The sequence below is a fragment of the Phoenix dactylifera genome, chromosome 6 (assembly GCF_051530095.1).
Source record: "Phoenix dactylifera cultivar Ajwa chromosome 6, Ajwa_hap1_PhDact_Kaust_v1.1, whole genome shotgun sequence".
Taxonomy (NCBI): Eukaryota; Viridiplantae; Streptophyta; class Magnoliopsida; order Arecales; family Arecaceae; genus Phoenix; species Phoenix dactylifera.
Genome location: NC_143195.1, coordinates 32,270,116 through 32,377,885, shown reverse-complemented (window position 1 = coordinate 32,377,885; position 107,770 = coordinate 32,270,116). Strand labels below are relative to the sequence as shown.

Here is a 107,770-nt window from a genome sequence, read left to right as displayed (position 1 = left end):
GTCCACAGCGCCCGCGACGCGTCTCTCGTGTTCGTTATCCTCATCCTGGTGTCGTGCAAAATGTGCGGTGATGGCTGCTGAGAGCGACGTGGGGTGTTTGGGATCCCAAGGCCCGATGCATTATTCTAGAAGCAAATACACTAAAATTGATTGAGTGATTTCTATTAAAAAAAAGCTAGAGGTGCTCGGCCATCCGTTATTAGAGGATGTCCGACAGCTATTGCAGAAGTACAACATCTTTCAGCTGCTGACTGGATTGTATCTTTTATTACTTATCATTCGGAAGAGGAGAGGAAAGACCCTGGAATTCCATGGATCACAGGGTTACCACAAGGCTTAAACTTCAGCAGAAAGTTTTCCAATTGGAATACCGGAAAGATGAAGATGCTGAAAGGCTGGGTTTCTTGCATGATGTGTCGCTTAATTAGTGGATATCGCATCCCCCTTTTCCACTTGTTTGCTAGTTTCCCGAGTCATGATCTTAGAAAAAGAATCCCAAAGATAATTTTATTCGATTAAGTTGTCGGGAGTTATATTCGAGAGAACCGGGGCTAATATTCTTGTGGAAGTCAAGTGAACAGTAAGTCAATTTTCCGATTATATGTTAAACCAAGTTTGCGCGCATTGGTTTGTTGTTATAACAAGGATGATGATGAAAGACATGACATCGATGTCACCTATCACCGACAGCCAGCAACCCGTGAATGTGTTAGGGATCCGTTAATGCAAAATGATTATGGCACCAACTACGATACGGTTGATTAATTTTGATCCATAGGAGCGGTCAGTCCCCTTTTTGTTCTTTTTTGTTGGACAGTAGTTACCCCCTTGAAAAAGTTGTTAAATACTCTTAAAGCTTTAGTTTGTTTTATAAGAAGGTGATCAATTTATATCTTTTTTGAATTAAATAATGGATGTTCCATACCAATGATCCGTGCCATTGGATATGATTTAATATATTCAAACTGTTTATACATAAAAAATTATGTGATTTCGAGATTTATAATCTATGCATCAAATGATCAAAATATGTATTATTTCATGCTATATAAACTGTCTATTTTTTTGGATCATGTGATTTTTTTTTTTCGTAAGCAATTTGAGATAGTAAATCATATTGAATAGTACGTGCAGAATACGAGAATATGTGGCGAGACATGCACTACGTATCTCTTAAGCGGAGGAGGTATCAAGTTCTCTCTTGAACATGCGACGAGTTGTACTACATATCTTTTAAGAGGAGAAGGTATCAATTTCTCTCGATTCTAAAATTTACTAAAAATCTATGCTATCGATCATTATCGAAACCAGTAAAATAAGCTAAAAATTAAGAATTATATATTTTGGTGATCTCTGACTTATGCAAATATGATGGTAACGGATGATATATGAAGATGCTTTAAAGAGAAAGATAGGAAGAGGTTAGGAGATGGCAGATGGTCTTTGGAGGAGGGCAAAATGGTGGGATGGATGAAATCGACGTGCAGAAGTGTTTGAAGGAAGGATGGCATGCTTGATAGTGGTAGGAGAGGTGGTGTAGGCTTCGTCATTAGGGGCTCGGACTCTAGAGTGGTTGCTGCTGGCGGGTGCCAGATCTTTGACACTTCTATTCTAAAGGCAAAGTTGAGAGTGGCGTGGGCTGGTCTGGGTTATGCATGGCGTATTTTGTGGGCCAGAGTAATACTACTTAAGGATGACTCAGCCATAGTTATCAGCTGGATTCAAGGGCATCCGTGATCGATTGGGCCGTAGTAAGAGGCAATATTGTGTTTCAGGCCAACATGTTTACAGAGAGACTAATGAGGCTGTGGATTGGATGACCTTGTATATAGTCGATTACTCCGGGAGAACCCTATGGGTCGAAAAAAGGGAGCTATCTAGAGCACTCCGTGATATGTTGTTTTTTGACTTTTTTAGATGTATCCATACTAGAAGTGTATGAACCATCCGTTATAGCAAAAAAAAAAAAAAAAAAAAAAGAAAGAAAAGAAGAAGAAGGATAGCATGGGTGATAGGGTATTTTCATTGTTTTAATATGGATAGTAGTTAATAGTGTTAATTAAGAGATTGATGAAAGGATCACATCAAAATGAATTGCAATATTAGGAATCTAATTAAAAATTTCTAAAGTAGGGACATATATATACGGGCAAAGTTGAAGGGTCAAAAATATAGTCTTTCCAAAAATAAATACAGGGATATGAACATATAAATATTCAATCTACATTCAAATATTCAATTCTATTTGTGATCTTATTTAGTTTTATGTAACTTTCATAATCTTCAAAAATAAATAAGTGATAATATGAGCATGCCTTTAACCAAATTTACCTTCCATATAGCGACATCATTAATATAGAAAATAAGCCCGAGGCTCCGAGCCCAACTCACAGAAAAGAATACGAGCACATTCTTGGCTCGAGAGTTGACTCATTCATGGGGCTCACTTTCGAGCTTCGATGCTTCTTACCGACCGCTCGTTCCTCATCTAACTCGATTTGAGACCAAAGTGGCCCAACCAAGCCCCACAGGCCCAAGCCTTGATTGAGTCCAGACTCAAACAAATCGACACATATCGATTAGTTATTTAGGTATTAAATGGGATAATATAATTTAGGAATTAGATGCGATCGGAATTCCGGAGTACAAAAGTTTTCACGCGAAAGATGGCATCCCCTTGAAAAGTTCACAAAGTGACAAGTGGGGCGTAACGGCTTTATCCCTCAGCGGTTCACCAAAGTCCCGAATTGCAGCCTTCTGGGTAAAGTTCGGGGTGCACATAGCATTTTCGATGAAGACGGAGAAGAAGAAGAGGGGAAAAATAATAAAAAACCCTAACCCCTCTCCGCTCTTCTCTCTCCCCGGCTAAAGGCGTCAGAAGGCCAGGTCCCTTGGATCATCATTCAATTAATCTCTGCCTCTTCCTGCCCTCCTCCTTTAATTAACCAACAATTCGTTCTTCTCTTCCATATTTTTCAGGGCCTTCCAAGAAAGGAATCAATTTTTTTTTTCTTTCTTTGCAGTCTTATTTTCTCTCGGTTCTGTATGCTTGTTCAATGGTTGATTAAATGGTAAATCTCTAAAACCTCTTTTTTTTTTTTCTCAGACAAATTATGTACAACTTCTTATCCCATAAAGAAATGACGGGTTTTTTTTTTAATGGGTTTTTGTTCACATTATGATTTGAATTCCCTTTCACGATCTCTTTCTCCCCTCATTTTCTTTCTCTCTTTTTTTTTTGGTGGAATCCCCTCATTTTCTTTCACACCTGATGGTTTCCAGCGTGATGCACTTTTTTTTCTTTAACCAAATTTTAATCTGTTAATTGTTGACGGATGCCTGAGTTTTCTGATGTATACTCCAGACTCCCAGTTGACTTTGAATTCCCTTTCACGATCTCTTTCTCCCCTCATTTTCTTTCTCTTTTTTTTTTTTGGTGGAATCCCCTCATTTTCTTTCACACCTGATGGTTTCCAGCGTGATGCACTTTTTTTTCTTTAACCAAATTTTAATCTGTTAATTGTTGATGGATGCCTGAGTTTTCTGATGTATACTCCAGACTCCCAGTTGACTTTGCTCCTATCAGTATATTATTTTTAAAATAATTCATCGCTTGTTTGGTTAGTAAACCCTGTTTCCCATGGTATTGTGTCGAGTTTTTCAGTGGTTAATTAACTTAATTCTCTAACTCCCGTATCATTTCGGTTTATGCGGCCGTGTTTTTTTTTCTTGGATTTTAATCGTTGCCTGACAAGTTGTCGGAGATCGGATAATGGGAGATCGGTTTTGCAGGAAAGTGGCAGGAGGAGGAAGCGGTAGAAGTTCTTTTATCTCTTAGAGGTTTGTTTAATTTTGCTTATTTCCCATTTGATTTTTTTGTTTTGCAGAGAAGGTTGGGCGGTTAGGTTTCTAATCTTTGATGTCTTAGATGCATTCTGGTGGTTGCAAATACTCGCGTTTATGTTGGATTCTGATTCATATTTTTCCTAATTGGGGCAATTGAAGACGAGAAGGTCTGGGCGCTGATGGCTGAAGTCGTTGGGCCTCGATTTTACAGCTGTTTCAATTGCCGAAACAATGTTGCTCTTCATGATGATATCATTTCGAAAGCTTTTCAGGTGAAGAACACTTGCATCACTCTGCTTATACTTGATGTGATTTAGGATTACTCTTGCAGATTGTTTCTTTCCATCTATACTATGCCTCCCGTATCGTAAATTGTTCGATGCACATATGGAGAAAATGAAGCCACATTATTGGCGATTCTCTAAAGATTCAATTTCAAGATTGCAAACATTTCTCAAAATGATTTGGAACTGAAGATACTGGATTTGAATTAAAGGGAATTGCTGGTTTGACATATATGCATCATATTTTTTTTTGCTTGTCTTGCACTCTCGGAGAATGATATAGTCTATGTTTTGCAACCTCCAAAATGATCTCAGGGGACGAATGGGCGCGCATTTCTGTTTTCTCATACAATGAACATAGTTGTGGGGCCAAAGGAAGATAGGCAGCTAATGACAGGACTGCATACGGTTGCTGATATCTACTGCTGTGATTGTCGTGAAGTGTTGGGCTGGAAATATGAAAGAGCTTATGAGGAGACGCAGAAGTACAAAGAAGGGAAGTTTATACTTGAGAAGTCAAAAATTGTGAAGGAGAACTGGTAGCTCCCACCTGTGGATGCTGTGTTGGTAAAGCTTCTGAATGGAAGTGCCTTGGTCTTGTGACACAAACCTTTTGAGTGTTTTCATGTTTCCAAATGTTCATCTTTTACACCACTCCCTGTTGGTTGTCAGTTCTTGCTGCCAGGCCATATGTAGAGGTCGTGTACTGGAAACTGTTATTCTTCTTTGTGAATAAATCACAAGTTCGTGTATGTAGATCATGTTTCTCTTTTTTCTTTACTTACATATATAGTTTCAAGTTAATAAAGGCAAGATTGTCTTATTCAAAGCAATAAGGATGTCATTTAAAAAATGATAAGAATGTCTTGCAATGAGTTCTTTGCTTGTAATCTAACTAAAATGGATTCTTATTTATTATATGTTCAGCAGATAAAAGGCGGTGGTTGACCTTTAAATGATAAGAAGATATTGTATAAACGCCAAATAAGGATTCACAAAGGATGCCTCATATACAATGGGAATGATTCATTGATTATGGTTATAGTCATATAATTTTTCTAAATTTGAGGAACCTCTGATGATTCTTCTTAGATTTACCATCGACCTTTTCTTCCAATGATCTATCAACACTTCATAATAAAAATGTTCCCCCAACTCATTCAATTTTTACCTTTGCAATCAATAGACATCGGGATTGCAGGATCTATGGGCTCTCACGATTTCTTCTACTTCTTCATCCTCTGCTTCATCTGATCACACCTTCCTGTGCACATGGGAGATATTATGCAGATGATCTCATTGGCCATCCAAACAGGCCTATATCTTGCGATTTTGCAATGTATCTACCATGTCAGATCTCTTCTCTTAACCATAAGCCTTTTGCCAAAGTATGAACCTGCTGAACTGCTTCTAGACGTGACAATTATTGTGGAGAAAGTTGTTCAACTTAGCACAATCTCTTGTCAATTTGACTTATTGCTTCACTCTCCTGATACTGAAAGCTGACACCGGTAGGTTAAACATAATATTGCAAAGCTTTTACTAGGAGGCCCTGTTTCCATTCTATCTGCTACCACTAAGTTACCATGATCTTTTACTTCACTGAATGCTTAGTATGATCAGGCAATATGCCTTTATTTGTGAACAAGATCCATTCCCATCTTCTCTAATTCTATTCTTCCTCATTTTGTGTCACTCACAGACTTCAGAAATAATTACCCAATCTTTCTGATGATATCTTTCATCAGAAGTAAATTCTTTGATCAATCTCCACATGATCAGGGAGACACTGGTAATGTGGGTAAAGTGAGTGAAAATGCTGGAGCTCTGTCCATGGAGAAAACTGATATCCATGCAAGTGATAACTTTTTCTTTTTAATTTTGATATATCTGTTATGATTAGTTATATTTGAAAGTTCTTTTTACCTATCAAAAGATAACAAAGTGGAATTTTGTACCCTTTAGTATGTAGGAAACATCAATCGTTATTTGATCACTTGGTCCAGTTTATATCATGTATTGTTGGTCTGAGAAATTTTTGGTAAAATATGCTCAATGAAGAGAGAGTACACCATCTTTCCCTCAATTTTACCCGTCTGATTGATATCATGCTTCATACTGCAGGCTTGAACATTGGCGAAGTGAAGAGTATAAGATCTATAATTAGTTGTCCATGTCCCAGCAATGTGATTTTCAAATCTTAAGGCGGTTTCTAGTTGTCTTTTACCCTAAGCGAGTTTCCTTTAAAATCTACTGTAATACCTAATTAAATGTTCTTCACCAGTAAGAATTATCCTATTTAATTTGGGTCCGATTTGATGATTTAGTGTGTAGTGAAGAAAGATCGACTTCTTTAAAGTCAATTTCTCACCTTTTTGTAGGTAGTATTGATATTTTTTTCCCTGTAATTTTCCTCCAGGATTCTTACTGTACTTATTTCCATATGACATCAATTTCCAGCATTATTACTAATTTTCCTTGACTATTATCTCCTGTTCATAGGGCACTCTAGTTTTTGATAGTGGAAATTAGAAGTCATGGATTTGATTTGTTGTGCATTAATGAGATATTACAGTTCTTTAATATGTTTGGTACCTTGAAAATTCACCACTGTTCAGCTTTATTTGACATGCACTCATCTTTGACAAGAAGTTGCCTAATTGGAAGCATGAGTTGCAAAGCAGAGCCTTACAAAAATTTTAGGATGTGGAAGCAGCTGGAACTGTCTGCATAAATTTAAGGTTGTGGATTTACCTGAAGGCAGGAAAGGGAAGAACATTATAATATAGTCAACTCTAGTCACTTGGTTACTGGCTTTAAAGAAGGTTATGATATATGGGGCTAAATTAGTGATAATCTAGTAAATCATGCAATTTTCTATGATATTTATAGGATCACATTATATGTCTGCATATAATATGTGGATACTTTTCTTACTTTTTTTTTAATAAAAAGAAGAAGTTATGCATATCCAGAACCATATTTATTAGTACATGCTGAAGTAGAATGTTCAGAGATTTTCAGCAATAGGTATATGCTTTTCATACAACTCTAATGGTTTCAAAGAAGTATAGAAAGGCCAGATGTTGCTTTAAATTGTCCGTGGTGCAACAAGATTTCTACATATTTTTGTGTGGACAGCAATTAACAGATGCCTCTTTTATTTAAATGTGCTTTAAAATGTAGTCTATTAAGTATCTCCATCGCATAGATCACATTTTGCATCCTTTTCTTTGATGACATAACTCTGCATAAGACCATCGATCAGTTTTGTGAGCTACTCCATTGAGACTCATCATATGAAGTTGCTGAGAAGACAGCTCATGGTCGTGAGTATTGCCAAGAAGCAAGTTGTCATCAACTGCTCATTTCTCATTTCTCACTGGTTGGAAATCTTTATTGATGTTTATTTATTTTTAAAAGATTCTGAAAGATGAATAGTTTTGAGTTGCAAGTTGGATTTTCAGTTGGCACTTAGCAGTTTTGGGTGATTCCTGAATATTGTTTCACTTCATCATGCTAGCACATGTGCCTGATGTGGGTCTCAGAGGTTTCCTTTGTTCCCGCAAGACTAAATGGAGAAAACATGGTAAATTTTTTACTTCAATCAAATGTTAGTTTTCTGGAGAAGTGATAAACCCACAGTAGCTTTGCATACACAATGGAGTGTGATATCTCTGCTTTTATGCAGAGCCATGAATTTTTTTATTCAACATACTTCATAAAGTATTTGAGGACATGGTTATACTACACGACTATACTACCGATAAGTAGGAAAATCATAGTCATAAATTTCGATTTTAAATGGATGGCATGAGATGGAGAGCTCCGGACAAACTAGATGAGGTTGTAAAAGGTATATGAAAATAAGGGAATTGCATGCGATGATGGTTTAGTATCTGCAGGAGAGGATAATGTCACCTACATGGTGAATTTTAAGTATCATTTTAATTAGCTGAACATCTTTCTATATTATCACTGAAACTATACAAAAGTTTAAAGAAAGATAATAATGTTATTTGACGACTTTCTTGTCTGTAGATGGAGCAGGCAACTTTAAAGTAAACCACAGAAATTATTACCAACCAGTCTTTTTCTTTTTAATTCAAAATTAGTCAATCTTCAGAGATGATATGCTGCAGCAAGGAGTAATTTATACCAGACCAAGTGAAAAAAAAGCTTCCTATCATAAAGGGAGCTTCTATAAGAGCTGAAGTGGAACAGTCTTAGACCTTGGCCACAAAGCTTAAGTGAATCCTCTCCTGCAGGATGTGTAGCAGTAGTTTAATATCTGAAGGTAAAATTGTATTTATGTTCATATTGAAACTATCACCACCAGATTTATGACTTAATAATATTTTTTAAACATCTTCAAATGTTATTTTGTGAATCATATCAGGGACTGCACTGAAAGCAATAAAATATACTACATTTTGCTGCATGTTATAATATATACGTTATATCCCAATTCTAATGAAGCCTCCTTCTTCTGGCACAGAACACAAATCACATTTTAGCGAACTTTAAAATGGCTTGAGGGCCAAAAAGAAACTGGCCTTGGATGACTTCCAGATGGATTTGAATGTTGTGGTAATTCAATGCACTTGCACTGTTTTGTTCTGGTAATTAAGCTTTTGGGCTTCAATACTATAAAATTGTGCTTTACTCGAAATGTTCATGTGCTAAATTTGGTTATTATCTACTAATGGTTGTGTTACTTTTTAGTCAACTTAATAAGAATATACTTTTCCTGGTTTTTAGATGTTTGAAGTTGTGTTCTTTTGGGCTTGGTCAATCCTGTTTCCTGCTGCTTGAGTGGCAAGGGACTGTCTCGGGATTTGTACTAGCTAAATATCCATTCGTTTTGAATTCACTAAAAAAATCTCAGGCGAGCAAAAGCTAGTATAATGTGAATTGGGGAATTTTGGTAGTTCATGTTGCCTGAGTTCAGCGTTTTAATGGTGGGTACATAAGAGTCTTATCTGCTTTGGATTATTATGTTTGACCAATATAAATGCTCTGCATAAATTTGCGAATGACAGTCAGATAAAGAAGATGCCCTCACATCATTTACCTCTACTTCCTCTCTACACCTACCTTCTTCCTTTGTAACATCGTTTTGATGCTTTATGGTCATAAATGTGAACTTATTCATTGCACTGGATGGAATCATATATTTTCCATCTGCTTAATTGTAATGTATTTGAAATTTGTTGAATCTTTGGCTGCAATGCATGGGAAACATGTTCGTTGAAGGATGTAAGATAAACTCCATGAATTATGGTTCAGCAATCAACAGATAAAGTTAAGCTTATCAAGAAGCTCCATACGATTTTAGGCAGTCTGAGAACTCTAAAGTTGCTTGTACTTTTTTTTTCTTTTTTCTGATTTCTAGGTGTCTATGGCCAGGTAGGAGAAGGTATAAATGGTGGAGCTGCTGTTGTCAGATATGTGAAAAATTGAAATGCACTAGCAAAGCATTTATTTGCTATCATGATCTAAAGATACAGTGCTTTTTAGTCATGATTGTAGCTACTACAATATTGCTAATGTAGAATACATATTTTATTAATGAAGAATATCCAGTAATTTCACTGTCCAGATTGTCTATTATGTTGAACTGTCAAATAAGACCACCCATGAAGGTGAAGTTTGGCATTATTTTGAGAAAGTAAATCTGGATGTTGAATGGCAATGCTCAAGTCTCGAAGCTTTATTCTGACAGACTTCCTCTCTTAATTGAAGTTGCAGGTTGCAGGAGAATTGGATTGGCATTGCCATCAATTGAAGGGTTTTGATTATGCGCAATCGTTTGAAACAAGATAAAACTGATGGGTTATAAGGAGCTTGACCTAGGCATTAGGTAACTTCATTGTTCTCTGGGATTTTAATATTGTTTGCTTTTGGTCAACACATACAATGTACCCTGATTGTGATGTTTTCATATTTTTTTATTGGTCATAAAGAGCGAATAATTTGTTGAATTGTATTTCCCTTGTTTTCATGATACTTAAACTTCTTTTCTTTTTTATGTATTTTCAGTTATATAGAAATGGTTCAGTTCCAAATAGTTTGAGCAGAAGGAAGGAAACAGAGAAAGCATATGCTAAATATATATATGTTTTTATGAAGATAACAATAAATGATGCTGCAATTTTGTTAAAATGGCAGCACCAGGGGATTAACACATTGTAGCTGGACTACATGTTTTTACACCTAGTCTTATGTGAGTATGTTTCTGTACAAAGCGATAAGATGTTACTTTGTGTATTAATATCTGCTAATTTTTGAAAATCAACGCTACAGTGTTGGCCTTCATGATTAAAATTTTTGGAGCAATGTTGATTGATTCATAGAAAAGGTGAATTTTGTAAACTTGTCGAATGGTGTGAGGTAATTTGATGATTCTGTCACCTCACCCCCTCCCCCCCCCCGGGGAAAAAATTGACAGCCAAAGTTCTAGTTTTTTTAAAAAATTTACTTAGATGTGGCGTGCATGCTTTCAATGTGAGCACTGTTGGGTGACAAAAAAACATCTCACACAAAAGAATTAGATAATGGATATATAGAACTCCTATTGCTTCCCTTTATCCTTTTTGAACTGCCATGGTATAGGTTTGCCAAATTAAGGAGCGTTTTGGAAAGTTGTACGACAACCGTGTGACCTTTTTGCTGTGAATATTTTGTGTTACTGAAGTTTTCAACTTCAAAGCATCTTGGCTTCCCAGGTTTAGGTATCGCTGTCATAGCTTATTAATGGCCATACCTTTTTTTTCGTTTTTTTGTGATGTAAAACAATGGCCATACTTTGAAATCAGAGTTCTTCTATAATTACTGCCTTTCCACAAATTTTCCTGAGAGGGAGGACTTGGGAATCTATTATGAAAACAAACAAGAATTATAATCTTGCCTGTTGATGTATATATTTTCTGATTTTACTTGATATGGCATATCATACTTTAAATTAACTCTCAAAAAAATAGCCTGATCTGGTGTTTTAGTTTAGTTGGTTGTTAGAGCTGGTTTTGGTGAGAACTAGTTTTAGAGAAATAAAATTAGGTGGTGTGAATAAGACATGGTTTTATGGTTTTTCAATCTATGGTGTATTTGGTTGAAGCCTTGAAGGTTTTAAATTTGCTTGCTTATTAGGGTTTGAAGGTGTGTCTTTTGTAAAGTGGACAAGGTTACTCTTGCCAACGTGAGAGAGTGATGAAATTAATATTGATAATCATAAAAAAAAATATTTTACAGCATATGATATTACTGACCAGAATATTAATTTGGTAAAAGATATAATACTCAACTCAACTAAGCCTTAATTCTATATGTCCGATGCTTATTTTTGGTACTAGCTAATCACAAAAACCATTCACAAATATATGTTTCATTAATCTGCAGATTGCAGAAGATATTGGATGCTGACATAAATTGAGGTAGACTGTTGCAAGGCTAAGTTTAAGATTGAATATCATTGAGTAAAATCAATAGATAGTGATCTAGAATATCCAAAATGCCGATAGGCCAAAAATTGTCTTTTGAAGACCTCTTGCATTGCATTCTTGCCTATGCATCAATCTGCCCAACTTTCTGATTTATGGACTAAAAGCAATTTAAAAAGTTTGATTTTGGTTTTTATATGATTTACGATGCCCAGATCAGGGTCAGTGGTTTTGGGTTTTAATTTTTATAGCTTACAACTCATTTTGGAGCACTAGCTCTATTTGTGTCATCCATCTTGGGACAACTTGATTTATTGTTTAGGGGCCTTAAAAACATTGTGGGCAATATAGATTTTTTAGTTCATGTCCATTGGTTTGGAGTTACATTCTGCAGTCCCCATCTTTAAATTTTATCCTACAGGTTTTGCCCTCAGATTTGTTTGACCTCATGATAGCCTCTCTCTGCTATGTACACCAGAGCTAGAGTACATTCTCTGCAGCAAAGTCAATGACAATGGATGTTGATGTGCACCAGGATTGGTGGTTCTGAGGTGATACTCTAATTGATTAATAACTATGGAAACATGCACCTATCTGAAGGCTAAGATAGCTAATATAGGAATTAATTTTGATGCACATCAACAGCTTGCGACTTAATGAGAAGTGTGTAACATATGGTTCCATATCCAATCCAGTTGGAAGGGGAAAGCTTTGCCTTGAAAGAGAAGCCAGATAGTTGGAGCTTTGTTGCTGAAGCATCAGGTGTACGCCAAATGGATGATTCCAATAAAGCAATGGTATTCTGATTCATGTTGGCTGAAAAAATCTGCATTATTATTCATTTTCAATATGCGTTAATGTCATAGTCATTCCTCTAAATTATAAATCTGATTAAGTAGTTATTAAATTTTGTCAATCTCATCATGACTTGATGCAACAAGAAAATAATCTATGAATTTTGGCTTTTAAGCATTTTCAATTTTGTAAATCATATTAATGGTATGAATTCTCATATCAGATGGCCCGACATATATTTTACAATATAGGAATTGGCTGAGCTGGGATTGTAGCTTAATAATACATACATATATGCTTCAATCTGCATTATGTTTATGTATGTACTAATGATGATGAGTTTTAGAATATGAGCTTCATTTGATTCGCAGCCGCAATCAAAAACATATCATTAACGATAACATGGTCTCATAGATCAGTCATGTTTTAGTGACTGCAAGTAGTTACCTCTTTGTAAAGGAGGCTCTAAAAATAATTTGAGGGGAGCAAAAGTACAAGCTTTATTTAAACCTCCACCCACATCCTCCACGTTTGTGCATGTCCAAATTAGTTTGAACACTCCTATCAAAATCACTTTCTTGTGTTACATTGTGTTTAATGTAGATGGGGAGAAAAATTGAGTTGCCTGAGGACAAGGTACAGCTGGGTTGGACTTAATTACACATGTTTTATGAGCGACAATGAAGTGGTAATTGGAAGGATTTCCATAGATGCAATTTGGTATACTACTGAGTACTGACCCTCCTTTGATCTGGTAGGTTCTTCTAGCTATAACCTTGAAATTCATCTTTGTCATAACTCATAAGTTAACTCTTCTAAAAGACAATGGGTTTATCAACATTTTATGGTCTTTATAATTGTCACCTACTTCATATATTTGAAATATTCTTTATAATTTTTTTTCATCAAACTGGGTCTAGCAGCAAAATTTTACATGTTATGTTCTTTTCATTACATTCTCTTTACCATTGGGCCAAAATGCTGGCGAGGCTTGCTCACCAAGTATTGCAGAAGGCGCTAACTTGGTATCTCCGTGGAGACAATCTGTTAATATCCTGTATTAAGCCTTGCAGAATTGGCAAAGATTGGGAGGGAGGCTCTGGATTGGGTGATATAATGCTAGAGGCTTGGAGGCTACATCAGGAGTTGGACCCTTTCTGCAGCAAACTGAGTTTCCAGACAAGCTCTTTACCGTTGCTTAACCCTACTGCTGTGGCTGGGCTACAAGTTGGTGGGTGCTGGTGGAGGTGGTTTTGCTTTGGTACTTGCAAGAACCCTCATTTTGCACAAGAGCTAACACGAGCACTCGAAGAATCTTCAGATCTTGATGTAATGTACAACTGGAGCATATACTTATCCTATCAGCTGCTTAGTATTTTTTGCATATTTAGCTATTCTCTTTTGCTGGAGGTATGCACATTTTTAGCCCAAAGAATCGAACTCACAATATGCGTCGGAACAGGACATCGGATTGACAGGCTTTCTGCTGTATTGCTGCATGGAACTATCACTTCATACCCATTTTGGTGGTTGCAGACAGCCAGGGGCTCACAGTGGAGCTGCTGGTATTCATAATCACCCTACACTTTCCAGTTGCAATCATTGCTGTAGTTTATGACAAGCGGTTAAACCATACTGTTCGAGTCTATATCACAGGAGACTGGATACGAGTATTTGATCTATTCAATTTTTTAAACTGTGTAAGCATCGGCGAGATTCGATAAAAATGTTCATCCTTTGGTGTTAGTGTTTCATATGTTTGGCTTTAAATAGATCCAATAGTGGAATTCTATTGTAGGTGCTCAAGTTCCAATCTCAAGATTTGTTAGCCTGTCTTTCTGGTGGTTCTTGGAAAAAACCAGCATGCACACTTCCTGGCTCAAGGAGGCGATGTTGGTGATGTGAGCTTTTCTGGTGCTCTTTATCAAATGGCAGAGGGACCAACCACCGTGGCTGTCTCGGGTATATAACAAATCATCCGCCATTGTTTTGCCTGGATTTCACATAGTTTTCAATAAGTTGAAGAGAATTTAAGTAATAATCTGTTCTTCATTCTCAAGTATGATCGTTAGTAATCTAATACATCAAGCTAAGAAGTCACGCTAAATTAAGACAATCAGTTCTTCTGAATAGCCCCTCTGAAATCAAAATTTTTGTGAGATGTGTTGTTCATAGTGCGGTGTACCATGACCTGGTAACTGAAGTAAGATTTGACAGGATCAAAATACAGCAAAAGCCTTTTACTCAAGAGGAATGTTAATTTTATGAGATTATTGCACGGCCAGACAAGCTGATAATGTGATCCTATGTATTCCAAAGTCACTTTATTGTACAAGAGGGAAAAACGCCAAATTGAAATCTCCATAAGTGTAATTGAAGGATCAACAAGATAGCCTAAATTACAGAGGACAGTATATTAGGGAATGTTCACACAATGAAGTACTTTCCTCTACTTTCCTTGTATCAAAAGGAAGTAAAAGAAATATCTACAGTGAGCATAAAACTTCAGGTTTAACCACCAAGACCTCATCCCCTCATAATGCAGATCATGAGTCCACCTCAACAAACAGGCTTGCTTGTGGATGCAAACCTGCTTCCTTTAATGTCAGCGAATGCTTCTCTGGACCATAGGAGACGCGAGGGAAGTTTGAAACCAGGCTGTATTTCTCAGCTTTTAAGCAATCCAGAGAATCAACATAGTCATAGAGGGAGCTGATCGTAGCTGAACTGTGGAACCTCCTTTCCTTGCGCTCTCCAGTAGGAAATCGCACAAGAACCTGATGACAAGCCCAACAATTGCATCAGCTTCAATCTCCAATAGGTAGTTGGAGATTTCAAGTGCTACCATGTACCACTTGACCATGAAAAAATTACAATCATTAACCATAACACTTATCTATGAAACAAAAGAAGGCTGAAAAGGAAATATCCTAGACAAGCCAACAGTGGCATTTTGTCATATAACATAAATAACACGAAGTAAAGGACAAGTTCGTGATATAACATAAATAACACGAAGTAAAGGACAAGTTCGTGATATAACATAAATAACACGAAGTAAAGGACAAGTTCGTGATATAACATAAATAACACGAAGTAAAGGACAAGTTCGTGAAATAACATAAATAACACGAAGTAAAGGACAAGTTCGTGATATAACATAAATAGCACGAACTAAAGAACAAGTTCGTGATATAACATAAGTAACACGGACTAAAGAACAAGTTTGTGATATAACATAAATAACATGAACTAAAGAACAAGTACAACACACACGGGGGAGGGGGGAGGGACGGAGAATATTTTAAGAATAGTCATAACATGGACCAATTTTAACTATAGGTTTACATGCACTCAAGAACAAGTTTGTGATATAACATAAATAACACGAAGTAAAGAACAAGTACAACACCCAGGGATTTTTTTTTTTTTTTTGGGGGGGGGGGGGGGGTAATAGTCATAACATGGACCAATTTTAACTATAGGTTTACGTGCACTCAGTCCAGTAGGTCAATGTAAATGCGCAATTGGCACACTTGGATATCATCCCTCTCCCCCTCCCTCCCTTCCTCTCTCCCCCTCTCTCTCTATTCCTCTCTCCCCTTCACCGGACCCCCTATTTCTGTATGCCCCGGAACGATATGGCACGGACCTGTACCATGCCAAACCGATTGCCAATCGATACGATCTTTGATACTGGTTCGGTGAACCTTGCCGCAACCACTGTCACCATTGTCGCTGCCTTTATTATATTGTCAGTGCCTCCACCACTGCCACCATCATCGTCATCACCTTCGTCATACCACCGCCGCCCTACCACTAACACCACCAGCGCCACCATTAACTCCGTTACGGCTAATATCACATCCGCCACCATCACCATGCTTATATTTAAAAAAAAAATTGACTATACAAAACATGTTTATATTTTCAAAAATTCAAAAAGAAACTGGCAACAGAATTTTATTTTTCTGTTTTTTGAAAATGGAAAAGAAGAAAGTGATGCCAAACAATACCATAATTTAGTATTTTGTGACTACTTCTATAAAAAATACTATTTTACATGTTGCAGGGAAAACATATTCAAGTTTCCCCATGCTTTGCCTTTTAACTGAAAACTGGTTCACTGGGCGATAGTAATTTAATAAGCATTTGAACCTAGGCAACTCCACTGACAAGTATTCTCTCCATTTCGATGAAGGAGGAAGAAAGGAAAAGGTGACAATTGGCACCAAAACAAAAACGCCACCATTTAGCTAGCAATAGATTTCATCAGCTCGCATACAGAATCACTGGTTGCTTTCAAGCAACAGGCTTACTTTGAGGCCTGCATCGGGTAAGCACGTTTATGGACATCACCACATCAGATTTCTCTCTTTTACAAACTCAGTGACCACAAACAAGATAATAATTTAATTCTATGTGAATTATGTGCAGAAGAACATTATCATCTACTTTATTAGGTGAATTCAAGTCCACTAAATGCCCTAATATGCAGACATACAATTTTCTGTAGCACTGCAATAAAACCTAAGCACCAGGGTTTATCTTTACCTTTTCACTTTTTCCTGGTAAACTACCTTTCTACTTTGACTATTGTGGATTGATCAATTAAAAATATGTGACTGCAGCATGAGCATAACACCTATAACTTAATTTATAAAGAATGAAATTGTAAGAGCATAGAGCAAATAACACAGAATTTGCAAACGCATGAAGGTATATATTTTTTTAATTTTTTTCTGAGTAACCAGCATGACAAAATACATCAAATATGGACTAATCTTTTTGTTGGCAGATTTTGAGGGAACATATCAAATCCATTACAGAAGATAAGAGGCATCTTGGGATATTTTGTTATTTTTTTCTCCAGGTAGATAGTAATTTAATAAGCTATCATTGCTAAACTTACAGACATTGATGAAGATCAAGATTTCAGTTAGTAAATGAAAGCATACAAAATGAAAAAAGAAAAATACAAAATTGAGCTTGAAAGAACTTACCTGTGTAACATCTGGCCCTTTTTCAGGTTCAATGCCCAGTGACATCGCTTTCTCTTGCCGCCTCCTAGCTAAAGCAGCTTCTTTCTCAGCAGCTTCACGAGCTGCTCTTTCCCTAGCCTCCTCTTCCTCCTTGCGCTTCTTCTCAGCTTCTGCTGCTTCTCTCTCCAACCTCTCTTGTTCTTCTTTCCTCTGACGCTCTCTAGCCTGATTTACCAGACAAGTTCATAAAGTTTCAGATGCAAGCGATCTGAACAAACAAAGCAATGAAGGAAATCAAAAGACTGAAGAAAGAAAAGCTAGATACTTGGTCGGCTTCAAGTGCAGCTCTATATGCAGCATCTTGCTCTTCTCTCAGGCGCTGGTTGTTTCTCCGTTCTTCTGCCTCAAGCCGTGCTGTAACTAGAGATGGTGTACACTCTTCTATCACTCGTTGAAGGATTGCAAGCATTTCATCAGAAGACTTGGGTCCTTCAATCTGAAAAAATGTAAGATATGAGACAATCTCTTTTTTTTCCTCAAGAAAAAAGCTATCAGCATAGAAGTATGGAATTTCATTATGCATAACAGGCAAAGACATATCAGTTACAATATTTTTTTGCAAATCATCCAAACAAATTGTGAAATATAAATTAATTTTTAGTATCATCAACTTGGTTCACCTATTGTATAGAGGTATATTACACGCAATGCAAACTATCCATTCCCATTCAACCGAACTTGAAGGAAATATCTTGCAAGCATGCAATTAAAAAAAAAAAAAGAATCAAAGCAGTGCATCCAATCCATAGCTTGACGATCACATAAAAGAAGCGGAACAGTCATCTCATCCAGTCAGGATGTATCCATAATCTAATGGGGAAAATAATCAATCTATGATTTCTATCAGATTGTCTTCCCTTCTCTAGTTATTCACTTTATGTTTCATTTCCCCATATTCTCTTGTAAAACATCACTGTAATTTTCTTGATACTTCTATAATAAACTGGGGGAAGTTTCTCACTTCCTCCACTTTCCATTCTAAAAGAAAAAAAGAAAAAAAGCAATTGTAATAGCAGATAATATAATTACAAATATATAATTTTCCTCTGGAGGACCTTCCATAGCTGAGAAAGGTACTTTGCAGCCAGGTGGCAACAGGAGAACTCAGTATCACATATCACCCCATCCCTAGCTTATCCCGAATATCTTATTTCTTCAAAGCCATGACAGCCACCAGGTAATATGAAAAATGTGCTCCCACCTTCTAGTTAGGGCCTTGGCCTTGGAACAAGAAGATAGCTCTAAACAAAGAACAAGATCCCTTTAACTCAATCCAGTAAATTCCCCCAGCTTTTTGACTTGTTGCAGTAGCTCTTAGCTGAATTTACAACAATTTAATTTGTCACTGTCTCCTTAGATGGTAGCATCGACACTCTTGTTAAAGATTATTATATTGTGAGTTCTTTCAAAAAGCTAATCATACAAAAAAAAAAAACTTTTGACCAAACCACGTTTAAAGAAATATGCCTGGAACTTGATAAAACTTGCAAATCAAGGCAAGGAAAGAGACCCAGGGGCATCCATATCAGACACTGTTCATGGCTTGTGCTTTCCTTAAGTAAAGCATGCACCTCATACTGAATTTCAAGGCAAAGAAAAGATCTATTCTGTACTATAAAACTAGATCAAAAAATCCATATTCTCTAGATCAACTCCTTTCCTCATTTTCCTTTTCCCAAGACTATGTGGACCGATGAATTTAACAATTGTAACAAAGGATGATTTTGCCACATCGAAACTATTGAGGAAAATCAATATATTGCTTATGTAGCTTATCCTTTAGATCTTTTTGAAGAAGATTCTATTACTAACATGTTTACTTCCATTGTGAGTAATGCATTTGGTTTCAAATCCCTACAAGTTCTATGTTTGGAGGATCTGCGATGCATGGCAAATTAGCTATGAAGAAAACTTTTTGTTAATAAGGTTCAATCCCTTTGCATTTTTCTTTAATTTATAATAGTACTCTTCATCATCCTAACTTCCACTATGTTCCAATTATTCAATTTTTTATTAAAAAAACAAATAAGCACTTATGAAAATGTAAAATTTGTATTCTAATGAAACTCTATATGGAAGGCATTAAAAGCACTTCTAAACACAACTATAGTGTCCTAAACCTTTTCTTAGCCCAATCCATACTAAGTGCAAATCCTCCACAATCCTAGTTGTAGGAAATTCCTACAGTTAGGAGATGGGCAAAATTTTAATTGTCCTACTGCTGTGGCCTGCATATGGTACACCCTGAAGGTTAGATATAAATAGAAGAGAATCTCATTTAGATTCTTTTGTGGCTCAACAAATCTGTCGTTTGTAGGCATTTCCATCTTTAGATAATAAACCTACTCGCAATAGGAATCAGAAAAGTACTAGAAAAATAGATCAAAAATTTAGCAAGAAAGTTGAAAGACAATAGAAAGTAAAATCCTAAAAGACTAAAAATTGATACACCCATTCAGATCCCCATTGGGGACATCACAATGCTGACAGGTGGTGAGAAAGGTTATCTAGAAAGGATATTCATCACTGGAATGTATAAAATATGTGCTCACAACTGTTAAAAATGCCACAATAACTGCAGAAGCCGTATCCATTATGGGGACTTCGAAAATTCATATAACAGTGGATGCAAATATTAACATTCTACGATTATTTTTGACATCCTTTTAATATAATTTGGTGCAACCATCATACAAAAATTATTTCACATATACAGAGCTTCTCATATATGATCAATTACGTATCAGTGGTTCAAAACACCTATTCTGATAATATCCCTGAAGAATTTTCAAAATCACGTAGCCCATAATTGACAGTTGGGTCTGTTCGCATCAAATTCTGCCATTTCCCTTCACTCTCCATAAGAATCTAAAGGAATAAAACCCAAAGCTATAGTTCAGGACATTAAGGAAGAAAAGCTCAACGTATAAATGTAGCAAGATCAATGTAAGCTAGTCCCCAAATTCCATAGTTTAACAAAGAAATTGTAAAAGAAATTACCTGCTGGAGGAGAACAATGCGCTGGTTGGTAGAGGACATGACAACAGCACAGAAGGGGAACCGAGATGCCTTGAGGCTGTTGCTCATCTTGAACCCTTCCGTCCTCCTTATGCTCCCGCCCCAAGCCACAAAGTTCTCGTTCACAAACGCTGCCACCGGAGCCGAACACAGGCATCCCGAGCAGAAGGCCGGCACGTCCGGATGGTCCGGCGAGTGCAGGTACACGAACAAAAGCTTGTACTCCCGCTGGGACCGCTGGAGCGCGTCCATGAACCCCTCCGCCACGAACCGGATCCCAGCGCCGGCCCCTCCAAAGTCCCTCTCGAAGGTCGCGACGAAGTCCGCGGCCTCGGCGGTAGACGCCGAGACGGGGATCAGCCGGTCAGCCTCGGCTCCGCGTGGTGCGGCGAAGCCGAGAAGGTTGAGGGAGCGGGAGAGGACGCCACCGGCGATCCAGACGCCGAGGCCGACGGCGCCGGTGATGAGGCCGATGCCGCCTGAGACGACGTAGAAGGGGAGGGTGATGAGCTTCCAGGCGAGGCCGGGCGCGGCGCGGTCGCCGGCATCTTGGCGAGCAAGAGAGGACTCGGCCGGATTGGAACCACCGCCACCATCGACGCCGGCAGTGAAGGCGGAGGGATTAGTGGAGGAAGAGGGACTGGAGGAGGAGGTGAAGGCGGAGATGGCGAGCTCGAGATCCCAGTTGTGGGCGGAAAGGATCTCGGCGCAGAGATCGGGGTCGTCGAGGCCGGTGATGGCCTGGAAATAGGCTAATTTTTCCTCGAAGCCCTCGGCCATGGCGGGCTCTTGATCCCTCGGCGACGATCTCTGGGACCCCGGGGGTTAGGGTATGGGCGGGCAGGACAAGGAGGCAGGACTCTTTCGGTAAAGAAGGGTGCGGTAGGGGGGTCCGGAGAAGACCAGGGGCAAACCTGTCAATGGGTCGGGTCTGAACCTTACCGACCCGGCCCGCAACCAGATCCGGCTCCTTACTCGACCACCCGACCCGATCCATTATCCGATTTTACCCGAAAACAACCCGTTAGTATGTGCTTCCACTCCTCTCATCCGATTTCAAGTCCCATAAACACTTTTCTTTCTGGTTCTAAAGAGACGCGTTTTTATAATAATATGGATCCACTTCCCATGCAAATTTCCATGTCTTCTTTTTCTTGGAAATAGACATGCAATATCCCTTGTCAGAAAGGGACCAATCCAAAACAAAGGCAAAGCTCATCAGTGGTTCCTACTCCTCTCTTGTGGCATTTTGTTTGGTCAAGGTAGGAGAATCCAACTTCTGTCATCCATTTATTCCTTCCTAGAACGTTTCCATGACAATGTCAGAGAATGTGTGGAATGTTGAGTGAACAAGAAATGGAGAAAGCTTATAGACACCAACTGATTCTCCATACAGGGTGAAAATATTTGCAGCAAGTGTCATGCTACCAAGCACCAATGCAGAGCCGGCCCAATCCTTAGGCGATTGAGGCGGTCGCTTAAAGCCCCGGTCCAAAGAAAGCCCAATGCAGGAAATGCCTCAAAGATAAAACAGAAAGAAAAAAGACCTCCCTTAGTGAGTTCGCCTTAGGCCGGCTTATTGCAGAAAAGATCTCAAACAAAAAAGAAAAAAAAGAAAAAAATGTCCCTCTTAGCAAGTTCGCCTTAGGCTCCCAAATGTATTGGGCCGCTCCTGCACCAATGTATACCTGCTTAAATACTTGTCCAAAATGGCAAGAGGGGATTGGTGCAATCTTGCCAGGGAGCTGTTGAATTTCACAGAGCTCCATGTCAATACCATCAAGAAGACAAGAACCCACATTAAAGCAGGCAATTCTATAGCCTCCATATGTTCATATCACTGATAAGTGGACAGGTGATGCAGAAAGATCCAGTCTGCAGCTCTTTCTTTTATCTCCCGGTTGAGCCATCATCTGCCACTGTTGCATTCTTCGGAAATCCCATTAAGCTTTCGTTCGAGATATTTAATGCAGTTTGGTTTGTCAGACAACATTTTGATGGGAAGAAATCTGAGCTTCTTTTGGAGGTAGGAGAATTTTAAATTTTTAATCTAAATTTAAGGGTGGCATCATTTTTTTCCCTTTTTTTTGTCGGATCAATAAAAAGTGGCACCATTTGATAACAGTCTCGTTACATTCTTTTGTAGGAATAGATCACTGTCCTTCAACTCTCCAAAGACCATTACGTTGAAATTTATTGCGGTTACATGGACATTAGGCAAGGAAACTATTTGCCAACATCTACTGAATTCTGTTTCCAAACTACAAAGACAGAAACTCAAAAATGGTCATTATAATTGCTTGAGATTTGCAATTCCGCAGGACTTGTCTTTGAAAGCAGATATCTACTATACAAGCTGGACGGGGGCCCTGAAATTGTGCATTAAACACGACAATCACTGGTAGAATGGCAACTTCCACACTCTCCTTCCATAGGGGCGACAATTAGTTCAACTACCACTTGAACTTGTTCCACAGAAATTTCTCCATCCCAGTCTGCCATTAAGGCTTCACCTAAGGGGAGACCAAAACTCAAACAAACTTACAGTAAATGAATGAAATCTCAGACATTTAATACTTCTGCAGAAATGCTAAGCTCATTGAGCATGACTCCAGCTGTCTGGAATCAAATTGCGAACAACTCTGTCTGCTCTGCTTACTGCAAGAGCTGAGCTGCTCCCAATCCTCACCATCAAAGCAGTTGGCAATTTTGCATGTCACCCATATGAACTGCCACAATTTAACTCAATTCTTTTGTCCTTGTGTGAGGATTGTATGTGTTTAGTCCTACATCGGTTATATACTGGATAAATCTTGACTCCTTATATAAGATCAAGGAACCCAAATAATACCTTCCAGCTACTTTTTCATCTCTCTCTTTTGAAAACTCCAACCAAATAAGAAGTATTTTTTTTGTTTTTCCATTGACTGCACATTTTCCGCGAACTAAACGAGTCCATAATAGTAAGGGTTACAACCCAACAACCACACCCCCAAAGATCCTCTATGGTGCATGTTTTGGACATCGGAGAGCTGTGCATGGTCATATAGCAACAACAACAGCATCAACCAAAAAAAAAAAAAATTTATTTTCTAGAAAAAGAAGATTACCCGAAGACTTTGGACATAATGAACACCATATGCAAAACCCTGGCATTTGGATATCCTTGGGCCCTATCTGGCTCTTCAGTCAGACATAATGGCAGACGGGAAAGGATGGAGTAACTACTTACTTGGATGCTCCTGTCCTGGCTATGATAGATGTTTTGGTTAATGAAAATCTGGCTCTACATGCAAAGAAGATGATAGTCCGGGCTTCATGGTTCATTCAAGGCTCAGGCTTAGAGTTGGGCAACGGGCCGTGCCGGGCCGGCCCGGCCCAGGCCCACCGGGCTCGAGGTCTAAACGGGCCGTGCTTGGCCCGGCCCATTCAGCACGGAACGGCAGCCCGGCCCGGCCCCAGGCCCGTCTATTGACGGGCCGGGCCGGGCACGGCACGAGACGGGCCGTGCCTGGCACGGCCCGCAACGGGCGCAAACGGGCCGTGCCAGGCACGGCCCGTCTGGTGAGGGGGAGAGAAAAATAGCCGTTTCCAACGGCTATTTGGAAAAATTCCAATTTTACCCCTCCCAACAGTCCAAAAACGGCTAAATTGAGGGGGTATTTTGGGAAAAAAAAATTTTGGCTTCTATAAATAGCCCTTTCCTCCCTCATTTTCACCACACCAAACCAACTATTCTCTCCTTCTCTACTACTATTATTTCTCTCTTCTAAAGTGCTCTTCTAGCAATTTAATTTTTAGTTTGCATTTAGCAAGTGTTCAAGTGCTACACAAGAGGAGGTTCCTGTTGAGAAGAGAAGGTCACTCCTGTTGAGAGCACAAGAGGAAGCTCAGAATCTCGGCTCTGCCTCTGCCCTCCGACCCTCTACTCAATTCCTCCTTGTGGTTAGTTTTTATTTTTTGAATTCATCAATTTAGATATGTCATCTTTTGAGGAAAGTCAGTTTGGCATTCCTCCTGTTTCTGAGGGAGAAGAAACTAATCCCCAACCCCATGTTCCTAGTTCCTCTAGAACTAGTGAACCGAGTGAAGATCAAACCTCTTCTCGTAAGAGGACTAGTGCTGTATGGAATGAATTTGATAGAGTTATGGTTGATGGAGTCTGGAAAGCTAAATGTAAAAAATGTGCCAAACTTTATAGTTGTAGTAGTAGTGGGGGAACATGGCATTTAAAAAGACATCAAGAGAGTCATAGGATGCATGATTCTCATGCTCAAACTCAAAGTACCCTTAATATACAAGGGGGATCACTTGTAGGTAATTTTGCATATAATCATGAAAATCAAAGAAAAGCACTTGTAAAATGGATAGTTAAGGATGAATTACCTTTTAGTTTATGTGAATCTTTTAATTTTGAAGAATATGTTCAATTAAACCTACAACCTGCTTACAAAAGAACTAGTAGGCGTACATTTAGAAGAGTAACTATGACTAACTTTTTAACAATGAAACAAAGTTTAATTGAAACACTTTCTACTTTAAATGTAAAAATTTCATTAACTTCTGATATTTGGTCAGCATCTGTAGGTAGTAATTGTTTTATTGCCATTACTGCTCATTATATTGACAATGATTGGCAATTAAATAAACGTATTCTTGCTTTTCGTGCTTTTGATTTTCCACATTCTGGGCAACAAATTTCAAATATCATTTATCAAACTGCATGTTCATATAATATTAATGATAAAATTATGTCTATTACTTTTGATAATGCATCTAATAATAATTCTGCTGTTGCATTATTAAAAGACTCATTGCATCCCATGTTAGATGGAAATTTATTGCATATTAGATGTGCATGTCATATCTTAAATCTTTCTGTTCAAGCTGGCATGGGCATGATTCAAGATGTGATTGGTAAAATTAGAAATGCAGTTTCTTTTATTCATGCTTCAAGATCAAGACTTCAAGAATTTAAGGAACTATGTATAAATCATGGTAAATGTTTTAAAAAATTTAAACTTGATGTAATTACTCGTTGGAACTCAACATATAGCATAATACATGATGCATACCCATATAAAAACTTATTAAGTGCATATATTAATGATCGTGGATTAGGCTTTACATTGACTGAAACTGATTGAAATAAAAGAAAAATTTTGGAAGATTTTTTGCTTAGATTTTATAATGCTACCAATGTTCTTTCTGGTATTTATTATCCAACTTCATGTTCATTTTTACAACAAGCATATATAATTAGTCAAAAATTTGCAGAATATAGATATGATGATGTTTTAATGCCTATTATTGACTTAATGGAATCTAAATGGAATGAGTATTGGGACAAGATATGTCCTATGCATAACTTAGCTGCTGTATTAGATCCTAGAGTTAAATTGAATGACGTGCTAATTTTACTTGATGCATACTGTGAAAATATGATTAAAGATCCTGAACCTGCTAAAAATGAGGTAAAACAACTTCTTTATGATATTTATGCTATATATGATGAAAAAATTCGTGGATCTAGATTCTCCGTACAAAGCTCTATTTCTTCTTCTAGTAGTTCCCGTTCGTCATCTATTTTTTCATTCATTACACAGAGAAAACAAACGCATGCTTTAAGTTCATCTTCATCTTCTTCATCTTTAAGTAGTGAACTAGAATTTTATTTACGAAATGATCTTCAATCTGCATATGATGAAAATCAAATAGAGAGAGTCTAGATGTATTATTTTGGTGGAAGAGTGTTAAAAATCAACATCCTGTTATGTCTGCAATTGCACGCGATATTTTAGCTGTGCCGATGTTCACATTAGCATCGGAATCCGCTTTTAGTGCAGGTCGGCGTGTTGTTAACGAAAAGAGAAGTAGGATGACTAGCGAAACGGTTGAGATGCTTCTCTGCTTCAAAGATTGGTTAGATGCTGAGGCGAGACTTCAAGATAAAGGTGGACATGATACAACATCCTCTGATGATGATGATACAAACACTACTGAATAGTGAATACTGATGATTAGTAAGATTTTGATCATTTATTTTTATTTCTTAATTTTTTATAATTGTACATTTTTATTTATTTAATTGTTAAAGTGAGTCATCTCTATTTTTTTTCCTTTCTTATTGTATTCTGGAGGTCAGATCAAACCTTCTTTCATGTACCATTTTGATTTAAATTAATAAACTGGTAGGGGTCTATACCAAACCCCCCACCATTAAGGTGGCTTTATATTAATAAATCCTTACTTCCCAACATTTATTAATTTATTGAAAAAATTATAAATAAAAAATTTTATTTCTATTTATTTTAAGGGGGACGAGCCGTGCCTGGCCCGGTCCAGGCCCTTGTGGACCGGGCCCGATTCAGGCCCTTATGGGACGTTTCGGGCTGGCTTACGGGCCGTGCCGTGCTTGGCCCACGAATCGTGCCAGCCCAGGCCCTTATGGGCCGTGCCGGGTTCGGCCCGCAGGCCAGAAATCCTTAACCCAGCCTGGCCCCCTTTTATGAGCCGTGCCTAGCACGGCCCGTTACTGTAGCAAGCGGACCGTGCCTGGCACGACCCGCTTTATGCCGGGCCATGGGCGGCTCGGCCCAATGCCCACCTCTAGTGATACCATTTGGCAGTGGAGTAGACACAGCGATCACCGAGCTGGCAGATCGCAGCGCGGAGGATTTGGGCTTTTACGGAGAGAGCGGCAAAGAAAAATTGAAATAAACATTACTCACATGTAATGTTAAAAATAAAATAAAATAATTAGGAAGCATACCCTTTTCATAGTATATATAAATTGCCTTATTGTGTGGCCTATGTCTTCACTTTTGCATTTGTTAAGTGAATTTGACTTTTTGATGAAATAAAATGGTTATATAACCTCCATATCAAGCCGTATTATCTTTCAATTTAGCCTCGTTATTTGAATTGAATTAACAAATTGAATTTGAATTAACTACAGGTAAGCTCAATTGAAAGATAATATGGTTTTTAAACTACGCTCTTATTTCAAGCCGTTAACTATGAAACCTAGAAATGCTGTGCGCAAATTTAAAAAGATATTTTGACCTTCTTCATCAAAGTGGTTAATTTTTTGTTTTTACCTTTTAATAAGATAAGAAAATCGAGAATAATGATTTCCTATTGACCTGACTAAGAAAATCCGGAAATAGAAAAAGGTCGATGGATGAAACCAGGCAGAACCAATGATGCTCAGGTCAAAAGCATCTGATTCCATATAAACAGGTAACCAAATGGTACAAATCTCAACGTCGCTACATGGTTAAAGAACTATTATAAACAAATTGGCTCGCCAAGCTTATGCCCCAGAGACAATCCTATTGCCCTGAACTCGTGTTTCCCATGCACTGAGTTCTTTCTATTATTCATTCTGTTGGGAAACTTATACAGCTGAAGCTTAGCGGCTGTTCCGCTGATGATGCCCTTCTCAAATATAAGGTAAGCTCTATTGATGGTCACTGCCTCAGACCGCATTCTTAGCCAGGATCAGACATGTTCGGCCACAATGCAAGACAAGACACCAGCATGTACTATCTTGGTGTCAGGACATAATTCTGAGTCCCAAATGCCATCATTGTGGAACACATGACCTACCGAGGCATTTCTTGAGCTGATACCATGCTTGGATCAGTGCAATCTGTCTGCTAGACTAATGGGAGTTGACATGGGAGAGTGCTGGTAATTAGCAAAAGTGGAAGCCCCTTTGTCAATAACCTTGGCCAGTTGGTCCCTAGATCGAGTGCTGCTAGTTTGTTGCAAAAGTTGAACAAGGGAGAGAAAGATATCCATCCTGGTCACATCTCTGTTAGCCTGCAACAGAAGCAAAGCAAGCTATCTAATTGAGAAACAGAGATAAAAAAGCTACAAGAATTTCGATAGAGAGTCTCTCATTCACGCCCTACCTCAACTAGGAACCTTGCCCAGATCTTACTGTCATGAATTTCCATCACTCCTTTCAAGATAGTCAAGCCAAATCCACGAATGATGTCTGCTATCTCAAGAAAGAACCCACGTTCTTCGCAAAGCATCTGTTCAGAGAATGAATGGGGCATCTTAAATTTGCACACAGCGGAAACAGATTCAAAACAAAATTGGACTGTTTATTACCTCTACTAGCATCTGACCAGGGGGGGTCAGGTCCTCGACTATTATCGGGCAGACCATGGTCTGCCCTGCAACTTCATATGCCCAGGTCGCACCACCACCAGTGCCACCACTTGAATTGTCTTTTAAAACGACGCCACTCTCCTCAACAATCATCTATACATTCACATAAAAACAAAGAAAAGAGAGAGAAAAAGAAAAGCAATCAATATTGACCAAATGATCATCAAGAAGCATCTCTGAAGGACAGACTAAAAAGCGATGATGTACCTTTGGCTCGTCAGTTTGCTTGAGTTTGTCTGCATACTTCGTCACGCTTTGCAAAAAGAGCATGTGTTTTATCGTGCGGTCCAACAAGGCATCGATGCTACACTGTTATGTTCGATCAAAAGAAGAAGATGAAAGCACGGCATGGGGTAATAGCCAGAGAAAGCATCCAAAACAGCAGTTGAGATAAATACCTTTGCACAATTTGGCACAATTTCTCGTAACTCCTTCACCCGGTCTTGTATTTGCTGGCGATCTTTTGGCCTTGGCCGAGTGCTTTCCCCAGGTCTTGCCCGTTTCTTAACAACCTTGATAGCTTCTTCAGGCTTCTTTGGCTGATTGAGCACAGCGCTCCCAGCATTCATACTGCAACCATCATCAATCCATGAACTGACATGGGATACTGAGAGTGCCTCTTTTGGAGATCCATGCATGATCTTCTCTGAGTCGCAATGAGGTAACAGCACATCAGATTTAGTACTTATGGAAGGAAGACCTGCTGGCGCAACCTGATTTCTGTACAATGAAGGCCCACCTACTGTAGCAATTGTAGAAAATTTATGCTCTGAATCAAGACCAGCAATAGGATTGACACTAGTAGCCACAGAATTATAAGTAGAAGCTCTATTAGCATTCTCACCAACTATGGCATCCAATAATTGTTCAAGACCAGAGTCTAAGAACAGCCCTTTTTCAGCACCTGCCATAGAGCCCATGTCCAACTCTGCGATGCATTCTGAGATATTAGCACTCAAATTTGAACAACTGTCACTGCCTACTTGCATTATTATGTCATCCCAGCATTCCTGCACAACAATGCTTGGGCTTAGATCCAATTCCATGCCATCAAACAGGTTATTATCGGAAGGAGGTTGAGAAGGCATAATCGAAGAGTTTTCTTTCCCACCATTTTCTGGACCCATAGAGCTCAATGGTGCTGCAGTGGAGTTCTCATCTGGCATGCTTTGTGACCCAGACATTGGAGTGTAGTCATTCCCATCACCTTCAGCCAAACAAGCTGAGACAGGACTGGCACCCACCACAATCTCATTCATTTTCACAGACAGGTCAGAGACCTGCTCTGGTGGTTGATCATTCAGATGAATAAGACCATTTAAGGAATCATTCTTAGAATGAAGTAACAGAGAATGTTCGGTTGTCATGTCTTGTAAAGTGACAGAAGTATCTGGAAGTTCACGGCAAAAGGATTTGGAACCGGATAGCCCACCCACAGTCAACGATGACAAAGATGAATGCTGGATTTCCAGCGACTTCTCTGTACCATTAAGGCAAACTTTGCTTTTCTCAGAAGATATTGAGCCAAGCATTGTATCATACAATCTATATGGGCTACAAGATGAAGAGGAGTCTCCAGAAACTTGATGAAGTGCATTCACATGGGGAACAGGAAGATGTGAATTAGCTGGAAACAAGCTAGGAAACCCCTGCATTCCCATCCCAGGTAACAGTCTGTGCACCACCGTACGATCAGCAATTCCTTTGGCCCATGTATATGTGTTCAAGTTGGTTGTGACTGAACGGCTGGGAAAATTAGTAGCAGACTGAAACTGTATGTTAGGGGACAGCAGTCCTTGACCTTCAGCACTGGCCGCAGGGCATTGGTTTGCATGGTAAAATGAGGAATTCCTGCTGATAAAGGGTGTTTTCTGAAATGGATAAAAAGAATCTTTGAGCACAAGTGCAGAACCGGAGACTCCTGACATGGATACTGTAGGATTCGTGCTCCCACTGTGAGATCTGAACCCATGATAAGATCCCTGTGAGAAAATACTTGGAAACTGAATAGGTTCTGACAGAGACTCTGCGCTTGTCATCCATTTTTTGCTTGTGTCTCCGCACAAGGAATTGGTGTTCTCATAACAATAATAAGCCCTTCTGGATGAAATTGCAGAGGTAGATGCTGCATTCGGATCATGAATGGTCCAAGCGTTATGAGCTACTCCATGTGGAGGAAGCCCCACTATACTTTCCACCTGCTCCAACGAATGCTTAACTTCATTGACAAACTCCAAATTTTCTGGAATCTGGCGGCAAAAATGAGTTAAAATCATCAATGCCATGACATAGTAACTACTATATCACACAAAGACTAAATATGGAGACATTGTGGTCAGATAAGACAATAGCTCAAGTAATTCAATTTTTGGCAGCATGTTTTGATGAATGCATGTTAAATATACCATTCACTGATTAATAGCAAATAATTTGATACATTGACATTGTTTAATCATTTTACTATGATTTCTCCATGCTGAAATCAGTTAGCCTGCTATCAACTATGTGATTTGAAGACAAAACCATCTTTACACATGCATGAGAATCATCCATCATGCTTTAATGGAAAGGAAAGGCAAGCAGGTAATTCTGATAAAAGAGGTTGCAATCCTGCAGATCATGATAGTTATTCTTTAGGAATGACAACGTACACTCATGTAATCATGTTTCTCCTAAAAATGAGGGAAGGGTGATGGGATCTAATGCTGGGTATTTATCCATGCAAACTCTCATCTCAATACATGCAGTTTTGCTACTATCAAGAGACCAACCACAAACTGCACCAAGATCCATATACCATTATCACCATATGTTTACAATCTGCATTGTTTTCAAGGTTTGAGCATGCAGCTATGCATGTTGTCTAATTGAAGACACAGAAAATGGGTAAATTTACTAAAGATTCCAATCATTAGTTATTCCTGTGTAGAGTCTTCATTCAAAGGAAGTGAAGAATAATGATATTCTAGTAAATTTTTCTCAAATTACACAACAAGCTCTCCTCTGCCCCTTCTCATGCAACTTAAACCCTTGTCCTATCCTGTATTAACTTCTTGTCCTATCATGTATTAACTACTGACATTTAATTCCTAAGCTCGTCATTTAAGTTTATCATTGACATACAAGAACAGCACACTCTTTTTTCATATCAATTTTTCAAATATTAAAGGCAAGATAATTATTAAGAGATGTTTTCCTCAAAATTGCTCTTTTAACGACCTTTTGTCAGCTGCTAGCAAGCTTAAATTTAATATGACAAAGTGTTCCCATGTTGAAAGAAGTGTTCTGTACTTGTACTATATAAGGTAAATGTGACATCACTCTAAGTAGAATTGTTCAAGACTGAGTTGAAACTTACATTTGGATTCTCAGATGTTACACTTCATATTTTTATGCCAAGTGTTCAGTACACTAATGTCTTAGAGCACTCTAGCTTTATAACGATAAGTCATGCCATGTTGCACCCATGCCACATCATATCGTGTTCAGTGCAGTGCCATTTAGTGTTTTTAAACATTGTCTACATGACTTAAAACCAAGTAAGAAGTTAACTAGAACCTTGACTTACAGATGACAAAAGGAATAGAAAGCTCCACAAGTGGATTCAAGTGCAACAGAACAAACAGTTTTTTCAGAAATTTTATAAAATTGTTAAAATCTTCCAATTCGTTTCAAAGTTTATGAAGTCATGATCTAGGCAACATCAATAAATAAGCAATTAAAGTAACAATTTTGCCAAAGCTAGGTCATGCTAATAGAATAAATGAATAATCATTATTGTTTAATTGAAGAGGGGATTCTGATGGTTGGGAGGTGGATAGATGTGCATGCATTAGAAAGAGTCCAAAGCGGCTATGCCATCCTAAGCAGAATAACTACTGACTGAAGTTAAAAATATGAATTGCATAATATTTTTGGTGTCTTCTTTTTTGATAAAAAGGTGACCTTTCATTATATGCAAACCTTTCTCATTGATACATAGTGCTGTAGATATATAGGTGTCTCTTTGAATTTATGCATGAAGGAATGCAAGCCCTGGATGTCTCATTACTGCCATTAGCTTCCAAAAGAAAGTACATGGCAGAACAAGTGCAATGTGGTGCACATCAAATGATATTATTTCCTTTAGTTGATAATTACATCTCTTAGAATTCCACCCCCATTTCTTTTTCCCTTTTAATTTATATTTCAAACTTTTCATAGATCTCATTTAGTTAACTCATTCTTTCCATGGCCTTAATGTTTCAGGCTTGTTACCGCTCATTAACAAATGATCAAGCAATTATTGATCTGAAGGTGAATTTATAAAGATATCTTTTGAAAATCACTATGCGACGTCGAGAATTGCAAATCAGTGAATCATGCAGTAATGATTCTGTCTGCGATGTACCTTGAACCTGTTTTATTTTTTAAGAAAGAAAACATGATTAAGATAACTACTCTTTTAACCTTATCATGATAACAAAACTTAAGTTTTGAGACTAAGTAATTGGGAGTTCAGTTTGTACAACAGCATCATTGACAGTATAAAAGGAATTTTAATTACTAACCTTCTTGGGGGAACCAAACTGGACCACACCTGATGACGGCAGAGAAATGATGGCAATAGTCTGTAAAACGGACAATTATTTTCAGTGGCAAAATTATGCAGCTCAGCATTGAAGATTGATATGGCAAGTGTATGAATAAGGAATTTAGATCTCATATCTCTATTCAAATTAGACAAGTCAATATTATGAAGTAAGGCAGAATGCAAGCATCTGGACAAGGACAAAAGAGTAAATAATTAAACACAAACCTTAATTCCAGCAGTAAACTGATGTTGCCATTCAGCATCACTCTAGAAAAGAAATTTAGTCAGATAATTAAATGTAGTGTATTGAGCATATACCATTATAAGACATTTAACAGTCTCAATAATGTAGCAAACCAAAACGGAACAATAAACTATTATGAAACATGCACTAGAAAAGTTAATTTAGACAACCAATGATAACTAATACAGTAGTACATAGTTATACTTTACAAAATCAGCATGAAGTCTAAAAAACCATATATATATACTTGTGCAAATCATCATTTTTTCTTAATATAACGAATACCATTATAAGACATTTGAAACTCTTTTTCTTAATAAAATGGATGCTCCACAAAAAATTAAGATGGCCAAGAAATTGAAATTTATTTTGATATCACAGAAAATTTATTTATGTAACATTATGCTCTCTTCCACTCTTTTTTTTTTAAGCTTCAGACACTTTCACAGGCTTTTTCTAACTTTTGCTCTCTCTCTCCCTCTGTGTGTGTGTGTGTGTGCATCAGTTAAGTTGCCATTAAGAGAGTCAGTAGACACATCTAACGGTACCTGAAATATGTCTGGATTGTCAGTAGAGTTGGTCGGGCTCAAATTTATGCGGTAAGAATCAGAGTAGACCCACTGATGGTTCTCATTTATAACTGCTCCTCCAATTATTCTGATCAAAAAAGACAAATTACCTTTAAAATAAAAAGCAACCATTTCATTATTATTAAAAACAAAAAATATTGTACAGTTAGATGCATTCCCAATGATAGATTAATAAACAAACAAAAATATCTCCGTAACTAAACAAAATATATAAACAAGCATGACCAGAAAGAGGCACTCAGGCCAAATTTCAGTAAACTGCAAGAAGAGCAAGTTTGACCATATATCGAGCTCCAAAACAAAGTACATTTTGTCTCTGAAAGTTGCTGCATACTGCAGCTAAACGATAAAATCATGTGCCCATCCTGCACTTCAGTTCAAATTTTTTACCATTCAAACTAAACGTGAATCCATGAACCGGATGAAAGAGAACTAGAATTAAAAGACACTCAAAACAAATTTAGGCCTGAGAGAAGCCTACCGTATACAATAGATCATGAAATTATGCTAATCTTACCCTTCTCCAACGATGTGGGCCTGATTAAGTATCTTGTCAAGCACTCCTCGAACCTGCTCTTCATAGTAGCAATCTTCTACCGTCAGCAACCTGGTAATCAAAACAGTGTGGATATTAATCAAAGAGATCATCCAAGTACTTCGTTACAAATTAAATCCATCATGGCATTCTCTAGCCCCATTGGTATGTGAAAATTTCAAAGAATCAAAAGAAAAATCCAGTCTCAACCATGAAGTTGAGGAACTGATGCTTAAATTCGAGAGATCAATATATAAATCAGCACTCGCAGTAAGTCATCACAGCAGCATCCATCATCAATTCCGCAACCCATGTTTCAAAAACAGCAAAAATTGATGGCTTTCATGGAATTGATGGTATCAGAGAATTACAGTATTCACTTTCCATCAAGATAGCATTTTTGTGAGAAAAATGGCTACTTGAAACCCAACAAAGGAAAGGAGGGGAAACAAAAGTTATCAAAGTTAAAAATTTTCGATTGTAGTAAAAGAGAAAAGTGATTCAATAAAAGTGCTACTCGGACCGAAACATATTGTCCAAAAACGGGCACTAATTATTTGCTAGAACCCTTCGTAAATCCACCGGATAAAGAATATTCTCCTAAAACCATCGATCACAAAACCAACAAAGGTAATGATGTAAAAAATAAATTAATAAATAAATAACAAAACGAACTAGTAAAATGCCAAAAAAGGAGTAATTTTTAGTTCGAACTATTTGCTACCAATTTAGTCCATGCTCTAAAATTTCAAAAAAAAAAAAAAAAAACAACGAGCCAACAAATAGGAGCAGAAAGACATTAAAACCCAACTAAAAAACAAATCCATGAAAGCCCACATCACAGAGAAAACTCAGACTTCAGAGATTCCCAGAAAGACACTGAAGAAAAAAGAAAAAAGAAAGGGGGAAAAAAAAAACTCCTTCCAAGAAACACCACGCAAGAATAAAGACAAACAAACAAACAAACAAGCAGATCAAGGCCGATCGCTACCGGGGATCGCGGCGATCCACGCGCCAGAGCACCCCGTACGCCCATCCACCCCCACCGCAGAGCCTGCCGAGCACCTCCCTCAGCTCCGGTGCCGGCGCCATCACCCCTCTCAGCACGAATCTCGATGGAGCGTCAGAGAAGAGACCAGCGCAAAGATGAGAGAGAGAGAGAGAGAGAGAGAGCGAGCGAGCTAGCTAAGAGGAGGATGAAAGGAACCCAAGATCCGTCTCGCGGGCTCTACCCCGCCGGCTCCCAGGGTAAGCGGACCCAGCAGCTCCCGGCGGACCGGCTTCGGGTACAATGGCGGTTTTCCGTTACGAGAGAACCGGACCGGGGGAGGGGAGGTTGCTCGTCATATAAAGGGGGCGCGAAAAAGACTATGGCGAGGTGGAGAGATCGGCGATTTTTTCGCGCAGCTGGGGTCTCCGGCCGGAGAGAAGTGTCGCGGGGAGCGCCGAGGGGCGGTTTTTGGGTTGTCTATTTTTCGTTTAAATAGATTTCATAATAATTCCGAGAGAGGGGGAGAGAGAGAGAGAGAGAGAGAGAGAGAGAGAGATCTTTGGCCATTAACGTGGAGGGCAAGGGAGTTAATATCTTCTCTTTCAGACCGGAATCGCCTGCCGCTGCCGGTTGATAACCGGGAGTAGGCGGTGGCTCACCGGCGGTCCATTTTTGTTATTTTTATAAATAAATAATACTGAGCCGAGTGCTATACAATACATTTTGATACTCCTGGAGGCTATCATGTACGCCGTACGTCATATTTTCCTGTGAATTTTATGGTGCAGAAACAAAGCTAAGTATGGTTGCTGAGAAAGGGAAAGCAAGGATATTGAAAAATCTTAGTTCTCTGTTATTAATTTGCTAACTAAAAAAAAGTTTAAAGAGGTAAAAACAAAAATAAAATATTGATTTTGTGAGGCTTAAAAATAATAATAAATAGGTATAAGTTAGTACTTTGAAATAGCCATGTCTTATGCACGTTTTTCTTGATGACTTTGATTTTGTTTTTCCTCTTAGTTGGGCTGAATGTTAGAAGATTTTTATTTTTTTTATTTTGACTTAATTTTTTTTCCTTCTTCATTTTTCTCAGCAACATAGCAAAATCCAGAGTAAATTTCATGAGGGCATTGAACTAAATGATTTGAATAGTGTATTTGGCAAGAGAACAATGTCAACTTGAATTTGGTGAAAAATGATGTACCCGTTATTTGTTACCAATTTAGTAAAAACAAAAATTATAATATGGAGAACCAAACTCAGGCATAAATTATAAAAAAAAACAAATTCAAGATTAAGCTATTAGGGAAGTGGAGATTTTTAGCAGCAATGTAACTCAAATTTTTTTAAGAATATATATATAATTGCATTCGGATTAAACATAAATAATATTAATACTCTACATTTTGAATTCTTAGCAACAAATAATTATTCTTGAGATGAAGCTTTTTAAGAAGTTAATGTTATATTATCACCCATTATAGTAATACTTCTTTGTTCTTCTCTTTTTAAATATTTAAGCTAAAATCAACATCACCAATACCAACTTTAATTAGTAATTGGATAAGGTCAACTTGATGTTGGTAATTTTAGTCCAAGATTGAAATTTGACTTGACCATTTAAAAAGAAATAAACCACATCAAAAGCCTATTACAGTTTCTTGCACAATGTTGTAGCTTTAATCTTTTCTTTCCACCACCTAAAGCCAAACACATCCAATGAGAGAACCTGTACATGGCATTGGTGGAGATCTAGAACAGAGAATGGATACGCTGCAAGGAACTATTTTCTTATTCTTTTGTCTTGCATATAGAAATCAATACATAATAGAAAATGGATCATCATTTCGTCAAGTACTTTTGATTTGTTGAGCGGTTATACACCTGGTAATTAACCCAAGGACGTGGAATCTATATAAAGTGGGGCATAAATCTAAAAAACATTTGCTTAGGAAGAAAACAAAGAAACTTGTGGCAAGACATTGGAAAGGGAGAGAAGCAGCACGCTTTGCACAGAATCTCAGAGAAGATATGAAATTTTGTCTGATTCCATGCAAAAGAAATTATTTCAAAAGATTTATACCACAAAAAGCTTTACATATATGATATATTCCCCACTAACATATTGTATGTTTCCATTAAAAAGAAATTATTTCAAAAGATTTGGAATCGAGGATGGTAATGATGGCATTTGAATACTGATGATACGCTAATAATTATAGTTTATATTACTGAGGTTATAGAAGATGACTTGGTTTAAGCCTTTCATTGCTTGCAAAACCATTTTGGAGCCAAATTCACATGATTAAAACCTGGTATGTATGGTTAATGCTTTATAGTAGTTAAGGGCTCCAGGACTGACGTGCATTTTTTTGTGACCCTGCATTTTTTATGAATTTATACCAACTCATAGTGCCAGCTTTGATAGTTTTACAACCTAAATCGCCCCAAAAACTTTGATTTTTCTAGAATCTGGAAACAGACTGAGTGCCTAAAGATGCGGATGGAGAGCAATACTTTCTCCTGTTGCCCTTGGCGAGCAGCATGCCTGCTTCCTAGTGAGCTAATATTCAGCTCCAACCCATGCATGCATGATAGGTGCTTAGGTTTTGCATGGAAGTCTCCCTGCCTTTAGCCAGTGATCAGGTCTTCCTATGATCTCATTCCAGGGATGGGATCTTTTGGAGTAAAACTCGGATATCGCTTGAGGCTACAAGATGGGCAATGTAGCCCGAACCAGATGGACCCCCAACCAGCCTACGTACTCTAAAGTCGTGATGCGAAACCAGAAGCCTCTCTGCTCAGGGTGCAACTCTTCAAACATCCCTTCCCAGATTCTCCCTCTCTTGCATGAATTCGCATTCTAGAAGTTGCATGCGGCTTAGATGACTAATCCCATAAAGTCTGTTTCTACGTTTAAAGAAAACGTAATTTCTAAGTTTACTGCATGCAAACTAGTAACGTCTCTCTCTCTCTCTCTCTCTCTCTCGCCAGTGTATGAACTGCTCAGCGAAAATGTGCATATGAACTGTCTTAATTGTTGGGGATCCACAGCCACAAATCTAAAGTTTAGGAGCTAGCTACCCATCTCCTCTCTCTCTCTCTCCATCTCTCTGTGTGTGAATGTCGTAAGCTGTAGGGTATCCAAGGTCCACAAGCATAAAGCTCACGGATCATTCATCATACCCCATAATGGATGTCTAGGACAATTGTACGCACCACTTCCCTTGAAACCCAAGAGATATGACCCCTCCTCGAGCAAAGAAACAAACCCCACACACAGCGTGGGAATCTTGACCAGAACCATTCACCCTTGCCCTCAGCTACCCACCATTACAGACGAAAAAGAATTTATCAAAAGAAATTCCTCCAACCCATGAGGGTCCGTCACCCAACGTTGGCTGCCCTGAGCTTACTTGGCAGCCCTATGCCCCCCCTACTCCCAAGCTCCACAAGGACTGGTCTTTCCTTTATTTATGACCCTGGGGTACCACACCAAGTGATTATTATGTTCTTGCTAATCCAATCATATTTGCTCACATATGTTTGAGAGCCTTCGCGCAAAGGAATATTTCCACGGCTTCCTACCCTTATAATTACTCCAAGGATGCGGCCTTGGGAAGACCTTAACCTCCCAAGCATCATCTCGTAGGTTGGTAAAGCACGGAGAGGAAGACGGAGAGAGAGAGAGAAGGCAGCGGGGTCCACCACTAGCTGCCACAAACACAAAGGCCTTCCCATTATTCTTCGCATCAAGGCCTATAATTTTGTCTCCTCTAGCTTTAGAGGTGTTCCCCTCCATCATGGCCGTTCACAGCAAGGTCAATGGCATCAAAAGGTGCTTCTTTTCCTCGAGTTTTCATTGCATTTCTTTGCGGAAAGAGAGCAGGTGAAAAGACGGGCAGCGAGAGGTACCAACCGTGGATGGGTCCGAAACAAGAAGACAACCATGTGAGTCCAATAGAAAGCCAAATGATGTGGAGACCATCTCCTCTCTAGCTACGTGGAAAAAGTCATCAGTCCATACATGAGTATTGCCCTTTAAAAAACCAAGAGTTTGTACTTGTTAGAAGTATCTATAGAAAGAAGTCATGGATATTTTAAATTACAATTGCTTCCTCCGAAGGACTGGCCTCTGAAACTTATGATAGTATTCTTAGACATGGTTCTGAAAATTTTCGTGCACGGCTCCAGGATTAAGCTGTTCAGGGTTCGGATTCTTGATAACAAATAAGATTACCCCCTTCATATCTAATTAAGTTCGCATCAAAGTAACATGATTTTTTAACTTAAGTTTATGCATTAATATAATTAGTGCGGTGCTTATATATGTAATTAAGTAAATATATTAGATGACTTTCTTCGCTACAAGAGGACTTTGAGCCCCCTTTCTCCCCCAAATAATCATGTTTCAGTGCATCATGATGGTCATCTTTGTACGTGGAGGTTATTGGCCCACCAAGCTCATAATAGTTACCATAATGGTTGTGAAAATATTAGAAAACTTGTCTCCTTTTCATTCCGCGTAGAGGTCTAATTGTGCTCGGTAGATTTGAATGACCCACAAGATAATCTCATATTATGAGTAGTAATCTACTTTTCTTATCCCTAGATGATTAACTTATAAATAATAATTTATTAGAAATATCCTAATAGATAATACAAGCCCATTATACGTGGTTGTGAGACACTGCAGGGTGACTCCATCAAATTTATGCTACTTAGTCAAGGCACCATGGATTAGCTTGATTGACATAGGTGTAGACCAATCCGATGGAAGTTACTTTTGGCTAGCTTACAGCTGCTTCTCTATCATATATATTCATTGTATTCTTAATGATATTTTGATGAGGGCTTGCAATAGCTATGTTTGCACCTGTTGTATTATATCTTCATCATTTAGTAACCAATCGTGGTAGAGCTAAACCAAGGGTATAGATTGGAAGCAACTCTAAAACACTAATATGGAGTGCATGCACTACATTATGTCTCAATTTCAACAACAAAAAATATACTATTTGTTCTAGCAGCAGTGATGTGCTTTTCGTTCTACTTTATAGATGTAATGTCCGGGCCCACAACCTACTAGGCCCAATAGAAAAATAGGCCCAGTTAAGGGTTGGGCCCAAATTTTACTGTAGCCAGTATAATGATTATTATAAAAAAAAAAAAAAAAAAAAAAAATCATACTGTAGCCAGTACGAAGGGATAAGACCGACAGGGAAGGGTGACCCCCACCCCTGCTGGCAGTCGATGCCGGCGCACCGGAGACAGAGGGGGCGGCGGCCATTCCCGGAGAGGGGAGGCATGGAGCGGATGGGACCTCTCAGAGAGGGGGGTCTCATCTTCTAAACCACTATTTAAGTCCCTGCCGGCAACCCTAAGTCGGAGGCCCCCAAGAACACTGAAAGAGAGAGAGCCGAAGCCCTGGAGCCTAAGGCGGAAGAGCCCTGAAGCTCCAAGAGGAAGGAGGGACTACGAGGGGGAGGAACGGCCCAACGGTAACCAGCAAAAATCCAGGTAAGTGGCCCTTAGGTTAAATAATAAAGTTTTAGGGAGTGGAGATACCCCTCTGTAGGGTATTCTCCCCTCTGTTTCACTGATGAAACAGAGGGGAGGAGACTGGCACAGAGAGAGAGAAGGAGACCGGCACGGGAGAGAAGAACAGGAGGAGGGCCGTGGGCCGGACCCACAGGCTGCGGGCCGGACCAACAGGCCGCGGGCCGGCCTGAGAACGGCCCAAGCCGAGCCCACGCCACCCCGGCCGAGCCCAGCCGGACTCGGCCTGCGGGTGACAGGCCCCGGCCGTGGCTGCCCTAGGGCTGAGGGGCAGCCAAGGGCCGCCGGGTCTGCCGTGCCGGCGACCAACGCGGCCTCAAGGCCGCCAGCCTCAGCCGAGCCCCACCTCTCCGCCGGCCGAGAGGTGGTGGCGAGACTCACACACAAAAAAAAAAAAAAAAAAAAAAAAAAAAAGAAGAAGAAAACGGAAGAGGAAGAAGAACAAAGTAAAGAAAAAAAAAAAAAAAAAAAAAAGAGAGGGGGCACTTACCGCGGACCACGGCCTTACCTCGCCGTGGTCGGAGCCGGAGAAGTTCTCCCGGAGGAGATCGGCCTCGATCCCACCTCCCGGCTCTTCTCCTCTCCTCCGGCATCACTTCGACGGAGAGGGAAAGGGCCGGCCTCCCACCGTCGCCGCCCCGAAGGGGAAGCACCACTCCGGGCTGATAGATCTGGCCGGGGAGGGTTCGGTGAAGGTCGGAGCCGGAGAAGAGGGCCGGAAGCATGGGCTTCGGTAGAGACAAAGAAGAGAAGAGGGAAAGAGAGGGAGTGACCGAGAGGGGGAAGGCCACAGATCTGGCCGGAGGAGAAGAAGGGGAGCCGGAGGGCCGGCCGGAGGTATGGTTTCGGTGGAGACGACGGAGAGAAAAGAGAGAGAGAGAGAGAGAGAGCGGCCGGATGAGGGAGAGGGGGTCGGGAAGGTGAAGAGGCGGAAGCCTCTGGAAGGGGGGAGAAAGAACCCGATAACGGGTTCGCGGGTCGGATCCGAATCCGAACCCGCAACCCGTTAAGCCCAAAGAAAAAGAAAAAGAAAAAGAAAAAGAAAAAGAAAAAGAAAAAGAAAAAAAAAAGGGAAAGGGTTTAGCCAAATTTGACTAAACCCGAGCCCAATCAAATTGGGCTAAGTCTGGACAAGCCAGACTATAAATTAAACCAAAATTAAAGCCCAATTTAAGCCAATGTAATTAATTTGGGGGCCAAATTGATCCCGGATTGACCCTGACTCAGGCCCAAACGGGTCACAGTGACCCTAAACCCGAAATTAAACCCAATTAAGCTGGGAATTAAGCTTAGTGGCCAATCGGAAGGCCAATTAAGACTTATGAGCCCAGCCAAGACCCCAATACAGAGGAATTAGGCTTGGGCTAAATTTCAGATAGAAAAGGAAATAATATATTGTTATCATGACATGATTGTAGGTGACTTAGGACACGTCACCAGGACGCAGGAGACCTAGGAGAAAGGCGAATCACTGTAAGTAACCTGTTCTAATCCTATTATAGATCATGTCATGTTATTAATGTTTTCCTAAGCATTTATTTTAAGTACATATGTTTCATGCATGATATGTTACAATGCATAAGTAACTTGCATGATCCCAGAAGCTATGGCTATGTATGCAACCTGATGATATTGATATTTTAATCATGCATGTAAGTTTATAAAGTCTTAGCTAGCCCCAGAGGCACTATAATGGGCTCAAAGATGCTACTGAGAATGACTGAGCCGCCAGTGGCTGAATAGTAACTGAGCTGCCCCGCCAGTGGCTGAATAGTAACTGAGCCTGCCCCGCCAGTGGCTGAATTGGAATTGGGCCTGCCCCGCCAGTGGCTGAATAGTAACTGAGCTGCCCCGCCAGTGGCTGAATAGTAACTGAGCTGGCCCCGCCAGTGGTCGAGTCTAACTTCGCAGTAGCATCCGAGAGAAAAAGGACCACGGCATGCCGGGGCACGGTTTCATATGCATATTTTATGAAAAATTTTGTGATTTGCACTACTGCTTTGTTTAAATTGCATACTTATTATGCCAGGATGATTTTTAGATAAACATGCATGTCAGCTTCTCAAAACCCTGATTTACATGTTTAGTCTACTGGTTGATCCGGTAGGATTATGCAGGATTACTTACTGAGCCGTGTAGCTCACATCTGTTTATGTTTCGTTTTCTTTCAGATCCTCACCAGTGATCGCCATCAGACATGTTTTTATTTTGTTACAGAGCTTCGTATTTTTGGAGAAGCTTATATACTTTTGTACATATGAATAGCCTAGAAGTTCTGTATTTTTGGTTTTCAAACTTGAAGGTTGTACTGCAAACTTTTAATATATATATATAAGGATAAATCCTTTTGGCTACCTGTTACCCCTGTATGAGGCTGCGTGCTACTGTGGGCGATAGTCGGCAATAGCACGGCCGTGTCACGGATCCGGATCCGGGGTGTGACATCTAGTGGTATCAGAGCCTTAGGTTAAACAATAGAATAACCATAAAATGCCTAAGGAAAAGGGTAGTTAAGAATGTCACCGTTATAGAAAATGTTATAATATGCTAGTTATCATAACCTCACTTTAAAAAAATTTTGACTGCTAGGTGATCATTAGGAAAATATGGATGACGACCGGAGACCACCCTCCCCGGAGCCCAGCGAGCGGTCAGTTTCCCCGGATACTCCACGGTCTGCAGCAGGTCAGGCAGGCCTAGCCGGAGTGTATCAGCTTATGGCGCAAGTGCTGCAACAGCAGCAGATGATGCAGTTGGCCGCTATGCCATCAGCAGACTCCTGCTATGAGAGGTTCCGCCGACTGAACCCCCCGACCTTTGAGGGTGGGTCTGACCCTATGGCGGCTGAAACATGGATCCGGGAGATAGAAAAGATGTTCCGAGCCCTCCACTTTCCTGATGAGGTGACAGTCCGGCTGGCGACCTCTATGCTGACAGGAAACGCCGAATACTGGTGGACGGCCATGGAGACGGCTTATGCCGTTGACAGACTCACCTGGAGGGACTTTAAGGGGATGTTTTACAATCAATACTTTCCGGACTCAGTGCACCTGGCGAAGCAGAATGAGTTTTTGACACTAACCCAGACTGACCAGATGTCCGTTCTGGAGTACGCCAATAAATTTAACGAACTGGGACGATTTTGCCCCCAGTTCATGGAGGATGAGAGAAGTAAGGTGAACCGGTTTGAGCAGGGATTGAGGTACAACATTCGGTCCCGAATATCCTCCCATTTATTCTCAAGCTACAAAGATGTACTGGACCGAGCCTTGAAGGTTGAGGCTGACCTGATACGGTCCGGGAGAGAGAGGGAGGACCTGAAGAGGACCCGGTCATCAGGAGCACCGAGTAGTGGGGCTGGAGGCAGCAAGGGGGCTGTGCCCAAGAAGAGACAGAGCAGAGGCTGCCCCACCTGTGGCGGAAACCACAGGGGTACCTGCATGAAGAAGACCGGAGCTTGTTATTCTTGCGGGCAGACAGGACACATCGCCCGCAACTGCCCTAGCCGAAAGAAGGACGAGCCCCGACATACTGCACCAGAGGACCAGAGATCGAGGGGTAACCCTCGGGTTTTCGCACTGACTCGACAGGATGCCAGTGCTAGCGATCAAGTGGTGACAGGTACACTTCTGGTCAACTTGATTCCTGCCCTCATTCTATTTGATTCTGGTTCTACGCATTCTTTCGTGTCGGTTAGCTTTTCCAGACAATTACATAGCACATCTGAGAAATTAGTGGAACCATGGCATGTTGCTACACCCCTTCAGAAAACCGCAATTGTTGACATTAAATATAAAGATTGCATAATTCAGATAGGGGAAAAAGAATTAGAGACAAATCTTTTACAGCTTGACATGCAAGACTTTGATATTATCTTGGGCATGGACTGGATGTCACAGTATCACGCCCACATTGATTGTTACCACAAGAGGGTGGTATTTCGGATACCTGGGGAGCAAGAATTTTTCTTTCAGGGCGATATACCCCTTCAAGATGCTCCTACACTACACTTTATTTCTGTCTTGAAAGCTGGAAAGGCTGTGAGAAAAGGGTGTATGGCCTATCTGGCCTGTGTAATGGATACCCAGAAAGAGACCAAACTGGAAGATATTCCAGTAGTCAGAAAATATCCGGATGTCTTCCCGGAGGAATTACCAGGATTACCCCCAGACCGAGAGATCGAATTCACAATCGACCTCGCACCAGGAGAGGGGCCAGTCTCCAAGGCTCCTTACCGGATGGCCCCTGCTGAGTTAAGGGAATTGAAGGTACAACTACAAGAACTCCTGGATAAAAAGTTCATCCAGCCCAGTGCGTCGCCATGGGGAGCTCCTGTCCTATTTGTGAAAAAGAAAGACGGGAGTATGCGACTATGCATCGATTACCGGGAATTGAACAAGATAACCATAAAGAACAAATATCCCCTACCACGGATCGATGACCTGTTTGATCAGCTGCAAGGCGCCCAGGTCTTCTCCAAGATAGATTTGAGGTCAGGCTACCATCAGCTGAAGATCAAATCTGAGGATGTGCCAAAAACTGCATTTCGAACCAGGTATGGGCATTATGAATTTCTGGTTATGCCTTTTGGACTGACCAATGCCCCGGCTGCATTTATGGACTTGATGAACAGAGTCTTTAAACAATATTTGGATCAGTTCGTGATAGTTTTTATCGATGACATTTTGATATACTCAAAGAGCCGGAAGGAACATGAAGACCATTTGAGGATAGTGCTACGAATCCTTCGAGAGAAGAGGCTGTACGCCAAGCTGAACAAATGTGAGTTCTGGCTGGACAGTGTGGCGTTCCTCGGCCATATAATCTCCAAGGAAGGAGTGTCAGTGGACCCCAAGAAGATAGAAGCGGTGGTGGATTGGCCTCGTCCCACCAACGCCAAGGAAATAAGAAGCTTTTTGGGATTAGCCGGGTATTACCGGCGATTTGTGGAAGGGTTCTCCAAAATAGCTACCCCCTTGACCCAGTTGACTAAGAAACGGGCCAAGTTTATCTGGGACGGCAAGTGTGAGAGGAGCTTCCAGGAGCTTAAACAAAGGTTAGTTTCTGCCCCAATTTTGACATTACCATCCTTAACTGGAGAATTTACCATCTACAGTGATGCTTCCAAGAACGGGCTAGGCTGTGTGCTGATGCAAGATGGCAAGGTGGTAGCCTATGCCTCGAGACAGCTGAAACCCTATGAACAGAATTACCCGACACACGACCTAGAGTTGGCCGCAGTAGTGTTCGCCTTGAAACTTTGGAGACATTATTTGTATGGCGAACACTGTGATGTGTACACCGACCACAAGAGCCTGAAGTATATATTCACCCAGAAGGAATTGAATATGAGGCAAAGAAGGTGGTTGGAACTCTTGAAGGATTATGACCTGAGTATTAAATACCACCCAGGAAAGGCCAACGTGGTGGCGGATGCCCTAAGCAGAAAGTCAGTTATAAGCTCCGCCGCTTTACTCACCACTCAACCACAGATTCAGAAGGATCTCGATGAAATGCAGGTTGAGGTGGTTACCCAAACTACAAAAATTTTGCTGGCCGCCTTGAGTATACAACCAACCTTGATTGATAGAATAAAGGTTGCCCAGCAGTCTGATGAGCACATTTGTCAGCTCAAGGATGAAGTGGAGAAAGGGTTGCGACCCGAACTCCAAATGCACCCAGATGGCACTCTAAGGTTTGGCCACCGACTGTGTGTACCGGCAAATGTTGACCTAAAAAGGGAAATCATGGAAGAAGCCCACCAATCCCGTTTCTCTATTCATCCAGGCAGTACTAAAATGTACCGGGACCTTCGGGAACATTATTGGTGGAAGGGGATGAAGAGAGAAATAGCTGAGTTTGTGGCCCGATGCTTGACCTGTCAGCTAGTAAAAGCAGAGCACCAGAGGCCAGCAGGGTTGCTGGAACCAATAGAAATTCCTGAATGGAAGTGGGAGCACATCACGATGGACTTTGTTACAGGACTCCCCAAAACGGTGAGAAAGAATGATGCAGTGTGGGTGATTGTTGATCGCCTTACAAAATCAGCTCATTTTCTGCCATTCAGAATTGGTACTCCTTTAGACAAGCTGGCCCAATTATACATCGATGAGATTGTACGCCTGCACGGAGTACCAGTGAGCATCATTTCTGATCGTGACCCCCGATTCGTGTCCAGATTCTGGGAAAGCTTTCAGAAGGCCATGGGTACCGGACTGAGGCTCAGTACAGCATACCACCCCCAGACTGACGGCCAGTCAGAGCGGACAATCCAAACTCTGGAAGACATGCTGAGGGCTTGCACTGTGGACCTAGGTGGAAACTGGGATAGTCACATACCACTGGTGGAATTTGCTTATAACAATAGCTACCATTCCAGTATCCAGATGGCCCCATACGAAGCTCTCTATGGGAGAAGATGCCGATCCCCCTTACACTGGGATGATGTCGGGGAGCGGAAAATGCTAGGACCTGAACTGGTCCAGCACACCAGAGACAAGGTACTACTAATTAAGCAAAGGCTTCAGGCTGCCCAGGATAGACAGAAAAGATGGGCTGACAGAGGAAGAAGGGCCTCGGAATTTTTGGAGGGGAACTTTGTCTTCCTAAAAATTTCACCATCAAAGGGTATTACCCGATTCGGAAGACACGGCAAATTAAGTCCTCGCTACATTGGCCCATTTGAGGTTCTTGCTAGAATAGGCAAAGTTGCCTACAAATTGGCCCTACCTTCAGAGCTATCAGGCGTACACAACGTCTTTCACGTCTCCTTGTTACGGAGGTACGTCCCGGATCCCAGCCATGTGGTACCACATGAACCTCTGCAATTAAATAAAGATTTAACCTATGAGGAGGCTCCCCTGTGCATCATAGACAGAAAAGAGCAAATCCTCCGAAGGCGCACCATTCCCTACGTTAAAGTCCAGTGGACCAACCACACTGAAAGGGAAGCTACCTGGGAATTGGAGGAAGAGATGCGACAACGCTACCCTCAGCTCTTCGAGAACCAAGGTATGTTTAATTTCGAGGACGAAATTTATTTAAGGGGGGAAGAATGTAATGTCCGGGCCCACAACCTACTAGGCCCAATAGAAAAATAGGCCCAGTTAAGGGTTGGGCCCAAATTTTACTGTAGCCAGTATAATGATTATTATAAAAAAAAAAAAAAAAAAAAAAAAAAAATCATACTGTAGCCAGTACGAAGGGATAAGACCGACAGGGAAGGGTGACCCCCACCCCTGCTGGCAGTCGATGCCGGCGCACCGGAGACAGAGGGGGCGGCGGCCATTCCCGGAGAGGGGAGGCATGGAGCGGATGGGACCTCTCAGAGAGGGGGGTCTCATCTTCTAAACCACTATTTAAGTCCCTGCCGGCAACCCTAAGTCGGAGGCCCCCAAGAACACTGAAAGAGAGAGAGCCGAAGCCCTGGAGCCTAAGGCGGAAGAGCCCTGAAGCTCCAAGAGGAAGGAGGGACTACGAGGGGGAGGAACGGCCCAACGGTAACCAGCAAAAATCCAGGTAAGTGGCCCTTAGGTTAAATAATAAAGTTTTAGGGAGTGGAGATACCCCTCTGTAGGGTATTCTCCCCTCTGTTTCACTGATGAAACAGAGGGGAGGAGACTGGCACAGAGAGAGAGAAGGAGACCGGCACGGGAGAGAAGAACAGGAGGAGGGCCGTGGGCCGGACCCACAGGCTGCGGGCCGGACCAACAGGCCGCGGGCCGGCCTGAGAACGGCCCAAGCCGAGCCCACGCCACCCCGGCCGAGCCCAGCCGGACTCGGCCTGCGGGTGACAGGCCCCGGCCGTGGCTGCCCTAGGGCTGAGGGGCAGCCAAGGGCCGCCGGGTCTGCCGTGCCGGCGACCAACGCGGCCTCAAGGCCGCCAGCCTCAGCCGAGCCCCACCTCTCCGCCGGCCGAGAGGTGGTGGCGAGACTCACACACAAAAAAAAAAAAAAAAAAAAAAAAAAAAAGAAGAAGAAAACGGAAGAGGAAGAAGAACAAAGTAAAGAAAAAAAAAAAAAAAAAAAAAGAGAGGGGGCACTTACCGCGGACCACGGCCTTACCTCGCCGTGGTCGGAGCCGGAGAAGTTCTCCCGGAGGAGATCGGCCTCGATCCCACCTCCCGGCTCTTCTCCTCTCCTCCGGCATCACTTCGAAGGAGAGGGAAAGGGCCGGCCTCCCACCGTCGCCGCCCCGAAGGGGAAGCACCACTCCGGGCTGATAGATCTGGCCGGGGAGGGTTCGGTGAAGGTCGGAGCCGGAGAAGAGGGCCGGAAGCATGGGCTTCGGTAGAGACAAAGAAGAGAAGAGGGAAAGAGAGGGAGTGACCGAGAGGGGGAAGGCCACAGATCTGGCCGGAGGAGAAGAAGGGGAGCCGGAGGGCCGGCCGGAGGTATGGTTTCGGTGGAGACGACGGAGAGAAAAGAGAGAGAGAGAGAGAGAGAGCGGCCGGATGAGGGAGAGGGGGTCGGGAAGGTGAAGAGGCGGAAGCCTCTGGAAGGGGGGAGAAAGAACCCGATAACGGGTTCGCGGGTCGGATCCGAATCCGAACCCGCAACCCGTTAAGCCCAAAGAAAAAGAAAAAGAAAAAGAAAAAGAAAAAGAAAAAGAAAAAGAAAAAAAAAAGGGAAAGGGTTTAGCCAAATTTGACTAAACCCGAGCCCAATCAAATTGGGCTAAGTCTGGACAAGCCAGACTATAAATTAAACCAAAATTAAAGCCCAATTTAAGCCAATGTAATTAATTTGGGGGCCAAATTGATCCCGGATTGACCCTGACTCAGGCCCAAACGGGTCACAGTGACCCTAAACCCGAAATTAAACCCAATTAAGCTGGGAATTAAGCTTAGTGGCCAATCGGAAGGCCAATTAAGACTTATGAGCCCAGCCAAGACCCCAATACAGAGGAATTAGGCTTGGGCTAAATTTCAGATAGAAAAGGAAATAATATATTGTTATCATGACATGATTGTAGGTGACTTAGGACACGTCACCAGGACGCAGGAGACCTAGGAGAAAGGCGAATCACTGTAAGTAACCTGTTCTAATCCTATTATAGATCATGTCATGTTATTAATGTTTTCCTAAGCATTTATTTTAAGTACATATGTTTCATGCATGATATGTTACAATGCATAAGTAACTTGCATGATCCCAGAAGCTATGGCTATGTATGCAACCTGATGATATTGATATTTTAATCATGCATGTAAGTTTATAAAGTCTTAGCTAGCCCCAGAGGCACTATAATGGGCTCAAAGATGCTACTGAGAATGACTGAGCCGCCAGTGGCTGAATAGTAACTGAGCTGCCCCGCCAGTGGCTGAATAGTAACTGAGCCTGCCCCGCCAGTGGCTGAATTGGAATTGGGCCTGCCCCGCCAGTGGCTGAATAGTAACTGAGCTGCCCCGCCAGTGGCTGAATAGTAACTGAGCTGGCCCCGCCAGTGGTCGAGTCTAACTTCGCAGTAGCATCCGAGAGAAAAAGGACCACGGCATGCCGGGGCACGGTTTCATATGCATATTTTATGAAAAATTTTGTGATTTGCACTACTGCTTTGTTTAAATTGCATACTTATTATGCCAGGATGATTTTTAGATAAACATGCATGTCAGCTTCTCAAAACCCTGATTTACATGTTTAGTCTACTGGTTGATCCGGTAGGATTATGCAGGATTACTTACTGAGCCGTGTAGCTCACATCTGTTTATGTTTCGTTTTCTTTCAGATCCTCACCAGTGATCGCCATCAGACATGTTTTTATTTTGTTACAGAGCTTCGTATTTTTGGAGAAGCTTATATACTTTTGTACATATGAATAGCCTAGAAGTTCTGTATTTTTGGTTTTCAAACTTGAAGGTTGTACTGCAAACTTTTAATATATATATATAAGGATAAATCCTTTTGGCTACCTGTTACCCCTGTATGAGGCTGCGTGCTACTGTGGGCGATAGTCGGCAATAGCACGGCCGTGTCACGGATCCGGATCCGGGGTGTGACAATAGAAACATTCGAACTGAATCTATTCGAAAAGTGGCAGAACCCAATCAGCATAATCTAAACAACCACCAAAAAACATAATCTAGATAAAATTGCAAATATCATAAAAAATGTTCTTTGATGGGAAACCTCAAATCTTTCCCTTCTTTTTGTTTCCAATGAGCTTATGACCATGTTAAATGGCCTAGGATTGCTCCATAGCCTATTTAGATAGAACACAAAAGACCAACATGACTATATTCCGGGATTTTGGTTGCACAACCAGTATAATTTATATGAGAAGCACGCTTCAACATTGATGTTAATTCGTTAGTCTCAAGGAGGTCGGAACACCATGTCAATATGGGTGCATGAATCACTACGGCTTGTATCTGATATGAGTAGAGATAGGATGACAGCGATCTCGATGTTGTGTGCATGCACATGTAACCGAGTTATTTTTTTTTAACCTCCATGTCTCATCCATGTACATGTATTATGAAAGTAGTAGTCATTACATGCCCATGTTAACGCCAATCTTTTATTAATCTGAACTTCCATCATGCCTTCAATCCTTTATGAAGAATTTGGTGGAGTGGGATATAATAATAGAGACCGCTATGGGACTCAGGCCACTATGCGTTGATTTCACTCAATTTACTACTACTTCAGCAATGCAGAAAGTTGGGCAGCTTGGGGAGGTATCAATTTGGTCCTGGAATATTCTTCTTCAAAATCTCCAGCACGGGTACGCACTCTAGTTTTTCAGAACATAGGTTTCAGCATTTAGCCACTTATCAATTACTCTTGCTGAATGCTTACAGATCATTTTTGAGAGAGAGAGAGAGAGGAAAGAAGACTACTGGGTGTAATCCCCATCAGTTGATGCTTATAGTTCTTGAATAGAATGTTTTTTTATGTTTTTAAGGAAACTAATCAAGCTGCTGACTATTCGTCCGAAAAGGCCTTTCCTCAAACTTTCTTTTTTCTTTTTTTTTAGTAAAATTAACAAACTTTGGTATTTGGTTTTGCTGCTTTCCCCACATCTCTCTCTTAAACTTGGTAATTAAAGACAAACATTATTACCTCTATTTTGTACTCTCGATAACTAATAAAGCCTAGCCTTCTGCCTTTGATAGAATCAAACAAATAAAGGTACAACAGAAAAACACTCAAAATAAGAGTTTATTTTTTTCACTTCAATTTGATATAGCATATTAGATGCTTATCCTTTATAACACACAAAAATTCCTCTTGTCGATAAGAGACGAGCTAGCTAGCTAGCCTCAGACAAGAGGAACATGATGGCCTTTCCCTCAACCCTAGGCCCTAGCTAGCCGAAGGTCAAACTCCATTGTATGATTCTGCTTGCAAGCAAACAAAGGGACTTGCCATACCCACCTATTCATCAAGCAATTAACCCCATCGAGAAACCAGTTCCCTGACCATGCGTGAACTATGGAATTCACTAGCTAAGCGACAGATGCGTGGCATCGGAATCTTTCGCCATATCTATGAAGCTCGTTTCCGAAACTGTTACATGCCACCTTTTCAACTATGGAGACTGCTTTCGCTTTTGTTAGTATCGTTTCGCTCTCGCAGCTAGAGTAAGGTTGGAGTGGTCGTTATCCTTGACGTGGGGTGGCAGCGCACGTCCCACTGCCGTGGAGATTACGCAATGCCCACTACTAGTCCTTCACAGATGTCAGTTTCTCTGGATTTGGATCCAAGATTGGCATTGGACGATGGTAAACATGGACACAAGTTTTTGGATGGGAGCATGGGTCCGAAGGGGCAAGTTTGGGGTCCATTGGGTATTTGGGTGCGAGCTGCCCGGCTTGTGAGGCGGATGGTGATGGTCTGAGTGGCCCGGGACCAGGAGCAAAGTTGCGGTACACCTTGGGGAGCAATTAATTCCAAGGATCTGGTGGTCCACTGGGGGCCCGCTGTGACCACAACTTGTAGGGGTGTAGCTTAATTAGATCAGATGGTAATGTCACGAGTGCAAGGACCCGATCGAGTTTGTCTCCCACGGGTTGAGGTTTTGGATCCCAATTGTTCAGTAGATCTCAATCGAATTTAATTTAATTGGATGTTATAAGTTGGACATGATATAGTTAGAATTCCTTTTCCTTTTTCTTTTTTTGTTTATCCATCGGTGTTGAGAGATCTGTTAACGCTGTTCTACGACATCCGCAGACTTTTAGGTGAGTGTGGTTTCTATCAGGCCACACTTGTCTATAGAAATGCAAATAGTGTTGCTGACTGGATGACCTTCTTTGCCACTTACTACTCTGAAGGTTTTACTTAGGAAGACTACGTGTTTGTGTCTTATTCTTTGTACTATTTTCTCTTTTCTGATTTTGTTAGCTGCACCTACATCCGTCGCGCATGAGCCGCCTTTATACTATATATATATATATATATATATATATATATATATATATATATATATATATATATATATATATATATATATATATATATATATATATATATATATATATATATATATATATATATATATATATATATATATATATATATATATATATATATGTTAGCTAGGATAAGGCTAGATTTGTTAAAATCATGACCGACTTGTTTGACAATTTAGTTAGATCTCAAGCATGCAAGCGATAAGTCTTTAAGTCATTTACCAACTTCTAGTGTGGGTAACAAATGGTGCACTTAGTAAAATGACTGATCTATAATATCCATTGATTTGGACTTGAATTTTACATATATTTAAAACTTTTTTAAGCTGAACATTAACTGTGCAGATCTCTACGTTATGTTCCAAGACTGCCCATGCTAGGTGGAAAATAACCCCTCTCCTTGTTTATAATCTACTTACCGACTTATATATTGCTTTTTCTCTTATAAACTAGGCCTGATTTTTTTAAGTCTCCTACTTATCAAGATTGAAACCCTATAAGTTGAGTAATAGCTCTCAATATTTTCGAGTCTTATTTGTGCTTCTCAACGATGCCAACCTGCATGACGGATTAAATCCTAGTTGTTGATGGTTGAGTATCGAGCGTTAGCTGTCCAATCCTCTACTATGTATGTCATAAGTTGGTGCTTTCCAATCATCTAAGGTGTTGTTGTGGTTGAAATTTGGCCTGAGGGTGACCACGCTGGAAGAAGCCGAGAAGACGCCGGCTGGGACGAAGAAAGAGGGCCACCTCCTGTGCTTCTGGGTATCGGCACAAAGCCTTGGCCGAGGATTCCGGCGAAGGCCCTTCGATGACTAAGTTAGTCGGACTTTTGGATAGGCTTCTGAGTGCCTTAGACGGCCTCTTACGACTTAAGAGTACTTGTAATAACTTATAATAGCTTACCGAAGGCCTTTTTCTACCCCCTTTTTATAGGGTAAGGGTCTTAGCTGTTACCTGAATTTTTGGGTCAATTCGTAATTAGCTGACCATCAATTGGAGGCGGCGTACAACACGGAGATCAACCCCGCAGGCGGAGAATTTGGGAGATATCTTTCTGGATTTGTTTTGAGAGTCCGCCACGTCGTTCTAAGCAGAAGTGGTCGAGGGAGTTTTTTAATGCATTGTTAATGCGTTGTGTGTGCACTCACTCTGAGACGTTATCTGGTGGTATGTGAGAGGTTAGTCATCAATGCCCTGCCTTCCGAGGTTGCCGTCATAATGATCGGCCTTTAACATGCGATTCAGCAAGATATGCTGAGGGACCTTCTGAGTCTGCCATGTGGCATGATCTGGCCGCTCATCTGGGCATGAAATCCGCGGGATCTTCGACGAGATCAAGGTTGACAGGGCCGAGGTCAGCTCGACCTTCAGCAAGGTTTGAGGTCGGCCTGGCCTCTGGCTGAGGTCGGCTCGGCCATCGGCAAGGTCCGAAGTCAGTCAGAATTGTGTGACTTCATGCCGCAGTAGGACGGCCCATTTTGCCTCCCATCAGGTACGTTGTATAGATACCTTCACGTTTTGTTCCAAAGTAAAGATGTTATATTTTCGAACAGGTGTTGTGAAATATCATTTGAATGACTTATCTGTACCTCGTATCCCTTTGCTTAAAAACAAAGATTCCGGGGTTTGAGTCTTGAAATGGTATTATCTCCAAGATTTCCTCCAAAGAAATTATATTCATGTATAATCGTTAGTTATATATGGATGGGACTCCTTTCTATTCTAAGAAAAGAGCAATACTAAGAAATAACAGATTACGCAAATCCCACCTGGATTCTGTTTACTTAATTCGGTCTACTGTCATTTATTAAGGCAAGACAGTGATTCCTTAAACACCATTAATTACCCGATCACGCGTGACCCACTAACCAGAAAAGCGACAAAAGCCGATGGATCACAATCATACCCTCACCTTAAAAACATTAAAGTAACCAATAAAAACACTCCCTTCGTTAGTAAATCCACTGCCGGCGAGCAATTTGGAGACGGTATCATATCTGAGAGATGTTACGTCAAGGTGGGTATACTTATCAATCTCCATTCCAATCCGAGATTAAATGCGGCCACCAAGGAAAAAAAAAAATCCGAGATTATTAAAATACGTCGAAGCGGGCAGAGAATGTCGGCCCACGGGAACCGGCCCGCCAGGAAAAGCGCGCCACATCGAACCGAGCGCCCGAGGCCCGCCACGTGTCCTCCATGTCGTCGATGACGCGGACGCTATATATCGCCGGCCCCCGCTCGGGCCCGCTGGGCAGCGGGCGACCGACTGACACGTGCCCGTGGACTGCCGGCCCGGAAGGGGGCAGGGCGGCCGGGCCGGGTCGGCGCTTTCGGCCGGCCCGCCGGGGGGGTGGGAGGTGGGACCGCGCCGAGGTGGAGAGGGGGATTATTGCGGTCCGGTGGATGATGTTATGGTAACGTAAGCAGGAAGCCATTAAAGTGGAAAGGTCTGGTCTGATCTGCCTCTCCGCCTGTCTCCCTGCCTCCTTGCTTGCTTTTCTTTTTTTTTCCCCCTCCTTTTGTCCTGCTGCTTTGCAGCTTTTCTTTATTAATTGTTCATACCATCTACGCAGCACTAAAGGTACTGTTCTGAGCCACCATGCTTTTTTTTAATTATTTCTACCACTTGATTTTTTTTTTAGTAGTACTTTAAATTTGTTACCGCAAAGGATTTAATTAACACGTTATCATGTTGCAATGGCACTCATTAAAACCGTTAACACTGTTATTATCTCAAAAAGTAATATTCCATGGGTGGCCTCTTGCTGGGAAATATTTGAGCCATAGTGACCGAAAATATTGTGTTCCAAGTCAAATAAAAAGACTAATAAAATTATAGATTGGGTGGCCTCATTTGTAACTGATTATTTTGAAAAAAATTTATAAAAAAAAAGTTATCTACAACACTTCGATACTTATTATTTTTTAATTTTTTTGGATATATATATATATTAGCCATCCGTTGTAACAAAAATAAATTATTTTTAAAACTTTTAATATCAGAACAATCATCGAAACAACGGTTGTTATAATGGTATTGTAATGAAACGTAATAATGTATCATAATAAAATAATGATATTACCTTTTCTATTATAGAAAATAATATATATTTTACAATTTTGAAGGAACAGTAAATAATGACTGTTATTAATATTATAATGAAGCGGGTAACGATAATAAAAAATAATAATTATTATTATATATATTAATATTGTTTATCTACATGATGTAATAGAAGACAGCCAAAATCGTTCTTGTTTTAAATTAATATTGGTCCGTTGAGTTCAGCATTACTGGCTTGAGCATATTATCTTAAAAAAAAGGAATAAAGAGACAAAAAAAGAGGAAGAAACGTGAGCAGATGGACCTTGCAAGCATGGAGATCCATGTTTGGATAACTTGATCATCTAATATGGTTGGAGTTCTATGTTAAAATCCTTTAAAACATGTGATGCAGTGTATGGTATGGAAGAAAAATTCTTAAATTTCTGAAATTATATACTACATATATCTCATGGATTTTGGAACATGATGCGTTCTATGAATGATCGTATAACTTGGGCATCAGATCATACAACCAATTCTTCATCATCTTTTTCTTCCCCTCGATTTCTCGCAAAGCATAGCATCTTGTTTTAACAACCTTGGATTGTAGAAATAAATTACTTTCAAGATGCGCTTGCTAGAATGCAGGTTCTGTTTCATCACAAAACAACAGGATCTCAATTGAGTAAATTATATGGTGCTCATTTGCCTGTTGTAAGGCCTTTACTATTGCTATCCTGCAAATTATATGGCCCTTAATATTAGACTATAATCTTTGATACAGTAGCACATCAAATGAATTAGCTTATCTGTTATCGAAATCTTAAAAATTATAACATTAAAAATATAATTTACTTTTTAAGAAATAAATCCAGTTTGTCAATATATGACTGATAATAGAATAATATCTTTTTATATATTAAAGTAAAATCTCATTTTTTTATTGGATTTTTGGATGCTCCCCTAAAAGCCCAAAATTCATTTATTAGACCATATTAAAACAGATACAAACACTTTGTGCGCCGAATGTAACATGACTCCGCCAAAACATGTCCAATTGCACGCCTCTCTATGTTATATTATCAGCATCCGTTCGCTTACAAAGACTACATCTATCCAACCAGCTTCCATCGCATCATCATGATTCCTTCCAAGATTTTCCCCACGAAATATTTCATGCAAGATCCAACATGTATTTTTTATTATAGGTTATACAGCATGTGTTGGACATAAATATTATTCTGGATTCTGATTATATGTTTAAAAAGTTGAAAGCACAAAGCATGCATTTTAAGATGAGAACTTGGTAATTTTAGATGTTCTAACATATTATTTATATTATTGTTGCTTTCTCAAAGCAGCTAGCCCACCAAATAATGTAGATCTTTACCGTTAGGGCTTCTTCTTTGGTGCGTAAATATTATAGAAAAGTTGTTCAACATTTCAATCAACCAACTAACCTAAGTTCTCATACTTCTTTAGGTAGGTAAGTTATTTTCTCATAGGTGGCTATTATCGGTTGGTAGAGTGATCTTTTTTGTTTTGTTCCTAAAACACCCTTAACCTTAAAATAATAATAATAAAATATAATAATATAATATATTATAAAATATAATTCAATACAATATATTATAATATACATTACCTATAATATATATCATATTATGTATTATTATCTGTTTTTGTCACAAATGATTAATATTATATTATATAATATATATTATTTGAATATATTATTAATATATTTTTTTTGAATAGGTAATATAATATAATATAATATAATATGATACAATGTAATTATATATAATAATACTTATATAATAAAAGGTATTATGGAATATGTGAATAGATCTCAGCAACCTACTCAGATATAATAATATAAGAATATAACAACAGCATAATATAACATAATACATCATAATATATACAATATAATATAATATACTATCTTATAATATAATATAATATAATATAACTAATATGTAGTATATAATATTATATAATTTTATGAATTATTATATATTATCATAATATATTATTAATGTGGATAGATCTTAGAAATTTATCCGGAAAAGTAGTAATGTAGAAAAATGTGGGTAACATATTCTAGGGCTATATTCCAATGTATAAAAAAAAAATGAATAAATTATTTTTTTATCTAAATATTGTCTAAAAAATACTTATGCAGAAAAATATAGAATTTTGGATAAGTATTTTACTTTGAACCCCAGTCAGTGCCTTGTGTCTATCATGCTTGATCAAGAGGCTAGGCTCGCCACCAAGTCAACTTGACCTAAATTACGTATGTTAAGTCCATAGAACCCATATTGGCCCAGAACTGTGAACCCCTGGATGGCCAAGCCCAAAGCTAAGTTGATTAGGGCCCATCAACTTTATTAAACCATGTAAACTGGCATATCATGCGTATACGTGTTTATTTTGTACCTTGCAGTTATGTTTGAGGAGATTAAATAACGGGCCATGCGTAGCCCAAATCCATCTCTTCTTTTGAATGTGAATAGATTAAATAACTACCACCTCAATTCGCAATGGAGTGCGGGAGTTGCTCTTCATCTGGGCATAGAGCCAGGAAGCAATGGTTGGATCGTGGGTTCTCCAATCACTTTGGATTTAAAAGGAATTCAAACTGATAGATCACCGGGCTCCTCAGCCTCCGCTCTTTTTTTTTTTTTGGTGTAAAAGCGGCTACTCATCTCATAAAGATCGAACGTGAGTACAGCCCTCCAGATTATAGAAAAATAAAAAGTACAAATGTAGGGATAAAACGCTTTGAAACTTAGCATATTAGTAGAGAGAGCAAGTCTTCTAATTGGAGCGAGTAATGCTAATGCAGAAATGGCCCCCAAAGAACTGCTCCACAAAATGGTTTTAGAAGAGTTCAGTAGGACGCCTGCCATTCTAAAATTTATTTTTGAGAAAGTTTCTTAGTATAATTCGCAGAAAGAATTTTTTTGCATTATAATATTTTTTTTCTGAAAAACTTATATCTGAGTATATGATGCTCGAAAAAATGATTTTTTATATTTGGTTAATAATAAAAAAATGACAAATTTCAGAACGGCTTATGTTTGGTTAAGCATCTATTTTCTTAAAAAAATATATAAAATATTTATTGTACCTTTTATAAAAAAATATCTTATTCTGTTTTATCTAAAAATTTAAAAATAATTTTAAAAATAAGAAACTTTTCCATATTTCACCTTTTTTTTAATATAAAAATTTTATTTTCGAGAAAGTTCCAACATAACATACTTGTATAATTCGCAGCAAGAATTTTTTTTCACTCTAATATTTTTTTAAAAAACTTGTATTTAAATATATAATGCTCGAAAAAGTAGTTTTTGTATATTTAGTTGACTATAAAAAAGTAACACATTTAAGAATGACTCATATTTGATCGAACAACTATTTTTTTAAAAACTTATACAAAGTACCTATTATACCCTTTATAGAAAGAATCTTATTCTTTTCTATCTAAAATTTTAAAAAGAATTTAAATATTAAAATTAAATTTGTCTACATTTCACATAATTTTATTAAATATAAGCATTATATTCTATGAAAAAGCTGCTCTTCCATTTTCCTTTGGCTACTAACGAGTGAAGGTTCCGCATGAATATGGAGTGGGCCCATGTCATCTATGGGAGGTATATCATGGTCTCTCTCTCTCCCTCACAAAGTTTCGAAAAATTTATATAGTTATCATGAAATACAACTGAGCGTGGGGTTCACCCGCACATAATAATAATAATAATAATAATAAGGGATTTTCTGGATCTAAAGGCCGTATTCGGCCTGTTAAACTGCCTTAAAAGGCCCTCCCTCCAAAGGATAGCCGCTGGACCCGGGCCTACCAGTAGATCTGGCGCGCTCACATCAGGATACCGTTGATTGGACCTCCCAACCGATCAACGAAACCTGATTGGTCCTCTTCCATAACGGACCAACCGCACCTACACCCTCTCTTATATATATTTATACATACATATACGTAACACGAACTCGATCCCAACGGCGAGGCCGTCGACCATGTACCTCAAAAAGAAAAACCAGCAGCGCCAGCGGTCCGGCGGTGGTAGTGGCAGGACCTTGAGGCAGCCCACCGCTCCGATCGAAGCGCCTCCGTGCGCGGCGGAGGAACCGCTGGCGGGGGAGCTGCTGTCCTCCCTCGAACGCCGGAGGCTGTACCGGGACGTCGTGCGGGCGCTCCGCTCCGGCCTCCGCGACGCCTCGGCCGATTTCTCCTTCCTGCGGCTCAGAGGCCTCCGGAACCTTCTCAAGTCCCTCCGATCCATCGCCGACTCTGATACCGCCATCCTTTTCTTTCGCCACTCCCAATCCATTCCCGAGCTCCAAGGTGCCTTCTTTCATCGATGCATTCCATTCATCGATCGATCGATCGGTATATATGTTATTCGTACGAGTGTAGGGTGTAGATTTGCGGGCGTCTGTGACGGTCTTGTATTTTGGGGATTTCGATAGTTTGGCTGCTGCTTTTGGTTTGATGTTTTTGGATTTTTGAAAGTCTCTAGTTTGTAATGGACTCACGAGCTGGGATTGAGACATCGGTATGAATTTAGCATTGCACTCATTAGTGGCGATTGTGGAAAAGTTGGGAACTCTTTGGCATTTGCATTGGATTCCGCAGAAATGGTGGCACAAGCAACTCGCTTAGCTCGTATTGCCATGAAAAACTTAGAGCAACATTGAGCCAGCAACGGAAATTAACTTTTCCTTTTATGACTTGCTCACAGTTGCACGATAGCCAGAGAAGCTATTTCAATAACTGCGTGCAAAGTGCCTGCTATTTCACAATAGGGATGTAGAACTAAACAAAGGGATATTGAGGATGAGAAAACAATCATATATTTTTTTGGATAGATAATATCAGTTTTTTTTTTTTTTTTGGATGGACAGTAATTCTTTTCAAGGACGTGTGCTCAATCTTTCCAAGGAACAGGAAGAGGAAGAACTTAATATATTTAACTTAAGATACATAATATAACATTTATATATAACATAACATATATAATATGCAAAATATGTATATATAAATACACACATATGATATGTATTATCTATGATATGTATAATATAAATGATATGAATCAATGCCTATTTCGGTAACGTCTGAAATGAATAAAGAGATAAATATTTATTAGATACACATAGTTGGTCGTCATCTTATCTGTTATGTTTTCATCTTGATTTTCCCGATCTAACAAATATTTGCCCTTTTGGCTGAATTTATGATATGTTATTAGATTTTTTTGAATTTATCCTTTTCCCCCTAATTATTCTTAAAGTGTTTTTCCTTTCTTTATCCAGCATTCAGCTTTCCACTGATTTTGAAGATCTCACTAGAAAGACTTCTCAATTTCAGTTAGATCCATGTCTTGGTTGTCTTTTCTGGCATAGTAGCAATATGTATCACGAACTAGACTGCCTTATACTCATTGTCGAGAGATCTTTTACTTAGTAGTGTTAGTGCTGAGGCTTTAGGACACTGATGGTTGAATCTCTCAAGTTGTCCTCTCTGGTGGAAATAGATTTAGAATGATTAATTCTATCATGTAACTATATAAGTCATGCTCTGATTATTTTCTTCATTCATCAATTGATTTTACTGCTTTGCTTCACAAACATTATGTGAGAGTAGAACCATCTTAAGTAATTTGCAGTGACTGCAAAGGCATGAAAAACCAAGTTAAGGTGTAGAAGTTCCATGGCAAGCATTTTGGTTTGGAAAGATGCGTATTGTTCAGCAAGGAACATGAATGCTTTCATCACGAATATAGGAAGCTGGAAGTGATGGAAGACCATAAATGAGAAGAAATGGATTTCAAGTCGAGAAGAAAATTCTTCAACTTCATGTTGATTTAGATCATCAACATCAAAGATTTGGGAACTTCATTTGGTATTCTTACATGCCCATGATAGTATTACACAGTAATAGGTAGAGTCATTCATGCAATATACGTATGTATGCACACACATGTATGATAAATTCAAGGAAGCGTTACATATGTACGTATGTATGTATATGTAAAGTCAGTTCACTCCAAATGTCTGCACAAATTCAAGGAAGCCTATAAAAAGTGGTCCAAAAATCAGGCGTGTTTTCTCGTGCTCTCCCTTCGTTGCTGGTCTATCCTATTTGGGATTATGTGATGTCAGGACTCCTTTATCCAAGTATTTTTTTGTGATTCATTAGCTAGAAACTAGTAAAGATCACTATATTCTGTATAAATTAGACTAGGCATCCATGCATGCACTTACTCCCATTACAATCTCAAGACGCTTCATTTATATTTAGTAGAGACAGTCCAAAGCATTTCTGCAAACAGTTTCCAGGTGTTTAACCATACTTGGTTACCCATCTTATTGTCTAAGAAATAGTAGTCCACGCAATCTTTTGCTTTTGTTATAGTTTGAAGCTAACATTGTTAGATTATGTGTGCTCTTGGTTCTTGGTTGTATGCAAAGGGACTCAATGAATTTCCAGAAATATCACGCACAAACTGAAGCATTTCTGACTGTGTAGTCAGTTTGTTTTTCGATATACCTGAAATTCAAAGTGACTCCTCATTCGATTGCCCATGATCCTACTCTGTTTAACCTATTGTAACTTATTGCAAGTGTATGCTCTTTCAGATACACTTGATATATTATTACATATTAGTGATGTGGTATGTCTGATGCTTAGATGATACAGAATACCAAGAGGACGTGATGTTTCTTAATATTCCTATTCATTTATAAACAACAAAAATTACATTCATATTTTAAATCTAAATGACTGATGTAGAAACAGATGCTTTCAACAGTGGTTCCAGTTCTGTTTATGATTAGTTTGCGACAATTAGAAGATGATCCTATCGTGGTTGCGGACCATATATTTGGTATGGAGCCTCTGAAGATAAATAGCCCTGCTACTGACTCTGAAGTTGCTCTTGCTCTGAGAGTATTGGAAGGATGTTGTCTGCTCCACTTGGGTTGTGCAGCTTTGGCTCACCAGCATAAGGCTGTCAAGGTAGATTCTATGCTTCACCAGGATGTATGTTTTCCGATCCTATTTACTAAAAAGATACATTGATTCCTTAAATCCTTTTGACCTGTAGTTCTTTGATGGTTTTAGTGCTGTCCTTCCTAACATAGAATCCTCATCCTCCTTGATAAAGTGAAGGTTTCATCTTTTTATTTTGGATACTTTAGGAGGCTGAAAGTAGTATTATTAATGCAGGTGCTTGTAAAAATATTATCAACCCGAGGAATGCTTGAGCAGGGAGCATGCTTGGATGCACTAATATCATTGTTGTTAGATTCTCCAGATAACCAGAAGGTATAATATCTAACATCTCCTTTTTTAGATATCAGACTGTACAAAAGCATAGATTAATAAAAAAATTCTAACATGCAAAACTGCCTGCTTCATACTTTATTTTCTATGTGGAGTGCCAAAACTACAATTTTGAGCTTGAGATGTGATGATCACTGAAGGTTTACTTTTCAACATTGGATTATCTTATGCCTAACTTGGATCCTTGATGGGAACTTAGAGTTTTTTTTTTCTTTTTAATGCTAACCAGATGCAAACTTGCATCCTTCATACCTTTTTTTTATGTGGAGTGTGCAGAATTACAATTTTAAGCTTGTGGTATGATGATCACTGAAGGTTTACTTCAACAATGAGTGATTAGCAGAATTATATTTCATATATTATGCCTAACTTGTATCCTTGATGAGAACTTAAAGCTTTTTTTTCGCATTTTTTGGAAATAAATATTGTCTGACATATGATGCTTCATTTTGATGTGTGTTATACTTGATTCTCTCTGACAAAATTATGTTGGGATCAAAATAAGTTATTTGAACTGGGTTAAACACTTAAAAGCGAAACTATATGATTAAACATGGTTGAGACAATTTGGCCATGGTTTGGGTTAAAGCATTTCAGGCTGTCTTTAAATGATCCATTTTTCAGGAGATGAATGTGCTCTTGGTAAATTGTGCAACTTAATACCAAAGAGTTAAGGCTACTGGTTTTACGGAGTTAGATTCTATCTTAACAACCACTTCATGCCTTTTGATGATAACTATTTCCAACCACTTTCATATTGTCCGCATGCATATTTTTGTTATATGACTTATTGATTCTCTCGGTTTAATTTTTTTTCTATTGGTCCATAGTTTTCTGGATTGTATAATGATCATATCGTGCCCCAAGGTTGTCAGTAGAATACAAGGGCCATGCATTAATACTGGCTCTTGTTCATATGCATCAGATGACATTGGCAAGTGCTACTATGTTTTGCAATATTCTGGTGCGGACATGTCTGGGTTTGCAAATGATCAGGTCATAGTATTTGCAAAACTATCGTAATCAATTATTTATTTGAGTGGGCTTCATTTCTTGTTTTCCTTCTCCAAAGCTCTACAATTTATTGAGAACCTTGTACTTGTTTTGTTAAATAAATCCAATGTGACGCTGATTTGTGTTAGTTTGTGGCTTATAACTTGTTTATCAACCATTAACACACACACACACACACACACACACACACACTCTGCTTTAGTATAATTTAAATCTCTTCAGATTAATTAAAAATAATTTTTGTGTTTATTCTTACTATAAAGCATTAAAATCTAGAATAAATGGGAAAAAAGATGCTTTCTAGCATATATTAGGCAAGTCATTTAATCGTGCAAGTTTTTGGCAGTGTTTTGTATCTTTCTTGTGGTGCATGCAGTGTTGGCACAATACAGGGCTACACAAGTTGTGCAAGGCACTGACACTTACATGCACAATATATAATTAGTTTGATCCTTCTTGCCGAGCATGAAGTGTTGGCACTTGGCACAATACAGTAGGGTACACATTGTGCAAGGCACTGTTGCTTACATGCACAATATATAATTAATTTGATCCTTGTGTTCTACATTTTGGGACTTGGGAACCTATCTGTCCTTCTTCTTTGATACTGTGAGTTTATAATTGCAGAAAATAATGTCAATAGTTAAGCTTGGAGCTTAGTTGCTGAGTGGAGGAAATTTTTTTCTTTGTGGATAAAAAAAATAATCCAATCAAGCAAGGTTCACTATCCCATCAGTGTTTAGAATTGATTCTTCTCTCTTTTCTCCTCCTTCCTACTCTAGGATTTTGAGGCATGCCATGGTATAAAGAAAATTGCAGAGCTCATGAAAGACAAGCAAGTGGATGATATTCTAAGGTTTGTACTCTTGAGCTAACAGTGTATTCTAACTTTTGCCTCTGTTTGCATGTCTTTTCCTCATATGAAGGGTTGTAGCTGTATAAAATATGAGCACCTAGTTGCATAATTTTCTAATTTCTTCTGCAATATTAAGTGGCACATATCTGTCTGTTAACAAAAATTGTGAAGTTTTATTTTCAGTGCTTTAGAAGAGAATTTGTCACTGCAGATTACAACTTTACAAGTCCTCTCTGAAGTAATTGGCTACTTAGCACTTACTGACATTCTAATACATATCCTTGCCTTCTAGAGTCCATAGATGATATGTTGAGTTTCTGACCAATGATAAGCAATTTAATCTTTCCTTTCTGGCCCCATTTTGTGGTTATCTACATAAATGCTTTGTGCAAATTAAATTATTTGGACACATGATATTTATATTGGTTGGTCTCATGGGCTTTGACAGTTCTGAATGCTTCCCTTCACTTAAATCTCCTGCTTATTACACATTCTTTCTATGATTGGCAGAGTCTCAACCAAAATAGCCAGTAAAAATCGATATAATTATAATTATGTGACTTCTTAGGTCTACTTGCCTGAATTTTGTTAGTTTCCATATACTTGAAGTGTAAAACTAAGATTTTTAGCATGGTCGATTGAACCGGCCCGAACTGCCTGGTTCAAGGCATACCAAGCCGTACTTGTGTTGGACCAGAATGGTTTCGGCAACCAAAACGAGAAACCGGGATAGAGGGGGGGGGGGGAGGAGAAAAAAAGAGAGAGGGAACAGGGGAGGGAAGAAAAGGGAGAGGAAGGAAGAGAGAAAGAGAGTGGTGGAGGCTGGCGGAGGGTTCGGGAGCCATGCAACATGTCTCCTCTACTGTGTCGGTATGGGCCCGACATGGATCAGCACGGGGGCGTACTAACCCGTGCCGCCAGGCAACCAGTCTGAGCCCCGGTTCTGGCATAGCAATCCTTGATATCTAGTTTGTCAACGAACTCCTTTGCTTGATTCTGAATTTCTAATGCCCTATAACAAACACTTTTGGGATTTTGGAAGTCAATGTTAGCTTGTTTCAGATGTTAGCTGATGTTAAAGCACTCTTTGTTGTGGAAAAAGGAAATTGCTCTTGTAGATTGGCTCATTAGAAAAATCACTCAACAAATTTCAAGCATACTTCTGTGTCAATTTACTTCATTTGAAGGCACAAAAGAGACTTGATATGTTATGCCTTAATATCTGAGTCCATGCATGTCTCATATCTCCCTCATGTCCTTGATAACAACTTGGCAATGCACCCGCCTAAGGTTTTAGAGGTTGCTGAGTGGAGCACTTCTGGGGAACGGGCCATGGGCGGGTAGAAAGAAGAGAAGGTACACAGAATCTGTCAGTACCTCTTGTTCATTTGTGAATATATTGAATATGAACAAACTCCTATTTATGAAAAACATGGCAGCTTAAAATTCGAGCCCTAGCAATTTATCTTGATATTAATGTTTTACATTCTTAAATGAAAACATGGATTAGATAAGTTGGATTCCATCAAATGATCTAACAATGGTGCATATCCTGTCATCAAGCACCCCTTATAGTCAAATCAGCACGTCGCATGCTCCCCATTTTGCATCAGTTTATATAGGGGAGCAAATATATCATCAAGCTAAGGACCAGAGCAAGGGTGGCGAGCATGTGGTTACCAGACTTGGACCTCTTAATTAGGATAACAATGTGATGTGCTTGAAGTGAAGGTGGGCTGACAAATCTGGCAGAGTTATTTATTACGAGGCCTTCCTGGGGTCCCATAAGATGGGTGACCTATTGGATTCTTTGTAGAATAATTTTTGGTTGAGAAAAATAAATTCATGCAATTATTGAGAAGTTCTGATGATTTTTTGAAAATTTGAAGAAAACTTACAAGGGTGGCCATATAAACTTTTCCGACTTTTTGATTACTCAAATTAAATTGACAGAACAGAAATGATGACAACAGTATGTGCCAAATGATGTGATAAAAAAGATGCTACTTTTATCACAAAAGGATCCTCAATAATGCTATGCCTTTGCTTGTGTATAAAGTATTTAAACTAACTTGTCTAAGACCTTTATTGGTCCAAATGGTTTTGGGCAGATCCAAAGTTCACCCTGATCCCTATCGAGCTGAGCCTCTTGACCGTTATGTTCTTGTTAGGTTGATTATGCTGTTGTGGAATATAAGCATTGCTATGGATCATCTACTGTGTTTGCCACTCAATGCCTGTATTCTGTAGTCCAGATAATGAACTTGTTTCTTTTATTTAATGTTAAGGGTTACGTGTGGATAAAAAAAAAAACTATGAATAAATAGGGTTTTAGTCCATATTTCAGATTCGCAATGCTTGTTTGCAGTGTTTTAAGTTGTGGTTTAATGCTCGGGCTGTCAAGGAACTGCATAGCTCTAAGACTGAATGCATACAACTAGATGTATTGTGTTATAAAATTATTAAAAATTAAATTTAGAACGTACTATATCAAAACAATTAAAAAATTTAAAAATAAATTAGAAGTAGTTGGAGGAAATAAAAGGAAACTTGAACAAATAACTGTATGTTTATTTGAAGACCTAACTTACTGTAACATGATTATTAGTGAAATGACAATATTTTCTGTAAATTGCAAAAAAAATGATCATCTAAGAAGAAGAAGCTCAGCCTAAGCAAAAAAAAAAAAGAAGCAGCAGCTCAGCAATTTAAAATTATGCAACAAGCAACACTACTAAATTTGAAATAATCTTCACTAAGTTGGAAATAAACAACTACTGAAGAATCGATGGAAATTGTAGCTTGTGGCTAGGTAGGACTTTGTGCATATGTGAAAAAGACTGTAAAGGCAATAATCCATTTGCTTGACGTGCCTTATACTGCAACCCACCACCCCCATTGATAGCACAAAGCTGACCCACCTGGTCTGGAAGATTGATTCGGCATCCGCTAAGGCAGTTGACCACTTGACCTCAATATGGGGAGCCACCTTTACAGCTAGGCCCTAAGAGGGGTGGTCAGGGAACCACCTAAGCTTAGGGGGGCCAGGCGCACTTGGAAATTGTTCTTGTTGTTTAGAATATTGGTCCTTGTAGAATCTAACTCTGTTGAAAGAATCGATGAGCAATCTTGCCTCAGAAATCAAATTATGGGAATGGAAAACTGAATGACATCGTGGGAATCAAATTTAACAAGTAATGGCAAGCTATATTTGCATTGGACGTTCCTTAAGCAATCACATCATTCCCTTTCATTTAAAAAAAAAAGCAAACACATCATTCCAAGACTTGCATGCTTTCAGCAGAGATCGCCAAGTAATAGTCTTGGTAAAAGTCCTGTCCTCTGTAAAGCATCCAAAGCATGCATGACTTGCAGCATCTTATCTCCCTCAGAAAACTAAATTTTTTAATAGCTCCATACATTATCCTATATGTAATCAGCTAATTGCAATGTGGAACAGCCTCACTTGCTTTTTAAGCTGCGAGCCTGGGAATATCTGTGGTTGTATATTTATTCCATGCTTCTGTAATTTCTGCCAATGTTTTTTATTCTTTGGTCAGGTTAAAATGTGGGGAGTTCTTGCTGTTACTTACTGGGCATGTATATGAAAGAAGGGAACCCACCCCCTTGGCAGCCATACTAGAAGATATAAAGAAGATTTTAGGTGAAAAATGTGCATCTTTTATATGGGCAGCAAGCCAGTTTGGCTCAACCCTAGACCCAGATAAAAGACAAACCGCTCTGCGCGCCCAAGCACACCAAGTTCTAGAGTTGTTGGAGCTGTACTGATGAAGATGCTAATGCCATATTTCAGCCTTTTGTTGTAAACAGACTGTATAGTTTCTAACAGCTAAATTTTTTTTGTTTTCTTACCTTACATCCACAGCTCGCACAAACCTAATCAGCATCAAGCTGCGCGTCTTCAATGATTTGCACCAACAACTTTTGGTAAGGATGCACTTCCAGGCCGGATAGCTGATTACTTATTTGTAGTTGTACAGAAATTTACTATATCGCATATCAATAAGATTATTTTTTTTATGAAGTGGCGCTCGATTATGATATACTTTATCAATGCATCGATTGACTGCATTCCACCATGGCATTTACATTGTTCATTTGTGTCAGAATGGGAAAACTGGAGAGGTCTTTTAGTCATGGGAGAGTTTTGGTTGAACTTGATAATTTCTGTTCACCTTGCTTTGATATTGATTTTCCAAAAAGGAAAAAAGAAGAATTTCCTGCTAAATAGCCTTCAATTCTTATATGCTCTTCGTTCAGAGTGTCATGAATTATACGTCGTCTTCTGGTTCTTGCGAGGTCTATCAATGTTTCTTAGAGTTTTATGCATCATGGGCTCTACCTGTGCCCTGTTCTAGCTCTGCGATTGATCCCACACAGAATGCAAAGAGCAGGCCACCCTTCACGCAGATAAGTGAACCTGCAAGCCCATCCATCAATTAAGCCTTGGGGATCCAGGATACTGGAGTTCAGATTTATTTGGTGGACATACTTGAGTTCAGCTTCACAGTTTTCGCTCCTACCTTGTTTGTGGTATTAGACTATTGGTACGCGTTCAATACCGGATACAGATGGAAAAGCTGATTTCATGCTGCCCATGCTTCATCAGCACCGAATGGAACATTTATATTACTTGAAAGATTGGAAGGCATACTGACTCACAGGAATGATGATGGTTCACAGAATGTTATTCATCATTCTCAAGATCCTGTCATCAATCATCCTCCAAAGGTCTTAAGTAGAAAACTGCGAAGTGCTGTGTGCACAGCGAGATTGGAGCGGATATGTTTGGGTCTGGGGCAGGCTTGAGATGTTGCTGCGAGGGCTATGGGTGGTGTTGATGTCAGACGCTCATGATTTGTCTACCCTTTCCTTGATTAATCATCTGATATTAACCCCCTGTTGATTCTCCATCTCTCTAGTTTTCTGTTCGTGTTTAGCATCCTTGTAGGTACTCGAGACTTGATTATGTGAAGGAGCAAAGCACAGTTTATATATCAAAGGATCTTAGAAGAATTTGGAAGGGCCTAAATAATCTCAACAAAATCCGTGCAAAAGAATTTGAACAAAATTCATCTATATTAAGAAATGTCGATTTTAACAGGAACTAGGACATTTTAGTCACGCAGATTGAGTAAATAGGTTGTGGCTCGATGGTGTCTGGTTATGGAATCTGAAAGAATTCAGCTAGATTTTCGGTTTGAATTTAAGTTATCATGAGTACAATACGAAAACTACCATGTAAACAAAGCAATGAATGCCACAAAGGAAAGCAACAAAAAGTGCAGGTTTGGGAAAGGATGTGCACAGGTGAGAAGATATCCACTGTCCTTCAAGGAAATGAAAATGGGGAAAACAGAATTATCCAGCAAATTTTTTGATCAATTAGCAATCATCCAGTTGAATCACAGATGAAATAGCATCCGTGCACTTGATCTCAATGAATCACCATGATCATGGTGCAGTCTAGGAAAATATGTAGTTTATGAAGCCAGATTGCATACTAAAGACCCTCAACTTCCTAATTTGAAAGCATCAACAAAGAGACCCAAGCATACACCAGCTTTCCAATAGTTCACCATCACCACCAATGACTGCAATCTCCCAACAGGCATAGTGAATGGTTTTCTGTACATAAGCATGCCGATACCTTCTATAGCAGCCACCACAACACCGGCAACCAAGACATCCCAGTCACCAGTCTGCCCTAGGATAGTTGCCAGGGCATTAGCTGTATAAAAACCCAAGAGGAGGAGAAATATTTTCATTGGGAAATTCTTTCTAGTAGCATTCAGCTTCTCCAGAAGCTGTCTCGCCACAGCACGGACTATTGTCCCCAGTCTTGTCCTGCCAAGCCCTGCATCGTCCCCATCAGGGCTATCTTGATCATCAGTATTAGGAGATCCACCAGTGTCCAAGGCAAAAGCTAGACTCCGTCTATTGCTTCTCATCTGCCGGCTACAAAAGACCAACAAGGTAAAAGCCTGTCAATACGACATTCAGTTTCACAGGGTTTTTGTCTACATTCCATAACATCACTAAATATTGTCCTTTAAAGAAGAGTAAGATGACAAAAACTTCTACATAAGGATCAAGCAAATTAGACCATCACGCTTGTATTCTTTCTTTACTTGCTAATGCATGACTTAGAAAAACCAAGTTTGCACGAGATTGATGAAAGAGTCCCAAAAGATGGCATAAATTGATAAGCCAACGAAATTTCCTTTAAGATGAGGGTGACACTAGCTCATGACAAAACTTGCTATTGATGTTTATTTTGAAAAATAAGAAGCTGCCAAGGTGATTAATAAAAAACTAAAAAGGATATCAAACATCAAAAATAATAGTGACGATCCTCTAGAAAGCTATTAATTTACAAAAGCTGCTAACTTTATGTAGTCATATAAAGTTATAGGAAAATTAATACTTCATGACCAAAGTTTTCCAGCCAGATTGATTTCTGGAGCCTTACCAAAAGTTTATTGATGGCTAGTGGCTCAGGATGAATCTATTAATATTAATCACCACAAGCATTGACAAGTTCAGTTGGAAAGCAAGTCCGAACATAAACATAATGGCCATGTCATCAATCTGGGGTCACATTATGCATTGGGCTCTACCAAAGTGTTATAACTTCATCACCTCAAGTCACTTCCCACAAGATCTATCCATATTTTCTCGAGACTTTAACACTCTTTTCAGACACCTGATACACATCCAGCCTTCCACTTTACAAGGGTTTGAAACTCCTCCCAGGCATGATCACATAGATCCTATTGGTCCGCAATTACATCATTCATTATTTGACATTTTTGCAACTCTAAATGATAGAATTCACTTCCTAAGTACCATTTTATTTTTATCTTCAACAACAAAGGTACATCACAGACGTTGAGATAACGAAGTAGGTCAAATTAAATCATATATTTTGATATTGTTTTTACCCTGATTTATTTCCCCTTTCTCTGATAAAGTCGTCAATAAAAAAATACTCATACTGGAGTTTTCTTGGCTATATGTATATTAAATCTTAGATCAGTTTTGTGTTTCACATGCTATTTTAGTTCAAATAGTATCTGGATCCATATTCTCTGACCATCTCCAGTGCAATTTTAGCAATCAGCCCTAATCAAGTTAAAGCAATACATCGAATATGGTAAATCATCAACTTTCAATATATGTAAACTTTGTGGTCCATTACAAGAATCAAATAGAACCGCAGACATGACTGAAATGATTGATCATTGCATAATAATGCAAAATACGGAAGTTTACATGCACAACATTGTAAGCCCACCAACTTCAAGTGGCTTTTTGAAGAATCTCCCTCTTAAAAAAGGACAAATAAAATGGAACAGATGTTTGAGTTCGGATTTATGATGTACAAATAAATAATGAATAAGCCTAGAGTTTTTCAAAACTTTACACCAAAATTGAAATTCAAATATTCATCTAGAAAGGAGGCCAAGAAGAAGATCCCAGAATAAAGTAGCAAAAGTGCACATTACTCCTTGCTCTGCAAAGAATCGTCCTCTTAATAATGTTTTAAGCTTGTCAAAGATCATCACGACCATGGAAAGTTATTGTGGTTCATTTTCCAGATTAATTGATCTAGAAAGAGATGCCATTTGTTCTCAATGATAAACATAAGTTACAAGACTTATTCCTGCTATTTCAATTAAATCTATTAGTTTCAATTCTCCATGCCCTCTTAAGTCAAATGTTCGATGCATCAAACATTATCAAATCTGCTTCTGCCAGTCTAATGTAGGCCTTCAACCTTTTCTCTTATGTACCATATATGCAGTTTATACTATGTGCCATATAACCTCTGCAAGAGCATGTAATATTAGTCACATAGGGTGTAGATTACTGCTACTAGTGAGCTAGATATACAAGAGCAAGTATTAAAGGAATTTGTGACTACTGATAGGTAATCATTGGGGATACTTTTCTTTTTTAGCCAATCTTTTCCACAAACACCAATAAATTATGCGAACACTTCCTCCAGACAGTGTTTACTACTTGGCAAGACACAAAATCCTAAAATACATGAAGTTCATCATTGTTAATGCTTAACCGTCAACATTTTCAAACATAAAGCATAAATCCTTCAGAATAAGGCATTAGTCGAATGTACAGGGTGATGTAGGATTGGTGGTATGGACTCGCGTGTATGTGATGGTGGACCTCAAGGGGCTAGGAAAACCTATGGTCAGGTTCAAGTTGATCACTTGCTATCCAGTTTCAGAGAACAAGAGAAAGTGGGCTGCCTACTAGACCTGCCCTAAGGTTTAAAGAATAGTATAAGATGTTAGGGAACATGCCCCCTGTAATCCTGAGGTTAAAGATTAAGGTTTGGTGTGGACTTAGACTAAGATTTTAGCTTTATATTGGGCTTCTGTGTACATGTTCTAAAGCAATAAATCTTTTAAAACAGAGAACAAATTTTAATTAAATCTAACAAGTAATACAGGATAGGGGGGAAGAATGATGTGCATTGGGGTTAATATTCAAACTAGGGTTCTTAGTATTATTTTTTGATTTGATAACAAATCAAAGAATTGAACTAATATTGAATATGAACCAATGACTGTTTGAGTATGGGCATGTTACAAGTAATCTACCAGTCGACAGGAAACATATAACCGTTGATAGACAAAAGAAAAGAACATAGAGAAATGAAGAATAAAAGGAAGCAGAAATAACAGGGTTAAGGGAAATCAATCGTAACAGGCTCTAGCTATTTCCATTCAATCAAAATCAACTCAAAAACCAACATCTTTAACAGAGATTATTACAATTTAAATTAAAAAGGTAAAAAAAATGATACTTTCATATAAGTGCTCACACAACTTGGATCAATTGTTTGACACTCAGAGCAGCTGAAAGCCAAGTTCCAAACATGTGCAGGGAAGTGGCTTTTGGCATACACCAAATAAGAATGCCAGGTACCAGTGTGAACTGATGTAGAACATGACGTTCTCTTTTTGATGTGCCGAGGAATGTCTGTTGCATATGTCCAAGTGCCCAAAGGGCCAGCACTTCTAAAATCCTCAAAATGTGGTGTCCAAGCGACACTGTTTTCATACCCAAGCCTTTTAATGGCCTCGATCACTAGAGCAAGCAGCTATAGGCCATTACAAACTACCATTATTTCTAAAACAATGGATGACCAGCTGGCAAAAAATTAACAAGAGTTGCTGGGAAAATATCAGTAAGCTAAAACCAATTAGTCCCTTCCAATATGTCCAACATTTCATCAATCATTTTGTCTACATCCCCAGACTATAGTAGCAATACTAACAAGACAAAGAGGCAAACTAGCAAAAACAAAATCTTGCATCATATGAAAAAGAAAAGAGAAAGAAAATGATGCTCAATATGTGAATCCTATGAAAATAAAAATGCTTTTCTATCAAGACAGGAGCTAGTGGACACCATATGAGGGTCATCACAAGGAGATTGCATGTGATTCCTCCTTATTGAAAGAGGTAGCTCCCTAACAAACGCTGTTCCAGATTTCTGAATCCACAAATTCAAATAAATACCCCAAAACACATCACTCTGATGCCCAAGAAAGATAGTTAACCAAAGAAAAAATAAAAATAAATACAAAACATTCAGAAACATTCTATGAATTTTAAACAATTCTATATATACATGCCAATTGTAGCAATTTGCAATAACATGGAAACAAAAGCCAGCAAAACGAATCATATGAAATCTAATATTTGCGAAAGTCAAAAACAAACCTTATCTCTTGAAACGGTTTAGGCCTTGCGCCAAACTCTACAACCCGTCTACCAAGATGAGTTCCGAGGCTCCAGCAATCGATCGCTCCACAGCTAATCACGGAAGAATGATGCCTTCCCAGGCACTCCCGATTCATCGCTGGCGAGCCCTGCTGCACCACGACCGTCGCCATTCTCATTTCTCATTCACATCATAATATCTACACCAAAAGAGAACGTTTCAAGAATGGAGATTTGGGGCTGGGATTGGAGAGAGACTCCTTGCAGTGGAGATGGAGGAGGCTATGGGAGATGAATGGGCTCGAGGCTCTCACCGTCTCGCATGGCATTTGGAAGCCCTCGAGGGACTTTGGGAGTGTCTTGCAGCCACCCAAATTAAGCGGCTCAGGTGTTCGGCCGGCGGTGCCAAAACGGAATTGGCTCGGACTTGCAGTCCATTGTGGTTAATCGGACTCGTGGCAGCCCGGACCGTGTCCAGTCTGAAGTTTGAACGATTATGACGACGTGAGCCGTAAGAAGTCACGCCGCATATTTGTCTTTAGTATATTTTTTTGGTCGCAAGAAAAATTACCTGAAAGATATAATTTTTTTGGAAAAAATTAGTCTTTTTTAATCTCTTTGTTTCAAGAGAAAACTGATTAATTTGAAAAGTTCACAACTAGATGACTGGAAAATATTCCCTTTCCTCATTAAAAATTATTCATTAAAAGTCTGTCCACAGTGCCATTCTTATTATAACCTACCCTATGCTAACCCACTAAGCTCTCAAAACTGGAGTTTTGCTAAAAAACCCTTGCTTTTTGTTCGAAGGGACGAAAGGTAATACCATCAGAGCAAGAGTTTGGTGTTAGGTTAGCTCTCTTTTTTTTTTCCTTCCCTCCTTGTTATGATTGGTGAGCCTTCCCTCCTTGTTATGATTGGTGAGCCATATGAAATGAAAAAGAAGAAATAAAACTCTTTTATTTAGTATCATATTTACTTTATTTTGTTTTATATTTAGAATTGATGTACCTCCCAAAAAATGTCTCTAATTAAAAGAAAATCAAGAAAACATATTATCATCCCAATTGACAAAAGAGAGAACTTCAAATATTCTTTCTAAAAGGGTAAAAGGTCTTGCTTCTGAAAACAAAAGGTTAAAAAGCTGGCTCAATTACTCCTATTGGTTATGTGTACCACCTCGTGTTCTTTTTTCCCCCTTTTATGGGTGTCATTTTTGGAAAAATTAAATAAATAAGAAAGTTAGGTAAAAAACGTGGAACTGTACATATTAGTTCAAATAAAAAAAAACAATATGCATTAAAAACTGATGATATCCTAGACATCCAGCAAATATTTCTTGATTAGTCTCATGCATGGCACATGCCTGGTTCTTGTTCAAAAGATCACTGACATGAAACATGATGAGCCAACATCAGCCAGAGTTCATATTGCATTTTGCAATACATTTATCTGTAATCTGCAACACAATGTAAATGAATTAAAGGAACTTTTGTTTTGTTTTATGCATCACAACATATAAAATCCAGAGCCTATTTCTGGATTTCATTAATTTCTGGACTATTCGCAATTATTCGTATTATACAACTTTTGCTGAAGCAGTGATGAGAATTTAGTCCACCTTAAATTGAACCTGTTTATATTAGAGATTTCATCATAGTTACTGATCAAATTTTATCTTGCCCAGTTTTCCTGCCCTAATGTTTCCACACTGACCATGCATCTCTGCAACCCTGTCAAAAACCTTCTCAGCAAGTTAATGGCCTGAGAGCCTTCAAGACCAGTTCTTCAGCATTCTTCAGGCAGCAAATATGAGTGACTTGAAGTTCACCAAACTCAGGCATAAACGGCGGTAGGTTCCATCAATACCAATGCAAGCAGAAGGGAGAAGCAGTCATGCTAATTCTTGTAATAATTCAGGCTGATAAGCCGTCAAACCATCTCCATATTTTCTCATATGCCAGTTCAACATTTCTGCAGTAGCATAAATTTCATCTGTTTGTTTGTGAGATCTATCACTGGCAAGAAACACATGAACCTGATCTCTGACCTCAATCCAACTACATCCAGGGCTTTTATGCATCCCCTTCTCCTTAATTATCTGTCTTGTTCTAACTAAACCATCTTGTCTTCCAGCAGTGGCATATAAGTTTGCCAACAGAACATAGTTACCAACATTTCCTTCTTCCATTTCAATAAGTCTATCCGCAGCAATCTCTCCCAACTGTAAATTGCAGTTAATGACACAACCACCAAGCAGTGCACCCCACACCACAGCATCAGGCTCCATGGGCATACTCTTAATTAGCTCATATGCTTCACTAAGCTGCCCAGCACGGCTAAAAAGATCAACCATACATGAGTAATGTTTCATATTTGGTTTTATACCATAGCTCGTCATCAGATGGAAGTATATGCGCCCTTCCTCAACAGATCCCCCATGAACACATAAACATAGAACAGACAGGAAGGTGATCTCATCTGGTCTGTTCCCGTCCTCCAGCAATTGGTTGAAGAGTGCAAGGCCTTCCTTTACAAGCCCATGCATTGCAAACCCCGCAAGCATACTATTGTAAGATACCAAATTGTGTTGCGATATTCTATTAAATGCAATGCTTGCAAGTCTTATACTCCCACATTTGGCATACATATCCACAAGGGCTGCCCCGATATGGACATCAGCCTCATGGCCACATCTAACTGAGTGTGCATGGACCTGCTTCCCTCGCTCAATGGAAACTAATCTTGAGCAAATAGGTAAGATCATCCCTAAGGTATAAATATCAGGCATCAGCTTTGTGGTCTGCATTTCAAGAAACAACTGCAGAGCCAATTCATTGTGTCCATTCTCCATGCAACCTGCAATCAGCCCATTCCAAGTGTAGATGTTAGGATCAAATCCATCCTCTTTCATCATTAAAAGCAGTTCCTGGGAACGGCTCACTTGATCAGCCCGAGCATAACCAGAGATCACCACATTCCATGTCACTGTATTCCTTCTCTCTATGTCAAAGAAAACCAACTCTGCAGCCACAAGATGTTGGCATCGGCAGTACAAATCTACCAATGCACTAGCCACAAAGGGATTGGAATGAAAACCTCTTTTCAGTGCATATGCATGTATCTCCTTACCCTGTCCAAATGCACGCAAGGCTGCACAAGCTGCGAGAATACTCCCTAAGTTAAACGAGTCAGCTTCAACCCCTTCCTCCATCTGCATGTGTCTAAACATATTAAGAGCTTCCCCGAAGCTCTCATTATCAACTAGACCCGAAATCATTGAGTTCCATGAGATTGCATCCCTCTTTACTCCATCAATCTCCATGTGATCAAACAGCTCCTTGGCCTTGCTTAACTCATTGTTCTCACAGTACCCTACTATCATTGTATTATAAGAGACCAAACTTCTTATCGAGTACCTCAAGAAGAGTTCCGATGTGCTGGCCATATCGCCACACCTCCTGTAAACATCAAGCAATCCATTAACAACAAAAGCATTACCCATAAGCCCATGCCTCATTATATATCCATGAATTTCCTTGCCAACATCAAGTGCTTCTAATCTTCCACAAGAGGGCAAGACACTAGCCAAAGTCTGAGCATTTGGCTTAACACCAGACTCTATCATTCGAGAAAGCAGCTCAAGAGCGTCTTCATCATAGCCATTTTGAGCAAACCCTCCAATCGCCCCGCTCCACGAAACAAGATTAGGCTTCAGATTACCCAACGACCACATGCTTTCCAGAAATTCCAACGCCTCAGAAGCCATTCCATTGGAAGCACAGCCAGCAATCACAGAGTTCCACGAAACACAATCCCTTTCAGGCATTCCCTTCAGAACCTTCACAGCCTCATCCATATCACCGCACTTGCCATACATGTCGATCAGAGAATTGCCCACATATAAGTTCGAAATGAATCCCGTCTTCAAGACAAAACCATGCAGACTCTTGCCCAAGTCCAATGCACTCAGCCCAGCACTTGATTTCATGACCACAGGAAACACAAAGAACTCCAACCCAACTCCCTCAACCAGCAATTCCTTAAACAGAGAGAAGGCTTCCTCAAAGAGCTCATGATCCACATATACAGTCAGGATGCCAGCCCATGAGTATATGCTTCTTAGAGACATTTTCTCGAACAGTTGGAGAGCAGGTTGGACGCCATGGCAGCGGCCGTACATGAGGAGCAACCTTGTCTCAAGGAACTCACGGCAGCCACAGAAGTCTCGCTTGAGGGCATGGGCGTGGATCTGCCGGGCCAGCCGGGGGCAGCAGCAGGAATCAATGGCAAGGGAGTAATCAGCCGTGTCAGGGGAGCAGTCCTCCCGAAGAAGTGCTTGAAAGGTGTCATGAAGGCGGGGAGATGTTCTGCTCGAGCGTTGGGGGATGGCATTTTTGTTGGGGGGGTTTGGTGCTGTGGGTGAGGATTCTATGGCGAGGTGGTGTTTGGAAGACAGCGTATTCGGCTTGCGCTGTCCAATTGAACCGTGAAACGGAGGGGATCGAATAAGCGGCGACGCAATGGCAGGGGCTGTTGTGGCAACCATCGCGTGGCCTGCAGCAAGATGCCAGTAGAGTCGAGCCTTAAAAAATAACGGTCGTTACAACGGTTCCCGGGCCTCGGTTATAGTAGATCACTTTCATTCAGTAAAATTTTTGTCTGACTCAGACATTAGAGGATTATCCGCCGAATAAAATTTGACGACCTTCTGTGTTGTTTTTCTCTTATTTTTTAGGTTAGACTCTTAGCAGGCCTCTTCATCCAAGCATAGTTACAGTTGAGCTTGCCAATCCAAACTTTTCAACTTATATTTTGAGAGCTAAACTCATTATGCACCATAGCCTTTATTGTCCATATAGACTCCTCATTGGAAAAAGAAAAAGGCAATGGTCATTATAATATATTATTTAGTATGCTAATAATGTATTATTGCATAAATAACAAAAAGTATTTATACTATTTCTATATAAATTATATTTATAAAATATAAATTCTTTGTATTGATTTTACTTCAACATATGTTCTAAAGACTAAAAAGTAATATTGTTTATCACATTATTTTGCTTAGGTTTTCTTTTTTTGTTGTGGTCCACCTCAGTTTAAGTGCTACAATAGCTACCATAAAATTCTAATGATAGAGTTTTTTTTTTAAAATCTTTTATACTACACAAAACTATACTATATCCACCATGATGACTTAAGGGATGACCATAATGTGTGCACAATATCTACTAAAACCCACGTACGAACACCGTTAACTAATCAGCACCATTAGTATCCTAAGCTTAATGTATTATGTGTCATTCATCTTGACACATAAATGATTAATAATAATAATAATAATAATAATAATAATAATAATAACAACCACAGTGAGGATGATGATGATATCAAGTTTAACTATGAAATTATAAAGATTACAAAATCATCCCAATGCTTGTGGTGGTAAGTTCAAAGGTGAGAGAGAGAGGATGAAAAGTGGAAAGAATTAACAGTAAAGGAGGTCAAGGATGGTAAATTTATACTATTTCAACTTGTAAAGCGCATTGATACAAATCCAAACCGACTAATCTAATATTAATTCCACGGGGTCCACACAAGGCCAACGATCAATGCCGGCGCAAGCCATCGGAAAGTAAAAGTATCTCCCATTGACCCATCGATCGTTCGTTTGCTCTCTCTCTCTCTCTCCCTCTTTCTCTCCTTCGCTCTCCGCCTTTGAAATTTCCTACGCTCCTTCCGTCCTCCGTTCGCGATTCCCTCTCTTCTTCTATAAAAACCCAACGCTTCTCTCGTCTCCTCTCTCGATCGACCTATTCCAGTCCCAGTCGGAATCCTCCCCTGTTTCGATTTCGTCTATTTCTATATATATATAAGAGTAGGAAAAAGGGATTTATATAGATAGAGATTTAGGAGGAGGAGGAGGCGATGGCGAAACTCTACGTCCAGGCGGTGCCGCCGGCGGATCTGAACAAGAACACGGAGTGGTTCATGTATCCCGGGGTGTGGACGACCTACATCCTTATCCTCTTCTTCTCGTGGCTCCTCGTGCTCTCGGTCTTCGGCTGCACCCCTGGGATGGCCTGGACCGTCGTCAATCTGTTCCACTTTGCGGTGTGCCCTCTCTTGTTCCCTATTTGTGTCGAAAATTAGATATTATGATGCAAGATTTGATTTTAATAGTGATTTCTGGTGAATTGATGAATTTTTGCCTTTTCTTTTCTTTTGGCTTAATGAAATTTGAGGGATTCTGATCTTTTTTCGTGAATCTGAGGTCTAAAGATGTGTGTGTCTCTCTCTTTTTTTTTTGGATGGGAGTGCTTTGGGTTTCTAAATATGTGTTTGTTTGTGTGTTCAGATGTTGGGATTTAGAGATTTATAGGTTTCCCGTTTACAAGTGGGAAAGAATTGGGGGAACATTAGCTGTCTTAGTGGTTTTTCGAGATTGATTTGACCACGAAGTGTTTTTGTTCTTTAATGGAATTCGTTTGGGTATCCTAGGATTGCTCAAATTAGCCATCTTCTGCAGTTAAAAAAAAGGATGTTTCGAACGATTGAGAAGGAAAACAGACTTGTTCCATAATTCGTATAAATTAGGTTATAAATAAACCTTTTCTCATTATATACTCATAGTGATTGGGGAAATCTTTTTTACGAATGTTGGAAGCATGACTCTTACATGTAAGACTACTCCATGTCAATTCTAAGTCTCTCTGGTGTTGCTTCTCTACAAGAGCTCATGTTTGAGGAATTTGATATGTAACTGACTATGACGGAGTCATGATTTTCCTTCCTTTCATTTTTTTCCTCTTTGTTAAACTCAGCTTTATTGAGTTTATGGCTTTGCTTGTTTTCGGGAGCGTGCTGAAAATTTGAGTCCTTATGCAGTCGAATGATGAATCCATGCTCTACTTCATTCTATAATGGATTAGGAAACAATTAATACCTGAAATCAATGCAATTTTAGACTTTGAAGTTGAGGGAATGCAAGTGATTGTTCGTGATGTTGGTTCTCAAGGTGGAGCCGGGCTATTAGAGTCTGCTAATGACCGCATTTCTGAGGGGATTGTATAGACTATGTAAGTCATCAAAATTATCGAATCTGAAGAGTTTGCAAAAATTCCTTGTATGCATGGTTTCGGTCCCCTTTTCGCTTGAAGGAATTGCAAACTCAGTTTAGCACTTATTTCTACATTGGCAAATTATAAAGCATTAACAATTTGGTTATTTTGTTATCTAATTACAAATCCTTGATTGTTTCTTTCCTTTGCGCATCTCTCTCTCTCTCTCTCTTTCTCATGTGTGTTGTCGTAAGAACTCAGGCCTAACTGTCATACGTTTCTGATGCTAACTCAAATAAAAACCTTGTATTTTGTGGACATCTTTTACTGAGCAGTACTTTGCAATTTATACAGTACATCATAACACAGAATGAATGCTTTCCTTTTTTCGCCCCCGGTCTTTTGTATTTACACTTATGTCTTGGTGCATTTCAGAGAACAACCTTTTTTCATGGAGCTAGGTGCTAAGAGAATTGATTTGTGAAACCTGAAATAACATAAGCACTGATGAAGTTTGCTGGGCATTCCTATGTGATTTGACACTAAGGAAAGCCAGCTGTATATTTCAGTCATAGCATATTCTACAGCTGTGACTGTATTGATTCATTTGAATTATTGGGAAACAAAGTGAAGAAGACTTTTCTTGGGTATGCATGCTGTTAGAAAGGGTTGTATCTTATGAACTTGTTTGTGTTGTTCTCGTGGGAACATATGTTTGCTTGAGTCCTAGACTTGCAGATTGTTCCAATGAAAAATGCAAGAAATTATGTGTTTGGCATCTGGCTTTTCTGGTTTAGTACAATTCTTTCATTATTTTTACTTAGGCATTTGAATTTAATAATTTTTGAACCAATTGTTCTACTTGTAATTTCAGGCATATTATTTAAATTTTCTTTGTTTCTACATGTTCTTGAGTCGTATCACATTCTTTTTTTTGGCCTCTTTAAACTCCTACAAGTGGTCTGATTGAATCCTATGTTGCAGATAACCTATCACTTTTTCCATTGGAAGAAAGGAACTCCCTTTGCTGATGATCAGGGTATGTACAATACTTTGACTTGGTGGGAGCAGATGGACAATGGCAAGCAGCTTACACGTAATCGGAAGTTTTTGACTGTGGTTCCTGTGGTTCTGTAAGTATTCTTGTCATTTTTGCCTTCATTTGACTTCCAGTTTGTTGACATTTGAAAATCATGAGGGACCATTTGCAGAAAGATACCTCAGATATTCAGAAAGGCATACATGATCCACTATAATTTAATAATTTATTATATATAATTAACTTCTTGAAACTCTTTATATATATGTGGTATGGCATGCATGTGCTAATAATTTGCCTCATGTGTGCTCATAAGAACTTTGTGCTTAATTTGTTGCATAATATGTCTGCTTTGAACTTGGTTGCAATTACCTGAAGTATTCAAAGTAATGTTTTTTTTAATGAATTTTTCAGATAAAATGGACCCTTGGAGACCCCTGGGAAATGATTGGATGGATTTAATTCCACATAAGACCATAAAAAAATTCATGCTCTTTTGTACTAATGCTAATGTAATTACTTAATGTGTATTCATTTTGCTCATAGTCATAGAAATTCAGGCTATGATCAAATATACCTATAATAACAACAATCTCCCATCTTAACATGCAGCATGAGATCTTTAATGTCTAGCTTATAATTGAAAATCATGATACGAGCTTTAGCATGCTCTATTAAGGGGTCGTTTATACTGATTGCAGCCTGAACTATATCTATCAATGAAAATAAAGAGAACCTATATTGTCCTGATTGTCAGCCTATGGTTCTTTATGCATAACATTGTTAGGTTTCAGTCAAGATTCACAATCTCGGTACCGAACCTTGGGAGAAGATTTGATTTTCTTTTTTTTTCTTCAATTTTTTACCCAATTTTGGAGCAATTTTGATCTAAATTCTGTGTCCTATTCTGAAAAGTATAGGTGTATAAAAGTGCTATTATATCTGTAGTCTGGGTTAGTCAAGGTTTTAATTTACTAGGATTGTGTTGAATTTTGTTTGCTTTTCGCATTGGATTTTTTTGAGATGGATTTGCAATTTTGACAAAGTTTGAATGTATCTTACTTTCTTCCTTTTTTATTTCTTTGACTTTAGAAGTGTTATTTAGTAAGTCTCATTATATATTTAGCTATAAAAGGAGAGGGGAGGGATGATGTAAAGTCTGTTTTGGTGATATTGAGTACTGATTTGATTGAAATTCTTTTCTTCTCTATCGAACATTGTAGTGCTTCTATCTGTACCTATGTACCTCTCTAATCTTTATTCTTCTCTCTCTATTGGTTTCTTTTCTCCATTTTTTACCCCTTTATTGCTCTCTTTTGTTGATTATGCTGTTCTAAAGAGTAAAAACCAGATCTTGAAATTATTTCAGCAATGTAACTTAATTGTGCGGCCCGATTCTCCATTCTCTGCATCACCTGCTTATTTGATATCCATTGTTATGGTTGTAGTTCAGTTCTTTCAAGTGAGAATGAAATGATGAACTGGAAGAACATTCATGAATATAGTCTAACACTTTATTCTAGTTATGAAATTTAGTAAAATAGAGTGCTGAGAGCTGTTCTCCATTTGCTTAAACACAAAAAAGAAGGTTCAATCTATTAGTGGACACTTTCTTAAAACATTTGGAGGCTTAACTGAGAAGAGCACTTGATGGCAAGGATTAGGCTATTGCTTATCATGCCTTTGCTTCTTAGGGCCAGCATAGTACGTGCGCTAGCTGTACCTTTCTAACCCCTGGCAAGTAGTGGCATGGAAAGATATATCAATATTTTTTTACTTCTTTATACTAGTGTGTGAATACATATTAAACTTATAATTAGTTTTTGACCAATCTATAAAGACTTAAGGCATAAGTTATTAAATGTATATGTTGATTACTGTTTAAGTTATGCACTGTATGGTTTTATGGAATTTGTCATACAAATTAACATGACAGAACTTTCTGATGCATCAACAACAAGAATGAGCTTAAATCCTACTGGAGAACAACATATAACTGCGTTTACACAATAAGAATGCATTTTAGGTGTTATACATGTCACTAGTACTTAGGGAAGCCTATATCTTTGTAGTACTATATAGACTGTTGGGTAGTAATACCAGTAGGATGGATGATACGAACCACTGTACTATGGCAATAACCTGTTGACCTGGTAAGATATGGTATGGTAGGGACATGCACTTTGATTTTTATTAGTGAGGGTACTAAGTCTTGATCTTGAGAGACTCTAATAGGAAAAGAATATGACATGTAGGGGTAACAACTACCGTCCAGAAAGAAGCATGGCAATAGTTATTGCTGCTCATGCAGATTTTGTAATCATATGAACATAGAATATTCGGCAACCACATTTGCAGTACATTGTGAAACCCTTAACTATAAGTTTATCTGTATCTACTAATGCATTTATCTCCCTTTTGGTTTCAAAATGCGTGAAGAAAATGAGCTGCAGTGACTCTGGTGTTTCACTTGGACCATTCTTAGAACATGTGGTTCTGATATTAGATCATCATAGTTTGCTTTGCATTTGCTCTATCACAATGACTTTTTGACATTAAACAAGAATTCTAGTAGCAAAACAAGGAGCTTATTAGAAATTTTAACTAGGGTTTGTTGCATGAGTACCTCCTAAATATCGAATTTTGCATGAATACCCTTCCAAAATTGATATTTGCATGTATACCCTCGTAAAACACTTGTTTTGCGATTCTACCCTTTTTTTATTTTTGTTTGCATATGTACCTACGCCATCTAACACCGTTAAAAAATTAACGGTTTCAAATTAAAATGACTAAAATACCCTTAATGGATAAATGTGCAAAAATAAACATTTATAAGACGATCGCGATGGGGAACCAAAAAGTAATTTCAAAATTCTATTTTATTTTTAATTAAAATAAATATGATTTTTATTAACGGTGTTAGAAAAATCGTTATATTATGGGCATTTGTGCAAAAACAGTATTTTATGAGGGTACAGAAATAAATATAAATATGAAGAGAGTATTCTTGCAAATTTGAATTTTTAGAAACGTATTCATGCAAAAAAACCCTTTTAACTATAATGTGTTGTCTCCATGGTTACTTAACCAAAAGGTTAAATATGACCTATTTTATATTGTTGGCCTAGTGAATGCAAGTTCCATGATAAGCTCAAGAATGCAATTCCATGACTATGGGTAAGTGATGCAGATTGGTTGGTTCCAGAACTTCATGTGTTTGTCTACGGTAATGCAGAGTACTTCGAATGTGTAGTAATAGGATTTTGCATTATTAATTCTTACTGACAAAGTTTACTTGTTTGGTGCTTCTTTGTGGCCTTCAAATTTGACAAAACCACATCAATTTGATCGATTTTCAATATGAATGTTTTTTGCTAAATGATTCTTGAAACTTTTAAAATAAGAAAATAATGAACAATTTACATTTTAAAACCCCAGAAAGGGCGAGATATGTAATGATGCAGAACTAGAATACAATCAACATGGTCTAGAAATTTATAAACAGTTTGTGCTTTGAGATAAGGCAAAAGAAACATACATCGAAAGAGGCCATGTTTTGTCAATACTTGTCTTCTCGTTCATGTTAACCTGATTGGTTATCATTATAGGTTCACATTTTAGATATGGTTTCACAACCTAGTTGGGTGCAGGCCATAAAGATTGTGCTTTTGTGGGCTTGTTATATGCAGGTCTATTTTGGATTTGTCTTTTGGCCTCATATTAAATTGGCCACTTTGCTTTTAAATCTGGCTAGCATATGTCATTTCTAGTTGTGCAATGATGGACCCAAATATGAGGATTAAAATATTGATGACCTTAATTTAGTCATACCAGTATTGTTCTGACATATTATGCTGCTATACATGAAACATTATATTGGCGAAAGAGTTCACTGAATAATTGGTAGCGAGCTGCTTATAATAATCATATATTTGTAACAATTTGTTAGTTTATATTTTTTGATGTTTGCCGCATTGTTCTGTGCTTTATTCTGTCATCTGTTGGTATCAGGGGTTCTCTGCTAAAAAATAAACATGGTTTTAGTATTCATGGGAGAAGCCTGCCTTATGACACATTCAATTGCACTTTCCTCTACTGAGTTTTTGGTTCCGTTGGAAAAATACTACATGATGGCTCATATGTGCTACAATCATTAAAAATCATAAAGCATGCTTTGCTGTGCCTTTTCTTTTTGCTTTATATGGAAATGCTTGAATTTTTAGCACAAATATAGTTGCAATCATGCCCTAAATTCAAATTGATTATGACTCTATTCTATTAAAAATAAACTTCTGATCCATTTTCTTCTAATTGTTGCTTCCTGTATTATATGCCTAGAGAGACCTTCAAGCGAGAATTTTAAGCCTTGATTTCCTGACGCATGTTGAGGGGTTCCTTTATTTTTCCTGGCAGGTACTTGATAGCCTCCCACACAACTGACTACCAGCATCCAATGCTTTTCCTGAACACGCTTGCAGTGATTGTGTTGGTTGTCGCCAAATTGCCTAACATGCACAAGGTCCGCATCTTTGGAATCAATGCAGGTAATTGAATGGCAGTGCTCGACAGATATCACAGTTGATATCTTTTTTGTTGATTGCTGGATCCCTATATGCTACAAAATGTGGAGCCCATCATGGACTAGCAAGTAGCCCTTAAGTCTTTTAGTAGGTGGTTTGTAATCTCTGTACAGAAAGCACTTAAAGAAGCTGGAAATGTTTGTCATGCTGTGTCTGATAAATTAAAGCTCTCTGTAGACTTTCAGGTTGCAATCTTTTTTTCTGGTACAGTTCTCTCTTTGGGAAGGAATTTGTTTTGCGGCTATTTGTGGTGTTACTTTTTTTTTTATTATTCCACATCCATTTCTGGGCTTTTATTCATGTATGGAACGATAGTGGTGAATGATCTTTTTTCTTCTTTCTTCTTTCTTCTTTCGGCATGACTAATAGTGAATGAAACCGATAATGGACGGTGTTTCGAGAGTTTGGATTCTCAGGTAATTAACTTTTCGATGGTGATGCATTCCCGAGTCAAATTTCAGGTGCTTGGGTTGCTTTGGTGGTTTGAGATGGTAATATAAGAATAGGTATAGAATTTAAATCCAAATGCGGATAGGAAACGATTCAATGGAGGACTTTGTGACTTGAGGGTGAAAGGTATGAGATACTGGAGTCTATGGTTGCTGGATAGTGGTTTAGGTAAGCTTTTCCAAGGTTATATTTAAAGGATGACACATCGGATAGACCTAAGTGCATATATGCCAATATTTCAAAATTAACTGTCTTAGAGACCGACTCATCTCTTATGAAAAGAGTAATATAAGTGGCTGACTTAGGGCCTCTTATTGCATTATAGACATCTTTCTTTTCTCTACATTCCTGGTGATGTGATGGAGATGGAGAAGTAGTGGAAATAACCATACCTTACTGTCAATGGCTACAAGAATGGAGGTTTTCTTACAAAGCTCAAAAGGGGTTTCTTGAGGTGTCCCTTTCATTTCTTCTACATTCCTAATGGTGGGGAGCAGTGAAGAGAACTTGCCTGAGTTTCAATGACAAGAATAGAGGTTTTCTTCTCTCAAAAACAAAAAGAAACTAAAATAAAGTTACTTGCTACAAAGGGTCCAGAGCGATTTCTTGGCATTGACTGGGATTCTGAAGAAATAAAGAAACAGCTAAACAATTGTAAAGGATGGGAAAACTGCATTATAAGTGCACAAAAAATAAGGAGATCGAGGATTCAAGGCAGCTAACTAAGATGAAGACACCTGCCTGTGTATATATTGATCTTGAGAGTTGTAGCAGCGACAAGGAGTGCTTTTGAGTCCCTCCTTCCAAGGTTCTTGAGGGCCGTACGTATCTGAAATGCTCTTTGGGTATCATCTACCAAAAATTCTAGATCAGTGACCTCAATTGAAGGATAAATCTTGGCTGGAGAAAGGAGTCTTTTTTTTTTTAATTAAAAAAAGAAGCAAATGCAAAAGCATACTGAAACACCACTTTTGTCAGCTCGTTCGACATTCAAAAGATTTATTCAGATCCTCCTGCAGAATAATTACACAGCTCTCCAAATTTCAGCAATCTTTCTAGTTTCCATAGGTGATCATGTCCACGTTCAAGAATAGTCTAGCCAGTGTTCATTACACCATCCAGTCTAATGGTTCCTGTTCTCACCATGCTCAATCTTTCCTAGTGGGTCTTCCAAAGTTTCCACACAAAGACACTGTGCATGGATATATGAGTTTTTAGCAGGATGCAATTTGAGGAGGATGGTGGACCGAACCTCACGCCCATTAAGATATTAGGCCGAACTTAAGACTACTACATGCTCAATGATGAGCAAGTACTACATCTAGGAACATGTTTTGACTCAAAATGTATTATATATAATACATGTAAACTCATACTACCATGAATAAATAAGTATATGGTATCATGTGGTTTCATTTTCGTGACTTAATTAATCAAGAGTAAGTTAAAACCATACATCATGGACAACAACACGTCACTAACATTTACTAATCTCTCAAAATATGGAGTTCTGATGACTGATAGAGCAAGTTTCAGCGCCGTCGGTCATACATGGTTGGAGGCAACAGTCTAGACAATTACCTTGTTCTAATGGGCTTATCAAGTGTATGATTCAAATGATTCTTCTCTGGGGGAAAAAAAAAGTTACACATTTCATGTCATTCTCTTACCTGCTCTAATTCTGCTGCTAGCCTTGTGAAAGATATGCTGTCTTTCTTTGATGGAACTTTGTTAGGTTTCTTGCAAAAGGAGCAGGGGAAAAAAATAAAACTCTACCCTCCACAAGAAAGGACAGAGCACCATCCAATCAAGACAAGTCAGGATTGTCGAGGACCATTTGTTTCTTTCTCTCTCTAGATGCTTCCGGGATTGTGAGTCAACTTTTCCTTGTTATTCTCATTGTTCTTGTGGCCAACAGGGGCAAATGGCTCGCCATGCATGCCTTGGCCAATAAGAGCAGCACATTTGGTGCCTTGTCGGATAAAGGAAAAGGACCGAACAAAGAGAACTTGCACCAGTGCCTTGGGGGTGAATAAAGGCAAATCCATTCTTGGGGCATGGGAAGAGGAGGTAAAAGTGATTTAACTTGAAACTTTTTGCAAGCTTCATTCAAAAAAGTAATGCAGCTTCCTGATCAACTACTCTTGGAAGCCAAACTAAGTTGAGGCTCATTCTTTATAACACTTGCAAGCCAAACTGAGAATGCTTCTGCGTACACTTGTTTTTCTCTAGTTAACCTGCCTAATCTAGGAAATGAATATGTCCAAAACCTCCCATCACAAGATTATTTAATCCCTGATACTAACACTAAGCCATGTACAAACCTTTCGCTCTGGGATTAACACTCTTAAGTACGATGAAAGCTTTTGTCTCTGAGTAAGCCTTCTGCCTCTGTTTGCTGCTCTACTTGCGCGCATGCACAAGCTATGCACTAATTTTGTGCATGTAATCGAAACCATTGTTGTGTTGGAATCGGAACATCATATGGCCAATTCTCTCGTAGACAAAAGAAATACAAATTCCCATCAAATTCTATCACTAAGTCGATGTCTTGCAACCGCATTTATCCCAATGCAGATATATTACCTTACGTCTCGTGTCTATGTACTAAAGTTTATTAATGCATTGATTTAGGCGATTCTAAACCATACCGGTAACATTGATAAGCAGATCATACATTTGATATCCTTTGAATGGTAAACTTAATTTTGATGCACAACAATATTACAGAACCACATCACACATGTATGCAATTTAACAAATTTAAGAAGATGCAGGATATCATCCGAATATCTCTCTCTCTCTCATTTTTTGTTCATTATTTTTCATTCACAGACCAAGCTTTTGGGTATACTTGAAATCTCGTTGAAAGGTATGGAAGATGAGATTGTCCACTCTCAATAGTGTCATCAGCTTGTTACCCGATGTAAGAAAAATACATTGTTGTACATGTCTTATTAGGCCTTGGAGAGATGTGCAAGGACAAGGACTGGTCCGCTGCTTGCAGGGTTTTAAGTGCAGTGCCCTGCCAAAAGCTTTGGTTCTTTAAAATAAAACCATTGATTATTGGTAAATTTAAAGAAATATAGAGTGTAGGTTTGTGATCAACCAAAGTAGAGGTTGGAATGGCATTTAAAATAGTCATTTTCTTTCGATGTGTTTGGTTCAGAAATGAAATAGAAATCAAAATCAAAAAATCAATTAAACAAATAAATATTTTTTAAATTTGATTAAATAGAAAAGTAATTTTGAAAAATTATTTTTGCATGCAAATATGGTGAAATAAGATTTGAATACTAAAATATGGTGGAATAAGATTTGAATACTAAAGGAAGAGCTGGAATTAGATTATGAAGGATTGGAGCATTTCTATTTCCTTCTAAAATAGAAATAGGATTTCTCCCGAAGATGAGAGTTACTTCCATTTCCATTCTAGAATCCAGCTCTTCCCAACCAAATATATCCATCCATAAACTAAAACAAAACTTAAACATACACCATTCCAGTTCTCCACGAATTCTTCACCATAAAAACCTCCACAGAAGAAAGACTAGCCATGGATCTCAAAAACACTAAAAAAAATGCATTTGGGAGGAAAAGAAGTTGAGTCGATTCATGTACATTCGCCTAAGAAGTCAACCCACATAATAGGGATTTCCAGCCTAAAGATCATATAGATAGAACACAATCATAAATTTCTACATGTAACTCATAACTCTTAATATTTCTATCTCACATATTCATAACCCATGACTTTTCATGTTCTACAACTTAAGAGTCTTAATCTTTGATGACTCTTGTGACCTTTGGCCTCTCACCTTTTTGATCTTAATTACTTTGACTCTCCAACTAGAATACTAGGTGGATTCCATATCATCTTACAAATCAAGTTTATCATCCAACACCATTTCCCGGATGCTCAACTGGAAAGGTCCACTGTTTATATACTATCATCAGCAAGGTGGATGCTACGAAGGTTTGGGGCAAGTGTTTTATTTCACTGTTTATAAATGTATGCGGAAGCTGTCATCCAATTACTACGAAGCATGCGACAAGGCTGGTACAGTCCAGCTATAATCTATCCTGTTAGCTAATATTGATCACAGCAACTATGGTACATGCAATAATGTTTTCACCTGAAATCCTGGATGAGAATAAACTAATAATAGCATGCGAAAAAGAGAGCAAATAAATATACAAAGACGAGATTTTGGCACTAGAAGTACTGTGAGGAGGACGTTGCTGTCAAGATCATAAACTGGGGAGAGAGGGTTGCACCCTCCCAGAGTCTTAGGATGATATCAGGGTCATAATGCTATATTCCATGGTATACCACAGACAACCAAACGTAGAACACCGGCATAACGAAGTATTAAAATAGATGATGGAGTTATTTAATGAGTTCAGCATCAAGAAAGTGGGGGGAATCATTCCTCAGCCCTCAGCCCTCATCCCCAGGGGAATGTTTGTGGGTCCTCCACCTGCTCCAAAGCTCGATGCTTGGAGAAGAGAGTTGGCTTGCCAGCTATTTAAATGCAAGGCATGGAGGAAGGGCAAGGGAAGGGGTAATCATGCATGGAGATGGTGTGAGTAGGTGCAGGAATCATTAGGTGAGAAGCTTTAGGTTGAGGCAGGTGGGGAATTGGTCTCCAATTTCCATCCTTCAGTGGCCATTCATCCACTTCGGTTTTGCTTTCTCTTCTGAGACCATGGAGAGGAAGAAAAGAAAAGAAAAAAAAAAAAGGTAAGGAGGGGTGAAGAGGGGGGCTGTACCTTTTATTAAAATAATAGTTACATAGTACAAGTGCCCGCATTACCACCTCTCCAAATGGTCTAACATAAGATATAATACCATGTGGAGTGAAAGAAAAGTCTTGAGTGAGCGTGAGTGTGGTCATACCTACTTATTCCCTCTCCTTCCCCTTGGTGCTCTCATGGCTGGAAGAATCTTGTTTGGGATGATGCGACGTTCCATCAAAGACCTGCTGCAGAAGTGGAGAGAAAAATGACAGATAAAAAGCCAAAAATGAAAGAGAGAACCATGATAATATTACATAAATATTACATTCAATCCCCTTGTTTCATAATTTAATAAACAAATAGACCGTTCTTTCAACCCACCCCCCTTTTTTTTTCTAAAATAGTCCATACAATCTTTCAAACTCCAGAGTTCTAGCTACAATACCACATTATTTCCAAATCCATCAAAACATATAACACAGGGGTGCCCATCCTTCTCTCTTTTACCCGTTTCCATCGAGGCAATGGTGCAACGATCCCTACCAAGTAATAGGGTTATACCGCCTCCCATGTTATCCCTGCAAGAAAAAGAAAAGAAAAGAAAAGAAAAAAATATTGGGCACCGTAGGCCTCTTTTCTTCTCTTTCACCATACAGGCAAAAGTCCACTTTGCTAAGACACCCTATTGAAGCCAACCTAAAAAGAAGCTTCACATGTCCAAAGAGACCAGAGATCGAATAGGAGAAACTAAAAGAGAAGCAAGGAGAAGGGGAAAGAAAAAAAAAAAGAGATGAAAAGAAATGAAGGTAAACAGAAGGAACTCCATGTATCCTGTGTCTGCTGTTAGTCCATAACAAACTCCAAACAAAGTTATCCACCAGCACCACCACCATCATCGGAAAAACAAAATGGTTAAATAAACACCAACTCTTCTCCATTGTTCTTAAGAGTCTTGGAAGCCTCCTGCTTGCTTGCTTGTCTGTCCCTCTTTAATTCTACCAAGAGCCTCCACCACCCATCATACCATTCCAAAACCCAGGAGGATCCCCAACTTGGGCTCTATTTTGCTCAAATTCAGCGGCAGTGCTCGAAGGGACAGACTTCAAGTCCTCGAAAGGAAACAGCAGCCTCCCACCAGCATTCTCCTGCACCCCATGCAAACCCCCATACCCACCACCACCACCACCACCGCCGCCACCACTATGCCCTCCTCCCTCTCCTCCAATCCCGTCCAAGGGGAATCCGAGGGTGGGGGGCCTGAATTCCTGCAGTCCAACTCCGAAACCAGCCGGGTACTCGGGCATGGGCATCGGCACGAAGGGCCCCAGCCCCCTTGCACCCATCCCACTCCTCAGCAGGTCCATGGCAGAAAGAGCTCCAACAGCAGTGCATGGAATGCTCCCACTATTACTTCTGCTGTTGTTGTTGTTGCTGCTGCTTTCCAAGTTGGGGAAGTCGTTGAACTCCTGCAGGCTGTGATGAGGGAAGGCCAGGTTGAGGTCCTGGCCCTCGTGGAACTTTGGGTTCTGAGAGGAGGTGGGTAGAGAGATGGGGGTGGGGGTGGGGCTCAGCTCAGGTGGCAGCTTCCTGGAGGTGGAGACCATGGATGTTGCCGCTGTGACAGTGGACGAGATGGCGGCGGCGGGGGAGGCAGGGGTGGCGGTGGAGGAGGAGGAGTTGGTGGACCTCTTGTTCTTTCTGGAGCCACCGCCCACAGGGACATTCCTGAGGGACCCACCCTCAGTCCAGTACCTCCTGCAGGTCTTGCAGAAGTACCTGGGCTGGGTTAGGCTGTAGTTGTTGTAGTAGCAAAACTTGGTGTTGGTGGAGTTGCACCTGGGGCAGTTGAGGGCTTGCTCCTTCTGGGGCCTGGCTCTCCTCTCCATCGGATGAGGCCTGGTGGTAGTGCTGCCGGTGGTGGACGACACCAGCTCCTCCATGGGCTTCACCAACCCTATCTCCTATTGGGCACCACCGCAACCCCATGGGGACAAAGAGGAGAAGGTAGATATCAGCAAAGAAGCATATATACGTACATAGAGATAAAGGTAGATAACAGCTGGCTAGCAGCTATGTAGAAAAGATCTTGGAGAACAAACAAAAGCCTTGGAGAAAGAGGATCGATAGATGATAAAGGAGGAGAGATGGGAGATGGATAGCAAACAAAAATGAAAGAGAAATCACATACATGCGCTTGGTACATCACAAGAACAAGGCAACCCTTTTTCATGCCTCTACTTTATTACACAAGCTGAAAAGAGAGAGAGAGAGAGAGAGAGAGGGAGAAGGAAAGGTGGGAAAAAGAAAGTGGTGTGCTGCTTTCAAGGATTAAAGGAGGGGGTTGTGACAGGATTAAAAGACTTAAAGCCGAAGGAAAGTAAAGGGTGAGAAAGAGAAGATGATGCAGTAGCCTCCCAGGAGATCTCTAAAGGGGCAACAACCACCTCACCTCCCTCCCATCATACCAACCGAACAAATTTACATCAATTTCATGAACCCACACAACCCAATACAATCAAAGAAAAGAAAAGAAACCCATCCCCCGGATCCCCAACACCCAAGACAAACCAAAACAAAGAACTCTAGATCGGGACTCGAGACCAAGCTGCCAGATCTTGTGTTCAGATTTCTTACCTGAGGCCACTGGGCAGTATCCATGCAAGATTTCCTTGTGGGACTTGCCTGATGGCCTCCTGTGATCCAAAGAAGAGCAATTCTAATCTCCTACCCTTAGAAGAAGAAGAAGAAGAACCAGAGCTTTCCTCACAGAAGGAATGTCTTTGGCTGGCCTGAGTGGAATTGTGATGTGCTGTGGCCTTTCATATCTCTGAGAGAGAGAGAGAGAGAGAGAGATGTGGTGATGGATTCTAAAATAATATTATACTAATTTTTATGCTTATATTTCTACTTGTGTGGGTGGGGTGGGCGTTTGTCCATTGCTGCCCGTTCGCTATGTTCATTTACGGTGCGAGTCTGCCACAGAGACAGGACGCGGTGTGTAAGTGGGCGAGTTGGTGGTGGGGCCCCACACGCGTGTGGGGTGACCTGGCACGTGCGTCCAAGGTGAGGCCCCCCGACAAGGGCTTAAGGGAGGACACGCGGGCGGGGCCCACCCGGGCTTAGTGCGCGGATTGGAAAATCGGGATGCAGCCGATGGGGACGCTTTCCCTGCCTCTCCTCTTCTTTTATGAGAAGAATGGAAGGAGGAATCGTATAAGAAATTTTTTATCCCAAGGGAATAGTTCTTCATTTATGCAAGTCCCTAGCCAAAATTCCTTTCCTATTCAAGGACTGTGAGACCAATTGGCCTTCCGAACGCTGGCCCGTGGGTTCTGCTTGGCTTTTGTGGCTCTGGCTTAGCTATGTCTCCACATGTACTGACACGAGAGATCTCAACAAGTCTCGTTCATGTGATCTATGGAAGAGGAATAGCATTTAATATACCGTCATAGTCATGATCTTATCCATCAAAATTACAAATTATAAATTTTACAATTATTTATTAAGGAGAAAAAAGGAGAGAGAGTGTATTTATTAACAGAATACCGGGATTGTAGTGAAATATGCAGTCGATTGGCTCAATAGATGGAACTCACCAGCCTCAGAGACAACATCATGACAAAAGACTTTGAGAACAAAAAAAATATAATTATGTTCCATAGCTGACATAAGCCACCTTGGAACTAATTGCCCAAAGGATCATAGCAAGTTAAAATTTTACTCTTTTTCTAACGTTCATATCCTTCTACGTATTAAAATTTACATAAAGATCCTTCCCGAATTAATATATTTTGCATGTATTTCTTTCTTTTTGTATATATACCTATATCATCTTACACGGTTAAAAAATTAGCGGTTTAAATTTGAAAAAACTAAAAAAATTTTAATGGATAGATATGCAAAAAGAAATATTTATAAGGTATACATGTAAATAGCAACTTTATGAAGATATTCATGTAATTTTATATATGTAGGAGAGTTTACATACAAAAAATTCTTTACTAAATGAGGATTCTGGTAGAATTGCTTGGTATCATCATCCCTGTGGAGCAGTCTTGAGATTGTGTCATGGTACAAAATTTGGCCTCAAAATCGGGATGTGTTCTATGTACAAGATTGAAGAGATTGTAAGGCTCTCAATTTTCCATGAATCGCTCATGGTCCAAGCTGGAATTTTGAATCCATCAACTTGCAAAGCCGACCAGAATGGATTCGTTATCTAGGTTTTAGGCTGACTTTAAGGACAAGATGTATCAATTTATGGGATGGACAAAGTACCCGTTAGACCCACTTAACCAGCAACCGATTTTTGACCCTCGGTTCCTGTCCAATTCTTGATTTAGCCACTAGTGAATCCAGTACCATCCATGCATGTCAATGCTACCGTTCAACAATAAGCAATACATTAAGCTGTATTCAATAGGTTGATATTTTTTCAGAGTAATATGGTGGTAATATGTCCCCTCTAGGCTTTTAGCTAGCAATAGATCTCCTCCTAAGTGGCTGCATACTATTGTCGAGCCATGGCATGTCGTTAAGCTCAAGGGAACAAACATGACAGACAAAATAAGTAGTAATAATTGTGGATACAATCATGTTGATAAAAATTAGGGTACATCTTTGTCTTTTTATTTTGTTTTTTTTTGGGGGGGGTGAAATTTCTTGTCTGTTGCTTAGATACAATTGGAAGGATTAAGAAGGTGAGAGGGTGAGATCTAATGATGCAGTTCAATTTTCATATAAATTGCACATAAAGATGCAGGAAGCATCAGCATGCAAGCATTAAGAATGTCCGACACTACAATAAAACTTAATTACCACCAATTAATGCATGATATCTGATATTAGTTTGATTTGGTCATGCCATATTGCTAACTTGCTACTATATCTTGTAAAAAAATATAAAATATATGAATAAATTTACTTCAACTTAAATTTTTAGGACAAGTGGTGATTTCAACATAGTATTAGAGGAATGTAATTTACTTCATTCTATCAGCTTAACTTTTATAAATTTATCTCATTCTATCATCTTAAGTTTTTAGGCCAAGTGGTAACCTGAACATATCTCAAATTAATCTTAGGTTCTACATGAAGGATATGGATCGCAATTAAAAGAAAGGCCTTATCTTGAGGGACTTTTAAGTATGATTTAATTTGATCAGAAAATGTTATTTTGTACAGTACGAATACCATTATAAATCAGAGGAAAAGAAAAAAAAAGTACACTACTGTAGGCTGGCAACCATTTAGGAAAGACTTGGTCGCATAAAATTAGTTGGTCCAGAGTCCAAGATTTGAATACAATGTCAGATCAAGCGGCTCTTTCTTCACTACCGTTTTCTTCCACCCTCCATATCATGTTCTCAATAGAATGCGACATAGGCTTAAAGAGAAAGAAGAAACACACAATGTCCAAGGGGCTATGGATTGGATTTTCCCATGGATCTTCACGAGTCGTCTTATGCTGATGCTACTAGCTCTCTTTTTCTGGTGGACGAGCTTGGTTCGGCCTTACATTTTCCCCTCAACCAAACAAAAGAAGGAAAGGAAAGACTGATTAATTAAGTTCATTTCATCTTGGAAATGTATATCTGAAGTCCAATCAGAGAATAATTTAGAATTAGTTTATTCATTAAGGGCTTGACATTGATCTAATAGCCTGGTCATCATAATAAGCTACATCAACACCCACCCTATGACTCTCTTAAGGTAGCCAAATGAACTACATCAGCAACATTACAATATTAACTGAGCCATCACTGCGTGAAGACAATTGGTGATCTAGTGCCAATTAACTATCAATTTTCTAAGCAGCCAGGTGAGACTTAAGAATGGGACAATGAATCGAGACCACCTTGATGCCAAATGGTGGGGCTAATTGCGATGGATGGATACTATTATCGGTCCGACAGCTGATTCGATTCGATCGCGACACCCTGCTGATCGATCTGGAATCAATCTCTTGGGTGGATTAGGTTAGAAAACATATGTGGTTGATAAGGAAGGCACCATACTTGTTTGCAATCCCGGCATTTTAAGGGCCAGCAACTTTGAACCCATGAAGTCTCGGAAATTGGGGGACCCTTGCACCATTGGAGAGAAAAAGAGGGAGATGGGGACTTCGTTCAAATGTAGCCTCTTGACCCATCTTTGAATTTGAGAACTTGGGAGATTCATAAGGCTATCGTGGTCATGAGAAACGCTTGTTTTGGACGGGATTCCAATGACAAGGACACCATCATTGAAAAAAGAATCAGGAGTGGGAAGTGAGGTGGAATGGGAAACTTCCTTTTGTTGTGGCAGATGCGAGTGGAGCCATCTCTCTCGCAAAATTGGTGCGAGCGTCCATCAAAAGGAACCATCCAATCAACCGCCACGGCACTCCATTTGGGCATGGAGAGAAAAATGGTGCAAGCTACGAAGGTAAACATAATCCAACCCATGCTTTTCTGATTCATCTTTAATCTGGGAAATAATTTTGCCGTTCTAATGATGATAACTAAGCACCATTGTTGCTATTAAAGAATTGAGAGACATACCTTCCGAGACGCACTCGGACGCATAAATCGATGTTCTATTGGAATTTTCTTGCCATTCAAATCTTAGGTTGGATTTTCATTAGAGCAATCTTGTATGTCAAAGTTCTCGCACAAGTATCCTATTATTGGAGATTTTGAGAGGCATGTTGGTGTTGGAGAGGTTTAGATTAGATCTAAAGATATTAGAACAAATAGAGATATAAAAATACAAAAATTTACATGGTTTGGTCGATGACCTGCATCCATAAATTAAAGAAAGCTTTATTAATAATAGAGGAGAAAACTAATTACAAACACCGGATATCAAAAACCTCGGATAAAAATGTATGTTCCAAAACTTTAGGTTGAACAAAATGTACATGCGTGCATATGTGCTGGTATCTCAAAGAATTTAGGTTGGGTGCTCGAGAAAAAGCTATTTTACTAGCGTACCAATAAAATACAAAAACACATCACAATAAATTCAAATAGTATGAGATGAACGATAAATTTTTTTTATTGACACCATTAACACCGATTAACATGAGTTAGCACATGTAGAAACAACAAATGTATTATTTTATATTTCTATATCAAACATCGTACTAATAATTGGAACTTTATATATATATATATATATATATATATATTCAATGGATTCAGATTTTTGTAATCACACAAATTAAATCAAAAATTTTTGTCATACCGTTAAATTTAACAGTCTTTTTTAATCCACTATTTTTTTTTAAAAAAAAAAAAAGCTCGCATCATGACATAATGAATTTCGGTTGTCTTGAATTATATTTAATTGAGTTGATTTAAAATAAACTGCTTCTCTCTCACTTTGCAGTGGCTGGAATTGGATTGAAGCTCCATATAATTAATAAGATGCTAGCTCCTCTCTCTCTCTCTCTCTTACTCTCACTCTGCCCGTGTGCAGACTTCACATACATCTCAACATGACATAAATATTTTTCCCATTTAACTCATTTTTGAACTGTTAAAAGTTTTGGAAAATGAAACGTCTACAGCCATTGCATAACCATGATTATGTTTTCAAACATTATTGAAGGCCCCACTCTATTTTTTCATTAGAGAAACGTTTCTGCTTCAAGGGCCCCAGGTTGCATGTAATGTCCGACGATGATGACACTCTAGTTTGACGAACAAATACTCCATTTCCAGGAGTTTTGTAGGTTTGGGACAAAGCTACCCTGGACTATCTACCCTGGATTTATTTGAGTTGTTGGTGGAGTCCACCAGAAAAAATCCATCCCTCACGATCAAACAAAGAAATACTTCCAGGACTCTCAACATCCATACGCAATTCGGTTTTGTCTTCCCTCGGTGCACATGAAACCATCCTCTTAACCATCAAACCTGGGCCAGTAGGAGAATAATACGAAACATTGTGAGACAAAATTTGTTTTATAATCTATAGGACTTGAACAATAATTAAACGAGCCAGCAACGATATAGGTCAATAATCTACGCCTCTTTTTTTGTTAAAAATAAAATAAAATAAGAAAACACCACAAAATTTCACTTTTGTGGGTGTAGACAAGCCGAACTTAATCTTCTATGGATATCTAAAGCTTCGCAGATTAAAGATTGAGTGGTATATGCCAAACTTGAACCTGTTTGGTGAGATTAAGGTTTGAGGATTGTATTTTTTATTAAGTTGGAATGAATAACCATCAAAGGTTGCAGTTCGCTCTTAGAGTTCGACCTAATCAAAATATAGTCCTCAAAGCTTCCTTTTTTTAAAAAAAAAAAAATTATTGCAGGGGAAGGGGAATTAAGACCCAGATTTTGACCTTGTCGTGCTTGGTCTAACCAGACACGATTCGACATGAAGCCAGAAAAGAATTATTCATAAGTTTGGACTTAGCTGATAAACTTTTGATCCTAACCTAAACTCGATCAAAAAGGGACCGACTTCCACATTATTAGTGAACGGGTTGAATCTAAGTAAACATGAGCCAATTTAGATCACATCTTGGTGGAGCTGGACACGGACCCAATTCAACCAAATTAACATTGCACCTCTAGAAATACGAGGGTCCATTATTTCTTTTGAAATGTCAGAAACTATCTAATAGGATTTTTTTCAATATATATATATATTAAAAATAGATTTATATATAATAAGCTCCTAGCGGCAAGCTACAAACTGATGAGCAAGCATCTTCTTAGACAATGCCAGCATGAGTATTTATATTTTGCACTGTATAGTTGTGTATGTAGCCAATCACATCTGCTCGTTTTTTTTGAGACCTTTATTCATCAAGTGTTCATCGTGCTGCGTGTCTCCATGGGATGATATGTTTCGCCATCACAAATGATTATATATATCTTTCATGTTGGACCAGTGAAAATGCGAAGCCTTCGTGGTGTACTGCGACATGTCATTATAGGAAATATTGGCAGTAAATGCACCAACAATGGGATTAAAGAAGGGGCTACATGCCACGCATTAAACTAGACCCACAATTGGATCTCTTTTGAGAACCTCAAAGTTGACATGCATGAAAGGACAGAATGACAGATCAAACTTCATATAGTTGAACTTTTTCCAAGCCACAGGGGGCATGTCGGACCCTTAGAAGTATTCATTTATTTCAAGTCAAGTGTCAGCAATCTATACAAAATATTCAACAGATTATATAGTATGGAAAATAGGTGTGAATGATCTACCATGCTTCTTGAAGTGAACATGGTAGGTGAGGCCCTAACTCAATGCTTGACTTATTAGGTGACTTCCACTGTAAAGGGTGGGCGTACTCAACTTGCATGGCTGTGCATTGGAAGGTGGTTTCTCTTGTCCTTGTGTACAACGTGCAAACCTAACATGAGGTCGATTAATTTCTCAAAAGGATGTGAGGTCAGTTACTTATGAGGTTCAACTCCATGTACCCAACTTAGGCCATATATATATATATAAAGGAATCTCCCTTTTCATATGTTCGATCTAACCATCAAGATAAATTTGGTTGTATTATCATCTCAAACTCTAGTAACTTGCTATTCAAATATCAAAATCTTTGAAGTGCATGAGTTTAAAGCATATTCAAGTGGGGATTCTATTCCTTAGTCACTAGCCCACCTTCGAGAGAAAAAAAAAAGAAGAAGAATCTTTTGATTGATAAGATCATTCCCATATGTTGAATGACTTCTCTAGTTGAATTAGCTACATGCACTGCAAGTAAAAAATAAGGCTTAATATAAACAACATAAGTGTAACTTATATCGGGAAAGGTTATTATGTTACCACATTAGCTACCCAACATGGTATACGCATGACAGCAAATTCAGATATGAATATAAGGAACTGGTCTTCTTAAAAATTCTTTTATTAAATAAGTAAAGGCAGGAGCAGGCTTCTAGAGAGATTCAAAATGAGCTCAGCAGCACTCTAAGCAAGGGATTCTTGCTGCCAAGATGATCACATGCCCCTTATCTACTTTGCGTATAACTTAAAAACATCGATGTTCTTTCCATGGCTAGTAGGCTCTCTACTAAAAATAATATTTTTTTAATGCAAAATATATAGTAATGGAAACTACTAAAGCATTGTTCTTATTTTCAGTAAAATTAAGTTTTTTGGATTCTTTTTCTTTTTACATAATACTTTGAGTAAGAGGTTAGAAAATTAAAAAAAAACTAAATTTAAGTAAATTAAAGAACAAGATGATAACAATTCAATATCAAATCTTTAATAAAAATTCAAGAATTTTAAAATCAATGTATAAGCATGCAAATCAAAGATTTACCCCATTTGTTATAATCTAAATATGTGGAATATTTATTTTTTAAAAAAAAATATATTTTTGAAGATACCTAAACTATAAATCACTTAGATGAAAAAAATGGATGATATACATTGATTATAATACTAAAATATATGATATGTATGTGAGTTAGGAATCTATTTTATCAATCATAATCTACATATGTGAATATATATATATAGATTGAAAATCGATCGATTGTGATATTAATTATTTTTTATCCACTTGATATATGCGATAGAGATTAGAAGAATAAAAAATTTGATTTTTATATTTTTTTCAGCACAGTACGGATCTCTATTTTTTTTTATATCTGTTATTGATTTTGAATCATCATCATTTTACCAAATGCATTCTCTAAATTATTAGAAATTACTAACAAAATATTAGTTTTAAAAATATATTTTGTTAGTCAGCAATAGTGTTATGACGTAAGAGAAACTACTTTTTGGATAAATCATGATTCTCGCATGCTCAAATAATTTAAATAAATCAAAATTCCAATTACACCATGAGAACGTAGACCATGTTTTTTCCTTGGACGGCTGGGTCGCGAAAGAATGATCGAACTTCTTTTACGATATCAACCATTAGATCATGCAGTAGGTGCTTTCAGATCTGCGCATGGTACGGTCTATGGGTCCACATCAGCGCGTGTAGTCATGGGGCTCCACCCAGTACGGTGAGCCACGCTGCGCCGGCACAGAGAACTTGCACCCAAAAACGTGACACCGTTCCGTATTTTTAAGCGAGCCCGCCTCAAGCCTCCGCCGAGCCACCTCTCGACCGACACGGGAAATCCGGAAAATCTCGGCCCCCAGCGTCGGTTCTGTCGGCAGATCGGCGGCGATCCGGCACCGTCCGACGAGCCTGACGAGTCCTCTCGCGTCGAAACGTGTCCTCCATTTGCGCCGCGGTTGGAATTTTGAGGCTTGCAAGGGAAAAAAAAAAGATATCGATAGATACAGAGAGAGAGAGAGAGAGAGAGAGAGAGGGCCCATCGGTGGGCCGTTCGTTTGCCTCCTCAATCCCCAGTAGATGCAAAGAAAAACCTCAGGCCCTCTCCCTGGGAATTCTGTGGGCCCGCGTGGTGGGGTGACGTCACATCCGTGGCAAATCGACGTGGACTGCACGCTCCCGAGTCCCTTCTTGGTGGGTGCACACGTCACCGAATTCTTTATTTATTTATTTATTTAAATTTCTTTTGTATCCTTCCTTCTGCTCGCATTCTCTCTCGTCGGGCAGTCCAACTGTTGCTATCGTCACGGGGTCACCTGCTCTCATAAAAGAAGGACGATGAGAGAGGATTTAGAATGTTGTGTTCTGTTGTTTTGTAACGCAAGTTAACAGCAAGCGGACAAGGGATGATGTATTTTTGTATCGGGATCTACATACATCCCATGTTATTAAATTAGGGGGGATGTCTACTTCCAATCTCGTCTCTTATTAAAGTTGAAATTTAAGTTAACAGCACCAGCACCTAACATGCACCCTGTACGTGACTGATTCAAAAGAGCACATAAATGAAAGTTGATGGAATTACTGCTTTTTGTTGTAGAGAATGGACTGCAAGAATGTTGTTTGTAATTGGGAGTCATGGATGGACGGCCCAAGGGTTCGAGATGCTGGTGGAATCGTAGGCAAGATACAGATTCAGACTAATTAGTATTCTGCACATTTTGATTCCTTCGGTTGAGGCAAAAGGAAAGGGTGTTCGTTGGAATTGATAAGTTAGTGTCGTATATTCTTTGTTCGTAAAAGAAATATTTAACAAAAAATAGATTTATTAATGAATTTGGAAGTATATTTACAATGGTGCTTGCAGCCAAATGTCTTCTGAGTTTTGATAGTAAAGATGATTTTTTTGTCTCAATTAAGTTGCTGGGTTTTACGAGGCAAAGTATGAAATGAATTCTCACCGAAAATTCGTGTATCTTGAGATATCAGCAGGTACGATATTAATATTTCGGTTGATAAAAGTCTCAATCCTTATTCTACCGTCAAATTATGGGTTTTTGATAAAACAATATGAAAATAATGTATCAAAGAATTGCGTTCTCCCAAAAATGCCAAATGCAAGCTGAAAAAATAACTCCGCTTACAACACTGTCTTGACTTCTCCCCATGAAAACCTATCCAAGCTGAGCTACTCCAAGATGTAAGAAAAAAATCAGACTTCCGCATGAGCCTCCTCTCAATTTGAGGTGTTAGATTTGCCAAACCCAAGTAGAGTAGGGATATCTAAAAAAATATGTGAAATATTTTCAGTCTTCATTACACAAGGATTTCCAAAGACCTTTATAATTTTGACTATTCTTTAAACCTAATCAAGATAAATCATTTTCTTTTACCCTCAATCACCATGTTAAATCATAAAATTTGAGAGGATGAAAACCCTTGATTAAATGTCTAGAAGTTTAATATGTGTGTAATGTTTTGATAGGATGAGGAAAACAAAGTCCCCCACAAGAAATTTAGAGATGTTCGCAAAAAAAGCTTCCTTCGTATCATATTTAGCAAGGCATCAGCAACCACTCCACTCTGCTATCGGTTGATGCATCCAAGTTGGCTAACCAATCCACAAAAGAGTCTTTCTCAAGCATTCAAAGTCAACTTACTAAATCATAATTGCTCATGCCTCTTCAATTAGCTTTGTATTATTCTAAAAAACATCCTAGAAATCTTCGATGTCATCACAGTGTGCTTCACCCTTGAAACTTCCCGTGATATGGTTGGATGGGATCATTTGGTCAAATTTTTTATCAACCAACAGCTCAACATAATTCTTATTTATCTATTTATTTAGGTAATTAAGACACTGATGGCGGATATGAGGGGCCCAAGGCTACAAGGCCGCCCCAAGATTGCAAGAGGGCACCCCTGCTTGATGTGGCCTGTTACCATCGCTCACAAAAGAAGCTTGCATGTCCATAAATTACGTTGCGAGGACTTGTGAAACCAGAATCCATGGGTCCCCATGTAACTGAAAAACAAAAACAAAAAAAGAAAAAAGGAAAAACGCATTCCATGCAAGCCTAAACCATGTGTCTACAGGAACCCTTGACATGTATGCACACCACTCTAAAACTTTCCCATAGTCTCGTAAATAATATGCTTCATAGAGAGATTTATCGACATCGTTTTGCGACGGCCACATAATAGTCCCGCCACTCGGAGATTCTGCGTTTCACTTTTGACGTTGCCTTTAGATTTGCTGCTGCACACAAGTCAAACCTTCTGTGCTCCATACATTCTTCTCGATCCTTCATTAGTTCTGCTCGTGAAGCTGTTTAATATTTTTCCCGTCTAGAAAAGGAAGGAAGTCAAAGGGTTCTATCGTGGCACTTATGGTACCTGGAAAAATTGATCAGCATCATATGGCAATTATATTTTGGTCCTAATTTAATTTTCTCCCCTAAAATTCTAACAATTTGTGATACAAATCTATAACAACTTAAAAGAACGTGCCGCCTTGTGACACGTAGCAAACCGGATCATTGGAATTCTCCGTAACCCTCATCTCGTGCTCTCCATTTCACCCCCCCTGCACCTATAAGTACCCCAGAAGGAGAATTAAGAAACTTTTTCTCATCTCTTGAATCCCTTTTGCTTTTCTTTTTATACATCTATATCAGAAATAGGGAAGAAATAAGATCAAAAAGAACTTCAATTCTCTCTCAAGTTCTCTTAGCTTCCAATTCAAGTTTTTAAACCTGTTATATATAAACTCAGGTCTTATAAAAATCTTTTTCTTTTCCTTTTTTCTACAGAGCTGAACAAGAGACGCCGCACTAATGGAGGAATAGATTAAACACCCCTTTGTCCGGGAGCTAGCTAGTGAAGACATGAAATCTCTTTCATTTTGAGCAGTGGTCTCTACATCACCCAAAAGCATACCATGAAATAAATGTTTCCACAATTTTAAGAATGATTATCAAAATATAATTTTTCTTTTCCAAACTCTGCATTTTAGAGGTCGACAAGCAT

At 39.1% G+C, this 107,770-nt stretch overlaps 8 protein-coding genes across 17 annotated transcripts; 3 read left to right on the top strand and 5 right to left on the bottom strand.

Moving 5' to 3' along the window:
* Positions 1-2,730: 2,730 nt before the first annotated feature.
* Positions 2,731-4,886, top strand: LOC103707712 (protein yippee-like At4g27745). 6 transcript variants are annotated; one of them, XM_088723714.1, is made up of 5 exons: positions 2,731-2,886; positions 2,980-3,071; positions 3,793-3,840; positions 3,929-4,118; positions 4,446-4,886. In XM_088723714.1, the coding sequence occupies exons 4-5, from the start codon at positions 4,026-4,028 to the stop codon at positions 4,671-4,673; spliced, it is 321 nt and encodes a 106-aa protein (XP_088579840.1). In that variant the 5' UTR covers positions 2,731-2,886; positions 2,980-3,071; positions 3,793-3,840; positions 3,929-4,025; the 3' UTR covers positions 4,674-4,886. The 6 variants fall into 6 exon arrangements, with proteins under 6 accessions (XP_088579840.1, XP_008790530.1, XP_038982542.1 ...); XM_008792308.5 differs by lacking the exon at positions 3,793-3,840 and having other exon boundaries at positions 3,888-4,118; XM_008792304.4 differs by having other exon boundaries at positions 2,742-3,071; positions 4,006-4,118.
* Positions 4,887-14,652: 9,766 nt separating this feature from the next.
* On the bottom strand, positions 14,653-21,297 carry LOC103707710 (UBX domain-containing protein). Its single transcript, XM_008792303.5, has 4 exons — positions 20,407-21,297; positions 17,672-17,842; positions 17,368-17,571; positions 14,653-15,141 (listed from the first exon to the last, which is right to left on the bottom strand). The coding sequence occupies exons 1-4, from the start codon at positions 21,202-21,204 to the stop codon at positions 14,911-14,913; spliced, it is 1,404 nt and encodes a 467-aa protein (XP_008790525.1). The 5' UTR covers positions 21,205-21,297; the 3' UTR covers positions 14,653-14,910.
* Positions 21,298-27,620: 6,323 nt separating this feature from the next.
* LOC103707709 (transcription factor EMB1444) lies at positions 27,621-36,114 on the bottom strand. 2 transcript variants are annotated; one of them, XM_008792302.4, is made up of 11 exons: positions 35,542-36,114; positions 34,533-34,622; positions 33,974-34,082; positions 33,407-33,448; positions 33,159-33,218; positions 29,453-30,857; positions 29,007-29,350; positions 28,816-28,917; positions 28,549-28,701; positions 28,344-28,469; positions 27,621-28,251 (listed from the first exon to the last, which is right to left on the bottom strand). In XM_008792302.4, exons 1-11 carry the CDS (start codon positions 35,640-35,642, stop codon positions 28,069-28,071), a joined length of 2,715 nt encoding a protein of 904 aa, XP_008790524.1. In that variant the 5' UTR covers positions 35,643-36,114; the 3' UTR covers positions 27,621-28,068. The 2 variants fall into 2 exon arrangements, with proteins under 2 accessions (XP_008790524.1, XP_008790523.1); XM_008792301.4 differs by having other exon boundaries at positions 29,007-30,857.
* Positions 36,115-60,594: 24,480 nt separating this feature from the next.
* Positions 60,595-69,860, top strand: LOC103707735 (uncharacterized). Of its 2 annotated transcripts, XM_088723711.1 has the most exons (6): positions 60,595-60,946; positions 63,417-63,622; positions 63,833-63,931; positions 65,746-65,819; positions 69,380-69,601; positions 69,706-69,860. In XM_088723711.1, the coding sequence occupies exons 1-6, from the start codon at positions 60,619-60,621 to the stop codon at positions 69,746-69,748; spliced, it is 972 nt and encodes a 323-aa protein (XP_088579837.1). In that variant the 5' UTR covers positions 60,595-60,618; the 3' UTR covers positions 69,749-69,860. The 2 variants fall into 2 exon arrangements, with proteins under 2 accessions (XP_088579837.1, XP_088579838.1); XM_088723712.1 differs by lacking the exon at positions 69,380-69,601.
* A 1,331-nt stretch (positions 69,861-71,191) lies between these two features.
* On the bottom strand, positions 71,192-76,081 carry NPQ7 (antigen receptor-like protein (DUF565)). 2 transcript variants are annotated; one of them, XM_008792300.4, is made up of 3 exons: positions 75,910-76,081; positions 75,596-75,795; positions 71,192-71,798 (listed from the first exon to the last, which is right to left on the bottom strand). In XM_008792300.4, the coding sequence occupies exons 2-3, from the start codon at positions 75,772-75,774 to the stop codon at positions 71,354-71,356; spliced, it is 624 nt and encodes a 207-aa protein (XP_008790522.1). In that variant the 5' UTR covers positions 75,775-75,795; positions 75,910-76,081; the 3' UTR covers positions 71,192-71,353. The 2 variants fall into 2 exon arrangements, with proteins under 2 accessions (XP_008790522.1, XP_088579839.1); XM_088723713.1 differs by having other exon boundaries at positions 75,596-76,080.
* A 990-nt stretch (positions 76,082-77,071) lies between these two features.
* LOC103707734 (pentatricopeptide repeat-containing protein At1g20230-like) lies at positions 77,072-80,195 on the bottom strand. Its single transcript, XM_008792347.5, has one exon. It carries the CDS (start codon positions 80,142-80,144, stop codon positions 77,490-77,492), a length of 2,655 nt encoding a protein of 884 aa, XP_008790569.3. The 5' UTR covers positions 80,145-80,195; the 3' UTR covers positions 77,072-77,489.
* Positions 80,196-81,241: 1,046 nt separating this feature from the next.
* Positions 81,242-88,624, top strand: LOC103707707 (uncharacterized). The gene is made up of 3 exons (XM_008792297.5): positions 81,242-81,712; positions 83,644-83,792; positions 88,115-88,624. Exons 1-3 carry the CDS (start codon positions 81,527-81,529, stop codon positions 88,251-88,253), a joined length of 474 nt encoding a protein of 157 aa, XP_008790519.1. The 5' UTR covers positions 81,242-81,526; the 3' UTR covers positions 88,254-88,624.
* A 5,134-nt stretch (positions 88,625-93,758) lies between these two features.
* On the bottom strand, positions 93,759-96,446 carry LOC103707706 (dof zinc finger protein 1-like). Of its 2 annotated transcripts, none has more exons than XM_008792296.5 (2): positions 96,106-96,446; positions 93,759-95,432 (listed from the first exon to the last, which is right to left on the bottom strand). In XM_008792296.5, the coding sequence occupies exons 1-2, from the start codon at positions 96,127-96,129 to the stop codon at positions 94,467-94,469; spliced, it is 990 nt and encodes a 329-aa protein (XP_008790518.1). In that variant the 5' UTR covers positions 96,130-96,446; the 3' UTR covers positions 93,759-94,466. The 2 variants fall into 2 exon arrangements, with proteins under 2 accessions (XP_008790518.1, XP_088579836.1); XM_088723710.1 differs by having other exon boundaries at positions 95,660-96,262.
* Positions 96,447-107,770: the final 11,324 nt, after the last annotated feature.

Excerpts from the sequence above, each read along its gene's own strand:
- LOC103707712 (XM_008792308.5), top strand. The coding sequence starts at position 4,026 with ATGGCTGAAGTCGTTGGGCCTCGATTTTACAGCTGTTTCAATTGCCGA. Across the intron at positions 4,119-4,445 it reads TCATTTCGAAAGCTTTTCAG|GGGACGAATGGGCGCGCATT; the intron begins GTGAAGAACACT and ends AAATGATCTCAG.
- LOC103707710 (XM_008792303.5), bottom strand. The coding sequence starts at position 21,204 with ATGGCCGAGGGCTTCGAGGAAAAATTAGCCTATTTCCAGGCCATCACC. Across the intron at positions 17,572-17,671 it reads CTGCACTTGAAGCCGACCAA|GCTAGAGAGCGTCAGAGGAA; the intron begins GTATCTAGCTTT and ends CTGGTAAATCAG. Across the intron at positions 15,142-17,367 it reads AAGGGCCAGATGTTACACAG|GTTCTTGTGCGATTTCCTAC; the intron begins GTAAGTTCTTTC and ends GCTTGTCATCAG.
- LOC103707709 (XM_008792301.4), bottom strand. The coding sequence starts at position 35,642 with ATGGCGCCGGCACCGGAGCTGAGGGAGGTGCTCGGCAGGCTCTGCGGT. Across the intron at positions 33,219-33,406 it reads AGTTTACTGCTGGAATTAAG|ACTATTGCCATCATTTCTCT; the intron begins GTTTGTGTTTAA and ends TCCGTTTTACAG. Across the intron at positions 28,702-28,815 it reads AGCAAACTGACGAGCCAAAG|ATGATTGTTGAGGAGAGTGG; the intron begins GTACATCATCGC and ends GTGAATGTATAG.
- LOC103707735 (XM_088723711.1), top strand. The coding sequence starts at position 60,619 with ATGTACCTCAAAAAGAAAAACCAGCAGCGCCAGCGGTCCGGCGGTGGT. Across the intron at positions 63,932-65,745 it reads ATTCTCCAGATAACCAGAAG|GATTTTGAGGCATGCCATGG; the intron begins GTATAATATCTA and ends TTCCTACTCTAG. Across the intron at positions 65,820-69,379 it reads CAAGTGGATGATATTCTAAG|GTTAAAATGTGGGGAGTTCT; the intron begins GTTTGTACTCTT and ends TTCTTTGGTCAG.
- NPQ7 (XM_008792300.4), bottom strand. The coding sequence starts at position 75,774 with ATGAGAATGGCGACGGTCGTGGTGCAGCAGGGCTCGCCAGCGATGAAT. Across the intron at positions 71,799-75,595 it reads AAACCGTTTCAAGAGATAAG|CCGGCAGATGAGAAGCAATA; the intron begins GTTTGTTTTTGA and ends GGTCTTTTGTAG.
- LOC103707734 (XM_008792347.5), bottom strand. The coding sequence starts at position 80,144 with ATGGTTGCCACAACAGCCCCTGCCATTGCGTCGCCGCTTATTCGATCC.
- LOC103707707 (XM_008792297.5), top strand. The coding sequence starts at position 81,527 with ATGGCGAAACTCTACGTCCAGGCGGTGCCGCCGGCGGATCTGAACAAG. Across the intron at positions 81,713-83,643 it reads TCAATCTGTTCCACTTTGCG|ATAACCTATCACTTTTTCCA; the intron begins GTGTGCCCTCTC and ends CCTATGTTGCAG. Across the intron at positions 83,793-88,114 it reads ACTGTGGTTCCTGTGGTTCT|GTACTTGATAGCCTCCCACA; the intron begins GTAAGTATTCTT and ends TTTTCCTGGCAG.
- LOC103707706 (XM_088723710.1), bottom strand. The coding sequence starts at position 95,701 with ATGAAAAAGGGTTGCCTTGTTCTTGTGATGTACCAAGCGCAT. Across the intron at positions 95,433-95,659 it reads TTGTGATGTACCAAGCGCAT|GAGATAGGGTTGGTGAAGCC; the intron begins GTATGTGATTTC and ends GGTGCCCAATAG.